The sequence below is a fragment of the Neocloeon triangulifer genome, unplaced genomic scaffold (genome assembly GCF_031216515.1).
Source record: "Neocloeon triangulifer isolate White Clay Creek 2 clone unplaced genomic scaffold, ASM3121651v1 ptg000014l, whole genome shotgun sequence".
NCBI classification, from domain to species: Eukaryota; Metazoa; Arthropoda; class Insecta; order Ephemeroptera; family Baetidae; genus Neocloeon; species Neocloeon triangulifer.
This window is the reverse complement of record NW_026775556.1, coordinates 3,120,870-3,241,588: the sequence shown is the minus strand read 5'-3', so window position 1 is coordinate 3,241,588 and position 120,719 is coordinate 3,120,870. Positions and strand designations below refer to the sequence as shown.

Here is a 120,719-nt window from a genome sequence, read left to right as displayed (position 1 = left end):
ATGGAGTTAAATTTCCATTTTATTAAACATTCCAAGTGGAATTATTTTCAAATATAAAGCAATCCAATTTTAAAAATTTACTTAAGGCCACCTTAAGGCATATAATAATAAAACAAATTTCAATTGGTGAAATTCATTATTATTCTTTAAAATCCAACAATAAACTATATTAAATAAAAAAATGTCAATATATATTATGTGATTTAGTATTTTTTGGGCCTTATTTTTTATTAATTTTATTAACGTCAGGGATTAATACAAGTCTTGTTGAGTCAATTCGTACCAAATCATGCAGTAATTTGATATGCAAATGATTTTCCTTCTTTTATTAATTGCGTCAATGAGAAGCTAAGGATGTTCTTATATTGACAATTTTCCCACATTCAGCCGCGGTAATTAGAAACAGAAGCAATTACGTCGCCTGAAGCATATAAACGGGTCAACAACCAACCAAACGAAATTGACTTTTTGTGCACGTGATGCGTGTTAAACTCTCCCGTTTACAGTTGGACAATGTCATCTTGATCATTACACGCACGTCCATTGCGTTTGAAGCGAGCCACGTTTTTTGTGCATGAAACTTTAAGGAACGTGGAAAATTCGTAGAAATCAAGTTGCTATTTTTGGAAAGGCAATGTTTTAGAGAATTGTTTTGAAACAAGATATTTTCCCAACGATTTCCTTGTTATCAGGTTTTTTCAATCATTTTTTATATTGATCCGCCCTTAATTTAAGCATAAATGTTGAAATTTAATTCGTCTAAAAAAAGGCCTTTTCCATTAAAAATAATACAACGCCTTAAATTTCGCTTGCAAAAAATAAAATATTAAGTTTCACGCTGCTGAAAATGAATGCTTCCTGTGCAAAATATTTACAATTAAGGAGGCGTAACAGGATAATGTCCTTTAGAACCGCAGAATGTTGATAAAAGGAGGTGTTCCATTTCTGCACGTTTACTTTGTCAGTCCCCCGGGGGCTCCAAATACAGTCTCAAATTCACCCTCTATTCCATAAACCACAAAAATGGAATAAAAAGTCTTTTTATAAATACCATGTTGTCAAAAAACATTTTTATTTTGTTCTAAAGCATTTCAGGTTTAAATAACCTCTGCGTATTAAAAAATAATTTTGAGGGCTATCATTTTATTGAAAATATAAGAGTGTTTGAATGCAAAGGAAAATTAAAAGAATATTTATATAAAAAAAAACACTTCCGTTGGATGGAAGAAATATCAGCATGAGAAAAAATGAGCATGTGCGTATCTGGAGCCAAGTTTTTTCAGCTTCCGTCTTGTTATATTTTTATCAATCCAGTTGCTCTTTTCCTTCTGCTTTAAAAAAATGCCATTATTTTTGGAATTTATTAAATTAATCAAATTTTATGTAAGGAAACGATGATATTTGAGATGCAATAATAAAAGTTTATTGAATTATTAAGACACAAATTAAAAATATAGAAATTAAGATAAAAGATAAAAATCTAAACAATTTTTATTTTCAGTTTAAATTTACAAAGAACAATAAATAGCGACAAATTAAATGCAGAGATCAACTGCTGGTTGTAAATATAAAATTTCATATTTTGGCAACTATTTAATAAAATAATAGAATTTGGCTTGATTTGAGGCAAAACATTCTCTCTTTTTAAAATATTTTGACCGCCTCCAAAAGCACTGTTGACCGAGTTGATTCATTCATAATTTTATATCAACTGTAATGCTGTAAACAACATTATTGATAAAGTAAACCAAGAGATAAAGAATTGCTGAAGACGCAATTGCCAACCACAAAGTCTCTCTTGTGTGAATCAAAACCATCATCTTTCCGGCGCGAGTCGGAAACGCTGCTGATCCGTGGGGGCCTCTTTGCCTCAAATCCCTTAGCTTTTTATGATACACGACGCAGCCATGTGGTTTTGTTTTCGGCTATTTTTTTCCACGTTGGCCGCGAGCCTCAAAAACCGCGCACTTGTGAATTTCGCGTCGTTACTTTCCGCCTCGGAGTTCGACCTTGCCCCTCTACATCGGAGGCCCTGCTGCTATTTTTCATTAATGCGATTGCTTGTGCATTTTTTAGAGCACCTTTGGCACCACATAAGCGGGCTTATTTGTTAATCTGCCTTGTGCGCGGCCGTGCCCGCAATCGCCTTTATCTCTCCGATTCATTAAAGACCACCGTGTTTATAATTAAAATTTCTGAAATGATGCGGGTCACAATTTTGCCTCATTAGAGTTAGGAGCCAATTGAGCACGCGCTCTATTAAAACTTTAAAAAATTATACTTTTGTGACTATCAATTATTATAATTATTATTTTAATTCTCATTAAAAAAAATACTTAAATGAGAAAAATTCATTGAAGCCAAAATTATATTTTTTTCATGAAACTAGTTTAAAATTTTTAAGAGATTTTACGTGTTTTTACTGAAACTGTGCGAGAAAAACTTGGCTTTTTAGAATGGAATACATACCAAAATTTCTTAATTAAAAGTAAAAAATTATTAACATTTTCTCGTTCATTTGTTATATCCCGGCAATTATTACCTTGATTTAATTTTAAAGCTTATGCATCTGGCAATGCGCATTTATATATATATATATTCATATTTCGCAGTGCAATAGTTCCCGACTATCTGTCTACGTCGAGTGCCCCGCATATTTACCAATTGACTTAATTTCGCTCGATGATGCGTCTTGAAATGATATCACGCTCCCAAACGATGATTCAAAAAGAGCAATTTATCTCGTTATCAACGAGCAGACCATCGTGCGTCATGGACCATTTTCAATCATGTTGTATGTTTACTCAACGACGAGCAAATCAACCGATTGCGCTTTTCTCACTCAGAGGGACGAATTTGGCAAAAACTTTGCTTTATCTATATTAACTCTTGGGCTGGGCTATTCTCTCTGGGACGTTCAACTCTTGCTCTAAAATTTCAAAACACATGATTAAATCATCAGGCAATTTGGCGCTACCCCAAGTTTTTCCTCCAACGCTAAAAGCCAAGATTCCACGTTGTTAAATGGTGCTCACTCAAGACGAGTCGTGCGTAAGTTTGTTAATTGAAAATATGGCTTTGACGTATGAACACAAGTCGTGCGATAATGCATGCAAAAGAGGCGAGGAGAGCAGGTTCCTCCAGTGTTTCCCCGGCTCTTAATCCATTTGGCAGCTCAGGGAAAATTATTGATTTGTTTGTTGTTAAGGAAATTGGAAGGTCGCATAGTGACGATCAGGAATACATCACACAATGTAACAGGCCAAAGATATTAAAAAATACCTGCTTTTGTATGGAACACTTCAAATTTTTCCGTAAAAATCTGGCATTTATTATTATTTATTATGCCGTAGGAATAAAAAGTCTTCTGAAAAATTTAAATTGAGCCTGATCTTTTTTTAAATAAAGATTTGAATGGCATTCCTTGTTGAATCTCAATACAATGTTTGTGCAGCCTGAGCATCAAAATGAAATAAATACCAGGAAATAAATATATTCATATTGAATTAATTATGAGAAGGTTAATTTTAGAAATCTGATTAGAACCTGCAAGGAGAATATTAATGGTAAATTTGATAAAACTCTGGGTAATTTTGAATGAAAATAAGAAAACATACCAAATACCAATAAATTATTTATTTCCATTTTTGCTTTTGAGTAAAATTTTTTAAATCAGTTTTGAATTAAAATTTTTTAGCTGAAAAACCAAATAAGTTCACAACCAGATGGAATTTGACTGTTTATTCATAAAATTGGATAAAATGGACGAAACTTCATTTTGTTTGTGCTGTTCTTTGGATCATTGTTTTTCTTTTGTAACGTAAAGAAGGAAGTTTAATAAAACTCCTCGTAGCAAGAACTTGCCTTTATTGATATATTTATGCGTTTTCATTTCTCGTTTATATCAATCCAAACTTTTTCCGGACGTTATTGGAATCTGTTTACTGTTCAAATCATGGTGGACCAGCAACCAATAATTTAAATCGCCAAAAAAAGAGAGATACTTTCTCAGAATAAATTTAATTTAAAATTTCTTTGGCAGACATTAATTCGCAAACACATGGTTTTTACGACTTCTCCGTTTACCGATTTTAGAAAAACGCGGCCACCGAATCTCGAGCGCGATTCAACCTTCAGGAAAAACCGGGCTTTGGTCCAAGCAGGAAAAGCGGCGGCGAAAATAAAAATTTGCGCAGCGCGATTCCTTGTGTGTAATGGGCCCGAATATAATTTCGCGGGGAATCGGTTTGGAGGGGCACCACCTCTCATCTGTTCGCGTGTATAATATACCTGGCGGCGAGCACGAATTTTTTTTAGCACGTAAACAAAGCGGCGGTGGCGGCGCGATTCCGAGAAACGCTACGTAAGAGCAAGAGAGTGGGGCGGCCGAGCGACCGCCAGCGAACCAACGAGAATCGCAGTCAGTCCCAAGCCCAAGTCAGTGTTGAAGGGTTAACCCGTTCTCCACAAGTGAAGTGGTGACTCATCTCTCAACTTGCACCGCTCGTCCACCATCTCGGTTGTTTTTTTTTCTCTCTCCGCGCTCCGACGACTCGGCTTTCAAAGTGTGGTGTTGCTTTTGGATAGATAGAATGTCCGTCAGGAGCTGCAGCCACTGATCGGGAAACTCATCTTTAAACAAAGCAGGTAAAAGCTCGGCGGCCTCGCTCCATTGCAGTGCCTTTCACATGTACTTTTTGACTCGGCCGCTACATAGCTGTTTGCGAAACGAGCGGCGTGACTTTAATTAGCACTTGAGATTTATCTCCAAAAAGCTAGTCCACAAAGGGTTTAAGGCCAACCCTTTGTCAATTAGGGAAGTGTTAGAGGGTTTGAAAACAGCTGTTAGTAAACATTATTTTGATTCAATGGCTCTTATCATTGTATTGTGTAACGCGTTGGATTTTTATGGTTATGTGAAGTTCATCGGGACGTTTGTCAGGATCAATGAAGTAAAATGTTTTAAATTACTGTTCTCATAGAAAATGATCCAATCATTTTTATGTTTCATTTTCATTAATACTATTTACTATTACATACTATGAAGCGCAGTCATTTCCAGTGAGACTTTATTTGCTAGCTGGCGTACTTACTTAGACTAAATTCTAAGGTTTTATTATGTATTTTTACTATTAAATTTTTTGCTGAGACCTAATATAATTCTGCTCCTTCAATAAATTACAAAATTTTAAGCATATATTAATTCAAATTTTAGTTTTCCAAATAATGTTTTTACTTTTGTTTTTTGCCATTTTTTTATTTTTTTTTTCTGATACAAAAAATAAGCTTTATTTAATTTGTTTAATGGTATTAAACATGAATTTATAAAAACATAATTATACATTTGATTGATTTGCTGCTTATTAGATTTAAAAATTATAATTTTCATGTTTTTATAAATTTATAATATTGCAGTTCTTTTATTTTTCATTACATTCTGATGTGACATCAATAACAGTGAAATTCTTAAATTACCCCCATTAATTGGATAACTGCAGTCAAGAAACACAAAAATTAAGAAATTTATCATCTTATTCGAATAGACATTTCCATTATAATCATACTATGCATTTTTAGCAAAGACAAAACATTATTACAAAACACATTTTAAAAGTTTTGTTATATAACAATCTACACGGCACACGGTTAAATATTAAATTTGAAAACTTCAGTTAAAATAAAATACCAGTTCTCGAGGTTGAATCAAACAAATAGTTAATTATTTTATCTAATAACATGTAAAATCATCAAAATGTTCCTTGATATAATGATCTTTGTGAAATCAATATGAGCGAATAACAAATAAAATTCATATAATTGGTAAAAACAACTCTTCCTAATAATTATATTGACATGGAACCACAAATTTATACCTCAACGGGAAAATAGCTCCAAGCACAAATATATAAAAATTGCAATCATGAGGACACATAAACAACTACTTCCCCAAACGAATCCCATTTTTTTAATAGATTTTCCTTGAACGATTTTAGGAGGGCATATAAAAAGTAAATAATATTCTATTAACACAGTAATAATTAAATCAGTATTCCCTTTGAGGATCAAAATTTCATTATTGCACAAACGAATTATGCAAATGGGGCAAAGGTAACTTTTGTGTTCGTATATCAAAAGGTTTCCAGTTTCACTTGCCGTGTGTGCCGAGCTTAAAAACCCTTAAAAAGAGCGTCCTGTTTCTTATTTGACGCACAATCATCAACCCTCGCCGGTGGAGTGGAGGACGTCTAATGGCTTCGTATTTCGTATCCCAGGCCATCATTTGCACGGCTGCGTCGCGAGCAATATAATTTTTGTTTCAAATTTGCAGCTGGCATTGAAACCACGCAGGAAAAATTGCTCAGAAGGAAATTTTACACGCTGTTCGTTGAGTACAATGGAATAGTTTTGAGAGTCCGATGCCGCGAATCGATAAATTTGTAAATGGCACGGGGTTTTCACGTGAACACTTGTAGTTATGTACAAATTGTGCTTAGTTGCGCTTACCCCCTCCGAGAGACAATCTCTGGCTCTCGGCCAAAATGCTAATCAGCGGCAAAAATGAGAGCCGCACGTAATGCCGGCGAGAAAGCGCCTTGGCATCGAGTTTTACGATTAAAAACACCGCGAAAACTTGTGTTGAAAGTTAACTTAATTTTTGCTGCTTTTTCCCTAAAATTGGAAAACATCCGCTGAAGAAAAACTTCTCTCACTTTTCCAGTAAGTTCCAAAGTGGAGACCCTTGTTAGCGTCAGTCACAAGCAACAGTAATCAAATCAAGTGAGATGTGAGGCTCCAGTACCTTTTTCTCGGCAGAGCTCAAAGGAGCCCATTTTGGTCTAAATTTTTTAATCAAATTCAGGGAAATTTTCATTTTAGAACATTTGCAAAACCTTAGTTTCAGAGTTTTTTTCTTCTTTCTCATGATTTATGCAAATGGAGATAACCATTCAAAGGCAAAGATTTTGCAATACCGTCTCATTACTAGCGAATTATATATCTTTCATCTCGGGCACGTACTATGCCGCTCGCCAAATTACAAAAGCATCAAAGAGGAACAAAGCAGGAAAGTCTCTCTAGTTCGCTCTCGCCGCCGCCGCACTAATAACAGGTTGTTCTGCGATTCGGAGCCGCACCTTCCGCCCAAACGTCGCCACACGACTTACCTTTGCAAATTAAAGGTCAGCGAAACAGAGCCATTATTAAAATTTTAATGTTTAAAAAAACTCGCTGTATAAATGATAGTAAGTTTAAATCAATGAAATAATTGGATTCTACTTCTTCAACTCATAAGATTTGTATAGCGTAGCTTTAGGCAGTGCATTAATGTGAAACCTTCATTTGCATATTCGTTACAATTTGTGTTAATTAACGTGGAAATATTTTTCAACACTGTTGACATGGCAGGAATAATCACTAAGTTTTGGCAAATTAAAACAATACATTGTAAAAAAAAATTGTAAAAACACAAAAATTATGTGCCTTAAAATGCAAACTTTTTTCGTAGTGCTTTGTGACGTGTAAATAATTCCAAACAGCTGCCCTCTGCCTTTTATACTCACGGGTTCTCTTTTTTCATCGATCAATCTTGCTGCGGACTTTGTAATTTGATTCAGCTTCGGCAACCTTTTTTGTTAGCACGTCTTATTTGAAGCCAAAGTTACATTGTATTGAACCATTTCCTCGAAATTCTTGCTTGCTTAGCCGCCCACACACTACACTGTTCAGTTGCCCAAACATGAACAAAGCAACCTAGCTTAAAAATGCACTCAAAGCAATCGTCATATAACAATATTGATTTGTCAGTGTGGCATAACATGTTCAGTTCAAACAAAATAGGATATTGATTTTTATTATGGATGGAAGTTTGATCATAACATTATTTGTTACAAGAGATTGACCTCTTTCTGCGAAGGTTATTTGCTAAACCCAGATGAATCAAAAGTTCGTCAGAGTTTCCATAGCATAAAAATATTCTTTCCTATAAGGATAAAAAACTAAAAACTAATTTGCCGTTCCAGTTTCAAATTTAAATTATAATTGCAAAAAGATGCGTTTAATTTAGTGTTATGAAATTTAAATTGTGCTGGAATTATACCAGAAAGTGAAGGTTTCAGAAAACTCCGCTTTTATTTTAATTTTACTTCATTTTTGCATTAACAAAGAATTATAAATTTTCAAACAGATATTGTAGAGATTATATAGCAGCTCTGGATTTAAGATTTAGGTAAGCGACTGTTGAAGTGGAGAAAGCTTAGAATTTGAAACCATTTTCATTTTGAGAAGAAAATAATTTATAGCTAGACAATTAAAGCCCGAATCCCAAATAATAAGCAATTTATGAAACGTCATAATTAATTTTAGTATTTATCAAGCCCTATATGCGAAAATCTCAAATACAACAAAAATTATCAATACACTTCACCATTTTCTCTGCCCGATTTCCTTCCAAATAAACGCAAGTTTTTGTTACTTCATTTTTTTGCCAACTTTAAATTTATAAATCATGATCTGATATTAATAAGTACATGGTGTATTTATTTACAATGACTTTTAAGAAACATTGTTCCGAGAAGTAGAGTCTATCATTAACTTGGCATATTTATGAACCAGAGAGGAATATTTATGGCCTCGCGAGCGATTCGCGAATCAACCCGTAGGTGCCGGTTCTGAATAATCTAACGAAACGTAATTCTTCCTCGAAATGCTGGATGTCTAATTACGTTTGGCCAAACCAATCAAATGAGGAGCCGAACAATTGGCCGGAAGCTGCGAGCCGACGCGTCCGTTTTATGAACAAGAAATCAATACGGAGAGAAAATTCTGGCAAAAGTATGTGGGCAATCCTTTTCTCTGCAGCGTGGACTAGAATGCCATTATTTATTACTGGGAATTCCCCCTCACTACTTGCGAGGCCCCTGTAATGTATTGCCATAAAATGGGCGGCAGAGCAAACTCAAGATAAAAAGCTTCTGGCTGCCGAGTGCTTGGCAAATATATGGCGAATCAAGAAGTTGTTCTTGAAGATAAAACATCATTTTTTATTAATGCACATGAGGAAAATTTGCAAATTCCTTTATTTCGTCATTGCATTAATGGATTTTTATAAAAACCAAAGACAAGTTTTATGCAAATTTACCACAAAATTTTACTTTCTTGTATTTTTTTCCAAAAAATTTTTTTATGTCATAGATGACCTTTGTAAAAATAACGATTTTTCATTCCAATTTTCGCATAAGGAGTTTCAATCGTATTTATTTCCCAGCGGGACACTCTCTTTTTGTGTCTTTTTAAAGAGGATTATAACACGCTTTATGGACGGTCCAGTGACGAAATTAACTCTGCGGAAAATAAATGGAGAAAAACCAAAAACGGATAATCCACTTTGCAAAAGGCGAGGCACGTTGCCATGGCGCGTCTCTCACTTTGCCATTGTTTGAGGCCACCAAACTAATGGAACAGAAATTCAATAATTTCTTGTGGGAAATTTTAGAACAAATTAATATTCTGGCATTAAAAAAATTGCATATCTTTAAATTAATGTAAGAAGAAAAAATATAGTTAACTTATGCAGTTATATTATTTTGGTAAAATATTAAAAAAAAAATTTTTAGAAAACGCCAAAATTGAGATAGACTTTTTGCACGATATTATTAGGATTGAAAAACACAAAGTTTTCACCTTTATTTGCATGTTTTACTTAACCCTGCTGAATTATTGGAGTTACTGAGATAATCAAATGAATAAAATTTATCACTGAAATCAGAAGGAAATAATTTATTTGAAATCATCTAACGAAATAAACTCCGGCTGATTGACAGTGGACGTCTTTCCCATTTTGGAAATTTATTTCATAATTTTTTATCGTTTGCATTTTAAAAATTTTAAACACCACATGGGCTAGTTACAAACTTCTTGAGCCAGTGCGAGAAAGGCTTCCCATTGTGGTGCTCGAAACCTTGCATCTGCCGCACAACACATGCGAAAGGCAGATTTTGCTTGAAGCCTTCGCAGTTCAGAGAAATAATCAAGCCCCTCTCGCTCAAGCCTTATTTTTTATCAAATTAAACCCTTTGATTGCAATGAGCTTGAGAGTGCCTTAAGAAGCCTGATTCACTCTGGTGAACTTTAATTGCGATTAACGAGGCGCATGCGTGCCGTCCAACTATCGGACACGCAACTCGCGAGTTCGGCGCCTGTTCATATATTTTATTCACTGTTTGGTTGCCACAGCAACTCGGCGCGAACGTCGTCGCTCTTGGAAAATTTGGCAGTCGGCACAGAGCGGGTCACGCCGCCATGCCCCAGTCCCGCTAACCCCGACTTTTCCACCTCCTCTCCAGCTTCCTCGACTTCTCGGGTGAGTGTCTTGAGATTTTTTGCGTTTTTATTTTACGGCCGTGACTCACGTGTGTGGCGGCGCTCAAGAATTTCCTGTTCGCTTCTCTGGCGCTCTCGCGAGCCAGCGACTGAGCGAGCGAGCCCCGAAAAGCTGCAGCGACACCCACGCCAATTTTCTCTCTCTGCCAATATTCATGTGCGTTATTTCTCACGCACGTTTGACCATTAATTTTTTCCGGCTGGTGGCGCTAACTTCCCGCAGTTTGATGGTTGCGGAAATTTATCGCTTTGTTCGCACCTTTTTTGAAGAATGCTTTTTGCAAAATTTTTATCAAATATTATCGGGATAAAATGGTTTTAAACGAACGATTTTAGTTTCTGAAATCCGGACTATATAGTTTATTGAAAATACCTCATCAGAGTACAATTCTTCAATATTTAGAATAATACTTAAGTGAAATTTAATTACAATTAAAATTTTAATTAATATTTTTAACAATTTGTAAGTTATAAGAACATGTTATTATGTCACGTCAAATTTAATTTTATCCAAGTCGTTTTTTTAATCTGTCCTATATTTTCAATTATCTAATTGTAAAAGTTTAGTCAACTTGATTAAAAAACCTGCTTTCAATTTTGATTTATGAAAGTTTGTTTCTTCAATTTTATAATAAATTTTTACCCTTTTAAAAACTACGTAATATTAAATTTCTCGGCTCCATAGATCCTCTTTAAAAACTTACAAACTGCCTCATTTGACATAAAATTTGATCGTTCATTGTTAGCGACTTATAAAATAAACAAATTTTCTATGATGTATTTTTTGTGCGCGTGTTGCAGGCAGCTTTGCATCTTGTCGAATGAATAAAGAATCGTTGGCTTCAGTCTGTCGGGGTTTAAATGATTCACTACTTCTTAACATTTGAAATTTGATATCAGTTTTACTTTTGAATTTAAAGAAAGGTGTTAAAAGAACCAACAAACTTGAAAAGCAGTTTCTTAGGAAATATCGCAAAAAAATAGATCAAGAATTAACGTTGTAACTTTTTACATTTAATCTCATTTTAACTCTTAGGAAACTGGTATAATTTTAGAAACAAATGTTATATTTTAGAGTTTAAAAATTGAAATAATCTTGCCACTGCTTTTTACATTTTCTATTTTTAAAGACGCCTAAATTATTTAATTGGAAACTTTATGAAATGAGCATGATTTATCAAATATAATGTTATGATTTTTATGAGGGTTTCAAAAGTTCTGTCGTAAATTATGATAAAAAAGTGATGCTTATGGTTTGGGTTTTCATTGAGCTTTATTTTCAAAGAAATTTTCCATTTCCCCTAGCAAACATTCTGAACTTTTTGTGGACTAACAGCGAGTGGTTTAGATTTGTTTTTTAATGAGCGCGCTGGTTAACTTTGTTAAAATGAACTCGCTTTATAACCTCGACTCATTTTCAGCGCAGGTTATATAGACACAACTTATTTGCAAGCTTTTCATCGCGAAGCAAAAGACTCGTCGCGGTAGAGGGTTAAAAAAAATGATGAGAAAAGGCTCAGGACTTTTTTTTATAAAGAACATTATATCTCCATCCAACACTCGTTACATTTACAACGTAAATTAATTTAGCAGAGTGATCGCTGCTCTCTTTTCAGAAAAACTGTGATCTCTTGAGAAATTCATAAAATGTTGCGCGAAGTTAAACAAAATTTACCTCTTGAGAAGTTCAGCGTAAAGGTATTTTCCTTTATTTTTCATAATCCAATAAATTTAGATATTTTTTCTCTTGCAAACGGAATTTTAAAATATGATCCTTTTTGAGGAAGAGTGCTTTTTTTGCTCTCAAAGCTGAAAGTGCTCAAACGAGAATATTCTGAACACCAATTTATGTTTTCTGAAAGACTCAATTCCTAGGAACCAAAAGCACAAACATGCGCATTTTGAACGCACCCTGGATTTTCGGAGAACTGAATTCTGCGTCAAAATCAGAAACGCAATAAAATCCACGCAAGAATTATATTTCAACAGTCAGAATAGTGACTTTTTGTCGAACAATGAATTCGTTTATTTTGTGTGGAGCATTAAAATTTGTCAATTTTTGTTATAATTTTATTTTATAATTTTAATTTTACTTCAGGAAAATTTATATGCATCCTGTTTGCGTAAAAGCTGTTTGTCCTCTGCAGATTATTTTGGTCGTTGAGGGCACGGATTTGTTACAGAGACTGCTAATGAAAAAGCCATAGTCACTCCTGCGGTGCTTATCAATCCGCACGCGCTTGTGCATTTGCGTCATTACACTAACGTCTGCATCATGAAAAACTGTCAACTGATAAAAATAAAAAATAAATCGACAACTAACTCAATTTGTTGTGTCTGAATCTGAATGCTTGCGACTCAAAACGAATTCGATAGATTTTTGGGCGGTTCGTACAAGGAAAAACTAATTGAAATTTAGCACAATCTATTCACTAATTTAAATTTTTAAATTAATAATTAAAAAAATCTGTTTTGAGCTGATTGTGAGATCAACTATGTATTTGAACGATTTGAAGAGTTAAAAAAAAAACGTCAATAATTTTAATTTTAAAATTTTTTCGCTTAGTGTCAAAATAAAAATTAAAGACCGTATGAAATGAAAATAAACTTTCCGCTGCTCGAATATCAAAGTATTACCATGAAAATGGTTTTCGTGTTTAAATTAGTAGGTGTGGATCTTTTTATGGCTCTGAAATTATTTATTTCATTTATTGATGATCTTAACTTTTTACTAATAGTTATGAATTTAATTTTTTTTACATTTTCTTAATCTGGAAATTGTCCTTAATATCAACAGTAACTAGCAGGACCTATTATAAATAATTTCAATTGAAGCTGGCATTTACGTTGTATTTATTTTTATTGATGCTGGACTCGTCAAATAACTGCTGATTCTCATTCCAAAAGTACGTTTTTACATCATTATATTTTCGATGCATGTGGTTTGAAGTAACATTGCGTCTGAAAGATATTCGTCTGTGTGTAATATTCATATTTAAGTTTTTTATCAGAAGTCGCACGCACAAAATATTTCTTATCAATTTTCCTCCTTCCTGCCAATTAAAGCGCTCCATTTTCATAATTAGTGCTCCAGTTCAGCTTCCCCATATTTATTTCAGTTAAGTCTAACTTAACTTGAAGAGCTGTTATTGTATTACACAGTGTAATAGAAAAAACCTATTGTTTGTTTGATTTGACGAGTTTGTTGTGTCTGTTCCAGAGTGATGCGGTTCGAGCTGAGCATATCGCCGAAAATGAAAGCCAAGAAAAGCAGCGAGTCGTCGAGCGACGTCGCCCAGCTCGAGCAGAAACTCAACGACATCTCTCTTGAGTGCGGCCCGAAAAATAAAAACGATTTCCAGCCAAACGATCTGGACGTTTGCAAAAACGATAGTGATGAGAAAGTTGTTGTTGTGAAAAAAGAGGAAGATGATCAAGTGGACGAGGCAGCAGACGCTCTCAACGATCTCTCCATCCAGGTCAAGACGGAGGAAGATGTTGAGGAAGAAGAGGATGAGAGGATCGAACGGGGGCCGGTGAAAAGCCTTTCGTACATCCGAGACGCCCGCGACACGGCCATACCTTACGTCAACAAGGTAATTATCATTCATTGTGGATAACATTTACTGTCACTAGAATTTAAGGTAGATAGGAACTTCTGTACAGTTTGATGCAAATAACGGCAGCAAAAATCACATTTAAAAAAATTATTTTATGAAAGTGTTCAAATTTAAAACGCTTGTATTTTACCAAAATGAGTAAATTGTGTAGCTGATTTTGGTCCTTTCGGAATTACGTAATTTAAAAAGCAAAAATCATTTCAATGAAAGTAAGATTCTTTCAAGAATATACCGAAAACCCCTTTTATTTTCTTATTACCTCCTCAACGATAAGTAAAAATTATTATAAAAATAACTTGTATTTAACCTTTTTAACCTATTTAATGGTTTTTCAGCAATTTAAGCAATTTTTTCACCGTTATGAAACGTGCATCCCACAGATTTTGACGTTCTTTATCACTGATATAAATTTTTCTTGGGGACCATAAATTGTTTAAGTTCCTATCTGCTTTAATGATTCTCCGCGTTCCCATGGAGACATCTTTCATTGTCCCGCGTCCATATTGTAATTACGTTATGTGACAACTTGGTAGGAATCATTGCCAATTGAGTAATTTAAGTTTGTTTTGATTTTAGCAATTAACGGCTGGGTGCACCGTCAAAGTTAACGATTACCAACAGTCCACACAGGTAGGAAATTTGATTTATGATTTTCAATTAACAAAAAAATAATAAGCCATGTAAAAAGGATTGAAAGCACTTTTACCCTATTAATTAAAAGTGAAATCTTGGTCAATTATTTTCCACACTAAACTTGTAAAAGAAGCTTTTATTTTTTCACATGATTTTCATATCATTCTCCACAGCTTTATTTTCTAAGGAAAACAATTTTTTGTTAATTTCAAAGGGAACTTTCTATTTTAAATATACGATAGCTTCAATCAAATATTTAAAAAAAATCTGAAAAATTTAAAAAAAAAAAAATTGCTCTTTTTTCCAGCAGTTGTCAGCAGGAGGTTCAGTTGAAATCATCGATGGTTTTTCACAGGTAAGAATTGTGCTTTCTTTGAAACATGCATTTTAATTATATGTTTCCATCTTTAATGATTATATTTTTAAGACATACATACATCTTTAAAACAAATGAAATTGGTTTGATTTTCTTCTTATAGTTTGGCAGTGATTCTTATTTTTTCTTCTCCTCCAATTTTAAAATTTTTTATCAACCAAGACAAATAATAAATAATATAAATAATATTATTTTTTGTTTCATTATTTGGCACTAAAGAAACCCCATTTTTATCTTCTTCTCAGGAACTTTACGAAATGTACCACTTCCTAACAAGCGACCAGTGTGCACCAATTGTCATCCAGAGCGTCCAGCAGACGCTGGGCGTTGGCGAAGTAGAAGTGGAGCCTGTGTTGCCCAAATACACCATGCCGGACACTCCACCACCGTCGAGCAGCTCCTCGTACACGAGAACGACCAGCCCTGCAATCCTCTCGCCAATCTCCTCTGGCTACGAGTCGGGAACTTCTTCACCGTCCCACTCGCCCCCCAGGGGTGAGGAGCCCCTCCTGCCCGAACCCATCCAGCAAATCAACAACCGCAAGCAGAGCTACAGACCCATTTTGCCCAGGGTCGAACTCAACGCGAGTCTCGCTTTCCAAAACAAGTTCTACAAGTACATCCAAAGCTTCGGAAAGGAAGACGCTGCAAATATTTTCGACAAGACGCACCGCATGTACTTCCTGAACGACCTCAAGAACTTGACCAAACCTCTGAAGGACGGAGACACGTTAGTTTTTTTCTTTTTTAATCAAGGTAATGAATTTTAATTTATGATTTTATTTCTTTATGGCAGAATGCTGATGATTTTCATCGCCAATCCCAGCTCGGCCCGGCAAATTGCTGAGAACCTGAATTACAATTCCCTGCAAGAGAAGCTTTTCAGATTGTGCAGCATTTTCCACCTTGTTGAGCGATTCCACCGCGAATGCCCACAGGCGCTCGAAGCAAAAAATTCGCTAAACCAGGTCAGTGGAAATACAATAAAAGTTATGGAATATATTGAAATAAAAATAGATAGTTGGCTTAAACCTTTTGTAGAAGAGCATCTTTTATATAAAATAATTAAAAAATTACTTATTTCACTTGGAGTGAATTGAAGTACCAAATTGTTCCCCTAAAATAAGCACCGATGCCACCAAGTTGAAAAAAAAAACAATTTTACCATTTAGTTAAAAGTACACACTTCTAAGTTCATGCATAACAAAAAATTATTTATCCCTATTGATATTTCATTCATTTGTATCCTTGAGCGTCAGCATTTCCGTGGTAGAAAGGTGGAAAAAATATGTTATCAAAACCTGTTATCGTTCGCGGTCCTATTCATTCTCTATGACTGCGTAGGTGTTTTCAGCATTCAGCACCGCACGCATATACTTTCACTCAACAAAACGTGAATGAATGGCCGCGGCCGCGCCAATCAATATTTCGCTTCTCAGAATTTGAGACAGGACTTATCTTGATTGCGCTCAATCTTTGTTTTAGTCTGTACTCCACCTGGCCGCGAGTAATTGCTACGACCACCCCTTGGTTGCTCCGTATGTAGCTGAAAAGCTGCAGCTCCATGGCTACGACTTCAAGCAGGTGAGATTTAATTTATCTCATTTAAAATAGTCTTTGAAAGTTCAAATAAAAATTAATAGAAAATTGGTAATGACTGAATATATTACAAATAAATAATAAAATTAATATATAGTAAAAATAGCATAGATTTAAAATAAATAATTTCAACCAGTTATATTTTTAAAGTGAATTTGAATTTAACTTTTTAATATTTGTGCTTCTTCTACTTGGAAGCTCAGTAATTGTAATGTTCATTGATTATATAAATTTTTGCTTTCAGTACTGCACAGCCATGCACTGCAAAATGATCGGCGGTGGAAATTTGTTGCACTGCATCGCGCAAAACGGCGACACGCACGCCGAAGTGCTCAACAACCTTTTGCAAGTCGAGAAACTGAGGGAGCTTAAAGATTCACCGTGCCACCTCTCCGACTACCTAGGTGGGTATTTAAACCAAAAGTTTAAAATGCACTGCACGCGACGCAAAGATAGAAACACAGACGGTCACGCAACGCGCTGAAGTTCCTCGGACTGCTCTCGCTTTTCGTGGAAATTCTGTGCATTGCGGGTGCGCCTGCAACATAATACAAAAAACGTTGTGTCTGATAAAGTAAATGTGTGGGCGGTCAGTTGGCATGAGACATGAATTAAAAGTAATGGAGTGTTATTTCGCATGTTTCAGTGCACACGCCCTTGCATGTTGCCATCAAGGCGCAGAACTCGGACGAGACCAACACCATCAAGTCTGTAAAGACCGTCAAGTACCTAATTGACCACAACGTCATCCTCACCAAAAAAGTGGTGAGTTCCTTGGATTTAAATAAAAAAAACGCACGCACAGCGACATTATTCTAATTTATAGATAGTAAAAATACATTTTTCAGAGCAAAAAAATTATAAAAACAGATCAAAATAATTTAAATATTTAAAATAGTATTTTTTATTGTTACTTAACTAGAATATTTAGTATGAAATTTTTCAATTACTTGCATTTAATAACCTTTAATTTGAGAAACAAATATAAAGTTTTAGTTCACAAAAATATGGTATAATTTTTCCACTCTTTTAATTTAAATTTTAAATATGAAAAGAAGAATTAAGTTGTGTTTTGTGTTTAATTAATTTTATTTTATAAATTTCATTTGTTAAATTTTTTACAGTGCAATTTCATGATGAATTCAGCCCTACACAACGCCCTTCAGGGCCGTCCAAGCTACGAGCTTGTAGAGCTGATTCTGAACCACAGCCGAGACGAGGTCAATGTTTTGGGCTTGAATGATATGCATCCCCTGATGATTCTGGCCAAAGCCAGCAGTCAGCTGAAGGAGGAGGAAACCCTGAGGATCCTCAAGCTTTTACTCAACAAGGGAGCGACCTTAAAGAAAGTCCCCGCAAGCCAGCATGCGGAACTCTTCAATGAATTCAGCAAGAACTTGTCATTACCCACGTCTTTGGTAATTTAAATTTTTTTCTCATTTTCAGTAATTAAAATTTATTTTAAATTTCAGGACGTTGAAGTCATGTTGAGGCCGTGAGTGACGTCTGGAGCAAAAACAGCCATTTATGTGTGTTTAGTAGGAGACAATTTGAATTTTTACTGTGCAATTTGTTCGGTGAATTTGATTAAGACATCTTTCTTAAGTGTGTAAGCTGATGTGTTATCAATGTGACTTCAAACCTGCTCAAAAATTAGCACAAGTGGTGTTAAAACATAGCTTAAAATTGAGACACTATTTTTTTCATATTGAAATCCTTTGTTGTTTGGCATGACGCTTTTCGGATTTGAATTTTAAGTTGTGCTTAATTTTTGCCGGACATCCCTTTTGTAGTGAGGACTAGATGACATTTGTACAAATCTCCTTAATTTTTTAAGTTTTTAATCAAAATATATTTCTTACTAAGAGTAGCTTATATTTAGCATTACATTTAGGGATAATACTTTAAGGCATTTAATTTTAATTAAATTTCATTGTAACTGAATCATGCTTTAAATTCAATTTTACAACAAGTTGTTATCTAGAAAAAAATATGTTGCATGTTGAAAGTAAGGAAATTTTATCTTGTTGGGAAAAAAACTGTTTAAAAGTGTTTTTAAATGAAAAAAAGCTACTGTGAATTGTGAAATTATTGCCTTTTGAAGAGCAGTGTGTTTAAATAATGTGTCTTGTTGTCTTTAAATAGAAACATTTGTCATTTACAACAGATGGCATAATATTATGAGAGAAAAATTTGAAAGTTTTTCAAAAACTATTTTGGAATCTGGATTTTATTGTGGGATCAAATGTGATTCTTGCAAGTGGTCAAATTATAGGGAACTTATAACATAAACAAGAAGTCTTATAATATAAAATAGTAATCAATAGTAGATTTCTGCTTTACTTGACCTTGCCAGAAAAATAAATAGATCAGATGTAGACCTAGCAGTTAAGTGCGCTACAAAATTACTTAAAAATACAAATTAAGTTTCAAAATCACGATTAAATCATACAGCCGAGATTCACAAGAAAAATGTGTAAAAATTAAATAAATGTTGTACCTGGAATAACTTAAAATTGAAATAAATCTTTGGAGGAAATTTTTATTGTTAACGCCACAGCAGGCAATGAAATTAATAAGAAAATTGTATAAGGTGGTGTGATGTTATATATCAAAATTCTGTAACAGAGTCTTGAGTTAAAAAAATATGTGGAAAATATATTTGTCTGCAAAAATTACCTCGTTTTAATTTCTATCACGAGTATTTCTCCTAATTCTGCGAATTTATTTATATATACCAGAAAAATGCATTTATTTACAAACCTCTGGAAGCGCAGCATTAAATTTAAATGAAGGGGTAGTTTCGGGGCAGTGGCTGTTGGGGGCGCTTTCTCGCGCTCCGCCGACGGATGCATGGCCGGCTGCACAACTGGCGCGCGGTCGAGCCACCTGGACGTCGTTTTTTAACGGAAGAGCGCGTAAATAGCATTCTTAACTCTTTCATGTGGCCGCTCAGTTTTACTTCAATTTGAAGGGACTTATTCGCTTTTGACGTTTGACAATCTTCTACATATATTTCTTAACATGGCCTACAAAAGTTGTGAACAAATTTACGAGCAAATAGGTGAGATATTCCTTCAAAAGTTGATTTTTCCGAAAGGGGCGCGATTTGCGCCAATTTCTTTGAACTAAATAATTACTTACTTTCCATTTTCCTTGTAAAATTTAATTTAATTATTTAATAACAAATTAAGATCAAAAATACAAATTTCCTTATAATTATTTACATTGCAGTTAGACATATTAACGAAGAAGATGAGCCTTCCAATTTGGACGAAGATAATCTTAACAATAAAAGTCTTCCGAAGGAAATATTTGAAAAAGAAGACATCCCTGTTTCTAGGAAACTCAATTTTTCTGGCTTGGAAAGTATAATTGACCATGAGCAGATCCAGCAAAGGTATGTCCGTGTACTCAAAAAAATTTAATAAGAATGAACTTTTCGGAATTATTTTAAATATGCATGTACTTGAAACTTTGAAATAACTTTTTTTATAAATGCATGTAAGTCTAACTTGGAGATTTTACTAAATTTATAACAACGCAACCAATCTGTTTTTCAATTAAAATTTTTAATTAAAAAAAATCTGGGTCAAAATCTGCATGCTTTAACAGCGCTATATTTCCAGGCCACTAACACAACTCTTAACAGAGTATGAAGATGTAAATCGTGGGCTGCAAGTTTTATTTGAGCATTACCAGGTATAAAAAAGCATGAAATTTTTAATCAATAACACAAGTGCAAAAATTTATGCATGAAAATTATATTGATTCCAACTGATTTTCTCCTTTAGAGAGAGCATATTTATCTTAAAAATGAAAGCGTCTCGTTGACCAAAGAGAACGAAAGATTATCGAATCGACTAAAGCAAGAACTGGAAAGTGACATAAAAAGCCACGACGCGACCGAAGAGGCGAATTTAAAACAGCAACTGCAACTTGCCCTACACGTATAAAACATACACATTTAATTTAAATAATTCATAGCGCCGATTAATTGAAGATAAAAATTTCCAGGAAAAAGAGGTCGTTTTAGATCTCTGGCGATTAGCGGTCAGCGAAGTTTCAAATTTAGAAAAAGTTATAAAAATTCTGCAAGAGCAGAAAGACGTTTCCTTCAACAGTTCCTCACACAATATCGAGGTCAGAATTTGCAAATTTAGTTTCCAAATTTTTATAAATTTTTTTCAGACTCGGTTGGAAAAGGCGCGGGCCAACAGTGTGGCCGAGTCACAATTGACGGAGGCGCGCACCTTGTTGGTGAAAGAACGAATGCAGAGGTCGGAACTGGAAGGCGAGTTGTCCAAGGAGCGCGAAACGAGGCAGGCCCTGAACCAGCAGTTGGCCCTGGCGCTGGGCCAGGTGCAGGAACTGGAGCAGGACAAGCAAATCCGGCAGGACGAGGAGCGCCGAGTGGCGCAGCGAGTGTCCAGCCTGAGCAGGGAGCGGGACGATCTGCAGAGGGCGCTCGACCGACTGCAGGGACAACTCAAGGAGATGCGCATGCAGGCCGAGGAGGGCCAATCCAAGGTGGCCGACGCACTCACCCTTGTCGACTCGGCCTGCGTCAACCGCGATCAGACCGTCTTTGAACTGGCCAAAGCCAAAGGTTGGATTCAATTTTATTTATTTTTTAAAATTTCAACTAAAATTGCAATTGTTTTTTTTTTAGAGGAAATTTTGAGACTTGAAAACGCTTTGAAGGATTTGACGCAAGACGCGAAGCAGCAGGTGAAACGGGAAGTGGAGCAGGTGAAGCAGCAGTGCAACCTGCACGTCAAGAGTATTTTGGCTGACGTGAAAAAAAGCCAAGAGGTGCAGTTATTAATTTCCCAAACAAATGAATTCACTGATTTTTTGCAAATTTAGGAGGGATCAGAGTACAAGAACAAGGCTGAAAAGGCGATGTACTCGCAAAAACAGGCCGAGCAGCTTGTCGAGCAGAAAGCGCAAGAGTTGTACTCGATCAGGTCAAGAGAGTCGTCCCTCGAGCCGAAACTCCACGCCGTCCAGGCGCAGCTCAGGGACATGGAAAAGAGGTGCAGCGTGGCTGAAAGGAAGGCACAGCTTGTGCAGCAGAATTACGCCGAAGAAAGCGACAGGTGAGAAATTTAAGCAAGATTTGAGCTGCCGTAAAATTCTTCAAAAGAAAGATCAAATTTCCTTTTTAATTAATTGAAATTAAAAATTGAGTACTTTTTAAATTTATAAATATGGTTTGTTATGTATTTGAGAAAGAAATTTTAAATTTTTAATAATTCTGGAATTCAGATGGCGGATGAATGAGCTCAGGGTTACGGAGACATGCAAAATTCTGGAGAAACAGGTGTCCTCTTTGGCGCTCGAGCTTGAGCACTCCAAAGTTAGAGAGTCAAATTTAGCCAAAGACCTGAGCCTCCGGGAGCAGCAGTTTGCATGGAGGGTCAAGGAAATGGAGAAAAGCACCAAGGCAACTACGCAGGAGCTGAGCGCCATAATTTCCTCTCACCAAAAAATAAGCGAAAAGTGAGCTTTGAAAGAATTTTAAACATACCTGAATGACAAAAATTTTAGGAGCAAATCAGAAATGCGACAAATGGCTGAGAAGTTCAGCCACAGGTTGAAGGAGCTGAGGTTCGAGCTAGGCCGATTGAGAGAGGAGCGCGATGAGGCCGTCCAACAACTCCAACAAAGTACAAAAATTTCCCGGAACAACACGCCCCAAATCACACCGAGGCCAAAATCTCTATTTATGGATGTCTGATTTTTTTTTTAATTATTGAATAAAGTTTGTAAATTTCAAGTGAAAAAGCGTTCAACTTTAATATAAATAGAAAGTACCATAGTCTGATAAGCTGCTGTGGTGTGGTTAAATGGAAGCCATGTTGGTGGCGGACAAAATCTCAATCCAATAACCGTCGGGATCCTTGATAAATGCCAAGCCTTTCATTTTGCCTGAAAAAAAATGAGGATGAAGTTTACTTGTTTTTACTTAAAAAATATTGACTAATTTACTCCGAATGTCACAATTTTTTATTTATATATTAATTTTACCATCATTGGGTTTCTTGACAAACTGGACTCCTAGCTTTTCAAAGCGCTCACATGCCTGCTCCACATTTGGGACGGTGATGCCGATGTGTCCAAAGCCGCGGGGGTCACTGTTTCCGTTGTGATAGGTTTGGTCAGGATCATTCTCCGAGCCCCAGTTGCTGAAAATAGATTAATCTAGTTTCTTAACTTGGATCCTATATTTTGCATTATTACTGGGTAAGCTCGAGTGTAGCTTTGCGAGTGAAGGTCCACTTTAGATGCTCCGCTCGGTTTCCGGGAGCTTCGTCGAGGTTCTCGTATCCCATGAAGTACAGGGAAAACTTCATTTCCTCGAAGTCCAGCTTCTCGAGAAGGCTCATTCCCAGGACTTGGGTGTAAAATTCAAGCGACTTCTTTGGGTCTTTAATGCGGTACATTGTTTGTTGGAATATGAATTCCTGTAGATATAAATAATTTTAATTTTACCATTGGAAATTTACTTATAAAGTAGAAAAAAAATTACTTTTGTTGATGGATCAGGCTGATGGCAAAACTTCTTGGCCTCGGCATCACTCAATCCGGTCACATCGGCCATTGCTGTAATAATCATTTTTGAGTCCATTTTTCTTTTTAACTATCCAACACTCAGTCTGATTTCTTGGCTTCCATTCGAAGTGCGAATTTAGTAAATAAATAACAAATATATAAATAGTTGCAAAAAAAGAGGAAAAAAATTCAATAGATTTATTGGGAGCTCTTGAAGATTTGGCCCGTGTGCAGCACAATGTGGGCCCTGAGTTTGACCTTCTGCGGCTCCTTCTTCTCCAAGGTGGTCATTGTGTTGACGTAGCCGTACTCCATCGCAAAGCCAACGCACAAGAGACCCTCAGCCTCCTGGTTGGGCATCACAGCCATTCTGAGCGCGATTTTATTTCCCCTCCTCCAGACGACCACCTTGGGGTCGTCGTTGAAGGTCGGCCCCTTATTGGAATCATCAAACTCAGCCGTATCGTCTCTGGGCAGAAGTTGGAATTCGGTGGTAGGCAGTTTAATGGTGCCGTTGATTTGGAACTGGGCGTCCCGGGCGCTGTCCGGGAGGGACAATTTCAATGTCGGAGGCGCTTCCTCTTCGTCCTCACTCAGCTTCGGAGACAACAGGGCTAACTCGAAGGGGTGCAGTTTAAAGCTGGTCTGGTGCTGCGTCGGGTTGCAGATGGTGATGATCAGTTCGCTGCGTTTGCCGATGAAGACCGGCTCGCAGGTGAGGAATTTGATGTCAGGCACGTGGTAGAAGGCGGACAGCTGTATTTTGAATTTGGTCGAAGAGGGGTTGAATTCGGGCTTGCTCACGTTGTGCTCACAGTCACGACAACGAAGTGACCTCTTGACCTGAAACGTAATGTATTTTTGCCTTTAATTTTAATTTAAAGTAAAACAAAGTCTCACAATGATTATTATTTACTATTTGGAATAAAATTTGAAGGAAAAATAAGTAAATAAATTAATTAAGTGACAAATTATAAGCGTTTGGTTTAGTCAATTTTAATTATGATCTTTTATGTTTCATTATTTAAATAAAAAAAGAATAATCACCAGCAGAGATTTGTGAATGGGGTGCAGATTTGAGACATCAATGGGCTGCACTTCGGGACAGGCCAGCCTCTGCTTGACCGTCGTAATTTGGCTGAGGCGGATGGGCTCGAAGAAGACCTCGTCTGGCAGCTGGTCTACCTCCTCGGTGGCCTTGCTGGGCTCAACGGTGGACTGGTGCACCTTGTTCTCCCTCTGCGGCAGGTTGCTGAGCCTCTTACGGGCCACGGCCGCACTCAGTCCGTACTTCTCTGCGTAGTGGAAGTAGGCCGGCCGCGACTGGAACTTCTTTTTCTTCTCCTCCTCCTCCTTCTCCTGGACACTGATGTCCTGGTAGTGCTCGACCAGGTCTGCAACCCGTTTGGCGTGCGGACTCTTCAGCTCGGGCCAGCCACCGGTGGCCACGCTCTGGTCGGGGATGGACGCCTCCCTCGAAGACCAGCGGCAGAAGGCGCAGACCAGGTAATAGGACTTTTTGGTCAGCGTCTTGGTGGGGTCGTCCGGGTGCGGGACGGTCTGACTGACGGCCCGAGTGTTCAGGCTGATCTGGCAACTGGGACAGTCGAAGCAGTAGCCGCACCGGTTCTTCTTGAGCCGCGCCTCGGTCGACGGCAGATTCTCGAGGCAATTGCTGCAGTAGTGCAGGTCGACCTCGTGCGACACGCAAAAGCCGCACTTGACCTTCATGCAGTGTCTGCAAAAGTAGATTCGCGAGATGGGCTTCAGCGAGCCGCACGAGCACAGGTATTTGACCTTCGGGTCGCCGTACATCAGGAATGCCATGTTGGAAGGCAGACTCGCTCTGGAAAGTCTGGAAGCCAAGAAATCACAGACGGAAAGCGTCAAAATTCAACCTCCGATTGCGAAAGAATCGAAATTTCGTGGCAAGCGATTCCAAACTAAAATTAAAACTTGCCTGTCAGAGAATCTGTCCACCAAAATTGACACACTTGATTAATTCTGTTTTGGCTGGATGGGTGGTTGGGTGGGTGCGGCTGTGGGCGTGGCTGCAACAACGTTAGTCATTTTTTTGTGACAATGAAACAATAATTTTACCATTTTTACTGCTGAAATTTATAATATACTTTGAAACTTTAATTTTTTATATAAACGCAGTCTGCTCAAGAAGTGGAGAGCACTTGAGGAAAAATTAATATTCTTGCTGCTTAATTTGAAATTTTGGAATACATAACAATAAATTTTGTATAAATAGCTATATAAGTTTATTTTCTCCAAAAACTTATTATCCTTATTATATCAATATTAATTAGTATTCTATCAAAAATATTTAGTTCATTGCAGGTTCATTGTTTATGATTAATTATAAAAAAAAATTACTTTATTCTTTGCAGTACCTTCTTCTCCATTACAAACTTCTAACTTAAATTACTAACATTAATAAAAAAGAAACCAACATGAATCTTAATATACAAATTGTATAACACACATAGTTTGCTTGAATGTTTTTTCATTATCATTCACACAGCAGTTCCTCGCTCCAGATTCTGCTTGATCTCCGTGGTGTATTCTCCGTAGAAGCGTTCCAGCTTGGTGTTGAATTTCATGTTCCTCTCATTAATATAGTCAATGTCAGCATCGTCGTTGTGCATTCTCCTGCGACTATATTTCTCTCTTTTGGAAATCCTGCATTGTTGATATAAAAATTATTACTGAGCAACATAAGAATAAAGAAAACGTACTGTTTTTCCAAATCTTCGACCATGCGATCAATGCCTTCTTTGGAGTCTTTGTGCAGTCCATGCAAAATGGTGTTCTGTTTGCCGTAGAAAACATCTTCACCAAGCTTTTCCTTCTGCTTTTCGTATTGATCATGATCGACTTTCATGTTATTTACCAAACGGGTGTATTGCCTGGCAAAACAAAACAATTATTTGATTACAAAAATCACAATTTTTTTAAGCTTTCTATCTACTTGTTCAAATAAAATTGAAGACATTTTATTTAATGCGACAATTTATCCAATTATGAAGCTAATAATTATAGTGATTCTGAAAACATTTTTGGAATAAAATGTACCTAATTGTGGCTTGTTGGTAATCCGCAAATCCTTGGTCAGGATTCTTTTTCTTCTTTTTCCTGTCCAATTTGGCCGCATCGTCAGCACCAACTGTAAGCAGTTTGACTCTGTCAAAGTCTTCACCCTGAAAGAAATTAAAATTCAATGAATTTTTGCAAACAACTTAAAACGTTTTGTATTTAATGCTTGAATTAAATTTTAACCAGCAAAAATATAAGACTGTACAGACTGGTGTATGTATGTATAAGTAGTTTTCACCTTTTCCTGCGCTTCTTTCCTTGCATCATCATCTTTCAATATCCACTCAGCCCTGCGCTTTCTGGCTTCAAAGTTGCTGGGAAGATTTTTCCTTTTGTTTTCCTCTACCACCTCATGATGATTTTGTTGTCGGGCCTCATTCTAGAAAGTGAAAATTGAACGTGAGTGTTGTGTGTAAGAAATACAACTATGGATGCCAATTATTTGGAACGATTTTAATTATTAAATAAAAATCACACTATGTATTAAAAGCATCTTCAATTAAATAAATTTTAATGTTTTTTTCGTTTATTATACCCTTTTTTGATGTAGGTCGCGCAACTTTTTCATTCTCTCTGCCTGCTTGTCCTTGAAACTCGCGTTCGAAGACGAGGCCGTCGAGGGTCCAGCTCCAGAATCCATTTCAGTTTCAACTGCAATTTGATCGGAAGGATTGATTTACACGAAGAGAAAACGCAAATTCAGGCAAGAAATTTAGTAAATTCGATTTTTCCGTCGTTTGTCGTGGAGTTTTCCTTCTCTTTCTCTCTTCTCCAGGTTTGTTTTTGATGGATGATAAGTGTACGTGACGTCATGACAAACAGAGACACCAACTGAAGAAAGTTATTTTATTGAACTATATTATTAGTTTGGCTACATTTCAATGTTCTACCTCATCTACATTACATTTTTAAATATTTTAATCTTAAATATAAATAAAATGTTAACAATTGTGAAAAAAAATATCATTTGAAATCAACCTAATAAAAGATCATGATGGTGAAGTTCTGAGCTGTGACGTGAGCCCAGCCCAGTGGCGCTGCCTTTTGTGGGCGCTGCATGCATTCTTCCAACATTCGGCTGCGGTCCAAAATTTTACCCTACGCACTTCACCTAGTGTGGATCCGCCCCCTTTAGTGTGCAAAGGATGCGGACTACGCGCCCTAAAACCAAGGAGGTTTTAGTGTTTAGGGCATAGTGCGCGAGGTTTGGACCGCGGCCTCTGTTGTTGCATTCTTCTATTATGGCGAGAGTTAAGGAGGGAGTTAAGGGAATGGTTCTTGATTTTATTGTTTGAATCATGAATTAAAACTTAAATAAAAGTGCTTCCAGCATAAAAAAACTCAAAATTATTCACTCTTACTAAATTTATGTCATTCGTGATCTCTAAAGTCTAATTAAAAATGATTTGTTAGTCTGAGCTGTCTCCTTAATTTTACTACGTTATCTAGCGGTTACGCCCATACGCCCCCTTAACGGCATATGCTTATGCTTACACTTTGACTTATGCTCACGTTGTTCCTTTTCAAACAACATTTTATAATTCCTAAAAAATATACCGACCAAAACATGCCGGAGGTCGACGACAGCAAAATTTTGAAAATAGGGGACGTGCTGAACAACCCAGACAGGCCCCTGAAAGAGCGGTTTCGAGCTTTGTTCACTTTGAAAAACATCGGCGGTGCCACTGCCATTGACTGCATCAAGAAGGCCTTTGACGACCCTTCGGCTCTCTTGAAGCACGAACTCGCCTACTGCCTCGGACAAATGCAGGACCACTTAGCCATTCCAATTTTAAAGGACGTTCTCAGGGATAAAAATGAACATCCAATGGTCCGACACGAAGCTGGTAAAAAATTAAATTAACAACTAAAAACATTACATAACATCAACATATAGAATTAAAAATTATTTTTCAATTTAGCTGAAGGTCTGGGTGCGATTGGAAAGGATCACGTCCTTCCTCTTTTGAAAGAGTTTGCCAACGACGAGGCCGTGCCAGTAGCTGAAACCTGTCAGCTGGCCATCAGAAGGATAGAATGGGTCAGAAGTGGCAACGAAGGAGGAAAAGATGATTTTTTTGGTTCGGTCGACCCAACACCAGCGTCCGAGGAACGAAACCTGTGCAGCTTGCGAGAGAAACTTTTAAGTGAATCGACCGACTTGTACGAAAGATACAGAGCACTTTTTGCCTTGAGAAACATCAACTCTAAAGAATCAACCAAAATTTTGAGTGAAGGTTTTTAAAGTGATGAATTTTTATTTGAAATATATTTATTTGTTTTAAATTTGTATAGGACTTAAGTACGGAGGGGCGCTGTTCAGGCACGAGCTGGCCTTTGTGCTGGGACAAATTCAGGAACCAATTGCCGTTGATGCTTTGATACAGGGGCTGGAGGACAAGTCGCAGGATGAAATGGTCAGGCACGAGTGTGCAGAAGCTCTAGGGGCGATTGCCACCGAGAAAGCAATGAAAGTCCTTGAAGGGTTCCTTGAAGATGAAATTAGAGTTGTCCGAGAAAGTTGCGAGGTATGTAGGATATGAATTTTGAACGTTGATTGTATTTAATATAATTTAAAAAAATTAATCTTTTTTACTTGAAATCTAAAGTAACCAAAAACTACTAAAAACTTAAACAACAATTTGCTTTTTTAGATTGCCTTGGACATGTGTGAATATGAAAACAGCACCGAGCTTCAGTATGCAAACACATTGGAACTTGTTGATTCTTAATGTAATTCTAAAGATGCAAATTAAATAAATGATGCAAATGTAATTTTCTGGTGATTCTTTAAAAAAAAAATAATAATAAAAATAAGCAACACATCACACAATTATTATCTGAAAAAAAACTATATAACTTTTATAATAAGTAAATTTTAGTAAGGCAACATTATTAATTGAGTCTTGATTTTTTAAGAGTTTATTAACACATTTATTGACATAGGAAATAAACTACAACATATAGATATTTTGTGGCATTATACACGATTCTTAATAATTTAAGGAGTTGGTTCAAAGTTTTCCAAATAAATACTTTTCCTGCACTTTCCGTAATATAGTTGTACAGGAGATGATCGATTCATAAAAATATGATCATGAAAACAATCGTACAAATACGCGGCGCACAACTGAAAAGTTTTTCAATTTTCCATAACGAGTGCAAGGGAACATAGCAGTACATAACAAGAGCAAGAAGGCGCCTTTCGATTTCCATCACAACCAATTAATTCCTTCACTTACATAGGGAGCAAACTCAATCGCGAGTCGATTTCAAAAATTGCTAAGCACGACTGGACACAGATTTTGTTATTCAATTTTCCAGATTTATTTACACACAGTTGACGCAGTATATAAGGTTAACTAAAACTAATTTTGTGAGTAAGCTCAAGTCAGCGTAGCAATAATGAAAAAAAATCCACAAATTAGTCAAAGCGAATAAATATCCAGCTGCATTAGATAATAAGTATATCAATTTGCTTATTTTGCTAATTTTGGAATGTGCTTTGTAAGTATTTTATCTACAAGTATATAATGTGTGTCGTGTGTATACTTTCCAGAGATCTACGCAATGTGAGTTTGTGATTGTATTAAAAAATAAAACTCTGCCAAATCGGAAACTGCCTTGGACAGATATTATAATATACGCTTAGGTTGTCAATAATAATGTAACAAAATTTTAAATTTTGATTTTGGATTTTACACTTAACACTCAAGTAGTGAATTGCATTTGAAAATCAAAATATCACAAAGTAAACGCTTAAAAAGCTGGATGGGTGAATATATTATGTTATTATTTAAAACTAATATAGATGAATCAATTCAATGTACAAGTATGAAAATGACGAACAATTAAACGCAAGGCAAGAAAAGTGTTCATTCTCTTTCGGTATTTTTAATTTTACAGGTTGGATTGAGGCTGACACTTTTTTCCTAAAATATAAATATTTCTATACCGTACATATGTATTTGATTTGTTTGTAACACATGCGTGAAGTCAAAAGTTGTCTCGGTTATTCTTAATTTTTCTAAACGGACTCTGGAAAAGGGAATTTGCTCTCAAGCAAAAGCCGGATTGTGGATGAGTTCCGTTTTTAGGACTGCGATTTAAGATATAGATTTATTTCTCCCAAGTAGTGGACGTCTGATACTTACTTTTTTTCACTCCTTTCTTAAAAGTCACCACGAGGGGACACAAATTTTTACGAATATTACTCTCCCTATACAGAATTCACCTCCCTTCCCAGGAGGTTTCGTGTGTTTTTCACTCAGAACGGACAAAACAACCACGAGGCCAATTTCGATGCCTTGCTTTTCCTTTTTCTAACACCAAAAGCACCCATTTTTTTTTGTGATTTCACAATATACTTAATAAAGAAGAAAAATCTTTCGATTTCAGTCTCGTTGAAAATAAATTTTTGCCTATCAAAATTTTTGTCCAATGTGATTCGCAATCAAGCCTAGCTTTTCCGGCAACAACAACAACAACACGGACTTAATTACATGCTTGCTGCTGCTGCGAAACCTTCAAGCTATAGTATGCACATAATTTTAACTTCTAGCCATGAAAGATCTGAGCCATTGAATGGTTAAAAATACTGCCGGATGACTGAAGTGATGCAGTAGTTTACTTTGCCCTGTGAAGACCCTCTCCCCGACTCCTTGAAAGGTTGTCCCCTAAAACAATAAAAGATTTATTTATTTTTATTAATAGGAATTTGAGCAAGTTAAAGTTAAAAGTTAAATTTACACATAACTTGTTTAATATGATTTTTATCTCTTTAAATATATTATGTACCTCTGCTGAGACTCCGCTTCATTCCACTGCTAGGAGGGGTAGCTCTTAAGGTGAGTCCTCGTTTGTCAGGCAAAAGTTTGTCCGGCCGAACAAAGAGACCACTTTTAGGTCGGCACTCGAAGTATTTGACTCCTTGCACAGTGCCATTGTTTTTTCCTCCTAAAAATAGAAACAATTGATATGAAAATATAAAAATGCTCTTTATTCTTATTTACTCAAAAATTATTTTGAAAAATTAATTAAAGTATTGAAACACTGTTGTAAACTCTAAAGACATTTAAAAACTTTTTTCATTGCAAAAAAATTGGCATAAATTTTTCATATTTTGTAAAGTATAATACATTTTCAATTTGGTTAATTTCTAACAACCAGTCAATTTTATAATTAATTTAATTATTTGAAGCCTTTTTAGAAACTAAATATTAATAAACATAAATTTTCTCTTACCAGTAGCAGATTGAAGGGCCACGCCAACCCACGTTCCTGGTGCAAATTGTGTCTCTCCGATGAAGGCAACAGTGCCAGGAAGCGAGTAAGGCCGGACCAGCACCTTTTCTCCGACGGTTATCCAGTCGGGCAGGGCGCCGCAGCCACTCAGGCTGTAGCGAGACCCGTACGGAGAATCTGATCCATCTAAATATGACACAACAAAATGAGTTTCCAAAACATACAATTTATTGTTTGAAAGAGAAGCGCACAAAGAAATGTGAGGATAGGGCGTGAAGAGTGTTCGTTACCTTCGGCCACGAGACGGTCCGAGGAATTGCTGAGAGGGTTGTGAGTGGCAAGCAGTTTTTGAACGTGCGCGGGAGGGAAAGACGCCCTGTTAGGATGGTTCTTGCGACCCCGTTCTGCCATGGATATTATTATTGCATGGGTTAGTAAAGCAGTTTTATGTCTATCGAGACAGCTCAAGAAGCCGGATTATAGATTTAGCTTAATAATTCCAAATTTACATCATCATAGATGACAAGAGATTCTTGCGCAAATAAAATAATAAATTACAGCAGAAATCAAGATGAAACCAAGCAGGTGAAATTTTGTCAACTTTAAATCCAGATTTGCAATTTTACAAAGAGAGCCGAATACCAAAAACATCAAATTTTTTGCCACACTCACTTGAAGTGTTGTTGTTATCCGGAGAGCAGGACAAATTTGACTCCCAACCATCTTCCTCTGCTCCTTCTTCAGCCAAAATTTCCTCAGAGATTTGCTGCATATCCTGATAATTGAAAGAAAAAATTATCTACAGAAGCAAAAAAATTGTATTGGTTAACTCACCGGTTTAGGGGGCTGAGTGTTGGTAGTTTGCTGCTCGACAATTTCGTTTGGAGTGCACTCGCACTCTACACTTTGCAGAGAAAGAGAGTCTTCACTGGTCAGGGCACCTCCGTAATTGCTTCCGTAACCACTAAAATGAAAAAAAAAAAATATTTGTTTAAAACTTAATAAAATATAAATGTGATTTAAAATGAACAAACTAATATTAGTAATTTATGATCCAACTCATTTTATTGAATTAAATTTGCTGTCCATATTAATTAGAACATGAGCAAATTAACTTATTATTTGGGATTTTATTTCAAATTTTATTTACCTGGATGCTGTGCTAGGAGTGCTGCCGTTTTTGTTGCTGTTGCTGACGGTGCTGCTGTGGGAAATGTACTCAGACAAGGACTCTGCGGTTTGAGAGGTCGACATTGCTGTTGCAGTCTGACGGTGCATCTGGGTTGGAAAGAAAATTAGCTGGATTTTCTGGAGAGGTTTGAAAGAAAATTACCTCCTCAGTGTCGACTTCCTCCTCGTCTTCCTCGTCCTCATCCTCCTCCTCGAGATCACCTTCACCGTTGCCTCCATAGTTTTCCCCACCAGGCTGCTCTTCATGCAAAGTGCTCATTCTGAGCCCCAGTTTGCCAGCAGTTGGGTTTGGAGAAGCTGAAAGGAATTTAATTTCAATTTTCCTGATTTTAACTGTCCGAATGTCCAAATCAATCTTTACAAAATATAATCATATTATTAATAATTCAAACGATACAAAATTAATAAAAACTGAAAATAATAAAAATTAAATATATATAACTGCACAAAGAAAGCATGCCTAAACACAAATATAAATAAATAATACAGGTTTGTGAAATGTAAATAAAAGAGAGGGAGGAAAAGAAACAGAAGTGAAAACAAAAGATATGGGACACACTTTGACGGACACACACGTACATTTGGCTCCAGTCGGCTGAAGTCGCAGAGAGTTAAGGTTGAAATTCAAGTTGAGGAAAGTTGGCCTAGCTGCAATGGAGAAGACGACACCAGAATTAAGTCGAGCAAGCGCAAGTGAGCATTTTTGGTTTGTTGTGTGTGCGAGAGAACCGATGCGTCTTTGTACAAAATGTAAAACGTCCTAAACTGGTATTGTTAATTTATTTAATCTGTACACTTTCCAGTGAATTAGGGAAAAAATCTCCAGTGTGTTTTGGACACATTGTTTTCACTATTTCTTTACAAAGGGAAATTAAAAACACTAAACGACTGAAACAATTTATTTTGTCAAAAACTATATTTTAAATTATTTTGTATATATTATGATTTACTATAAGTCTAGGTTGGTCTTACCATGCCACAGATCAAACTTAACATTCCCCAGTCAAGTACACGCTATTGAGAAGTGAGATCTAATTTGTTCGAATTAAACTGATTCTGCCAATTCTGTTCAAGACTAAAGCTATACAAAGACAATTTGGGTTTTGCTGGTGAGGAAACAGAGAGGAGGGCAACAAAAGAGGATCGGAAAATCAAATTATTGCAAGGTATCTCTATAGATTTAATTGAAATATAATACTTTAATGAGAGTTTACTTGCAAGAATTTGGATTTTTGCACTATGCAACCAAGGAAAGAGGAAGAACTTGCCAAAATTACTTAATTTTGCTTGCAATTTAATTCATGTAATTGTTAAATTTGCAAAATGTAACGTATTTTTGCCAAGCTATAACTTTAAAGGACCAGCACACAAAGAAGTGGGCACTACCGATTATACTTTGCCTTCTGCCTAATCGATAAGACACCAAATATACGTGATATTCAAGTAAGACCATCCTAGCAAACTGACAAAACGAAATTAATTTTATTATATAACGATGTTTTGACTCAACTACTCCTACCCTACAATTTTTATTTGTGCAAGTTTTTCTGATTTCATGATCATTGCAGAAATCTTTGTATTAAATTGTTGCAAATTGAAAAAACGTTCGATTAAAAAGTGAGAGAGCAATAATAATGAAATAAGTTTGTTTTGCTTTTTACACAATATATTATAAAGTATAATGAAAAACCGGTCTCCAAAGAGTGATGAATGAAAATATGTCTCTAATGCGCAAAAGCAACTGGAAGCTTCTGTTTCAACGAAACAATGTAAAATATGTGTAATAGCCATCAGAAAATGCACTCTTTTTTTCTGCATCACACCAACCAAATTTAGATCTAACAAATTTTTCCTCAACGATATACTTCGATACAATTAACAGTTGCGAATTCACATGCCATAATTAATATATATTTAATTATCCAACAAACACCGACCAATTTCTACGACGCACAGTCAAATATAAAGTTGGCAAATGGGGTCAATGAACGCATGCACCTAGAGTATACAGGGATTGAAGAAAGAGAGAAAGGGAGACATCGATCCGGAATGGCAAAAGTCAAATTTAGAGCCATGCAGGCATGAACACATCAGGCCGCGATATGCGCCAGCCTTTTTACCTGTTAATATGGCGCCTAGGGAGCAAGAAGAAAACAAAAACGGTAATATAATTGTGTACACAAGTTATTCAAAATTTCAACGTAAAAGCGATTCAAAAGAAAAATCAAAATTAGCGTCTGCTCTTATATTTTTATAGATATCAAATATAACAATCGAAAAATTACTTCTCAGCTCAAGCAAGTTAATAATATAAAATACTTGAATTATATAACACCACCGATCGCAAATTCTGCTTACTGATAATGAGCTAATGTCTCAACACAATAATACAATAATTTAATAAGTAAATCTAAGGGTATAGCAAAGTAATTCCTGCTTGCGTCCAACACACATTTTGTTGTCTTGCGTACTGGATGGTTTTTTTTTTAAATTCTAAAATTTATATAAAACGGGCCTTGGGTGAAATAGAAATACTTAAAGGACACATTCAGATTTTAAATTGTGAGAAACACCGAAGAGGGAAAATTATCATTCAGCATAAAATAGAATTCAGATAGAAAACCTTTTGTGTAAAAAGTTACTGTCAATTGAAAGAGTAAAAAATATAGAAAAATTAACTCAAGTGCTCCCTTCCGTTTGAGGCAAGATTCCTGATCAAACCAGACACTGTGCTGCACAAGCCGGAAAAAAGCTTGTGCACCAAAGTTCAGGCAAAAGAAAAATTGTCTAACAGAGAGACCACTTCAAATTTCAGGGAGGGGTGTACGGGAGAGTCCGATCGGTTGATATGGATGGTAAAAAAACAAACAAATCGTCTGTCTAAAATAATCATTCGAATAAAAGCTGTCGACAACACAAGAAGCTGAAAAGAAACAAATCTGGAGTGAGAGCAGCATAGCCAGTAAACCATTCAGATGCTGAGATGAGCAACTGCGTGTAATTATTTATAACAGTTTGCTTAATTTAGTTATGCCACATTGAGAAAACGCGCTTTCAGGCCCTGTTGCGAGCCAAAAGTGCGTGATGAGCGGATTATTTAGACTAGCAGCGTTTAGCAGATTGATTTATATAGAAAAAAAAAACAAGTCGGGCTGAAAATCTGCAAATCCTTATTAAGAGAAATTAATAATTTATTAAATTTTCAGCCAGACTGGCGTTTTTTTGTTTGTTCCAGAATGAAGGAGCAATAGCGTGCTCGTTGAGTCGAATCTGAGAGGTGCAGGCAGAGTATAGACAGAATATATATGACAGAGTCATCAATGGCCAAGGGTGGAGGTGAGACTGATTGAGAGTATATTGTTCAGTAATAATCATGTATAAATCATTCAGCGGTGGTTCAGGGGCCTACCTGATATATCTAACAAAAGGAAAAGAAACACAACGAAACAGGCAACTTACCGAGGCCGAAGGGTTTACTGGACAACGGAGTGGTTGCCGAAGTGCTATTCATATTCGAGTCCAGGTCAGGCTTAAAACTGCCCAGACCTGAGCGAACACTGATCTCACGCAATGGCCCGCTCAGTTCCGCGGCCAGGTCTGCAAAACTCTCAGACCGAGTTGGTCCGTCGGACAAATTGAAGAGCTGTAACGAAAAGAAAGAAACAATTAATTTATGATAAAAAAGATGCGAAATAAACACATGCCTGTGAGAAGTTGGGAACGCTGGCCGTCTTTCTCATGAGAGGCCGTCCCTGAGCCTGAAGGAGTTCTTTAACAGCAACGTTTTGCCTCAGCCTGTCGAGAGTGAGGATCGACTCAACTGCACTGACTCCTCTGGTGTATTGTTCTGAAGAAGAATTTTTAATTAATTTTATAATTTTTTTTACAAAATAAATAGATCAATTGTTAAATTTAAATAAAAAAAAAAATGGTGAAAAAAACTCCACTAAATTTAAATATGCAGAATATATTGTTAAAATGATTTTTTTCCTCTGAAATATTGAAAGATATGTGGAATTCATTGTGAATGATGTTTTTACAAAATTATTGAAAGTTTTTATTACCAATATAGGTGTCGCCTTCGTTGAAGTCTGAGGTCTCTTCTCCAGTGGCTGCCATTTGCGCCAAACTCTCTCGATCTTCAAGTTCTTCGCTGGATTTTGGAATGTTTGAGACCAGCTCATAAGTCACTCCGCAATGCTGCAGCAAATCGGCTCGCACGATTTTCCTCCTCAACCGTTCCGTGATGCTCTGCCTCTTGTACACATTCAAGGCCAGTCGCTTCCGCAGCACTAATTCCATTGGTGCTGGGTGCGAAAGCTTGACTATGCTTTTCAGGATCAGGTACACTCTCTCGTTGGCTGAAATTAATTAAATTTAGACCAAAATATTTAATATTTCTGCAAAAAATCTGTACCTTCGGTGACTTTGTTTAAGTGCAAGCAGTCGTGCAGGGACGAGTCCCACGCCGCAACAGCACTCACATCTTTCTCCTGCTGTTTCAATATGGGCAAACTGTAGAATTTGTTGCCGTGCTCTTTGGGAAGAATTGAGTTCAGGCCACAGACCGTCAACTCCTCTCCATCGTTTAGAATACTGAGATCATCAGCTAGAAAATTGATTTAATGTTTCAAAGAGTCAAAAAATTATTAGGGAAACTTACCATTAAGGTCCAAGAAGAGTACAGGAGTGTGAGGCTCCATTCCCGGAGGAGGGTCCCAGTCTGCGGGAGCGCCAGGGATTCCGGAACCGGCCGAAGGAACCAAAACGGCATTCCTCTCCTCAGTGAGCATCATCCACTGCGCCATTAAACTCTGCTCCCTTTCAACATCTCCTTCACTTTTCCCTGAGAAATATAAATAATAGTTAGAAATTGTGAACAAACATGAGGTCGCATTTGGAATTAAATATTATCAAAATTCATCCTTGATCAGATTTCCTTTCCTACCTTCTTTATTGACAATCCTCTGGATTTGTCGGTCAAGGTACTGTCGCCGTCTCATCAGGGCGTCGCTCCACTTTTCCCTTAGAACAGAGAGGTCCTCTTCCTGGTACGAGTCCAATGGCTTTTGCAGCCTTGATCGGACACACACGCTTCCGACAGCAATACTGGTGATGGCTTCGCAGATGATGGGAAGCGTTCCCGAGTTCTGCACTGGTTTCACACTGACCTCGATTCTCCTCTGCTGGCCTTGCCGCAGTTGGAATATGCCGCCTGTCAGCATGTCTTCCCGAGACTGGACCTCAACAGGTGTGTACTCGCCCTGCTCGTTCAACTCAAGAATTTCCACCCAGAGCTCAATTTTCCTAGTCAATTCGCTCCAGCGGTCAGCCAGGGAACGCACCTTGGCCAGCTGCCTCTGCTCAACCTCCCAGCCTGGCTTGGCTCTTGGAGAGAAGCCTGAAAATTAATTATTATAAGAAATTGTTTTCCTCTTTGTATTTAATTATTTATTTCATTAATTTTGATTACTTTCACATTTACCTGGTGATCTATGGCCAAGGACTTCGATGGAAAGTGCGCCTTCTGCACAGTGCTCTGCGAATTCCTCTGTGACGGGAATGGTGAAGTCCATTGTGTGGTCAAAATTAAAAACTGTCTGCGGTGCGTCATTTGAGGATTGCTGGTCATCGTCAATGTTGTTGTTGTTGAGGATCGAGTCGATCGGGGCAACCACGACTGGGTGGCCCCAAATGGTGTATTGGCAGAATACGAAATTTGATAGAGATGGTGGCAAACCGGCAGCTTGCTTGATGTTGACCCTGATGGTCACTGTTGGTGTCGGATTTGTGAATTCCTCACTGTCGTTCGAGTTTTCAGAAGTTGTGGTTTCGGAAATCTCTGGACTGAATGAACCGGCTATTCTGCTCAGCTCAACCTGAGGAGGTAAATCATTTTATTTAACCTTGCTTAATGATAATAGCAGTTTATTACGTGTAATCGGCCAGCAACTTCTCCTTGTTGGCTAATAATTGGTGTGTGATAACTTAAGCGGACTGGATGAAATAAACTCTCTAGAAAGATGTTGGCAACTCCTATCACATTATGATTCTCCTGAGACTCAAAAAACGGGTCTAGTTCCAAATTTCGAAATGATCCGTCCTCCTAAGTTAAATAATTTATTATTTAGTCTTCCGTATTAAGTTGACAATAATTACTCTTATCGGGATAGTTTTACTTTCTTCGTATAATTCCCTCATGTCAATCAACTTATTTTCTAGCTTTTCCATGGACCAAACTTGGCTTCCATAACCTTTCCTCTTGACTAGGATGGCTGGCTCACTCACAAAACTACCACGCTGAATAGAAAAACACCAATTAGAACAAAAAGGTTTAATTTTTTTCAAATAACCATACTTTGCGATTCGGGCTCAAATTTGCAGGAGGGATTTGGAGGGTAACACTAAACTTAGTTTGTCTTTCCATCTCTTCAGCCAGGAAGTTTGCTTCCTGCACTAAGGAATTGGCCTTGACAATGTCGGCTTTCAGCTGGCCCAAAGATCGTTTGAAAACTTCATCTCTGTAATCAATAAGGAATTAATTATTTTGTTATTTCAGGAAGGAAAAAAACACCCACCTCTCTTGAGCCCACTTTTCCACTCTCATCTGGGTGGTCCCCGGAGTGCAGGGGGTAATTTTTCCCGGTCTGAAGGGGTCAAATGGCACATAAGGTGGGTACGGAGTGCAAGGGGACAGAATCGTTCGCAGCTGCTGGAACTGACGCTCGTACTCCTGGCGTTGCTTTTCGAGCGCCACTTGTTTGTCCTCCTCGTGCTGCTTTTCAATTTTGGCAATAGCTGCCTGGATGGGGTCGTTACTCATTTCATTCAACATTATTTCTTCTCTTGCAAAATTATAATCTATGGGTTGGGCAGGAGTCTGAGGCTCGGAATTGGCGGATGCTGGAAAAAGCAAAAGTTTTATTTACAAAATATCAGTTATTTTTTATCCACTCACTTGTAGACTTTGGACAGTTGACACGGAAGAAGTGATGGTTTCCCCAGAGCAGTCTGTCTCCGTGGTGGAGCAGTGTCTTATCAGTGAGGGGGGAGCCATTCACATAAGTACGAGCACCCTCGAGAGGAATGATGTACAGCTTTTCGTCTTCCACTGTGAGCACACAGTGCTCAGGTTGGATGCCTAAACCAGACAGCTGGATGTCTTGCTCGACCTGTGCTTCCTTTCGACCTACTAAAGTGTGATCCTGAAGAATGCAATCAAATTTAGCACATCTCGTTCACACAACAAAGAACTTGCAAACCTTCAAGTAGTAGACAAGGAGCTCATTCAAGGAGGGATCAGCGTTCAGATTGACTAAGTAGTATTTGTTTTTCTCGACCATGATGCCGGAGGCTTGTACAGAAATTCCCATCTGCTCCAACGCCTGCTGCCTCTCAACCTGCAGTCGCTCTGCGCAAAAGTGAAAGATTGATTTTCAAATAGAATTGCAAAAAAAGTTGGCCAACTCTAACGTACCGGTTTTCATCAACTTTTCCTCCCATGTTTGGCTTATCTCTTTCATCAGTTTCTCACTCTCACTCAACTTTGCATGCAAATCTTCCCTCTGGAAAAAAGTAAAAAAATTACAGTAGAGCCTTGGCTATAAAACTGTGGGGAATACACTTACATTATCAACCACCTGTGAGCCAGCTGAGCCCTGTAAGAGAAAAAAATTATTTAAGTGGGTAAATTCAAACTTTCCAATAACCCTGCAAAAGGAATTAGGTAATTAATTTTAGTAATTCAAAATGAAAGATGAAAGAGTTGAGAAATTTAATAAAGTCCAATCAAAATATCCAAATAATAAAAAGTAAAGAACTCAGGGTTAACAGTCGACTTTTCTTATCCGTTTTTATTTCATGCTAATATTTTTTAAGTCATATCTCTTTTTATTACTTACAAAAGTTGCACCACTACCAAGCAACTAGGTGGTTAGTTTATAACTTTTGTGTCTACTGTCCCGTTGTATGTTCTTTACTCACAATTGGTAGCGAAATGTTGCTCACCGTGGCGTGTTTCAACATTTCTTTGAGCGCCTCCACTTCAGCCCTCAGCTCGCGGATGATTCTGGCGTTGGGATCCTCGTTGACCACGGCGTGGTTGACGATTCTCTTGGCCCGGTCGGCGTACCGCAGAGTGGACAGAGTTTCCTCGAAATTGTCAGCCGCTGGAGAAACGGTCGCCACCATCACAGTCTTGCTATTGCCACCCAAGTTATCCTTTTGTGAACAAAAAAAATTAAAACTTCCGGAATTTCCAGTTTATTAAAATAAAATCCACTCACTTTCAACAACCATGTGAGAACAGAATCACGATACGGAACGAACTTGTCCCGATTACTTTTGCCGCCGCCGCCCGCCTGGTCGGCCAACTTTGATATCACTAGGCCTAGGGTTGTGAGAGATCTGAAATAAATTCGGTGGTGAGTGGCGAGTCTCTAGTGAATACGAATCGATTTACTTGTTAATGTTGGACCCTTCCTTCAGCCTTTCGCCAACAGCGCCCGTTTTCACCGCCCGCTCCGAGCCAGCCAAATCCACCAGGGACATCCGAGACACCTTCTCACCGGTTACGCCACTCTTTAGGTCCGTCAGGGTTTGCGTCAGGACTACGGAAAAGACGGCGTGCGATCGCGACGACTCGGAGTTCATGTTGGTGGCAGCCACTGTGCGCGATTTGTTGCCTTCGGTCATCAGAGCAGCAATGTCCTGGCAAATGTAGTAAATAAATATTTGCACAACAATAAAACTCTTCATTTAAAAAATATTTATAAGCTTAAGAAAAATTGGTAATTTTAGTATGCAATGAGGATAAATTTATTGCAAAATTATCCATTTTCAAAATAATTGTTTTTAATTCTAGTTAAAATTTACGATTTAAAATAATAATAAATCTCATTAGGTGGTTTTTATGAAACTAATCTATTTTATTACAAATTTCTTTTACTTGTTATTCATATGTAATATTAAAAAAAATTAATTAAATTATTAATTATTGATGTGATTAGAAATATGAAAAAATACCTCAAAAGCAGTGACAGCCAGCTGTGAGAGGCCATCAACGTAAGGGCCCAGGACGTTGTGTTCCCTGACCCTGAGCGACTGCTTGTTGGACAACGGGTCTAGCAGGTCGTGCACCCTTTCGTTGTAGATCTCCATGTAGCTGACCTCAACCTTGAATGACAACTCGGCGCTCTGGCTCTCGGCGATTCGCTCAAAAAGCGTGTCGCACAAGCGGGGGATGATGCCCGAGTCGCTTTGAGCACCCATCATTGTGTAAGATTTGCCTGAGCCTATAAACAAATATTAAAAATTTCTAATTGAACAAACAACAAAAATTTGGGAGCAATAATTTTTATAATAAATTTATTTATTCTGACATTATTGCAATAAATTTAACAAAACCTGACCGCAATTAAATGAAATAATTGTAATAAAACGGGAAAAAACCAAAATTTTAATAGAGATTTTCTCTGAATAAAAACTCAACAATTTTTCAATATTCCGTCTGGAGAAATTTATGTTTTGCCTAAATTATTAAAAAATATCAAAATAAATAGAAAAAAATTGTAGTCAGTCTGGCCTGCTTGGATTATTTTTAGTGGAGATGAAAGCGATATTCATCCCTCTGAGAGCACCAGGCTGCAAGAGCTCAAAGCAATAATATTCTACATACCAGTCTGTCCATAGGCGAAAATGCACGCATTGTAGCCCTGGAATGCGTTGTCGAGAATATCGCGGCCCAGCGAGTCAAACACGAGCTCCTGCGAGGCGAAGTTTTCGTCATCCTGGTCGATCGAGCAGAAGCAGTGGTCGAATGCAAATGACTTTGGCGTTTTCCTGCGAATCAGATGGAAATCGGATTAGAGAAAAATTGGCATCATAGTAAAAATTTATAAAATATTCAGTATGTTTTGCAACGGTGACGTCAGAAACTTTTGAGCTTTGAGAGATGAACAAACTTGGGGTTTGCATGTCATAAGAGACTTTGTGTGCTCAAGGGGTGGACGAGCGCCGGGGTAGGAATTTGCAGTCGAGAGATGAAACAAAGTTGTCTCCAGTCACGTCGTTCAAATGCAAACAAGAGAATTCACCCATTCACGAAATTGCAAATATATTCATAGGATGTTTATTCTTGGAAAGTAGCCCATTCAAAACCAATGATAGGTATTATAATAAAATGAAATGTTTTAATTACTTAGATAAAAAACTTGTAAATTTGCCCAATAAATTAAAATTTGAAATTAAATTCAAATTTGATATTAATTTATAATAAAATATTTCATAAAGAAACATTGAAATATTTTACAAATTCAATTACGCACTTCAATATTTTTTTACTTTTTTATTTGAATTCATACAAGATTTATTAACCATTTTTAAAAATAAAAAATTAAAATGTTATAAATAAGCACTGTTGAAATATAAATTTTGCCTATATTTATTTATTTATCTTCCCTTGGCATACAGAAGATGCAAATGCAAAATAAATGCAGCAAGAAAATCACATCCGCAACATTCTAGGAAACGACTTTCTGAAAACAACAATTTCCTGCACCAAATTGCTCTAGATAAAAAACAGATCTCGTAAAGTGAAATTTCCATTTTTATATATATTTTTCCAAACAAATTATCCGGCGGAAGTAGGGCGGATCCTTTACGCAAGGCGTCAGTCGTCGACGGAAACGAGATTCAGCCAAAACCACTTTTCCTCGGCTGGAAAGTCTCCAAGCTAATTTCCATCGATTTCCATAGCCGGACAAAAAGTTTCTCCGTACAAATGGAGGAAAAATGATTAGCTCGGGCGACAAGGGAGGTGCGATATCGAGTGCTGCTGATTCACTGGCGTGTGTATTGCGCGGTCGCTGCTCCATAAATCAGACCGATCGTCCCATGTGGGACCGACTGCGGTGAAATTGATACTGTTTTATTTTTCTTTGCAAAAGCAATCGACAAAGGAGAGGCGCGACTTTATTGTCCCTGCAGATATTTATTGCTCTGATGGCCTCTTTAATTTTTGATCGATCAGGAGAGCTTTATGGCTCGGTGGTCATAAATCCGCCGGGGTAATTGCAATCCCATCTTGGCCAAATCGATTCTTGCAAGAAACTGGACAATATTATTATTTATTGAAATACAGAACGGTTATCAATCAAAGCAAAGATTTTGATATTTTAATTAAAAAAGTTTTTATTAATTGAATTCAGCAATAAAAATTACAATTAGAAAATTCTCAATCAATTAGATGAACATGAAATGAACTGCTTTTACATTTTGTTGAATGAATGAAATATTTCAATGAAATTTCAAATCAATAAAAATAAATTCAACCAGAATGCCCACTTCTTTCTTGAACTGAAGAATACTACAAATTATTAAACAAATATTTTAAAATTAATTTTATTATTTATTTAAACAATCCGAAATTTTTAAACAATGCACTCTCCTCTGGCTGTAAGAGCGAATGGCGAATATTAGCCGCAATTCTCTGCATAAATTAGAAACAAGCGGGATTTTACGTTGGGGAAATTACACAGTGCTGGCGGCGTCCGCACAATTAGAGGACAAAGTCGTTGTACAAGTATATGTATGAAGCACGGAGATACTGTTGTGTGTAATTGTGGTCGCCGAGAAAAATGTGGAGCGTTGCGAAACTGAGCGCGTCAGTGGGTCAAGATGCAGGGGACGCTGCGGCGCGCACCATCGATCCGACGTGACGTGCACTTTGCAACTCAACACCGTAATCACAGAGTCATACGTTATTACTAGGCAGCTGCTGTCATGATCAGCCTGACAAAGAACAAGTTCAAACACGCAAAATCAATTTCAAAGAAGACGTGCGTATAACTGACACTTTTTGAAAAAAAAGATATCGAAGGTAGAAAAGCACAGAAATTAAATTATAATTCCTTGTTAAGATTTTTTTTCTTAAATTATAAATTATTTATGTATTACAAAGTAACAATAACTTACATGTTAACGAAATAAATTGTAATAAAATTTAAGAAAAAAAGATTAATTTGAAGAAACGCATCAAGTTTAAAGCCATAATGAAATCGATTTGAAAGAATAAGAAAATGAATAATGTGTATTGAGTTTTTATCAATTAAATAAAATATTCTATTGATAGCTTTTTAAAAAAATTTAGTCTGTAATGAATGAAAAAAATTATAATATTTATAAGTAAAATAATTTTGCACTTTTTCAATCAAAATTTAATTTATTATGATGCAAAAACTTTGGTGTGAAAAAAATATTAGAGCTTCCAATTCAATGTAATCAGAACGGAAGAAAACTGCGCCCTCAGCTTCACACAAAGAGGGCCATAGTCGAAATTGCGCCGATTCTCGTCTCCACGCAAAGCACATCTTAATTAAACGGCGGGCGGAAGTTTAATGTCCATTTCACCTCACTTATCTTTCTTTGCTCTTGCAGCAACAAAACGAGCAAGACGGTGTTGCTCTCGGGTGCAATTTCTCCACGGCACGCGCGCCGCCCGCCATAAAATCTGGAGAACAAGATAATCGAAAGTAGCGTGTGGGTCAGCGAGGGTCACGTAAGATGAGAATGTCTTGCCTCACTAAAAAGCCGATTTGCGTCCACATTGCAATCAAGAGGGTAATTAATTACGTTATGCGGCAGCGCCGTTCTTTTTGCTCTGACGGATTTTCATCAACGCATCCCGTTTTTGTTTTCGCAATTAAAGGCGAGCCCGCTACTCAGTCTGGCGTTATTTAAAAGCTTTTTACTTCTTTTGTTTGGCAACTTGTAATTAGAGTGTGAGATAAATTATTAGAAAGGGAAGTTCATGATAAAATGCCCAAATTTTAATGTTTCATTATTTGATATTTGTTATTCTTCAGCTTGTTTAAATAATGAAATTTATAAAAAAATTAAAAGAATAAAATAAATACTAAAATTAATTTTTTGTTCACTAATTGCTGTTTAAATTTCTACTAAATGCAATCAATATTGAATTTAAAATTATTTAATTTTCTAAATTTCTACCTTGCAATTAACTTCCTTTAGCGAGTAATATTTCAAATTAATTTTAACAAATTTATCAATTTATTTAATGTCTTTCAGATTTTTATTCAAATGTTTCTCAGAAGTTTCCATTTGCTATAACATTATTAATTATATAAAATACAAGAATCTAAACTAAAATAAATAATTTCCAAACATTATTTGTTAATTATTCAGCAAAATGCAAACTTCAAAAGATTAAAATATATATAATATAAATAAATACTTTCATTAATTTCCGAATTGAATAAATCTGAGGAAGTTATTAAGAAGGCAATTATAATGAGCTAAATTGGTTGGAAGATTTGGTCTGGGGGTTAATTTGAATGTAGTGCATGGCAAAAACAGCAATTTAATGAGGCTGCAGTCAAAGGAGGAACAGGTTGATGACTCAAGATTCCATTCACATAAGCGACAAAAACCAGAGGCGGCGGCGACACAAGAAAAGAGCGCAATTTGCGATTCATTAAGCACCAGCATCGGGCGGCTCATTATCAATGTGCGCGGCCGGGGTGGGCGTGGCCGGGCCGAGATCAATAATAGCGTGGTCCTTTGGCGAGGGATGCTGCGCCGCCGAGGGCGAGTTCGCACTTCTCTATGAATTCATTTCGCGAAAATTCGGCGACGGCTCCTCCCGCGGGAAAACACACCGTCTGCCGGAAAATAAAATGTTATTTCCCGGGCTCGGTGCGAACTGCGTTTGACACGTGCGGCGTCGCCCTTTCGCAAAGCGGTTTGATGTTCTGCCTCCGACCAATTTGCCCCACGGGAGGCGGAAAATTTGACTACCAGAGTAAGCGTGTTGAGGCCTTTGCAAGAGTGTTTGCTAGATTTTCCCGTTGGTGTCTTCACCTGAATTATCTCGTGCTGAATTTTTCTATTGAAAAGAAAAGCTCCAAAGAAACGTGTACAAATTGAGAAAACTACTGAATTTGCAACTAAATTAAATTAAAAAGAATTGCACAGCCTTTCTTGATATCCAGATTTGAAGAAAAAAACTTTTGTAATTAATTTAGTAATAAAATTGAAATAAAAATGATTATTTTTTCAGAAATTGCCATGAAACAACATTAAATTTTCAAGAATGATAATTTTTTTTACTAATTGCATTCAAAAGATTTCATATTTATATATTATTATATTGCTTTTGTCGGAGATTTACAATAATGCCCGTATTAATTTTAAATGCTAAAAGTGCAGTTTGAGCAATCAATTACAATAAAGTTGAAAATTGGATATTAAGATGTAAAACCAAAATGAATTATTATTGGGATTAGCCTTGCTTAAGTTGCTCTCTTCGTAACTAAAATGTTATTTGATTTTTTTGTTTCAATTATATAATATATTAAGTAAAAATCAATTTTCATTTTAATTTATAATATTTTAAGATCTCCAAATTTTGTATTAAAAAACGAATAAAATGAGAAAAAATTATTTAAAAAAATTTAATCTTTCACTAAAAGAAGAAAAAAAATGGAAAATTATCATATCTCACTCTGATTTTCTCCCCGAACTTTTTGGTAAATTGCTGATCTCAAAGTTGAACATTGAATATAAATCCAGCTCGTTTTATTTGCCCTTTTTCTGCTGCAAAACCGAGTGGTTCATAATTCCGAGAAAGCCGCCCATTATGCAAATTCTCCTCCCGCTTTCGTTTCGCAGCTGTGAGTCTGCGTAGCTCTTTCTGGATTTGCATTTTAATCATCCTCCAGCGCGTATATATCAAAATTCCAAATCGCTCAGAAAAATAATGCGTGAATTCTATTTTCAGGTGGAGCCATGCCCATCAAAAACAGGGGTGTGTGCAGGGCGAAAAGTTTTACACAACTTCTATAAAAGGAACTGAGTGAGAGTTTCGCCACTTTTCTTCATTTACAAAATGAAACCTTGCCGACGCGAGTTGAAATTGGATCTGTCGACGCTCGGCTTGCTACTGATAAGAGAAGCTGGAAAGTTTGAATGGAAGTTTTATTTGCTTTTCCGGAGGAAAAGTTTCATATGAAGTCTGCAGATAACACAATTTGCAATGTATAGGATTTTTTCATGAGAATCTATATTATTAAATGAAAAAATTCTATACATTCAGTACTGGGAAATTTTAACGACATTCAAAATTAAAAAAATTCATCATTTATTGTGGTTTAATTTGCGCTTCCTTTTAAATTTTATAATTGCAGAATAATGGTATATAGACAAAATTAATTTTGACCCCAAAATATAAAATATTTCGTGAGCTTAGACAAAATTAAATAATTATTTAGCAATTGCGGATCAGGTTCTAAACTTAACTCATCTTTTATTCCCGACACCTTCTGCTCGACTAACTCCAATTCCGGTCCCGAGAATTTTCATTGCTGTATAATTTTCCTTGTACGCTCGTTGATCAGAGAGATGCTTCGCTCCGTCTGCGTTGGAGGAAATTTATGCCCGAGGAGCAACTAACTCCATTATTTCAGCGGCTCAAGTGCAAGAATTTACGACGTCGGCGAAACGAGATCACGACGCGCTACGGAGGGCTCTTCGTGTTCGGCGCTTTCGACATGTTTATCTCGTCATTTCGACGCAACTCGTGCGGTCGCCAAAGAAAGGAAGTAATCACGAGGGGAAAAGAAACAAAAGCGCCCCGAAATTTCTGAGGGTTTTCTTCTGCGGAGCCTCGCGAGAAATAATGAGGCTTGAACGGAGTTTCTTTTTACACTTTTTACACACCTTTGCCTCCAAACAACCCTTGACGTGCACGCTCCAGTGGTCCATTTTAGGAAAAAAATCGATTGGGGAAATCTTCTATTTGCGGGGAAAAGGTAATCTGGTTGTGTGCACCGAGTGGAGCAGACGTTTTTGTTGTATATTATGATGGTTTTCACTGTTGTGCGCGGTTAGAGCAGCCAGCAGTTTCACAAATAAACAGCAAGATAGGCAGTCAGTCTTTCAGAACCGCTTTGTTTGTTTGCACCCGCATATGGACGTTTACCTTTGATTTGATAAACAAGAGGTGATAAAAACAATAAAAACATGAAGTATTCTGCAACGTTTTATGGTTTTATAGTAAAATCGGAATTATTCCACTAATTTCTATTTTTTTTTAAATGAAAAAAATTAAACTATTTTATCTGGAACAAAATGATTTGAAGGCAGAAAAACATTCATTTTATAAGATTTCTTAAACTTGAAAAAACAATATTAAAGAAAAATTACATATATTTAATTTTATAATGTTATGGATGGGAAATTATCTTCACTTAAGTAATTTTTTTTTCAATACAGCGTCTATATATTTATGAAGAGGACCAGTGTTTGAGCAGCAGGGTGAAAATTTCCCCAGAAAATTGGCAAACAAATAAATATTTTTTATAAGCAAAGAATGACACGATTTTCAGCTTTTTTCCTTTCACTTTTTTTTAGGTGGAGAGAAAAACACGGCACTCCCAACGATAATTAATGCTGCACTCGCGTCGGCCGTGTTTTTCTTTCCACTCACCGGCACTGCCCTCTGCATTAATCGCCAGCGTGCAGAGTTGGTTGGGGTTAAGGGCTCTCTCTCTCTCTCTCTCTCTCTTGGCGCGGCTTGAGAGTCTGAGGGTGGCTGCCGCCGAAACGGGGGTCGCGGTTCGCCGTTTGCTGCACTGCGCCACATCACAAAATATATTTCCGTGCAGCCCTTCCGCACGCACCGATTATTTATGCGTGGCTGACCGACCGAGGATGGACTTGTTTGGGGTGTTTGCATGCCAAGGCTAGTCGGAACCCACCAAACTCCAAATGGTCAAAGGTCACAACCGTGGAAATAAACAGCTGTTTCTCAAATTGCATGTCTTTTTTATAAAATTCGGCAAAAATACACTTTTCAATTACCAATTAAATTACAATAAAGTAGCCTTTCCTAATGAAAAAAAAAAACGATTTTTTTGATATAACATCAAAAATTAAGAACAAAATTCCAAACATCCACAATTTTTATCCTCATAGTTCAGAAGATTTTTTGCAAGTTGATAATAATTTGAACCAACAAAAAGCCTCCCTCTTCATTTCCACATCCGCGAAATGCGCCTTTTCACATTCAGCTCGGCGAAACAAGAGCGGATTATTTCGCAAGCGAGTATAATTTTTTGACATTTTTACCGCTGTTGCCACAATAAAAAGCAGCAGTTCCACCCCTGGCATGAGAGTTTCGCGAGCCTTGTTTGCGGAATACATGCACATACAGAGAAGTACACCAACTCCGGTCGCAGTTGGAGAAAAGCGCTTGCATACATAAACTCGGCAAAGCTGCGAAAACGGAACGGGCCAAAAAACGACGTGTTCTGTGTGCGCCGATTGTGAGAGTGTTTGCTTGACTCAGTTAATTAAAATCGACGACTGGGGCAATATTGGATTTCACCTCGCAGGTGAAAAGCAAATCTATATAAAGGTGTGCGAAATTAGATGAAAAAGTCTAGCACTAAAAATAGGGCGTAAACTTTCGAGTTTGTAATGGGACAGTATAAACTTTTCTTTTTATTTCATCCTTCGCAAAAGCATATAATCTTAGTGAAAATTTACACAGAGAAATGTAACCAGCGACGGTTATTTCACTCATTTTTCTTCTCGCTCCAAATTTATTTAAAAAATATATTATTTTTTTTTCTTATCAAAGTTGATTACAGAGTAAAAGGATTGAAAAAAATCAATAACACCCACTGTGTTGGAATGCATCTGCATTCAAAATTGTAGCAAGAGGAATTCGAGCAGAACGGAACGCAGTGCAGCACTTTGCATTCCAGAGGGTGGTATTTTAATCATCCACTATATGGCATTGGGGTTGTTCGAGGCTGATGCAAAACAAAGAACAAATTTATGTCCATGACAAAATAGTAGGATTTCTATGAATAATCTAACTATATTAATTTTCCATTTATTAAAATACAATTTAGGATTTGCTCAAAATTTTTCTTTAAAAAAAATTTATAAATCACCTTTATAGAAATTTTCCCAGATTTTAGCAAACAAAACGTGGAAATAAACCCATTTGAACTGCAAAGAGGCAAACACTGTCGGGCGCAAATTGGCTTGTTGTTTGAACACGCGCCCTGAATCAAAATCTAGCGCGCCTCTCGCAATTTAATCACCCTTTGAATTTCACCCACCATTACCTCGGACCCAAATACCGCGCACGATAATTGGCCGTTTCCACCAGTTAACCCTTTAATTACCAATCGCTTCGCGTTCGCACTTTGTTTGCCCAAACATAGACAACGCTAAGTTTTTATCGTCCTTCGGAGTCTCATCGTCGCCTTTTTCCACCAAGGACGAGAATTTTGGCAACGACAAGCGACGGTTGTAAAACGCCCGGACGGAGCCAAGTTTGCACAGTGACGTGGAAACAAGTTGCGCCCGAAATTATTAGTTTGGGAACTGTGTAGTGTGTCTCTAGGAAAGCAGGGCTCCACATATCGATCTGCAAAAGCCTACGAGCAAAGTTCGCGCTTTTCTAATTGGATGTTTGGAGAGATTTGAAGGAAAAGAGCAATTGTAGCGAACAGGAATTAGTTTTGGGTTATCGGATTGTTAGTCAACGAAAGTTTTACTGCACAATAATTACTAAATAATATGATCTTTCAAATTCACAAAATAAATAAAAATCTGTAAAAGGAAAAAATCTTTTTATTTTTCAATTGTAAGTTTTTTCAGGACGCTTCTCTTCGAATTTCATTATATTTTTTCAAACTTATCCAACTTTAGATAAATGCAAATAATCAAGAGTCATAAAATGCATCTAAGAATTAGAATAATTCATAGTATTTTTATCTAAAATTTGCATTTCCTTATAAATACGTTTCAAAATTTTATATTTCAGGAGTTACAAACGTGTTTGTTTGCAAATTCGCAATTCGCTTTTGCGCAATTGTTTAGCTTGTAAATTTGCACAAACCGCGTGAAATACGGAACCCATTGTCAGCAGCGCCGAATCGATTCGACCGAGTTTAATTTTGCAAATTGCGACGCGTAATTCAGTGTACAGTCTCTGAAATCTGCCGCAATTCGCAAATTCACGTGGCGCGGAAACGTGACGGCTCCCAGCAGAGAGGCGGAAAGGAGGAAGAGACACTGAGGTCGGCAAAAGTTTGCAGACAAAGGCGCGAATCGAGGTCAAAAAATTGGCTCGTGAGAAGAATTGCTGCCAGGCGGGTTGAACGACCACGAAAATGTCGTTGTGTAATTTGTATTTACGTAAGTAATCAGCGGGGCGCGGTTTTCCGGTTTCCCACCCCCTAATAAGCATGAAAAAATTTTACTCTAATTGGAAGTTGGAATAATTCAGCGGAAAGGAAGTTTCGAAATTAAACTGCTTCTCTTGAGGTGTAAATAACAAACAATGATTATAAAAAATAATTGATCAAAAATGAGAAATTTACATAGAAATCAAAAAGAATTTATTTTTTATCTTTCATTACGTTTCATTATGTCTGAAATGAAATCGTTAAAAAAACTGGCATTCCGCTAGTGAACTTTTTGTTTTTTCCTGAATAAAAAGGAGAAGTGCGTCCATCTGTCAAACGGGTGAGTGAGGGAGGGATTCGAGGTCGACGTGTTGTCTCAATCGATTCTGCAGAGGGTCGTTTGATCGAATGTGATGGGCAGCACACGTTATTTGAAGGGCTGCGGCGGAAATTGCTAGTTTGCCGCACAAGACATACCTTTGCAAATTAATTACTTTCGGGACCCCTGCTGCGCCTTGATTAATGTAATTCACAAGTCAAAACAGCTGTTATTAATGATTTCTTCTTTCTATACTATTTTCTTTATATACAGAAAAGAGAAAATGTTTTGAGACTTGGAGATGACGCGGGAGTTTTTCTCTCTCTTCGCAGGCAAATCGAATTTCGTCGCACTCGCGTGTGTGGTCTCCGTGCTACTTCTTCTTTTCCACTCAAAAGGGCAAAGGGCGCGTCCCTCTCTTGCTCCGTCTCAACCCGTTCGTCTCTCTCTAGGGCTGCTGACGAGAACAGCGTTTTCCTTTTCCAATCTCTTTTACGTACACATACACCATTCAAGCAACTGGGCACGGCAGCATAAATTGATTAGTGAGGCTGCAGCACTCTTGCCAAGATCGCCGCTGCGTAAATGAGAGAACTGTGTAGAGCAATTTTAGAGTTTTTTTGTTTTGTGCACAAAATTGTTGCCAAATGAAAAAAAATGTTAAAACATGTTGCTGGCGAAACTTTTCTAGAAGTTTTTCTTTCAAGAAAAGTCGATTATATACGCATTGCATGACTTAGGGTTTTGAAACAAAAGAAAAAGAAGAAAATGAGAAAATGATAAGTTTACAAATGAGAATAAAATAAAATTTGTGCTATTTAGGGACGAAAATGGAGAAAAAAAATGTTGATTGTATAATAAAATGACGCATTTATTTCAAAAAACTTTTATGATCACTTCCTTATTCTTTGGATATGATCCAAAAAACATTTTCCTGATATAGGAGTAAGCAAAAGAGAAAAACTATAAAAATTTTTAAAGGTTTATAAATTTCGTAAAATAATTATATTCAATCTTAAAATATGATTTTCTTCAAATTAGGTAAAATGTAATCTTTTTTATGATTAAAAAAAAAAAAAAAACGCGAAAACTTATTTCTCAGCAATGCTTTCTTTTTTTGTAAAGAACTCTCATGTAAAACGGCTCATCTTCGTCTTTCCCAGTGGTGCTTAGCAAGAAAATTGCGGGTGGTTTTCGCGGATCCGCACCGTTAATAATGCAAAAGGTCCAAATTGCTCTTGCCAGCAGGCGATGCAAAAGTGTCCGAAGACTGTGCGAAAGCGAAATCTTACGCTGCACGCATGCTAAAAAATTCACCACGACTCCTCAGCGCACGACAAAAGCAAGTCGGTTGTGCATTATTTAAGCAAACGGCGCACTTTTCGGAGCCGTAACCCATTTAAAGGAGGCCGCACGAGTCCTGGGTCCGGGAATTCATCGCCAACAGAGAGCGAAACCCGCCACTGCAGGACCTACACAGCATCTGCTCTGCTAAAATGAAAAATATTATTTCTCCCTCGGCGCGTTTATATATTTTTGATTCGCCTTTCTATGCGCCAGTTTTGTCCGCAGAAAGACCTTTTGATATTATTCACACTTAGGTGACTCCGAGTTTTAATGCGAATAATTCATTTGTATGGAAGTTTGCGCTACGCGAAATGAAAGGATTGAGAAACTGTGATGCTCATTCACGGCTGCGTTATTTAACTTGTATTTATGTCACAATTTTTTTTTCAAACCTTAAATAAAATTTCTTCTGTTGAAAACTTTCCTTTTTATTGAATATTTACTAAATTCTTTGCACATCAAAAAATCAAATTCCTTTTAAAAAAAACCATATAACTTTTCATGATTCTTTTTTTTAATTAATATTGATTATTAAAATAAAAATTTAAATTTATTTTCTACTTAAATCTGATTTTATTTCCTCTGCAGTATAATCTGACCTAGATTTTAAACAGCCAATTTTCAGTCAACCCAGTACAAATTGATTGTACTGTGCAAACCACAAAGGTCATAGAGTTCCCAGTGACCTGATATTAATCAGCCTCATTAATGCCCGCACATGTAGAACCGCCGATTCGCGCGAGTCACACGATTTTGCTTTTGAGCGGCGAGGTAAATTATGAATGAAAGGGGCAATCAATCAAGCTGCATCAGCCCAACGGTTTTTATCCGTCCATTATTTCAGGCGAGGGATGGATGAGCCGCTTGAAAAATGATGTGCTGCTGCAAACCTGCACTAAAATGGCGCAAAACTGTTTGTTTTATGCATGAAAAAAGTTTCAAACAAAAATTTTGGTAAACATATTTTATGATCCAGCACTTTCATGAGTTTATAGAGCAGACACAATTATTTAATAAATCACATCAATGAAACCTCTTTCTTATGCAAATTGATAGCCTGAGTTGTCAAAAACAAATGAAGGAAAAAGAAGCGACGAATAAATAAATTTAACAAAATAATTACATAAGATTTAAAATAATATCAAAGACTGAATTTCATTATAAAATCAAATACACCGGTAAACAAAATTTCTAATTACAAAAATTGAACCTCAACTCTTTGCCGTTTTATGATAGGAGACTAATAACCTAGTTTGACTTATGGATTAAGTCATTGAGCAATCGATTTCCATGCTTAAATTATGAGGCCGAATCTTGATTTGGTACCCTTTCCTCGCAACTCACGGCATAATCGATGGCGGTGCCACGCAGAAAGCACATTACTATACACTCTCTTTCGCCATCAAATCAAACCGTCACTCAAAAGCCGCTTTTGTCGGAAGGGAAACAATTTCCTCCGCCAGAATTAGAATATGAAAGAAAGGACGCAGCTCTCGTGCAAGCGGGGCGTGCTCGCAAAAAGTCCGCAAAACTCGATGTCAGCACAGGCAGGGGCGCGCAATTAATCTCAATCTCGGCCCTAATGGGCCGGAGCGACGCTGTCACGCCGCTCGCTCTCTCGCGCAAACAGACAACAGCAACTTTTAATTCAATTAGACCTTCGGCTTATGCGCACCGATCTTGAGACTGCCAGCGGCCTCGGGGATTAGTCGCATTGTTCGCCAGCACCGACGTAATACTATTTCGCGCCTGCAGCACCACGCCGCTAATTCATTGAGAAAAGAAGCAGAGAGTGAATTTGCAATGTGAAAAAAGAGTGGAGACGAAAAATGAATTGTCTTATTTACTGGAGAAATTTCAAATGACAAAAAGGTGCCTGAAATCAATGGCAGCTGAAAAAGTTATTTAAAAGTCTTTAAATGAATTCAACACTATTTTTTGATATGTAAAATAAAACAAAATTCAATAAAATATTATTAATTTCGTTTAAAACTAGTGGATTTCTCAAGACATTGATTTGCAAATTGTTTTTAAGCTGATCCATTTATTTTGTCTATTTGATGCGACTCATTTGTCCTCTCTCTGGTGTCGTTTGTGGCTGCTGAAATATCAGCTTACCATGAGAAGCAGTCGCGCGCCAAAAGCCTTTTGCGGTGGACAATTAACCACTCTTGCGCTTTTCGGCCCAAGTAAGCACCTTTCGAGTGGCGACAATCGACGATAATAAGTGGGCTCGCCAAAGAAAACGCTTTCTCCACAAGAATAATGAAGAAGTGCTTCAAATTGATTTTACTGAGATATAAGAAAGAACATTGTACGATTGAAGGCCATTTGTGAGAAGAAGGAAGCGATGCACGTGAGGCGCAGATCGAAAATGGGCAAACGAATGTATATTATTTTCGGGGAAAAGGCAAAAAAGTTGCGTGCGGCTGATTATAAAGGTCGCAGTTGAGTGTATGTGGAAAATAATAGTGGCTATTTACATTTCATTATGTAAATGGACAATTTTCTTCGACATTTTTTTTTTCATATTTCTAATGCGTTGGTTAAAAAAGATGTTGATCTATATCTTTATAATATTGTGTGCAACATTATAAAAAAAATTAATTTTAGCTTGTATATATTTATAATCACATCCATAAGCCAAGAACTTAATTTCATACAAACTTGTAGAAAATTTCAATTTCATTTCTCATCATTAAACGTTTGAATATTATTAATTGAAAAATGTATAATACTCTCAAAATAGAATAAGAACCCGAACGATAAAAAAGTCGAACTAATTTTCAAGTAGATATAAGGAATGGGTTGCCGCGATTAACGCAACTGATAAATAAGAAGTAAGACTTTTCAGGGTTTCAATTCCAAGTGAAATAATGGAGGCAAGCAGTGCGTATTGCATATATGTGCACCCAATTCTATTGCCTTTCTTGATCTCACGCATCAGCATACTCATCCCTACCTCCAAATCAGCAAAAGCCTGGCCTCGAGCGGTTTCCATTTAGTGGCGAGTCACCCTCTCGTCCGCCTCTCTACAAGCGCCTCAGAGTCGCCAGATGAATTTCATGTCCAAAATTCCTCTTTATTACCCATTGTGAGAATTAAACGGAAAAGAAAAATAATATAATGTAAGATAATTCGCCGAAACAATCTTTTTCAAGGGGGATATTGCTGATAAAAAAGTAAATAATTTGCAAAAACTATTTTACATAATCATGGACCGAACCTAAGTAGTTAGCATATTTAATTTCAATAAATTATATACAAGTAAATTAATAATATTCATATTCCTTGCGTCTTTCTGCAAATTTAAACACCATCCAGCGAAAAAAAATTGAGCAAAAAGCAGCTAACAAGTCGAATTTTGAAATATTTTGCGATTGAAAATTGGAATGATATAAAAATTTAATAGAGTATATTATGACGTTTTTCAAAAGCCCTAAAGGGTTGCAAATTGGGTGAGTTGCAATTTAATCACGGCGGTAAGCATTTTTTTCTTTAAAATATTTTTACAACATAAATAATGGGAAATAAAAGTATTTTCTAATAATATTAAATAATAATTTAACATCTAAATAATATATAATACACCGTAAAATTAAATCTAGAATTGAATTGAATAGACTTTTAAAGCTAAGACTTTTTTTTAGCTTTTTTTCATCATATCGTGAAAGGGCGTATACAGTATGTATAAAAGAGCAGAAGAAAACTTTTCCACGCATCACCTTAACCACCAGCGAGTCAATATGTTGCAAACTCACAATGGCAATTTTAGCAAGCAAACCCGTTTCCAATGAACCTACAAGACAATCTAATAAGTAAGTTGAATATAATATATTTCTTAATATGTATTATCTATTAGCTGCTATTAAAAAAGCGATGGTGCAAAAAGAAATTGTTTTCATATACTTATAACCGCTTATAACATGAACACAAAATAGTTTTTTATAATCTGAATCATTCGGAACCCATTGCAAGTATTGGTCAGAACTCAATAAGTTATCAGAATCACTTTGAAATTATATCTTTTTTGGGGTCAGGCCAAGAATACTAATTAATATCGCAGACACTGAATAGTGGTCAGTAAATTTTTATTTAATTACTGCTGATGAGATACTAATCATGTATTATTCTTTAAAGAGCTTGAATTATACACATATATTTCTTATTATTAGTACAAGTGAAGAATTATGCTATTAATTATAAGCAATGATTTTTGATACTGAAATATTACTTATTTTTAGATTGCGGTCAATAAACCATGAAATTTGCGCACCATTGCGATTGAACATCGCCCTACACCGCCTATTTACTTTTCCCGCATGTTTTGAAGTTGAACCAGGACATTTGGCCGAAGCTGGACTTTTTTACAGGAAAACCACCAACTCAGTAATTTGTTGGTTTTGCGAATGTGAATTCAAGACCAGCGAATTGGACTGTTTGAAAGGCAAAAATGCAAATGAAATCTTACAAATGAAATCGAGTTGTAGCATCAATCACGATTCGTCGGGCAATATCCCAATTGGAAATATTTCAAAAATCGTAAATTACAAATTTGAGTCGCACCGATTATATTCGCTGCTGCAGAAAAAAGATTGGGAATTTGTGAAGCCAGTTGAATTGGCCGCATCCGGGTTTTACTACGCCGGTGTGGAGGACAGTGTTCGCTGCATTTATTGCAATTTGGAAGTGCGCGGGTGGGAAGAGGGGGATACACCCAAAACGGAACACATTCGGTGGAATCCGAATTGCCCATTTTTAAAGCAGCCAGATAGCGTAGTCAACATTAAAATTGGCCACGAGCAAACGGAAGCATATAGCGATGGAATTGGATTTAATAAAATTGGTTCAAATCCCTTCAGTCCTTTAACTGGTTTTCCTGAAAACTACAAAATGCGCATGTTAGCAAACGATCCCTTCATAACACCCTCAGATTTGAGTATCCAGCAATGGAATCCACCGCGGCACCCAGAGAGAAGTTTAATCTTGAAGCGAATGGAATCTTTTAAAAATTGGCCTAAAGGACTTTCGCAAACGCCTGATGTCCTTGCAAAGGCCGGATTTTTTTACACCGGTTGTGGGGATCGTGTCATTTGTTTCCAGTGCAGCCTCGGGCTAAAGGACTGGGCTCAGGATGATGAACCTTTCACAGAGCACGCAAAATGGAACCAGGGATGTCAATACCTCATTATGCAAAAGGGCTCGGATTTTATACAGCAAATGCTACATGGGAAAATCAGCAAAATCAATACTTAGTTATTTGGAGCACATTATGTTTTTAAAACGTTTTATTTTTAAAAGAAAAATTTATTTCAAGTGTTGATTTTTATTGTTTTGCTTTTTCCCCTTTGTTTGCATACAAAAAATCTTTGAGAAAAAAATGCACTTTTTTAAATTCCATCAATATTGATTTATTTTCAGCAAAAATTCTTAGGATTGTTAATATTTTTACCATGTAGACACATTCAAAGACGAGTTGTGTATTTTTTTTTCTATTTTTTTTTTAGCAATATTCATAATTATTTCCAGTTGGGATATTACTTAACGAATCTTACAGCTATGCTCGCTATCTATGCTACAATGGTTTGAAAAATAAGTAAAGAATCTCGCAATAATCTCGTTTTTATATATCACTTTTGAATCGCATAGATTTTATCCTTTTGTAACAATTTTTGTAGCACACAATTAATTGAAAATAAAACCATTTTAACATAAATTTATTTGATCCACTTGAGCTTTGATTTCGTTTTCAATATATAAACATATTTTTAATGAAAGAAAGCTTGTTATTAATTAATTATTTACTTATTATTTGGAACCAAATTATGTAATATATTTAAATGATAACTTAAATTTATCATACTTTCAACTTTCAACGCAAAAAAAATTAGTAATTTTTCAATAGAAATAATTCATAATATTTATTTCTATTTGTTAATGAATGTTTCTTTACAGCTGGCAGACAGCAATTCGCGCTAGTTTGGCGCCAAGGAGGCAAAATGATTAGACGGCTTCTTCAAAATAACCAGTCCATGTACTATGGGTAATTATCCTAACATAGAAAACGACCGCCATCGTTTCTCCTCAAGAGGCCATAATTTCAGTGGCTCCTGCTGTTTCCAGCCAAATTCATATCAATTACGCTTTCTTAAAAAAATTACCTTTCCATTACCCAAGAGCAAAGTCTAGCAAGGAACTGAAAATTTGCTCCAGGATAAATTATGCATGCAATTTTGAACATTGAAATTCCTTTTTTTTTTTATCAATGGGCCAAGTAAGGAGGTTATACAGGTGTTGAGTTTGCAATGTCAGGCATGCGAGGCTCTTGTTATTACGCTCATTTAGTCTAGCATGTCTTTTGTCATGCAAGCCAATTATACTTGCAGAAAGTGTCAAGGTGAATGTTATAGCACTTGGAGTTGTTCACTTAAATATATAAACAATTCATTTGTGGCGAAATGACTTTGCAAACAGAATCAAAATCAGGAAAAATTGTAGATCAAATTATATTAATACACATTTATTTTTCTCTGCCTAAATTATTTTTATAAAAATGAAAATTTTTGTTTCACCTATTTTCATGTAAATTAACTTAGGTTTAAAGCTATTATATTTTTATACATTTATTTATTTTAGAAAATAACAATAATTTTGGGAAATTGTGCCAAACTTTATTAACCAATTTCATTCGACCAGCAAACTTGCAGAAAAAGGGCCGGTGAATTATTTCGCACGACTTCCTCGTGATTTTGTGCTGGCCCTGCTGCTTAGGCCTTTAACTGCAATTTCATTGCCGGCCGAATTACACAGTGCGAGAAAGTGAGTTTCGCCGGCTCTCGCGTAATTGCCTGCGATGATGGCCAAACCGGCCGCAGTTACATCAGCTCCACACCGGTGTTTATTTATTTATTAGCCGGGGGCCTTGTCTCGATTCTCGCCCAGACCGAGCTTTGATTGGGCCGAGCAAACGAACTCATTAATCTTGCATTGCAGCTTTGATCTCCGACTAGCCAGCCCAGCGAGTGAGGACTGCGCATAAATGCAAACCGCTCGTCAGAATTATATCCAGCGATTTCTGGTGTTTGCACAAACGCTGCAAAAACTGCTGTTTCATAGAGAGTATTTGCAGTTTGGAGCAGAATTTATTTCATCTCTGGGTAGCAATTCAGTGATGCAGGCAAAACTTATTTAAAACTGCATTTATTTATTTACATTTCAACTCTATTAGATATTTATTTAAACAAAAAAAATTATTTTTCGTTTCTTTACCAACGAGTCACTGACAAAAAAAATGTAAGGAATGAAGTGTGATGAGTTTATTATTAACAAAATTTAATATTTCATCTTTTTTATATTTGAAATCGTTTAAAAGAGTTTATATTTCTTTTTTGACAAGATATGGATTCCTTTTTACATTGACCTGCATTGACCGCTTTTAATTTACAGAGATCAAAGTCTCATTTTCAAAATTCTCTGATCTTTTACTCTGGAAAAAAACATTAAGCATCTGCCAGCAATTTTAACACAATTATGAGGGGTTCTTTAACTTCAACATTAAAGAATTTTTTTATAGTTGAATTTTCTGCACGCTGAATTTTGGAAGGAATAACTGCGTTTAATTTAACTAATCCATAAAAAAATTCACATACATAAGGACATGAAAATAAATTTTGTATTTTTATAATACCATGCTTTTGTCATAAAGTGAAGGCTGTTTTAACGCTGTGCTAAAATTTAAAAGAAAGTTTACTGCACTCGCTTCTTTTTTGCTCTTTTATGGGCTGTTTGCAACGACGTACGTAAAACTGGTCAGTTGGGAAAAAGGTCATTCGAATCACACAACAACAAAAAGTCGCTGGTGATTTTTCGCTGCCCATTATTCAGTGGCGATGCGGGAAAGTGGCGGTCAAAGGGCGTCGACTTGCCTCGCCTCAGCGGTGAATAATTGGAGGCACGCGGGTGCAATTTTGCTGATTCGGTTTCGCCAGGCTTATTTATTAATCCGCGCCGCGTCGCCGACTCATTCGCGCCAGGGTCGAATGAATAAAAGGCTCACACACACTCGCGGGGAAGAGTATTGATTGCACCGCGCCATGGCTGGCCGTGTTTTTTAAATACGACGGACTTACTTACGGGCAAGGGAAGCCTTACCAAGCCGCGCAGAAAATATATACAAAAGGAATACGTTTGCAAAAATTATTTAGGAAGGGTGCGCGCGGTTTTTGCGATTTATTCTGCCGAGCATTTTAACACCCCGAAGGCGCACGCCGAATAAATTCTAGGCTTTATATAGGTTGGGAAAAGAGGTGTTTGGTGTATAGTTTGCCAGGGTATATAGTTGCTGCGGGTCGTAGCGAAAAATTTACGATTGGCCGAGCACGCGTAATCTGCCGCCCGGCAATCGCGTAATTTCAAAGGTGCCACGGCAATTTACAATCTTACTGCAGGATTTTTTTCTTAATTATTCATTCAACACTATACAGAAGTATAGGAAAAACTCTCAAATTAATTTTTAAAGAACTAATAAGCTTGTACGTGATCATATTTTTTATCGTCAAGCACTATTTATTTCCAGTTTATGTGCAAAAAAAAAACATAAAATCAAAAGTCTCACAGATTTGTAATTAACTTATTTCTAATCGTTCATCTGATACAATTTAAAAATTTATCTTCTTGTCGCTTTTAGGAAATTCTAGCTTTACAAATTATTATAAATTCAGGCTTCATATTCATCGATATTCATAAGGAGATGAACTCTCGCCGCGTGCGAAAATGACACTGCCGGCAGATGCGTTTGCCATTAAAAAAGCTCTCGCGAGACATGACAATGCACGCTGCCATTCCTCTGTCTGTTTTCATGCCCCGCGCGATAGCTTTATTAACGCACCCATAACCATCTCTTTTTCAATCTCTCTCTTTCTGTCTCTTTTTCAGGATAAAAATTCACGACCGCGCGCCATTTTTGGACAAAAATTGCCTTTGTGACCCTTTGATGATAAACGCCTTCTTTCTCGGAGGCAGCTTTGTAGCGCGCATAAAAATTTAGCCTCAGAGTTCCATATTTCATTATTATTACTCTGCGGATATCGCTTCGAGAGAGTTCGCCAGTGTGGCCAAACATCGCGTTTGAAAAGCTCAAAGAAGTGAATTATTCAGAGATATTGCCAATACGTTGAGAATTTTTATGAATAAATTTCTCCACAGTTGATATTTATTGCAGAGATAAGCTTATGACTTTAGAAAATTAATGTGCTAAAAAAACTATGGTAATATTTTTTATTTGAAAATTTATTCTAGCCAAAGTTGGACGCTAACCAAAATTTAAAAACAAAGGAACTCTTATTTATTGAATTTTTAACTTTAAGCAAAATAAAATTACAACGCTTAATTTTAAATAATTAAAAAGGTTAAACAGTAGCTTTGCTTAAATAAAAACTATCTAATTATTTTAATTTTTTCAAAAAAAAAAAATTATATTTGCACACAAATTTTGTTCACTCTTTTTTTAAATAGAGGTGGTTACTCTTTATAAAGCCGTTACCTTGAACAAATTTAATTATTTTCTACATTTTTTTAATCAATAACTTTCAAAGCACCAAATTTGAGGTTCAAAAATTCAAATTATACCGCTTCAAAAAAAGTATTTAATGAGATTTGACAGAACAAGACACCCCAAATTTACTTCTTGGTGGTAGAAAAGCAATTTTCCATCAGAGTGCGCCCCGCAAAATCATTTTTGCGCGAAACAAGCAGCAAATCTCATCAATTCAAGATGTGGGCGATCATTTTCCACTCACAGGCAAAATCACGAGCCTCCCGTCAAAGGTGAATATTACATTATTAATTGCTCTTCACGCCGGGCGCGACCAGCCGCAAAAAAAAAAAAGCGGAAAAAAGGACTCTAGGAGATAAGAGAGAGCGCAAAGGGTTTTGAGGCGAGCGGTAATGTTGAATAATAGAATCACCATCGATTTCTGCTCACAGCTGCGCCAGCGAGACACAATCTTTTCTTCTGGCCACTCGCTGCTGCTGCGGCCCTGAGGGAGGAAATCACGGATCGGTGCGCCGGGTGCAATACTTGTACATTATTATTATTATTTCAAGACGCGAGCTGACGTCAAACAAATCCGGGCGGAGCCGTGTTATTTTCGTTATTTCATTTTCTGCTCTTTTCCGAGTCGGATTATTTTCATATTGGAAAACTCTGCCGAGTTTGTTTGTTTGCAGTGATCAATGCTGGCGACGGTGCAAATCATGACTTTCAACGGCTTTGCCAGAGAAGGACAAAAAGTAAGCCGGGACCGGTTCTCGTTATTTTCGTGCAGTCTCCCTTGCGGAAAAGGCGGAGAAGATGAAAGAGAGTCGGCGGCTGCAACATTGTGTGATTTCGCAAGGGAGCAATCGATCCTTGCATCGAGAACAAAAGGAGCACCAGGCACAGAGGTGTGATGGTAAATTTTTATCAAAAGCGACCGGCCGGCCCAATCACATAATATTGAACTTGCTCGACTCAAAACGTGGAGGAAAAAATTAGATTAATCGATTGATAACAATGTAAAATAAGTTTTAAAAGCTTTCCAACTTTTAATTTTAGAATTTGCCAAATTTAATAAATCAATTATAGTAAAAGATTGGGCATTTGAAGAGATGTTATATTTCAAAGTTTTATTACATTTTTTTAACGTGCTGGGTGTTGCACGAATTTGTTAGGAAAATCGGAAAAAGTTAATAAAAGAATTAAGATTTTTTCAATTTTTAAAGGTTTCTGTTGTAAACTGAATTCCCATTCCGTGCTTTATAATTATTATTTTCACTATATAATTTCAATTCTTAAAATAAACTTTTTAAACAATTCTATCGACGCAAATGTGCGGAACCGTTTTTCTCCTTTTCTTTCTCTTTTCAAATTTTCAACACGTCTCAGAGTCCGATTGCACCGATAGTGATATGTGTAAAATAAAATTTTATAGCTGGGGCACTTACCTCTCGATTTTGTCGATGGTGATGGGATGGTGGAGAATGGTCTGCTGGTCTGCCATTTCTATGACGCATTGCGACCCCAGTTCCAGTTCTGCAAACAAAAGCGTTCCTTATTATTGAAGGCAGTTCCCTTGCATGGCTGTAAAGCGCAGACATGACTGGAATAGGAAAACAATAATTTTCTAAAAAAAAAAGTGCAAAAGGTGCGCAACACACACACCCTCTGGTTCGGGGATATTGAGGACAAACAGAATATTTGCATGGGGATTGCGAGTAAATTTATTCATGGACGCACTAGATACACTTTTGGCATGGGGATACAAGCATTTATTTATTTGCCCGCCGCTGTGGGGGTTGCGCGTCGTAAAACTCGCGTTCGGCGTCGCCATCGAGGGATTCGCCTTGTCGTTTTACTTCTTTCTGGGTCATGGTGCTGCAAATATAATAAAAAAAATGGCGCGAGAGACGAACTGCGACGGTCGTACGAATGGGCATTCATTATTTTTTTCATCCCTCCGACAAAGGGTTGAATTTTTCATTTGCTCTGCTTTGTTTCGGCCAACTTTGCAAAATCGCGTTTAATTATTCAGTTTTCAGATGAAAGAGCTCGTGGCGGAAAATTGCCCTGGCAAAGTATGTTTTATACTACACTGCCCTGATTAGGGCAATCGCAAATTCACCAGCATGCCTAGAGCGCAACTTGATGGAATGTAATATCTGGAATTTCATTAGTTTTAATTGGAAGTAAAACAAACCGAGGCTCCATCCAATTTTCCACTAAAACAAAATCAAGCCATTTTGCAAAAATTAACTGAGAGCGGTGCAATTTCAGGTTTTAGAAGATGGAATAAAATTCTAAATTTAAGTTGCTATAATTTATGAGCCCGAAGAAACGGTTATTGCATTTTTTGATAAAAAATTACTTTAAAATTCTCTTATGTAATTGAAATATATTAACTTTTTTGTACAATATGGACATGGACGACCATAAAAAAATAATAACAAATGAGTTTACCTATAAAGGTAAAATAAAGGTAAATTTGGGCAGAGAATGCCCGGTGATACATTAATAAACACAATTGTAACTAATAATAATAATAATAAAACAATTGTAAATTGTTATGAATTTTTCAAATAATTAAAAAGAAACTCGTATATATCTTTAAAAAATAAACATGCATGAAAAATGATTGAATTTTTTTCTATTTTGGTTGATGCAACTATATTTATTTAACCATCTATTTGCTAAAAATACGTGCTAATTTCATTGACATGCCCGCATGTGGGTCAAGTTTAAAAATAGTCCCGTCGTGAAAAAGTACGAGTGCAGTTGCGGTGTGATCCAATTTGCTTCCCGCCGCACGAAGCGCAAACGTCACGCCGATGAAGAACCGGAGCGAGATAAGATTGTTGGGCGTCTCGCGATCGACCCGCAGCCTGTCTATAATCAATTGCAGTTCAAACACTACCTAATGCATTGTGTACTGACGCAATCTGGGCACGCGAGCGATCAAGTGAACAACGCGACTCTCTTTGATTAGGCAGCAAATTCGTTCGGGAAGCTTTTACTCCGATGATTTATTTATTTGCGGGTTTGTTTGGCCACGCGGAATTTACGACCTGCAATTATCTTGATTGGAAAAAGAAGCGCGCGGCTGACGAGTAATGGCTTTCTTGTGCTTGATTCGTGAAATGAAGCGAAACGGCCAAGGAGAGCATGAAAATGAAAACTTGGAGTCAATGTTTTCTGAAACAAATAATTTTTTAACTTCCAGGGTCAAATGCATTTTGTTAACCTATTTTCATTGATTAAATATTTCTGGGAAATATGGAAAAATAATTATGAAAAAAAAACGGCAAAAGTTAAATTATATTAAATTCTTTAAATTAAGAGTTCCTCTAATATAATCGAATCAGGCTATTTTTTATTGCACTAAATTGTTATATAAATTTTCAATCTAGTTAAAACCTCTACTTACATTGTTAACATAGGTCAAATAGGTCAAGCAAGATTATAACTCTTCCTGCCAGAATCTTCTTCGCAATTTTTTTTATCAAGAATGCGAGATTTAAGCTAAATCGGTCGTATCGTTTTTCGTCTTTATGGTAATAACGTTTTCCATAAAAATCTGCTAATCCTTTTGAGAATTAGAAAAGCGACAAAAGAAATTTAATTCATCTTTCTTTCTTTTAGTTACTCAGCAGACAGACTGCACTGAAGCGTGGTCGCCGCCGCGCCAAAAGAAGAGAACAATGCCCGATGAAGCAGTTTTCATGCAGCTTTGATGAGTGAAATATTCTCATCTGCATCAAAAGCCGAATGCAGCTGCACTTTGTTAGTTATTCATCGTGTCCCATTCACATTAAAATGCAGACGAGTACAGTACCCCTTTCTTTCATCTTTCGCCGGATCCGATTATGAGGAAATTTGAATCAGCCACGCGGCGTCCGATGAATGTCAATTAATTTGGCACTGACCTGCTCTGGCGCGTGGAGGCCTAACAGGTTGCGATTAACAACGCGAGGCACTTTGGCAGTGGCAAGGGCACGACTTTATTCCGCAATTAAGGCGCACGCCACCTCGGCTAAGGACCGAAGCGGAAAAATAAAACGTCCTTGACCTTTCCGTGTGATATTATTTGGCGGGTGTTCGGGACAAGTTGACGTGCTGACGTGCAGCAGGCGAACCATAATAATAATGGATTGCGAACAAAAAGAGATTTTGATGAAAAAGTGTCAGCAGGAGGAACTGACGTGCCGGCGATGAGGATAAATAGAGCATCAAGAAGCGAACTTTGAAGTTTGAAGGGCTGGGAAATTGTTCATGAGCGCTTTTATTAAACGTCACGCCACCGCGGTTCTACTTTGTTTCATTGCGAGCAATGCACTTTGTGATACTTTCTAAAACTTCGATGACTACATTTCAAAAAGAAGGATGAAAAAGATCGAAAATGGTAAAAATTTAATTCTGACGGTTAATCTTCTGTTTTGTAATATGAATTAAATAATTTTTATTTAAATAAGCATCATAACAAATCAAGACTTTTAAAAAGTAGGAAAATATAGGTAAAGACAACAATAATTACAGAATTAATTGTTAATTAACTAAAGATTATCAATAAACTAAAAAAAAAACATTTTTTGTGATAGAGTTGAAATTTTGATATTCCCAAATTAATTTATGATTAAGCCAAGCCAATCAAAATAATTGTCAACATTTTTCTTACAGAAGTTTTATAGATTTCAATATTATTTCAATCTCGTTGAGAAAAAAACTAGCTTCAATGCAGACAGAAAGTGATTCAGTGGGGCAACGTCTTCTCTTTGCGAGTCTCAAGCGCACTCTTCCACTACGTGGAAAGAAACTGATGTTGTGCTTATGAAGTAGTTGAAGTTGTCACACTACTCGCGAGGAGAAAGGTGGAAATTTTTGAGTTAATTTCCCAGCAGAGAAGTAGCAGCGACAGGCGCATCACGCCAGATTGAATTTCAAGCCCGTCTGGCGGCTCGTGTGGGAATATATCAAAGGGTTGCATGTTTGATCAATATACACCCTGTGCAGTCGCGTAGTAAAAAAAATATTGAGAAAAGTGCTACTTAGACAGTTAAACGTAATAGATATCGAGCCAAGGCTGTTCCAATTCAATCGAATTATGTATATTCTCGCCAAATTGACGGCCGCCGAGTTTCACGAGCGCCACAAGTCGCGGCTTTTTGTTCTTGGTTATTCAACATCAAATTGCCCTTCAGTGTATCGAGGTGTAATAGATCTAGCAAAAAATTGCATGCATTGCAGAAGCGGCTCAAGTGCGTCATGAAAATTTTATTCTTAGACAAACTTCCGCGTCTGTTTGCTTATATGGGATTTTTTTAATCCTTATCTCATTTTATTTCCTTTGATCTCACTTTCAACACAACAATAAACGGATTTTGTTATTCCAATATGCAAATAGTTCTATCTCTGTGAAAAAAAATAAATACGGCATAAAAACGAGTGATTTTGTAATTTAATTTTAATTCTCAGGGAATATTTAGAAGACCTTATCTAACTTTTTCTATTTTAACCAAACCCGCAACAATTTCTATGGTTTTAATTTATTGAAAATAATGATCATTTTAAATATGCTTAAAATTTAAAAAAGAAAATCAAATCAATACCTCATAACAATACTTTCCCTCAAACTTGATACTTTGATTAAATTTCATCTATATTTCTCTTTAATTTTTGGTGAAAGCTGAAATACCATATTATATAAAATAAAGTTTGAAAAATATGAGAGGTAAAATTATGTGGGTTTCGAACTCCGCACAACGCAGTTCACTGAAAATCTTGCTAATTAACTGCCACAAATACAGCCCGGCATTTTGTTTGCTCTGCTGCTGGCGTTTTGAAATTGATAAATACACGCCCGAGCAGCTAATTACGCCGAGGTGAACCGCGCGCTTAATTTATTCAGCCGCAACTCGGGCAAGAGTTTCAGCAGCCAAGAGATGAGGGGGTGCTGAGAAGAGAAAGAAAAGGTCCAAGCAGGCATATTTTTCTTGGCGAATGAATTATGCAGAAGAAAAGGCACGAGCTAAAAGGCTGCGTCGGCGGCAAAATAAATGCCAGAGCTTTTTGGCTGCTCGGCAAATAGCTGCGAAATCCGAGCCGAGGAGAATTAATGCGCGCAGTTCTAATTAAAAAAGCGGCAGCAACGTTTGCGGACCAAAAAAGTTTTGCTGCGCGTGACGTGAAATAAATTTCTGCCAGAAGTTAAAAAAAAAGCAATTCGCTATTTGCGAGCTGTTATTTCGCGGTTTCATTAAAACTGGTGTAAACACACAAAATGGAAAACCGGGGGAAAACAGCAAATGAATGTTATTTCTCATTGAAATACTTTCAATCTCTAAGTTCAAAGCATTGAGCGCTTAAAAATGGAAAAATAAAGACCAAGAGTTAACTTTTTGTTAAGAAACAAATCATTTATTCTTTTATTCTAAATCAACTTAAAATGCCATTTAATATTCTTGAAACAATTAATGGAAAAAATTTCATGTTAATGTGATAATAAGAAGGGTTTTGGTATTGAAGAAATTGGATAAATAAAGGTTAAATATCATAATATAACCTGAATAAATAATGTAAGCGATACATTATTTAAATTATTTTAATTTTTAAACAATTTCAGTTTGGCCATGTCTATTAATTTGAATTTGCTCATAATTACATCCATTTGAATAAATTAATTTATGGCAAAAAAATTCACAAAATGTGGAAAGAGGGAACAAGTTTGACGGATAATTAGTGGTTAGGCGCGAACGTGCTACAATTGCAGGTCGGTTTCATCACGTGAAACCGCTGAAAGTGGGCGATAAAAAAAGTAAGAAAGCGGACAAATACAAGCAGAGCACGGCACGCTACGGCCGAGCAAAAGTGTATCGCAAACAAAATTCGTGATAGATGGCCGCGATTGTGGCAGACGATGTCGCAGGCAAGGACGACAGGGAAAAAATAAACTTGTTGGTTACACTTTCCCGATGGCGAATTATCTTTGGGGAGATAATTCTGGAGTAAGAAAGTCGAACGGCAAACAAGTTTGTTTGCAATGAAATCAAGATTATGACTCGAGATAACGCAGGTTGCACTATTTGGAGCACAAATTTGGAATCAATGACTTATCTTTCTTATAGAGAAAATTTGGAAATGAATTTTTTTTCAAAGCACTTTGTATAAATTTAAGCATTATTATTATTATTATATTAGCGTGATAAAGATCAAGAAATTTAAAATAACAATAAATTCTTAAATTTCTCTGTTTAATTTGAGATTTTGTCCACGGTTTGTATGTACATCATCTGATCATGCGATCCACCTTCCTTATTTGAATAATTTCCTTTCTAGATTCAGCGCGAATTGAACGCAGTTTCACGCAGATACAAAGTGCAAATAATATTTCTTGCTTTGAAAAGGAACTGGGAAGCGTCGGCTCCGGAGATGAATCACCACACATTGGTGGCTGGTGCGGAATAATTTATCTGTTTATATTTGTTTTGGGTGAGTCAAGTGCTTGGTGAACGTAAAGTGCGAGGCGCAACTCGTCTTTCATTATTTATTTGTCGTCACCCCCGTTGAAACGAGACTCGACACCACTTCCTCTGCTCAAGATGCTGCAGCTTCTTAAAATTCAAAATGCGATCGGGATCAAAGAATGCTAATTTTTCAAAGCGGCACTCATTACCCCCTTCTCTTGACAAGAATTAAAATGCACTTGCGGAAACAAAGGGGAGTCGAGTGTTTACTTCCTGCCGTTTACGATCCATCGGCATTTTAATTTTTGCAACGAGCATCAGGAGGAAGTTGAAAAACGGGCGGCACCACGGCCTTTTCGGCTAATTTGATAATTAGCTGCGATTAATTTGGCTGACGTGCGATATGCTTGCTTAACATGCAAAGTCGAGAGTGCTGATCCACGCACGAGTGCGCTCTGAATGCATAATGTAGCGGTAATAATAGTAGAGGAAAGTGCGATTTAAATTTGATTTAGTTTACATGGCTCCTTAGTAATTTTTTTAAATTTATTTTCACTCTTTATGGAGAAATTTTGATTTTATTGAACTTGATTAACTAAATATTCAACCAGGGCACGCGAAATTTGATAAGAAATTAATAAACTTTCAAAATTTTGGTCGTTTTTTTTTAGCAAAATTGGCGCTTGTACCTTATTTTCATAAAAAAAAACAGTTATGAAAAAATTGAAACCTGTCAATTTAAAACAGTTATGATTGTAATTTTAAACACTTCTGTTAAAAAACTGTATTTCAAGTTTGTAGGGGAATTTATTTCCAGAATCTTTGCCTCCAATATTGTAGAGAGATCAAGTAAGAGTTCTTGTGTTGAAACGATTACTAAAATGTTTAATTTAATATTGAAATTAATGAAGTCAATTATTAAATTCTATAAATTTTTCGTCTATTTTCATAGTGATTTTATCGGTGCTTATTTAAAGTTTTATCTGTGTAATATTCCCCTTCATCAAATTTTAATGAATATTTTATCGATTTTGCAAAAAAGCTAGTGTTTTGTTTTTCGTCTTTTAATCTATTTATTGTTGTTTATCTGATTATGTGGATGAATTTTTTTTTTCAAATAAAATAATTTTCTATAACATAAAATTAGCATCATTCTTTCAATGTTTCTCTGCTTTCTGAATATCTCAAGATAATTTAAATCTTCTGGTAATTTATTATTGAATCTTCTCTTATTCAAGTAATAAAAATAAAGTGGTTTCGTAACCCTTTCTAATCTTTTGAACCTGACCATTTCAGGCAGGTAGATGCTGCATTTGAATATAGTGTTCCTGTGCTTATCGCCGAGTCGTCGCCGCAAGTCTCGGACCGAATGTTTGTTCTAGAAAAGCGCAGTGTTTGTTCAAAACAGCCCACCCTGGCCTACGTAAAAGCAATAATAACTATCTAATCTCGGCTAAGGGTGTGTAAAGGTGAGAGCCAATAAATAAAAACGCGAAAAAAACGTCGAGTGTGGCTGCCGCAAAAGCAGCAAAAGGTTCATAAGATAAGAATGAGTCTCTGTCTGTATTATTGATCGTCGAAAGCGGCCCACACTTCTTGCAATTAGCGTTTTATCTCCGATGCTTCTCCACTTTAATTAAAATTCAGTCCTAAACACTCAAAGGATGGAAATCTTTAAAAATATTCATAAATCTCTTGAATAATGAGATTGTATCATTTATGCTCAGTGAATTGCGATTTTATTTCAGAAGCCGTTATTGTTTGCAATATAAAAGGGGAAAGCAAAAAAGAGTTGTAAATTCCTGAGCTGTAGCACAAAAAATGCACACCTGCCGTCAGCTGCCTATCGTTCCCTCCCCATTGGGAACCTGCTCGATTAGCACCTGCTTAACCCTTTCGGGCATTCTGCTATTAATTTTTTCTGCAAATCTGAAGGAATTATTTTTTGATGAAAAATATAACCGTTTAATCTATTTTAATTATTATTGCTCCATAAAAAATTAAAAATAACTGTAAAATTTAAATTTCACTTTTCATCAATGGATTTAAAATAAAAAATTCTTTTCAAAATCGTGAATTTGAATTTAAATATTTAAAAATAATAATCAGGAATTGAAAAATGCGCTTGTTTTCCGTGAATGAATCACTGTACGACGTAGGAGGTCTCATTGAGTATGAATTTATTTACCTCTTCTGTTGAAGGGTCTTACTCGGACGGCGACTTTGATTTTGTCCGTGGCCATGGTGGAGCGTGCTTCTTGTCAGTTTTCGTTTCGAAACCACTACACTAATAGTCCTGCACTATTCACGCATCTCATTCATCGTCCAGCCTGGAACACGAGTCACTAAAGGCCATTTTCACTGACTCCTAGCTAGACATGACTTCACGTCTGCTGCCATCTTGCATTTTCCGTAGTCTTGCACAGGTCTTGCTCGCTTCGGCACTCGTCGGCACCGGCCGCTGCGGATCCAAGCGTGTTCGGCTCTGCTCGGCTCCACTGACGTCACTAACCAGATTTGCCCAATGAAATTTTCCTGCATCCCCTCCACTCCTGAAAGTTTCATGTCAACAAATGGGCGTGTAACCGAAAAGAAATCATCAACGCAGAATTTTATCGTTGATTTTATCACTGCGGCGAATTGTTTCTTGTAGAATAATTCTAGATTTCAAATTTGTGAACGAGACTTTAGAAAGATATTGATTTATCATCTTCAAGCATTGCAGCTATAACTGATATAATAGCTTGATTTGATCCGCACTGAAATATTTGAAAATGAAAATGATCGCTAAACGTTTCTTCACTTTCGCCGACTCCACATTATTTTAACCTTTCTAAAGTGAAGTGTACGTAATTTAATCCACTATAATTATGTTCTTTGTCATTTTTATTCATTGCATACCAAGGATTTGCTTCATGGCAGTTGCTGTCAATGTAGATATTTGACTATTTACTTAAATGTGGCATTTTTTCATATTTTTTTCTTAACAAGGAACAACTGATTTTAAAATTGTGTTCATTTAATAATTTTTAAAATTGAACTCTAACCTTCCAGGTCATACCTTTGAGGGAGCGTCGACGGTCGTCGCTGAAGATGGCAGTCACTCCGCAGAGCGACTACATCAAGTCTCCGTTTGAGCACGTCTTCAACTACCTGATCCCCCAAGGCCATGAAAAGGCCCTTCGACACGCCCTTTACAATGCCCTGGCACTGTTCCTTTTGATGGTGTGCACCTGTGTTGGTTACGCTGTCTGCTGCATAATGGAACCTTTCATGAAACCACTGCTCTGGGCCCTTTTGTGTGGTTCCGTCCTCCACCCTTTTAAGGTTGGTCAACGAAAATGCCCAAAATCTTTAATTTATAAAATCTCTTTTCAGCACTCTCTTGTGATTTATCTGAAGTCGTGGTTCTTGAGTAATCGGGACAACTCGACTCCGTTCCTTGTGGGTTTGGCCGTCACTCCTGTCCGGATGATCAACTCCTTCTCGAACCTTTTGGGCAACATGCTATACAAGCACCTGATAGCCATCCTGGCCATCTTTGGGACAACCGTCACCACAACCCTGGCATATCACTACATGCCCCGTTTCATCATTATCATTGCCAGGGTGTGCGGGTCATTCACCCTTGCAATCATCAACTGGTCCGTCTCCCATCTCAGCATCTGGCTGGTCAGATTTTTTTTATATTATTACAAAAACAAATCATTGAAATTATAATGCAGATAATTTGTGCTGTGGGTGGCTACGCAGTCCTCCTGTTAAAGAGCAAGAGTGAAATGGCTCAGCGCAGACTATCCGTGGTGTCTTGCTTTCTGTGGCTGGCTGTTGTCTGCTGGGCATTCACTTCTCTGCTGAACTCAAACATCGAGAGTAAAATTTGGAATGTCACGATATTTAGCTTTGCATCCCTATTGCTCATTGTTGGTCTTGGCGTGGAGGTTTGGGAAACGCACGTTGAAAGAAGTCTGAAGGGTATATTATTTTTGTTAATTACGCTTCAAATTAAACTCTATTGATTTTATAGGAAGTGAAGCCTCCTACCTGGATACGATCAAACTAGTACTTCTACAGGAGCCCATACCTGAACTAGTATCTTGCAGAGAGGTACATACTTTTTTATTCACTTTGCATGTATATAATTTAATATATTCCTGCATGACTCTCAAAAATTTAGGCTGAGAAAAAGGAGGTACTGATTTTAACAGATTAACAGAAGCATTTTGATTGATTTTGATTTAACTTATGATCAGGAAAATGAAGACGTGGAATCTGATGAAGCGGCAAATGAAGAGGTACGACGACCTGAAATTACTGTCGGAGATGTAAAGAGTCCAATTCCTACAGCTTCTGAATCTTTTGCAACACCTGACACAACAGACAGTCGGCCCCACGGCAAAAGACTTGCTTTCAGGAACATAAGACCCATGTCCCTTATGTCCAGCAGGAGTGGACACATAACATATTTCACAAGCACCCCCTTCCGTCCAAAGGTTAACTAGACACTTTTTTTTCAAATAAAATTATTAATTTTTTGAAATTACAGCCTCGAATTCCCGAAAGTTTTTTGGTTGCCTCAATTTCTCCTCCAGAGGGTTTGACCGGCAACCACTGTCTAATGGCTGTTGGCTGGGCTTGCCTGGCCATGTTCATTTATAAAAATACTTGGCTCTTGGGAGTTGTTCCTTTACCTCTTGTCTTTTTCTTCACCAGCAAAGGCTGTAAGATTAATTATATTTTTAATGTTCTCCCTTGATTATTTTTTCATTATTTTTTCAAACAGTGACTTACTTTGGAGTAAAGCAATTTGTCAAAGCTAAAGCTATAGAGGTTTGGAAAATTATTGTAGAGTGGTGCAAGGAAAGAGAAACTTCTCTCTGCCCTCCGCCGATTAAGGGAGTTATTAAAGTAAGTTTTAGGATTTGTATTTTTTTATTTATTTATTAACTAAAATTCTTCAGATTGTAGGACGAGCTCATGATTATGGTTCTTCTTTTGTTGAAAATTCAATTGACATGGCTGCCAGTGTAGTTGTTATAGTTGGACTGATAATTCTCTCCCTGATGGTTACTGTTTTCATTTTGATTCAAGTATGAATTATAAATCAATTTTAGCTGCTTTATCTTTTATTATATTTATATTTAGATCTATGGCGAGGGAGTGCACATAGTGCAAACAGCAGCGCAATTTACAAATTCAACTATAGTAAATAATCCCGAGTTGCTCCAGATGCTGCCTGAAGGAATAAGTGACGCAATCAAACAAGTTCTCGATAACGCCTATCAGTATGGAAGAGAGGGAATATCAAATTTGGTTTGCTCCTGTTTATTTATGCCAATAATTTTTATAACATCTATTGAAATAGGTGAGATACATGATTGGTCCGCAAGTGGAAACGGCAAGAGCAGCCCAACTGGAGCAACAAGTTTTGGAGCTTTGGGACCGACTTTACCAAGTCTGGGTTATGAGTTCTGCTGTTAATGATGACAAAACTCAGGGCCCAGTTGTCACTAGTGATGCTGTCTTATCCAGCTGGGATTCATTGGTCAGCAGGCTTACAACTACGCCTGGTATATATATTTATATCATTTAATATTCTTTTGCAAATATCATTTTTAGAGCTCCTTGATTTTGGAGCCATGACTGAGTGGCTGAAGGCCAATATGGGAACGTTGACGCATGTAATGGCATCTGTATGGACTTTGCTAAAAGACAATTTAAGTCTCTTCTTTGGTTCTCTGACAACTATTCTCTCGATCGTCCTCGGAGGCGGCACTGCAGTGCTTAACTTTGTGCTCAGCATGGTAAATTAACCATATTATTTTCAAATAATTTGAGCAGATTACAAAATTCTTTGTTAAGGTGGTCTTCTTAACTGCATTATTCTATCTGCTGAACTCGAGTGGGGCTTTGTACAAGCCGGTCGAGCTGATTACCAACTTCAGTTCGACAAACGGGAAGAGATTTGGCGAGGCCTTTGAAGCTGCCGTAAACGGCGTTTTCAAAGCCTCTTTCAAAATGGCTGTGTTTTACGGTTCCTGGACATGGTTAATCCACAACTTGTTCCACGTCAAAATAGTTTACCTCCCGTCTGGTAAGTAAATGTAGAATTCTTAATGAAAGTTTTATTTATTTATATAATTTAGTTCTGGCGGCTGTGCTAGGCGCCGTACCTTTCTTGGGAACATACTGGGCCAGTTTGCCAGCAACCTTGGAGCTTTGGCTGGCTCAGGATAGAGGTTTTGAAGCTATCCTTCTTCTTGTTTGCCATTTACTGCCAGCCTCTATTGTTGATACAACCATATATTCGGAAATACGAGGGTAATTAGTAAACTCTTTCAACACTTTTTATTTTTAATTATAATATGTGCAGTGGGGGTCATCCGTACTTAACTGGTTTGGCAGTCGCTGGAGGAATTTTGTGCCTGGGCGTCGAAGGAGCCATAATAGGACCGCTTCTGTTGTGCAGCCTTTTCGTGGCCGTCAACATGTCCGGAACGCTGATTAAGGAAAAGTCGGAACCAACAGTGGATGAGCGTACCATTCAGGCTCTCTCCCATAGATCAATTCGTAGATAACAGAGTATGATTTACTAAATTATTCTCCCGTAAAATGATCAAGATGTGATCAAATCAAGATTAAAAAATTCAATTAAACAATCATTTGCGGAGATTAAAATTTCCAAGTCCAGCTTTTGAAGCATTATTAATTGATGGGTTAAAATTTAAAATCTGGCAGCTTATGTATGCATTTGATATATTTAACTAAGTCTCTTTATTTTTGCTATTGGTTTTATTGAACTAACTAAGTAAGCCTTTTTATGGTTACCATTATTTTATAATATAATACGGAATTTAATAATGCTAAACAAGCAAATCACTGTTAATTTGAAGATCTGTAAACCTGATAATTACTTTCAAGACTTGTTAAATAGTTGATAATAAGCTTTTAAAACTTACATTATTATTGTAACTTATTTTACTTTTTTTAAATATCTGCTTTCTGCTTGTTGCCCTTGTACGACTGAGAAACTAACACCTTGCTACAATACCGACTGTATTTAATTGCCAGATACTAAAATGTAAAAGTAGAAAAGGAAATTGATTAAAGCTACACCTTTGCTTTAGAAAAATTGCTCTTTTATTTATTTAAAGTTAGCTTGTATATTAAAATTGGAAATTGAGCCTCATAAGCAAAATATTTGTTCACCGCTGGTTTCTCTATTGATATTGAGACTTGATTACCTAGCACATTAAAAAGTCCTTCCAAAGTTGACTCATTTCTCAAAGTACACACTAGTATGGCTTCGGAACCTTCCTTTTTTGACAGCAGCAAAAGCAACGTCTTGCTCAAGTGCTTTAACACACTAGGGTCATATACAACATCTACGAAAACAATAATTTCAAATCATAAAATCTCTCTCATGTAAGAAAAATACCTGCAGCTAAAATTAAATCTGGTGTTTCGATTTCAGCGTAGCTTGGATTTTCCCAGAGGAAATTGACAACCGATAAATTTGTGGTCCCAAATTTTGCTCTTAGCAACTCCGAGTGGTAAAGACCATCTTCTTTGGTTTCTCCACAATTTAGTTTTATATTTTCCACAAGCTGCTGTAGAACTTTGCCATGTCCGTCAGTCAGGGTGACACTTTGAGCTTTGCATTCGGCGGCAATTACAAGTCCCGTAAATCCACTGCCAGACCCAAGTTCCAGGACGTTTTTTCCGTAGAGTCTTTGCTTATTTTCCAAGGCCCATTCCGCTAAGGAAAATCCAGCCTAAATAATTCAAATGAATCAAAAATACATTTAAATCTAATTTTGTTTTAGCCCTACTTGCCACAGACTGAGCCCGGTCGTCCCTCCGCTAAGAAAATTTTCATCACATTTAATTATTATTTTTTTGATTTCCTTTATTTCCTCATTACAAATTTTGAAGTGATGGTACTGAGCTGAAATTAATGATATAATTTAAAAATAATTTTTAATTTTACAGTTTCCACCTCTTTTTTCTTTGCTCTTTTCTTTCTCCAGTAAAGCGCAGTACAACTCAAAAAATCTCTCCGTCATTTCACAGTGTGAATTTTCCAGCTATGTATAAAAAAATCAGGGTAATCAAATATATAAAAATTGATGAATAGTAATTTTATGTGTAGAACTTACGTCGTCCATCAAATTTTTAATAAACGACTTCTGAAATGCAATTTTTACAGGATATTTCTTCACATCGTCCAGTTCGAATGTCATCGCAATAAATTTCATTTGCATTTCCTCGCCTCCAACTCGTAAAATTTGTTTTAATTCTTCCTGAAAAATTATAAATTTTTGAATTATTAAATACAAACTCACAAAATGGTTCATTTCACATAGCAAAAAAATAAATTGAATTTACAAACATCAATGGCCTACATATTTGTCAAACGTCAAAATTCATAAAAAAAAAAAATAAACATATAATTAATCAATATTGATAGACATATTGTATTTCTTATGTTGCGTAAAATGACCTAGAGTATGTGTTTGGAAATTCTGAAAAATAATATAAGATTAAAAAATTTAATTTTACTAAAAATTTGTTTTGTTCATATCGATGATTTTCTAATAAAAACAAACCAGTTTATCAAATTTGGTCATCGATTGCGAAGAAAGAAAATGGGTCTGCGCTTGCAGCAGAAAAAAATCCTGCTCGTCGTCATTGTTCATTGTCAAGAAACACGCCGAAAAGATAAAAAGCAGAGTAATTAAAACTATGATCAAAACCAGCGTGTCAATGTTTTGTTCACGGGCAGCTGATGAGGCGCCCCAGACACAGGAACAGGAGGCTTACGTCCACTTTTTGCGCCGGTCCATTCGCGGGTTGCGCAATCCGCGCTCGTCCTCTCACGTCAACCTTGTCACACCCAGTCTGGCCCAGCAGCAGTCCGACTTTTTATTTTTCTATCAAACCATTTCGCGAATTCCTCGATGGAGACGGAGAGGTCACTAAGGTGAGCACCCCTGCACTGGCCGCGACCTCGGCACGCGCTTTGTTGCACGAGCAGATTTATTTATTTTTTATTTCCATCTCCGCGAAGGTCTAAAAATAGAAGTAGGAAGGAAACCTGCTGCCACCGAGGATTTATGTATAAAAGATCAGCGATTAAAAATTGTTTTCGCTGCTCGCGACCTATCAATTTCAACATTTTGAATGTCAATATTTGTCTCGTTTTCCAGATGACACGTCTTTTGTCACGAGTAACTCCGTGTCTTCGAGTACATAAACAACAGTGATTGTCCTGTCCGTAGAGCAAGAACGAGAGTGTCCAACAATGAGGGTCGTCGGACTGGTTAGCGGTGGCAAGGACAGCTGCTACGGCATGATGCAGTGCGTCGCCGCCGGACACTCACTCGTCGCTCTGGCCAATCTGCAGCCAGACATCGATGGTTAATTAAAAGTCAGCAAAATAATGTTCTGTATTTAAAAAGAAATATAATTCTAGGCGAGATGGACAGTTACATGTACCAGTCAGTCGGACACGAGGGTGTGGAGGTGCTGGCCGAGGCCATGGGTCTGCCCTTATTCCGACAAGTGACAAAGGGCCGGACGAAACAGACCAGCAAGGAGTACACCCCCGAGGAAGGAGATGAGGTCGAAGACCTCTATCTGCTTCTGCAGACCATCAAGGATGAGGTCGGTGTGGATGGTGTCTCCGTTGGGGCCATTCTGTCCGACTATCAGAGGGTCCGAGTCGAGAATGTGTAATTTTTCAAATATTCAGACGTCTGCAATTTGGTGATTGGATTGAATCATCAGGTGCTCAAGACTTGGCCTTGTTTGTCTGGCCTTTCTGTGGCAACGAGACCAGGCTGAACTCTTGGCGGAGATGGTTGCCAGTGGTGTGCAGGCCATCCTTGTCAAGGTAGCCGCCCTGGGACTCGACCCTGCCCAGCACCTTGGCAGAGATATTTCAGACGTTGCACCACACCTAATGAGAATGGCAACTTTTTCTCAAATTTGTTTATTTCCAATGATTTAAATTTGTTTAACAGAAGGAAAAATGGGGCCTAAATGTGTGTGGTGAGGGTGGCGAGTACGAAACTTTTACACTAGATTGCCCATTATTTAATAAAGCCATTGTAGTGTAAGTCACAATATTATTGTGTCAACCTAAAAAATTATTAAAATTTAAAAAATAAATAAACAGAGATGACTACCAGACTGTGATTCACGATGACAATGCTGTTGCTCCCGTTGGCTACCTTAGTTTTAAAAAGATGCGACTCATTGAGAAAACGGTAATTTTCACACACAAATTATATTTAAGGAAAAACAGTGAATTTTATCATATATTTCAGCCTGAGTTTATGTTGATGCCCATGCCGGAAAGAATTGCAGCTTCTAGGGTGAGAAGCCCCAAAGAGTTTCTGAATGGAGTCGAAGAAACATTGCTCGTAAAGGAAAACAGAGACGAGTTTGATGAAGAGAAAAAATCTGAAGCTGAGGTGGAAGAGACTGAGGTTGTCGATGAAGTTCCTGTGCCGATTCTTTACGAAGAGAAACTCTGCAACCACCCACAAATCCAGTGCAACTCTGAGGGTTGGTGCTGGGTCACTGGAGTGCCTGGAGAAGGAAGTTCCTGCGCTGATGCCATGAGCAACGCTCTTGATAAACTCCAAGGTTAGGCCCTGCGATTTAATTTACGCTAATTAAATTTATTGAAAAATTCTATATACAAAATTAAGATAATTTTTAAAATTTGTATTGAGCCGGACATGGCTTTTTATGAAAGCAATAAACAGCTTAAAAATAAAATATAATGAAGGGTCCCTTTTACATTCAACTTCATTTACTTAAAAAGTACTAAACTTTTCATCGATTCTCCACAGAGTTGCTTGAATCCCGCAAGATGAGCCTATCAGATGTGGTCGGAGTTGCCCTTTGGTTGCGCGATTTGTCCCAATTTGGAGCCGTCAACGATAAATTCAGCGCTCGGATGGTCTCAAGCGGCGGCGAACCGCCAGTTCGTGCCTGTCTTGAAGTCGGCCTTCCTGAAAATTTCCCTGTCCTTCTCGAAGCCACTGCTCACAAAACTCCGCAGCAGGAGAGCTCTGAAGAACCGGAGCTTCCAAAACAGGCCCTTCATGTCCAGTCACTGTCCCACTGGGCTCCAGCAAGCATTGGTCCGTACAGCCAAGCTGTCCGAGTGGACAGTGTGGTACAAGTGGCTGGCCAGATTGCACTGGACCCAAGTTCGGGACAACTGCTTCAAGGTGCTGGTGTTCAAGCCCAGTGTCTTTTGGCCATAAGACATGTCAGCCGAATTCTCGCAGCCATGAACTCGAGGTTCGAACTTCAAGACGTGGTGCAGGTATTTATTTTAAATTTTTTGTTCAACACAAAGTAATATTTGTCTTGGCAGGGAGTTTGTTATTTGACTAGCAGACATGCTGTCCAAACTGTTCGACAACTGTGGGAGAGACGCACCACAAATGCCATAGTTGATTTTGTCATAGTTCCTGCCCTTCCAAGAGGCGCTCTTCTGGAGTGGAGTGTCTGGGCCCATGCTCACAACCGTCGCTTTGAATGTAAGTAAAACTTAAATTGCAATATAATCCAGGGCTGAAGAATTTCAAATTAGTATAAAAAAGTATTTTTGGCAAAGTCTGAATGCAATAAAAATTTTCAGATGAGGAGACCGGTTGTCGTTTGACTGACGAAGGTGACGAGTTTGCCAATCCTCCCCAGGCCAACATCCGGAGCCGCTGGAGTTACGACGGCACAGTGGCGGCCATGGTCTGCTATGTCGAAGGTCACCAGACCTTGGACTCGCTCACCCAGGCCGTGGACTATGCCATGGGCAAGCTACTGCGCGAGGCGCCACCGTCAAGTGCACTGACCGTGCGTGCGTTTTATCGGACTGGGGCGGTTGACGCCGAAATTTTGAGTGAGGCCATTTCGCGAGTGCAAAGTGGCCTGCGGGAGAAGCGAATCGCGTTGGGAGCCACCCTCGTGCCGGTTCTTTCCCTGCACGACGAAAACACTGTCCTCTCTTTGTGCGGTCTCCGTTTCCAGTGATCCTCTAGCACAAAGAAACTACCTCCTGATTTCCGACTCCTGCTCCACACTTTTGTACGAACTAATGTTTCTTGAAAACTGGAAAATTCTGATCACGTTTTCTGCAGCTATTTACTTTTTGACGATCATCTATTTGCCGACACCTGACGTACCTAACTACTCTGAACTAATTATGCAACATAATTAATACTACTTGCCTCTGTTGTGATATTCAATATCAGATCAATTATTGTTATGTTTTATTGTTTTGTTCCATATTTGTATTGAGGCCACTTTATTGCTCGTCTTTCACAATCCTAGACAAGTTACTTGTAACAAATAGTAATTAGGCGCTGCTCTCACAACATGATTAACAAAATTTAATTTTTTTGTTGCTCTCTCTGTTTATACTTATGAAGGAGCCATTGCTTACTTTTATTGCTCTGTTGCAGTGAATGCTGTTTATGTACCAGGTACTTGGGTGTGCAAAGTAAACTAATTGTGAAACACTTCAAACAGGAAAATTAAACAGGTTCACCAAAAAGACCGAATTGTTATTTTACTAAAAAAACAACTTTTATTGATCCTGTACACCAGAGATAATGGAATTGAGAAAACCAGTGAAGTACTTGAATAAATAATTGTGCAGTAGGCTAATGGACCTTTGTCAACACCTTCAGGAGTCCTCTGTTGGATGGGGTTGCTCGTACTTGGCTGCCCTCTTGGCAGTTCTCACACACGAAATTGAGCTTAGCTAGCTCGGGGCCGGGCGCCAGCTTGCAGCACTCTGCACATAAAGAGTTTTATAATATTTCAATATTCTATAATCGGTCTTTGTTAATATGGAAAACAAAAACCACACAGGTATAAAATATGACTTGAAGCAAGAGACATACCTGCATGCATCCACTTGTCACAGATGGAACAGTTGACCATGGTCGTGCCGTCCGTTTTCGAGTAACAACGCAAACAATGTTGGCAATAGCTCCCCCTCCGCCACAGCCTGTTTAAGCCACACAATAGACAACACTTGGTTAGTTTGGGTGAAACGGACATGCAGGTTTAACATTTGCCGACCAAAAAGCATGCATATTTATAAGGCCCATGAAAATAAACAAGCTTTAGGAAACATACCTTGAGCAGGGAATGCACAGCGTCTGAGCATAGATTTTGTTATTCTTCTCACCCTTTTTGTACTGAAAATCAGAATATTAGTTTTAATTTGAGATGTAGACAATTGGACAAACTTCGTGCTGCCACTGGGGAGCTTTTTCGGGAGAGTTCGGAGGAGGCGCTGGCTGTGGAGTGTCAGCTCCAGACGGGTCGATGCTCCCACAAGACCCACAGACTGCACAAACTTTGCAGTGCCATCGGCCCTCTGGAACTTTTCTCAGACCAACACAGTAAATGTGGTAGCTAGAATTTTATCAATTAATGACCAAATTAAGAGTCAAAAATTAATTTTGTACCCTCGATCGCAGAGATCACAGAAGAGCATTTTATCTTCATCAGCCGGATCTTTGCATTGGATGCAAGTTTTGCAGTCGGTGCACTGCCAAGCGTACCGTCTGATGTGGGACAGCATGTCAGTATTTAGGCCCAGGCAAAGCAGATGCCCTTGAAATAAAATTAAAATTTTAACTTTTAGGTTTTAATGAATGCAACTAGATTTACCGTGTGTGCTACATTGTGAACAAGTGACCATGCTTTCTGGTGTGCCAGGGAATGAGCAAGTTCGACACTTGGTCCCTGCTGGTGGTGCATTGACCACGTTTTCTTGATCTGGTTCAGGGGCACTTGAAATTGAGTCTGCAGACTCAGCTGATCCTTCACTCGATGAATCACTTCTATATTAAATAAAATGTAGTAAAAGTTATAGAAAAACATCAATTTTTAACTTACGAGCTGTCATCTGAAGAGGAGGAACCTTCCGAGTCGGACTGGCTGGCTTCAGACATTCTTTCCTCTAGCTGCTCATTTGGCCTCAGTGGGCCATACATGACTGTATTAATTGGCAAATATTTCAGCTCCGTTGGAGTGTAGCTGTTAAAAAAAAATTAAATCAATTCAGACGGCTTATTAAGGTTTCTCACTTTTTGTAATAGTCCGTGTATTGTCCAGGGATGAGTGCAACAGGGTAGACTCCTGGAGCGGGCTTCTCGTTATTCATTACAGTCTTCCTCTTTTGCTCTGGGAATTGGAAGGTCATTGTTTGCAAATCACAGCAGCACCTTCGCTCTTCTCGTCTCTCCTTATTAAAACTGGCATTCCACTTGGCTGCAGACTGCATGGCCCTTGTTTTTGCATCCATTGGTTTAAAAGCTGAAACTGCTGATAGAATAAGTTGTATTGTCATATTCTTTTTAAAAAATAAATATTAACTACCTTTTGCTTTGTTTTGCATTTCTTTCGCAATTCGTTCTCTGACGGCTCGCTTGTATTCTTCATACTTCTCATGATAATCAGCGGACATGATGTCCAAGACCTCTGCGCTCAGCACAGCAGTTAAGCCTGATACAATATTTAATATTACTCTCACCCTCGTAAAATAAATATTTAATTTAACCTAAATCACACATGGACTCAGAGACGATTCCTCTTTCTTGCAGGTATTCTCGTTCTTGGGGCTCTACTGGTCTTCGTTTCAAGTCAGGGTATTTCCGCTTGAAAGACTTAACACCAAGAAAAAGCGCGATTTGTTCTTGAAGCATATACATGTCCGCCAGGCGGTCATTTGGCGGCCACTGATATTCGGCAACATCCTCAGCTGATACTTCCAGTGGTTGCAATATTGGCAACACAAACTAAATGAAAAATTTCAGTTGGTGGATTATTTTAAAAATAAAGGATTTCTCACTCTTTTTCTTGGAGCCGAATCAGTAGGCTTGCTTTGCTGACTGTCCTCGACAGTGGCGCTCATTCTTGTTTCTTCGTCCTGAGCACCACTTGGTGTTTCACGGACTGGTTTAGGCTTTGGAGTTCTTGGTTTTGGAGTTTTGGGTGTCTTTTTTGGCTCCCTCTTTCCTTTCCGCCACTGCCGCTTATCTCCCTTCTTCTCCGGGGAAGGTGACTCATTTTCTTGACTCTTCTCTTCTTTATCTTCTACTTCATCCTCAGTGATGCCTTTCTCAGCCCTTTCTTTGGCCAAAGCCTCTTCTCTTGCTTTTGCCTCAGCAGCCAGCTAAAATACAAATCAAATTTTGATAACGTAAAATACAAATTTAATCTAAAATCAAAAGAATTAAATTACTCTTAATTAAAAACTAACCTGAAGCAGAAGAGCTTTTGGCTTTCGCCCTCTTTTCTTCTTTACCGGAGTTTCTCCATCAACAGGTGGGGGAAGTTCCACCTTTTTAGGCACCTCTTTCACCTTTTCCTCCTCTTCGTGCCTCTCCTTAGCTCTTCTAGGCCGCTTTGTTCGCAACATTTCCGGATTCAGTTCGATCGGTTTCCGCTTACCCCTTTTCCTTCCTGGCCTTTTCTTTTCCGGCGTGTCAGTCAATGGAATTTCCTCATCAACCAAAACCATTTGGCCCTCGTCCTCTTCCTCCATGACCGCTTTGTTCTCATTCAAGTCCAAAGATTCATCCATGGGCTCACAGTCTTCTTCTACTGGCACAGCCGCTTGTCTGCTTGTCGATGGCTGGCTGATCTGAACGTCGATTTGCACATCTTGACGACCCTCAACGTCATTCCTTTTTGGTTCCGAATCCGGTTGCGCAGATTTTGGAACTGGTGTTATGATAACTCCAGCTTTTCTCAGCTGCTCCATCAAAGAAGCACTAGGAGGTGACGCTGAACTTAGGTCTCGGCTTGGACCAGCAGGTGGAGGTGGAGATCGCCTGTGGGGTCTATCAGGAGACACTTTCCTCTTTTTACCCTTTGGAAGAAAAACAAAATAAGCCACTTTAATTAATCAAAAGGCAAAAACAAAAAACCATACCTTATCATCTCCTGGGAACTTATCTCCAGGAGCGGTTGCCATCGAAGGTCCAGCCAATTGCATGGCCAAAAAACTCTGGTGAGTCTCATTAGGCCTCTGTGAGGAAGATGGAGAAAGCTGGGGAGACAAAATAAAATTGGAGCCGCCGTCTGGCTGATGGCCACCCATGGCGTTGTCTGTTGGCTCGGCCAGAGAGGGCGGTGAGACGCTCTGTGTTGGGGGACTGAAGTTGCTTCTGTTGAAATTGCTCACTCTGGCTGGCGTGGACAGCAGACCTCGGAGCCCAGAGGTTGTGCTGCTTGCACCACTGCTGTCTCGAAGATCACTGCTGTCTCGTGGTCGGTGGGCAGCATTTATGCTTGTGCTCACCTGTCAATAACAAATGAATCCAAATAATATTGCACCTTGTAAGAATGAACAAAAGGGAAAAAATTAAAAAACTGTACAATCATTTGCGATTTAAAGTCAGAATATTTAATTTTGCAAATAAATATTTTTTATTTAAAATGATTAATTGAATAAAAGATTTTGAAAATTTCACTAATATCATTTCATTATTAAGAGCGTTGAAATATTTTTACATTTTAATTTTATATAATCGAACAGCCGTATAATTTTTGAGATTTACACTTTGTCCTTACTTTTTATCAATTAAAAATTAGTAAAAGTTCTTTAATTCATACCTGTGGGTCTCTTGTCAACCTTGAAGCAAGAAGGCCACTCAGAGTGTTGTTGCTCGTAGATATTGGACTGTCCGCACTGGACGAAACGCCAGAGGCAGCCGGCCAGGATGTTGAGACTAACCCTCTTTGCTGGGAGGTGCTCACTTGGCCTGTCTGGTCTTCCTCGGTGGTGCTAACTTCTTCAGCAGCGCTGGCTGCACTCTGGTCCACAGTTGTGCTGTCGGGACCACACCTAGAAATATTTCAATAGGTTTCAAATCAATTGATTTTAAATTTAGATTAACTCCTACCTATTTCCCACTGCGGATTCGTTTTGCGATGAAATGAGCTGCCTCATGAGAGCAGAGTGTCCCTGGCCAGCAGAGGAGACTCGCAGCTGCTGTGCCAGAACGGAAATTCCCATCGGCGGTCTTTGAGACGCTGAAGACACTCTCCGAGCAGCTTCTTCGCTCACTCGAACTTCACCACTTACGCTGGGCTGTGGCGGAATAATTTCTAGAATTCGCGATCCTCCTGCTAAAACGTCCGGTCTGGATCTACCAGTTGAAGGAGAGTCAGGTCGGATAACCTGAACCTGAGGTCCGAGGGGGTCAGCCTCCGAACTCGCCGGTCTCTCGGCCGTCAACAGAGACGCGATGATGTTGTTTGAGGACGAAAGGACGTTGGCCTGGGGCTCTTGGTCCAACTCGTCTGAACCGGACACCGAGACGACCAGGTCGTCCACAGCTTCGGCCTCGTGACCACTGGAGGTGAGAATTTCCTCCTCCTCCTCTTCCTCCACTTCCATTTCAGGTTGGTTGAGTCTGCTGGACTCAACTCCATCGTTGTTGTTACCACTCGAGGTGAGTTGCTCGTCCTGTCCTTCAGAAATTTCCTCTACATTCGAAGACGAGCCAGCTTCCCCTTCAGCATTGAAATCGTGCGAACCAGATACAGAACTACCTTCTAGTCTCATCTCCGAGCTAGAAGCGCCCTCATCTCGGACAGCGTCTCCGGAACCGGTTACATTTTGTCCGTTATTGGGAGAAACATCCGGTTCTTGAGTAGTGGAAATTTCCCTTGTCAGAATCGATTCGGACGCGGAGGCAGTTTCTGTATCTGGTTCCTCCTCGTCTGAAGTGCTGTCATAAGACACCAGCATCTGCCAGGGCTTTGACACTGCCTGAGTCCCCGATGAACTGGCCGGAGGCTCCTCCTCTTCCTCAACCGGCCAGGCACGTTCATTTGATCCAGTCACGTTACCAGACACGTCTGCGTCTGGATACTCTTCTGAACTGGTCGATTTGGCGTCCTCGCCTCTGCTGGGTTCGGCGGTTGTTGAGGTCAGGTCATTGCCCTGGTTATCAACGGCCGCGTTTGCCGCTTCGGAAGTGTCTGGGGATAAGGAACGCGGCACTGGGACGTCGCTCGTCGACGCTCCTTCTTCGACCGGCTGGTTTTGGCGTCCTACATTGCAGGTCGAGGACACCTCGCTGCTATTGAAGTCTTTCGAGTCGTCGTTCGATGAGTCCGACATTTCTGGTGTCTGAAATGGGTCAAAACATTCCTTAGTCGTTTGTGTTATTCGTCAAATTTTTCTTCAAAAAAATTACTAGAAAGTATTTAAAAAAATTTGTTGATTGTTTTTCCTCAAAATAATAGTTTTGTAAAATACTCAATTTCGTTTTATGGAAAAGTTGTTTGTTTTTTTATTGACGCGCGGGACGGAAACACCCCATCATTTGCCTGCCCTAATTAATTTATTTCTGCTCCGAAATAACTTTGAGGCTGCAAAATTCAAAGAAAAATCGAAGCAACCTTACCAGTTTTTCATGTTCAGCAGAAGAATACAAAATCAGAGGGAAAAATCAGCAAAAATTTGTTGAAAACTGAAACTTTTAGCACCAACAACGCTACGGCTTGGGGTCGACTTGTTTTTGCCGGCGGTCACAATGCGGCAGCACCATACAGAGAATATGGAAAGGTGTGTTCCAAAAGTTTTAACAAGATTCAATACGCCGCCATGTTTGTTTCCAAAGCACTATTATTGATTCTATGCAATTTTCAAATATTCGCGGGCTCTATTCCGATAGAAAAATGGTGTCATCTCAAATTTTTCATGACTTGTTCGCACTGTTCTAAGAGTTGTGATTGGCTCGATCTCTGTTCATTTTCTGTCCGGACGGCACTTGAATCGAAAAAAATCACTTTCACCCTCATTTACGTAAACTTTGCCCATTTCGACCCAGCCAGCTGACGAAGGTGACCTTTGTTTCAAGTCAAACCTTTCAATTGAAATTTAAATTATCATAAATTACATTAATAACCAAGATCATTCGCAAATTTCTGACATGATCAACGAAAAAGGGTCCTCGGAAAAAATTTTGAAAAATGCCGGTCTACGTGTCCTAAATTTACCCTTTGCCACTTCCTGTCCCGGTTACATGCATCAATTATCACACCCAGGTGGACCCAATGACCTTGCAATCAATTTCTGCAATTTTCAGCCACTTTCCGTTCAGTCTTGGTCAGTCTATTTTAGAGTTTGAATGAAAACAGGACACTCGTACGATTTCTCGCCTGCGCTATTTTTGTCGTTGCAACCAGGTCACCGATCGAGAAACCCCAATTAAGCGGGTTAATCGAACCTACGGCCTCGCGGACAACTTGTTGAACGATCTGCTAAAGCCTCTTTATTTTTTATACAGCTTGAAAAATGCCACCTGCGGCTTCAGCAGCACCCGCACCAGCCCCTGTACCGGCGACGGACACTCAGGTCGGCATCAATGCCATCCTTCTTGGACCCCCTGGCTCAGGAAAGGGAACTCAGGTATGCCCATAAATTAGTATTCAAAAAAAATATTACTTAAAAATACTTCGATTTTTTTTTAATTAATTATAATATTATTTGGTATAAATTAAATTATTTTGACATTTTTTTAGGCCCCTCTCCTGAAAAAGAAATACTGTGTGTGCCATTTGTCAACGGGTGACATGCTCAGGGCTGAAATTGGCACCGGCTCTCCATTGGGCCAGACGCTGAAGAAAACTCTGGACGCAGGCAAGAAGTCAAATCTAAAAATTTCAATCAAACGTGAAAAATTTATCTTTTTAGGAGCTCTCGTCAGTGATGATTTGGTTGTGGATCTTATTTCGACAAATCTGGATAAGCCAGAGTGCAAAAACGGCTTCCTCCTTGACGGCTTCCCCCGCACCATTCCTCAAGCGGAAAAAGTATGCTAAAAATTGTGATTGTTATAAATGAGTTCAAAGGTTTAACATATTAACTACAATTTTTTTTTAGTCCCAGTTTATCTTAAACTAAATAATATTCTACAATTGCACTTATTGCTAAAAATATATATTATTTTAGAATGAAATTGAAGTAGATGTATGTTTATAAAATTATAGTAAAAATAATAATAATATAAATATCTAAAGATAAGTTTAAACAATCATCTTTTAAGAAAAAAAATTGTCAGAAACTCAGAACAAGATAACTTGCTGTTAAAAAAGCAGTGAACTTTGAGCTTTAAACAATTCAGTTACAGCAAGTTGTTTGGAGTTTTAGTTAAAACAGCAGATTACGAATTGTGATTTTATAAACAGCTGAACTCCTATCTCTTGCTTATTTTAACTCATGCCTTATCTTCAAAAGTGCTTCATGTCAATTTGTAATCGATGGAATTTATATCCAGCTGGACAAACTGCTCGACAAACGTAAGGCCAACCTGGACGCGGTCATTGAGTTTGGCATTGACGACAGTCTCTTGGTCAGAAGAATCACCGGCAGATTAATACACGTTGCCAGTGGCCGCTCATATCATGAAGAATTCCACCCACCCAAGAAATCAATGACTGATGATGTAAAATTAATTTGGAATTAAAATACATCAAAAATAAATGTTCAATCAGATTACAGGAGAGCCATTGATACGTCGATCTGACGACAACGCAGAGACTCTGGTAAAGCGTCTCGAAGCATACCACAAGCAGACGAGTCCTCTCGTCGAATACTACAAGCTCAAAGGTAAAATTAATTTAATTATATTAGTAAATTAAATATGATTTATTGTTATTTGGTATTTCAATTCAAATGAAATGGTTCATCAGTCAATAATTATAGCTAAAATTATTGATTTTTTTTAAGCAAGTAGCCTTTCACTTTTAATTTGATAATTTTATTGTGACTTTTTGATTTTTTTTCTAGAAATTTAAAATAAAATTAACAAATTTACATTATCTTTATTACAGGCATCCATCATTACATTGACGCTTCCAAGGTGTCTTCTGATGTTTTCAGCAAAATCGACAACATTTTCCAGACAGCCCGCAGCAAGGACAAGGTCCTATTTGTCTGAGCGCCATCGCAACTACTTACTAGTAGCGCTTTTAATTAATGTGAAACAAATCACCAGATCGGGCAAACCAAAATTAATTAAATCAGTGTGCACTGAAAGCAGATAGTTTGGGAATAATTTTTCAGAGAGAAGCTTTATAAAAAAGTACAGGGTTGTTGGGAAAAGTTGTGTTATTTTTTGGTGCCACCGCACCGGCAATAAAAAGTTCTATCAAAGTAATTTTATCATTTTTATTCGTCAATTTCGTCATTGTTTTTGGCGTGTCACATTCCCTGATTTAATAAAGAAATTCTATCTTATGCAATTGAGAGGAACGCGGAAAACTGTTTTTGGTAAAGCGGAGCCAACGCATTGTTCTGCTCAAGATCGGGGCGTGATAATTTTGAATTAAAAGTAGATGGGCATCTTACTGAGAAAACGCCTAGGAGCAGACTTATAGATCATCTCTGAGGAATGATCCTTTCGCTTTTTCCTGGCTCGAAATTTGCCGTCCGTGTCGTAAATTGAGTCGAGCTCTTTGACCCTTTGGCGCGCGCGACAAGGAAAATATGTGCAATAAGAGAACAATATCATTACGTGCAAAGTGGCTATGGACGCCCACAGCACCGAGCGAGCACCAACCGATCGCTCTGCGTTAACCCTGCAACCTTAACATTTCCTGCTGCTGCTCGTTGCGCAATCCCTGAGTTATTTATCCCCAGGTATAGAGCGAAAAGATCGCTCACCTTTTTTGCTGCTTCATTTGGTTTTTCCCGTTTGTGAATCTCTGCAGCCAATAAAATAATAAAAGTGATTCGTAACTTGATCGTAGGTCGCGAGATGATTCCTGCATCGTTACCTTGTTACTCATCTTCAAGGCCCTTTTGCTGGAAATTGCGGAGCATTTCTAATATGCATCCCGTTTGAGAAAAGTTATTTTCTTTCACAATTCGAAGCAATACTGTTACCTGATGCAATTAGTGCTGATTTGCATGCGAATTGATATAAATTTTCCTACTTAATTTGCAATTTCTCGATGGTAATACAAAATGAGAAAAAATACAAAAAATATAGCTTTTTTTTGTAAAATTACAGATAAAAATTAAAATATTATATTGCAATTAATTGAAATTAAAAAATTATGAATATAAAATTAAATTGTTTTAAAGCCAGTAGGATAAAAAAAAAATGTAAACTCTTAAATAAATTTATAAATAGTTACTATTTTTTGGTACTAATTCATAATTATATAAAATATAATTGAAAAAAATTAACCTAATTAAACGTATCTCTTAAGTCTCTTTGTTACATCTTTAATTTAGTATAATTATAAATAAAAATTATAAATTGTAATGCTTAAAAATTATTTTATGGCTTTAAAATTTTATTAATATAATGTTTATAACATAAATTAAGGAAAATAAAAAGACGAAATAGGCAAACAATTATTAAGATACCTCTGGATAAGAACCAATTTTAAATTTAAATTTCTTTCAGTTTTTAAAATTTAATTTTGACTCATATTTAATATACATTGATGTGGAACAGAAAAAATAAGATCTTTTAACAAACAATAGTTTACTTTTTGTTTGTAATTTTTATTTCCATCATTAATAAAATAACACAGGTCTCATGAGCACCAAATTAGGCTATATATGGTGCCCAAGCACCAATTAGTTGAGTGGTCCGATGAGATACCAGCATCAACCGCATCAAATTTTTTATTGTCCGCGGGTCAGCGTGCATCATCAAGGTAATTTATTATTAATTCCCGAAAGGAAGGAAAATTCCTGAGCTGGAAAAAAACTGTACCGGCTATTATGGTGCTCAAAGTCAAAGAGTTGGATGTGTAGATGGCGGCGCGCGCCGGTGGGCGAAGGAGAGGTGAGTTTGACTCACTCCTGCTTTCAGGCAACAACCTGAGCTCAGGTCTGGGGAGGGTACAGTTGCCTTACTTAGTGACGCAACGGCCACGGCAAGGCCAGAGAAAAGAAGTAATAACAAGCAGGGCGCCGTCTGAGCAGCAGCAGCAGCAGCTCCGCGTCAAAAGTGCATTGTCTCTCGGGCTGGCTCGACGTGGCCTGGCCGACGGACCTTTTTTCCTTCCCGCTACTTTTCCGAACCTTCCGAGTGCGGCCGCCGGAAAGTGAACTAGACTAGTGTGATATGCGATCGTCTCTTCAGTTCTGAACTCAATTTATTTCAACCCGACCGAGACTCGAATCGTTCGACAAAGGAGGTAAGGAAATATTTTTTTGTCAATTGTCCACAAATTTAATTAAAATTTTACGAACATTTTGATTTTTCTTATTAAATTTTGTGCGTCTTGAGAGAAGGGAAAGTGCGGGCCAGCGCTCGCTCGCATTAAAGCCGTCGCTGCCGAGTATATTTAAATATCACACACACACACACACACACACACACGTGAGAGAGATAGCAAAAGCCGTCCCTTTCACTTGCAACCTTAAAAGCCGTTTCGTAGTCCGTGAGCCAATTTCTTGCTGCGGAGAATTGTATCCAGCGCGCCAACAGAATTATATTGTTATTTTTTAATTCGCCGTGCTCGATTTATGCCTATTAAGAAAATCGCGTTCATTCGGTTGCAGAATGAAAAAGGTCGAATCACGACGACCCACACAAAGATGCAATTTGATTATTATTGTTCTATCCTCTCTCGTCTGGCGAAATAATACAATAATTGGTGTGCACTTGTTGCCCGCTTGTGAAAGTGTTATTAAAAAAGGCTGCAGATCGAACAGGAAGATATTTGTGTATTGAAAAAATGGCAGGTGTACCGGATGAATATAAAAGCGAAACGCGAGTTTAGTTTTGAGTGTGTAGGAAATGTTAATATTTTAAGTGCCAGGCTTGTTTGAGCCGTGGGCTTTAATTTTGGGAAGAGAACATTATTTGCTTTTAATGCTTATAAGTCAAATAGTTTGGCGTGGGTGTGAAATATTATGAAGCTGCGCAGGTTGTACCCAGCAGTGTTAATTTCATTCTTCTCGGAAAACCTCTTTCGTCTCAGTGTGGCTAGAAAGAGAAAAAAGAAGCATTAATAGAACTCCGAGAAACTCAAATATAATAGAGTCAAGGAGAACAACAACCTCCGTGCCTCAACCAGAACTGGCTAAGCAAACCTCAATAGTTCATCGCTGATGAAAATGGCTTGACTGCAATAAGTGGTTATCTATATTTAATTCAAGCACATCATGTTTTTCTTATTTATAGAAAAATTTATAATTAGTGCAGTGAAATCAGTGTAGTCACTGGAATTCTGGTTTAAACATTTCTTGCATTACAGCAATTAAGGTTAATTTGTTTAGTTTATCTATTTAATAATAAAAATTTACACCCTTCATCATCAGTAACACAGTAAATTAGATGAATAATCAAAATCATTTTTGTTTCCACTTGCTAAGGATTTATTAATGTTATTCAAGCACTTTATTTGTACCTTAAATAAATTCTTAATTTTTTTATGACAGTCATTGATATAAACTTATTTTTAATAAATTTTTCTTAAAGACAAAATTTATTAAAATAGAGTATAATGTTTTAAATAAAAAATGCAATGGAATAGTTATAATAAAATATAATTATTTCTATATTTATTTATAAGAAATTTTTAAATCTAAAACTAAAATATATTACATTAAATAAAACATTAAATTTGAATTATTTTTGTCTTTTGCTGAATTTTGAAAGTGACTAAGAATTTCTTCAGTATTTTTTCATAAGTATTATTTTGTAATCATCAACAATTAAATTCCATAAATATTTTGGGTCATATACATTGTGATTAAATATTTATGATGAGATTATTAACCATTAAACTGCATAGTTCAATAAGAAGTCAAATGTAAAATCTTGATTAAAAATTCCAATCTGAAGGTCCAATAGATTAAATAAAAAAAATGGATCGATGCCAAAGTGCGTAATTTATTAAAACCTCGCCGATCAAATTATACAAATTACCCGTCGACGTGCTTACAGGCAGATTAAATGAATGATACAATTACAAGAGCGATGCATCACTCGGCTGAAAAGGAGGATGTGAAGAAAAGTAGTGCCTTGCTCAGATTCAACCCTGACGGCAAGGCGATCGAATGGTATTAAATTTATTACGCGTGCAACAGGAGAAGGCGAACGTATGCAAATGAATGCGAACCTGAGAGATGAACAAGAGAGGCACCCGCCGGTGTCGAAAGAAAATAATGCATGTCGCCTCGGTGTACATTTAATTGTTCGTACACATACACCACTTCGCGCACCGCGTGCTTTATTACGGTACATTCAATTTTCGCTTCACTTGTGAGCAGTGAGTTGACAGAAGATATTACTTACGTTTGCGAATTATAGTGTATCGAATTCAGGCTCGTTATTTCATGGGAAGCGCACCCGGCGTCGATTTGCATTTCGCTTGAGCTGATTTTTTCTTTGACGCGTGAGAAATTTTTGCTTTATGTATTGAATGAGTGGATAATATTTCTTCATTTATAAGTAGGTTTGCTTCATTTTTATATTTAGCGTGATTAACAGAGTGTTAATGTCTAAAAAGGAATGGTGAAATTTATTTAAAATTTAAAATTTTATTAATCATTGCAGTTGTAAATTTCTTTGGATAATTATATCAATTAAAATTTGATTGTTTTTAAATAAGCGTTCAATTTTTGCATATAAAATTTGCGTGATTTAATTATTGTAATTGATTTTTTTTACCATTGATCAAATACAAATTAAAAATAAAGAAATCAAATTCCAAAAATTTGAAACTGAATGAGGTTCCAAAGTTTCAATAAACAAATTTTAATTTTGACGGAAATTGAAGTTTGTTATATCAAATAACCATAACAGTGCAATCTGCTATTAAATAAAGGCATAAATAAGAGAGTTAATCCAGCGAGCAGATTAAACTCTAAACTCCAATAAAATATTTGTTTGTTTTATCTCATTGTGTGATGAGCAAATGCACAATAATGTTCATATACACGATCGCTCCAAACAAAGCGTAGAGCGAGGTGGAACACACTAGGCTATTCAGACATAATTCTTCCATTATATATTTCCCTCTCGGGAGAGAGAGAAAGACAAAAGCCTTTTGCAAAGCGGCAAGTGCATATAATAGGCGAGCTGAAACAGAGAGGAGCATCGGGATAAACAAGTCATGTTTACAAATAATCGTTAATTATCATGCAACTCGCCCTGGGAAACGAAGGAGAGAAAGATGAATTCACTATATACATATATAATCAAATATATAAAAAAAAATAACGTAATGGCGAGCAACTCTCGGAGCGCTTTTCTCACAGTCTCTCATTGTGATATACGCCTCGCACCATAAAAAACGGCTCAATTGCTAATCAGCTATTTGGACACAACTGTGAGACTTTTCAAAGTAAGCATCACGAACTGCACACTTGCTATTATGTTGGATTTGTTGCTCTGCTTTTTATCGCCGAGCGTGTCATTATTGTGCATCGACTGCTCCGCGCACCGCTGCCTGCACTCCCAGCTGCGAGCAGCTCTTCTCGGTACGTAATTATACAAGCATTTTTTTTTCACGTCCACACTCGACTGCAATTCAACACTTTTCCTAATTGCGTCTACGGTAGGTTAAGTTTAAAATTAAAACTCACTTTTTATTGCCCGCTTCCTTCTCCACTGGAGAGAAAAAAAATTGACCTTTCGGTAAAAATAAAAAAGCGTGCATAAAACAATTACCGACTTATGAAAGTTGTGTGAATGACCAATTAGACTAGGCGCGACTTTCAATTTGCCAAAGTGTGAACAAAGTAATAAATCTCGACCTTGCACCAGTCTAATTTTTTTTTTGTAATTTTTTGCCCTAATTTTTCATGTCAATGTTTTCCTGGATTTAGAGTAATTCCTAGCATTACTCTATAATGAGACATAATGTTTGAAGAGGCGAAAGTGTAAAGTCATGATCATTAATTCGTATAGAAAATTAAAAGAGTTATAAAATGTTGTAAAAATTTGTTATAAAATGAAAAAAATTATTACAAAAAGTAATTCATAAAATTTTAATATTGTAATATAATAAATTTGGATAAAAATTATGAACACGGCAAAGATTGCGATCGGTTTTGACTAAATATTTATTTATTTGCTGATTTAACGGATTTAACGGAAATAGCAAATCCATAAAACGCCACTAATGAGATAATGTGCAAAACGTTTAAGGTCTTTTGTAACAACTTTTTCGCACTTCCTAATTCATTACCACTTCCCACGTAAGTCATAAAGACAATTATTTTTATCGGCGTCTGGCCGCTGCCATAAAAGAAGTAATTGCTCGCAATTGGGGCCACAACGAAATTTGGCAAACTTGATTTCTTATTATAAGTACTGCCTGGTAACAAAAAGGGGCAACGATTGAGAGAGAGGCGTGCCTTAATCGGCACGGTGTGTCTCGTTGTTACGAATTGTTGGGCCGACCACTGAAGCAGGTGAAAGAGACCATTAGAATTCTCTATCGAATACAAAACTCTCTCTGCAAGCGAACCATATTAAGCGGCGAGACTTTCTACACTCGCGCGCCAACTAATTACCGGAGAACTAGTTTGTGTTGATACTGAGATGTTTATTTGGCGTATGAGCAGCACTTTTGTGTGCTTTGTTGTGTGAAATATTTTTGGTTAGCACTGGCCCATTTTTTCTGCAGCAGCGCCGGCGGCTAATTAAAAAAGAACGCTGCACGAAACGCCTCGGGTTCACTTTTATACTCGTTACCCCACTGCACGTGCGTAATTGCTGAAATTAAAAGAAACATAAGAACCGAACCGATTTCTCAATGTCGAATCTGTGCGTGATCTCGATTTTTGGAGCAATACGTTTTTCGCTTCCTGTGCCGAAGCCGTAAAAGTGCGAAAAAAGTGAGGCCGAGAAAATTAGAAGGGCGAACTGTAAATATTTCCGATACAGCTAGAGTTTATCAATAGAGGTGTTCTGTTTTTGAAAAAAAAATAAAATCAGCAGTAAACAAAAGTGATAAAATTCGTGATAAGGGAAACCACTGTTGTCTTGTGCGGCGATTATCTGTGCCGTGCTATTTTTGTAAAAAGCTTTTCTTAATTACCAAGAACGCCTGACGAGAGTAATTAAGCTTTCACCAAAGGCGAAAAGAGAAGAAAAGAAAAGGGCACGGAGACATTTGTAAGCAGCAGTCACTTTCCATGCGTCACCTGCAGAAAAAAATTAACCTTTAATTTTAAAGCCTATATATAATAGGTGTTGAAGAAAACGTTAAGAAAACTGTGATGAGATGGAGCTTAAGAAATGTTAAAGGATACGTAAATAGTGAAAAATCTAAAAAAAATAAAAATAACAGAATTTATTATTTTAATCGGTTAAAATTTGTGCTTTTAAATCTCCTTTTAAATTAAGCCATTAAAAATATTTTTAAGAAATTCTCCAAAAATTGTCTTAAAATCACCCACTTTTTTCAGCAATTAGACAAATATGCAAAATTTAGTATTATTTCCCTGCTTAACCTTCAGTGCAGCAAAAATTCAATGCATTTTAATAAAATTTTTCACTGTGAAAAACGAAAAGGGCAAGGTGAAATAATAATATTAATCTCACTTTCATAAATATGAGTCAACCTGAGAAATGTTATATAACCTTCATTGCAGGATCTCTCGATTTGTTGAAACGCCTTTTTCTTTCCGCCTGTATCTCAATGTCCGGAAAAAACACGTATATAAATTTTGCAAGCCAGAAAACCGCGAACATTTAACAAGGAAACGACAATCCGTTTGAGATTTCAAACTGGTATCTCTCTCTCGGATTAGGGATCAAAATGCAATGCCAACGAGTCTCATTGAAAAAACCGCAAGCGCCGCTCGGATTCCGCGAGACACTTGAAAATATCAATTACATACGCCACTTGCGCGTAATTGCGATTCCTGATAAAACGTCTCGCAGTGTTTTATTTCCCGGTGTGAAACAAGTGGTTAAAATGCTACTCGAATTCCGATTGTTTTCCCCCATTTCGTGCGTGACATTGAGAATTAATAAATATTTGTCGCATGTATTCACCTTCGTTTGAAAAATTCCAACCTTTCACTCTTGGTTAATTAGTGCGTTTGATTTGCAGGAAGCTGAAAAATGGTCTCCAGAAGGAGAATTCTGTCGCGCTCCAGGGATGACCTGAACTTGGACACCGTTGAAGTGCCTGAGGAGGATGTCTGGTACCAGAAGGATAAGCTCTATAAGGTAAGTTTATCCACTAATTATACGTTTGAGAAATTAAATTACAAACTTCCAAACTCTCGTTGATTTGGCTAATTATGAAAAATTCGCAAAGCTGCTCTCGAGAAAGGCTTTTTTAACTATGGGCTTCATTAGTTTTTTTTTCACCGAATGGTAAATGAGGCTAATGTGAGGGAAATTTTATTCGTTACGTAATTAACAAGACTGTTCAAGTAACAAGTTTCCTTCCTGAAAACCACCATTTATTTGAATTTTCTCATTAATTAAAAAAAAATTGAGGTTCCTCAAAGGATGATTTCGGAGCAAACACAATTTTAATTAATTGAAGAAATATACAGAGACACATAAACAGTTTATTTATTTGGGCTGAAAATATTTATTTCCGTTCCTAATGCAATTTTTATTAATTAATAAACACGGAAATAATCTGAACTAGATTTAAAATAAATCGCATATAAATGGAATATTTTAGAAAATAAAATAAAAATTTCCATGATTTTATTTTATTTTTCTTGAAGTTTTTTAGTTCAAATTTTAATCAATGCAGAAGAACCGTGACGTCAAAGTGCAAAGTGGTTCTTCGCAAACTGGCAAATATTTAATGAGAAAAGTGAGCGTTCTCTCTTTGTGTAACAAGTACGAAGAGCAACTTCGAGGTGAGGCGCGCGTATATATAGATGTTATTTCATCGCGTATCGAATTTGCATACAATTTGAGTGAGAAGGTCTATTTGGCAAGAAACTGTGAGGGGGAGCGAGCGAGAGAAAGAAACGTCCATAATTGCGCAGACCTTCGCACGAAAGTGGCATAATAAAGACGAGCCATCCATTTTTTATCATTACACATTTCATATACGTGCACCATTTAAATCACGGCCTCACATTGTTCAGGCATGAGTGTTCCGTTTTTCGTCTGGCATAAATTAATTTTTTACAACCGGAGGGCCATCTTTTCGGCAATAAACGGACGGAGATGCTCCCAATATTTCAAACAACTCAATTATTCGCGTGCAAAAAGAAGAAAAAACGCGAGGCGAGATTTTATTTGAAAATGTCAGATTTGGCCACTTTCTTACAGTAAAATTTATTCATGAGAGGCATAAAAATAATAAAAGTAATTGTAATTGCGGGAGTTATTTTGTCTCCACTTTAAGCGTAAAGAGTCGTAAAATTTACAATTTTGGATTTTGGCAAATTGATATTTACAACCGCTGTTTCCAAATAATGCCATTTTTAAGAGCTTTTTATTGCAATTTTTGCCAAGAATGAGAAATTAAGTAATTATCCAATTATAATTTCACAAGAAAATATTTAAACCAGCCAGTTTTGTTTGAAGAGGATGTGAATATTTTTAACCTTTCGGAGACAAATGGATTTTCATTTTCCGGATAAATAATACCTTGATCTGCACTTATAAGTCACTTAAGTGCGGGTCAAGGCAGATACTAATGCAGAAAAATGTCATTAAGGAGTTCCTGGGCGGCAACCTAAAATGACTAAAATCTCTTGAAGAACAATGAAAAATTGAAAAGTGGTTCTTCATTATTTTGAAAGTAAAACTTCCTTGGTTCCAATTTTATTGTTTAAATTGCACCTTTCAAATTTTTAGAATGTTATTTGATGAAGTAACAATAACTTCTTAAATAATAAATTAATTCATTAATTGTAAAAGAGAAATTCATTTTGTAGAGTGGACCATTGGATTATAACATATTGATTCAACCCTGCATTTTCATGCTAAAATTTTAAGTGTAAATAAATTAATTATTCTACTTCTCCGAGATTTGAAAACTGCTTTTTAAAAGCACAAAATTTATTTTACTAATTATATGTAATTAAATATTTATAATCATTGGTTGAAACTTGATTTCATTAATCCAAATATCGGTTAATATTTTTAACAATAATTTTTTTATTCAAACAAAAAAACAAGGTCAGTGCTAAACTTTTCAAAGCATCCTCGGTCAATGCAGGTAGCTGAAAACTGACGCTATTTGTGCTCTCTTTGAAAGTCTCTGACAACCGCGCGTTTACCTTGCTGAGAACAAACACATCTGAAACACAGCGCATGTGACAAATTGATTTTGCACGCAAGAATTGTGTTCGGTGCAAGTGCAAAGCGCGCAAATAATAATCGAAACAAATCGGCCCGAGGACGTCGACACGCGGAAAAACGTTTCTGATTAATCGGCGCTACTTCTCTTCACACGGTGCACGTTGCAATAGCGCGCGAGAGAATTTCTTCTGACAATCTCATAAAGCGCACGACCCACAGAGAAAAGTGGGTGTTGCAATTCGGTTGTCATCGTCGTGCATTCCGCGAGAAGGTGGCATTTACATCGTCTGCCGCCGTAAAGGTCATCAGGCTGGTCATCGGGGCCGCGCGTATGAAATGAGCAATCGTCGAGCGATCACGTTTTTTTCCATCCTATAAAAGGGACGACGACGCTAATTGGGCCACTCGCACTTGTTGAGGACACGCCGCGTTTTAGAAATTCGTGTCGCACTGACTTTTTTATATTCACTTTCGATGAGATTGTACAAAACTTGACTCAGTTTTTTCATGCTCGTAAATCAATCTTTTTCCAAAACTACTTTCTAATGTTGGAGAAGACCTTCTCGGCGAATGCGTTGTCAACTCTGCAAATCATTCTTGCAACTTTTACGCGTGGGTCTCGATGACAGGATTCTTGTTATTTTTAGATTTGGCTTTCATTTAAGACATTAACTCATTAAATTCATTAAAATTTTCCGATGAAGTTGAAAAATTCTACGCACCATAAAATTTACAATAAGTTGAAAAAATAAAAAATAAATCTTGAAATTTCTTCATTAACTTAGCTTATGCATGACGAGAGAAAAGCTTTCAAATGGAGAAAAAGTGAGAGTGACAAGAAAAATATCCAGAAAAAATATACCTTTGGAAGGAAAATAATGACGAGGTGTAAAAACAAAAATAGTCAAGAAAATAGAAAAGAAACCGGAAAATTTCTAAACCTATTATCTCAATAAATTAGCATGTAAGGCAATTTTTAATGTACGTGTTAAAACGGAAAAATATTCATTAGAAAAAAGGAAACATTGCTAAAATTGCATTCACTACATTATCAAAATGTGGATTTAAGGAATAAAGTAAAAATGGTTTCGTCTTTTGAATGTTTAAATAATTGTCTTAAGATGGATAATTTAATTATTTAAATAAATCTGACTTATTATGATAGTTTAATTTATACTATCTTCAATGTTTTGAATACAAATGATAAATAAACCTTGCTTTTAAAGTCAAATTTATAGTGTAGAGAAACTCGTTACCAAATATATGCGCAAAAATTTCCTGACTGCCGGCAGCCAACTGACGAAAACAACAGCAGAAAAGTTAAAACAAATCTTTACGCAGAGAGCTCACTCAGTTCTAATAGTTTGTTTACTTGGAAAGTTTGCCGAGCGCGAAAAGGAGCGCACAAAACTGATTGGCACACACTGTAAACCCCAAGTCAAATTTCTTCTACTCACGCGCCGGCAAATATTTGCCATTTCCAAACACAGTTATGCGCAAATATTTGCATTATTTTTACAGTTCGATTCCTTATTGTTATATTGCGGCCCGTCAAAGATTCACTTGGCGTGAAAAAAAATATCCTAAATTGGATGCAGACTAAACTATGAGAAAATCGTGGTCAACCGTGATGCTTGTGTCGTGCGTTAGAATATGCGTCTCTCACTTTTTCTTTTGCGGCGCGTGTGTATTTATTTTGATCGAAAATTGCCGAGAAAGAGAAAGACGTGCGGCTATATAAAAATTAGAAACCAAGAGTGCTCCAGTGGCACAAAATGCCGCCGCAAGAAAGCGTGCCTCGCGCTCAAACGGTGACTGACAGACGTTTTTCTGCACACACGCCTCGCCGATACTTTTTTTATTCGCCGTTGCAGCGGAAAAAATTGGTCGATTTTCGTGATTTGCACCGCGCCATCGCTTCCTGCCGGCGTGAGAGATGCAAAGGGAAGTGAAACGAATCAATCAGCCACTTTCGCCAAATCTGCGTTTCCGTTCGGCACGAAAGTAAATAATAATTCGCGTATATTTTATTGTTGAATTGCATTTCCATGCATTATTAGCAACGCTCGCTGCTGCAGAGACGGAAACTGACCCATTCAAATTTTCAAGTCGGTGAAGCAACGGCGTGTCAATTCTTCCAAGAATAAATTTATTCACTTTTACTTTGCAAGACAAATTAGGAAACCATTGAAAATTTTAAACCTTTATATGGTTTGTACAAATGCTTTATTTATGAAATTGTGACATTATTTTTGAGGAAACAAAGGAAAAATCGCAAATAAATAAATAAATATTAAGCCCCTTTTTAAATAACTTTTTTTTACGGATGTAGACCGGTTTGAGAAAATTTATTGAATAGTTAAATTCGGCTTGATTAAACTGATAATATTTAATTTTATAATTATCTATCGTTTGTAGAAGCGAATGAAAAAATCATCAAAACAACCATGCAAATTGTTAAAGCCATTGAAGACGTGCTTATTAAAAAACACAAATTTATGAAAATAAATATTTAAAAATGATAAAAATAATAATTAATTATTATCCGTGCTTGGTATTATTAACTATAAACATTTGTCTCAAACCTGCAAGAAGAATATTGTTTGAATAAATATTTAAAATTGTAAAAAATAACAAAAACTGTTTAATCGTCACTAATATGAAATTCTGGAAGTTTCGCTTTTGAAGCTAACCAGATTTTATAAAGAAAGCCATACATATTCAAGATGATTCAAGATACACCAGCCCGATAAAATATAAATTTGATTATTAATCTTTCTGATGAATGCTCAATGAAGTGCTTATCTCACTATAAATAAAGATTCCGGAGTACAGCCTTGTCAGCGTTAATTGAAACGAACCGTAACTTCTGTGTTCTATTCAGGATCACAATTCCATATCTATGAGGAATTTTCAATTACAATATGTCAGGATCAGGAAGCTGCGAGAACTTGAAGGGATTAAAACTGACAATAACAATTGCAGGCTGTTCATTCCTGTAATGAGCCTTCAGTCGATATATGCAAATTAAGCAATAAGCTCAAAGCTGGAATAATACATAATAAAACCGATCAAGAGTGGAATGCCTATTTTTTCATAATCTGGAAAGGTCAGAAGGCAATGCTACCTACTATAATTGAAACGATTCCAACGATTTATAATCTCTCTGGTTTTATTTTCTGCTCTTGTGCCAAAGGTGGAGTCTCTCTCGGACTTTATTATTCTAATTATAAGCAGCAGGCATAAGTCTCGGTCGCATTAAAAAGCGAACGTTATTGACGACGATCATATTTCAGCACCACCCTGCTGATTTTGTGGCAACTTCTCGAGGCGGTCTCGCGTGCATTATTATCGAGAAGCAAAACAAACTGGCTCACCTTGCTCGAAAACGCGTCTCCGAGACAGATCGCGTTTAATAAGCACACGCAAGCTACTGCTGGCGACGACGTGATCGGCGCAACCTCTCGGCTCAAACCCGCTCTCTTCGAATAAGAGGTTTCTTCGTGCGTCGCCGACACAAATTCACAAAAAAAGAGAATAAATAACTCCCTTGAGAGATGATTCCAGAGCAGACAACACAGAGAAAAAGGCAAAAATGTGGTTTGGTTCACGTGATTTGGTGATGGGCCTCGCATTCTGACGGCGTGATTTTCGTTGATCACAAGCGAGAAGAGAGATATATATTTCTTTCCGATCAAAAACGATGAAAATTTTGGAGAATATTGAATTTCTTTAATTAAAAGATAGAAGTAGATTTGAACCAAGGAAAACTTGTTTCGATCAAAAGAATTGCATAAAATTTATTACTAAGGCGATTTTTAGCTTCAGAATCATGAGAATATGATTTTTATTTTTAATCTTTACATATTTTGTTCTGAAAATAATAGATTTTTTTTTAGATTACATATAGATCTGTTTCAATTTTATCAATTTGATGAGATTTGGAAGTAAAAAGCATTAGCATGATTCAGTTTTGTCAAACATAAACAATCAAAATTATGAAATTTATAACTGTTAAAAAAAAATCTGTCAAATCTGTTAATCTTTAAAGCCAGAATTTGGAGGTAAAATAATCCGATACAAGATCAGACATACAATTTCTAAGAATTTTTGTTTTCAAAACCAATGGAACAGTTAGTTTCGGTAGCACTTGACCTTATCAAATTACAAAACTCCACTTTTGGCCGCGAGACAAAGCTGCCTTTTGAAAAATAACGTCGCCTTGTTTGACAACTGATTGTTGCTAAGCAATCCTTTCTTTCGCCCTGCCACAGCATCCGCGCCAACAAAACAAACGAGACGCGCTAATGGAAACGATCTGGAGATGCGTCTGCCGAGATAATCCTTTGATTGTTTATTACACCTCCGGCCTCAACTAGTTAACTTACTTTTCACAGGCTCAATTTTCCACGCGACCTTATCAGATTGGTGGTAATCACGCGTCCGATTACACGCCTTTAGTTTCTCACTGGAAGAGAAAAGTGTGGATATAAATAATAATCTTTGAAAAGAGAGTGTGATTGCTTCGATTTTTTGTCGGTTGGCGTGCAGCAGGAAACAGAATTGCGAAAAAATGTAACAAATGAATCGGTGCGGCGTGAAAGCTCCATGGGTAGTGGCTCGCCCACCAATAGTTTTATTCTCCATAACATCTCAACACAATAATATTCTGCGCTGCTCGGCGCGCGCGCTCGGCGTTCGTTCGCTCGCTTCAGCGATCGAGGACTTACTTTCCCTTAACCTACTTTATTGCTACTATGTGCACCGCGCCGCCGAGCATATTTCATATGAAAGTGCCTTTAGCACCGTGTCAAGAATGCCTGTTACGATTATTTTAGCATCAGGTGCGCGCGCTCATGCTGCTTTTTATTGGGACTGCACGTTCTCCCCCGACATAATGCACCTCCGCGAGAATGAACACAGATTTCGCAAATTCTATATAGTTCACAAAGCTACGCCTTTTTGCAATGCAGATTGTATATATGTGTTTATGTATTGTGTGTTGGCGGTGTTCTTTATAGTATCCCGCCGTCGCTCCAAATTGATTTTCGCTCGGCGGCTGAAAATTCCTTGCAGTCATGTGTGTTGCACCATGAGAAAGGAATTCCGCCAATATGCAGACACAAACTTTTGCAACTTAATTTGTTGCCTTTTACTCTGCGGAGAAATTGGATCGTGAACAAGATTTAAGATTCATTAAAATATTTTTAATGTATAAATTGGGTTAGGCCATATTGTGATATATTTGGCTCAATAAAATGTTCATAAATATGGTATCATGGAATTAAAGAACAGGCTGATGATCCAGCTGACTTATTCTTATTTATAAGTATTCATTGCAATTGATTGATTCAACTCAAAATTCTTAGTAAAAACTTTTAAAATAAATGAATTAAGTGTTCATTATACTATTCATTTTTATAGTAATTCAATTAGAAACATTGATAAACATTACAAAAAAATTTAAAAAGTTACATTAATAAATTAAAGATTTTTAATTAAATATCAAAATTTAAAAAAAGTAAAATGGCACCAAAAAAACCTTTTTACACAATATTAAGTAAAATTAGATATTTGTTTTAATTTTTATTGAATTATAGGACGAAGAAGTTAAAAAACTGGTTGATATGATATTTTGCAAGCCATCTTAAACAATGGAATTACAACTGATATACTTCTTTCAAGAATATATAAATTTCATCCTGACATAAACTACTGATACTGCTTTGATCCAGATCTTACATATATTCCAAAATTGATTAATTTAAAATTCTGGCTTTCTGATAATTTCATTCTAATAAACACTGTCAAAATTTAATTTATCAACATTTTTAAGCAAAAATACAGACATAAATTTAGTTTTGAAACCAAAGAATATTATTTTCTGAGCTCAAAATCAGAGCTATTCGGACCCTTATGAGAAATAATGCTTCAATTTTCTTTACCATTAATGTAAGAAAAAGAAAATTCCAATTTCTTGAAGGTTCCAAAACCATAATTTAATTCAAGAGCTAGACAAATTCGATTATGATAATGGGAACCCTCCAAATTATGATCTCTGTGATTTACCGATTTCATAATTCACTGTCCGCACTTTTTCTCTTATATTCTCCTCAACCTCAAAACAATCACACACGGCGGCGCGTGTGAGTTTCCAACCTTTGTTTATGTTCGCGTTTTGTATAATTTGGGCGCAACTGGATCATAAATAGCCGAATTCCGTGGCGGCCGCAGAATTCCCAGCAACATTAATATAATTCGACAAGGCCGAAGCCTTCAGCGAAAATCTTTCACAAAAGAAAACCACTATAATCTTTCTCTGGTCCGCGCCTCCGCCTTTATAAACTGTGAAATGATCGTGCAGAATTTCTCATTTTGTGTGATTTCGCCGCGAAATGTGATTCGTGTGACGAAAGGGAGGCACTGTCGATTTCACGCCGAACATCAAACTGGAAAACAAGCGTGTAAACATCAACCATAAGTTACACATTTTTTTTGCCAACATAGAAAAGACCGGGACACGCCCGCAATTTTTTAGCAGACGAAAAATAGATGCCTATTGTCACACACACGGAACGAGCAGCCGTGATCCGGTTAAATTGCACGTCGCTGGCAAACAGGCCAATCAGGCTCGGCTGCTCTTTTACATCCTAATCCTTGAGATTTTCTTAGGTGTGGTCACTTTTACACACACACACACACGGCCGGGAGAGAGAACTACTGCCTTTTTAACTTCAGCAATGCTACGACCTTGATCTTTTTTCTCTTTATTTTCCTGGCGAGCCGCGGCTGATTTTATTTTTCATTTCGGACCGCTGGCCGGCCGAGAGCAAGGCAGCCTTTTTGTTTCTTTAATGAGAAAGAATTGCAAGGGCAGAGCAGAGGCAACGCCTGCGAAGTACATTCGTGACGTATCCAACTCTATAGATGGAGAAATTCTCCTCTTGTTTTGATTATGGATCAAACTGCTGCAGATTTGAAAATTATAGGCCATTTTAAGGAAAATAAGCAGATACAAATTGAATTTAATAATGGAATATATTGAAAAATCAGAAATTTTTTAATAAAAAAATCAAAGAATATTGATATTTTTAATTAATTTTTTTCACACAAATAATATTTGTTTATTGCTTTCCAATTCTCAACTTCATCTATTTCAAAAAAGTAAAATAATATGTTTTACGAAATTTATTTGTAACAGTTGAAAAGGTTAATTTCAGCTGATGCGAGGAATTAACTTAAATAAAATTTTATAAATTTAATTTATTGATTTTCTATGATTAAATATGAATATTCAAGAAAGTAGTTCTTCTGTAATTTAACATTTACAAAGATTATCAATGAGAAAATTAATAAAATATTTTCATTGCGTAGGCAAAATTAAGTAATTTATTGACAAAAATATTCGGGAAAATGAGTTTTGTGTTAATTTTTAATTTCTTCATCATAGACTTTAAACACTGCCCTGATAATTGTGCATGATTGATCGTTTTCTCTACAAGGAGCAGACGTGTAGAGCGAAAATTGAATCCGCGCACAAACGCTCTCTGCAACAATGCAATTATCGCGCGTGCACTCAAGAGAGCAGCTTCTCAGCAGATCTCGAGATGTAGATCTCTGTTTTTATCTGTAGACTCGGTTTGGCTGCTGCTGCGGTTTTCGCGTCGGCGCGAAATAATAAATTAATAATGATGATGCATTTTTACACAACGGAGAGTGTGTGTGTTGTTGTTGAAACAGACACAAAAACCTCATTACTCGCCACCAGCATCTCTCCGCCGCTCTTTTGTGACTTGTTTCTTTTTCGTCCCTTTTTTATTTTCTTTTCGCCATCGATGGATGTGTCGGCTGATTGTGCCGGACACGCCATCAGGGTTCACAGGAGGTTAACAGACGCCGGAATTTTGTCCTCTTTATACTATTTCAATCGACACACACATACAACAACATACTGGACGGTCAAAAGATTTACTTTCTTTTCATTAGCACACGTCAGACAGCGGCCTTTTGTGATTCAAGGCTCTTTGCCGTTCATTGTCTGCCGTGAACCCTTCATGCAGTACAAGTAGCACAAAACTTTCAGACAAAAAAATTGATTGAACCATAATAAAGGCAAAAAAATTTACGTTTAATGAAAATTATACTATAATTTTTAAATTATACTATAATTTTTATAAATTGTTGACCTTTATACTTATAATGTAACTTCCAATTCAATCAACTTTGTATTACTTCATTATAAAATTTTTATTTTATTTTTAGTTTTAAAAATTTAAAATTTTTAAACGAAATATAATTAAAAAAACTGCAGTTAAAAATGAAGAAAAAAATTCATTATTTTTTTTAATAGAATCTTTTTTAAAAACCTTTTATTTGGCATTGATTTTCCTTGCAGTTGTCTCCATAAGAGCTTGTGTGGGTAACTTTTATTAATTTTTCGATTTTTTTCTTCTTCATTTTTTGTTTGGGAAGACGACAACTTTCTCAGTGAATTTCATTACAATCACAATAGGAAATCTAAAAAAATTTGATTTATTAAACAAGAAATTAAGTGCAGCAGAGGCCGCCCGACCAAATGCAAATCCAAGGTGATCTGGTTTGAAAATGAAGTACGTAATCTCGCACACGCAGAAATAATTTAATGAATCGAAATTGGTCACGCAGTGGCGGAATGAGAATCGCAGATGGCCGCGGCTGCACAAAATAAAAAGCAGCGGTGTCCACGTCGCTGGTCGGTCGGGACGAGTTCTCCTTTTTTTTTTCTCTGCTTCTCCATTTCGTGCCACATTTATTGCAGCACGGTGAAAAAATGTTGGAAGCACCTCTCTCGCTGCCTGCACGAGCTGAATTTATAAGAGGCTACTCTCCTCGATACGCCGAGCCAACTTTCTTAAAACTGCAAGGTGGCTTCGCGAACGAACAGACGGAGGAGAGATTCAGGTTAGCAAAAGGCATCAGCTGCTGAATGCGTGTGTGTGACATTGAAACGTACAAAATAAGGGGCCACCAGAGAGGAAGTCGCGTATACGCAGGGCCTCCAAATTACTCCTTATCCTATTCAAAAATCCGGCGGCGCTTTTCTTAATTTCTTCTTGACAAGCACAACGGAAGAGAATTTCGGGCGGTGCTCTTGAAATTATGCGGGCCGTGAGTGTGGTCCTTTAATCTTGACCAAATCGTAAATCTTGGGAGAGTTTTTAAAACTAATATATTTGGAGGCCATAATGTTTCTTGAAAAAGCAAAAAAATTGATAATATTTGTTTAATTTGTGGTGAGGATTAAATTGAGGTCAGATTTGTAGATAATTAGGTGACTTTTTGTTTCGAATAAAAGTTAGTATTGAGAAATTTTGTTTGTTATATAATAGAAAAATTAGAAAAAAATATTAGGCAACATTTGTCTCAATTAAGAAATAATCGGAATTCATTATTTTTAAGTATTAATTTACAATCAAATTAAAATCGATTTTGGTTACTGAATTACAAAGAAAAGCTTTTAATGAGTTTTTAAAACTAGTTTTACTTTCCAATGGTCAGTTTTCTGCAACCCGCGCAACAAAATTATTTTAAAATAAAATAAATTGATCTATAAAATAATAAGTCGTTTGGCAATTTTATTAGCAAAGAGTTCATTTTAAATGATTATCCCTCCAGCTATAGAAAAATAATTTGTCAAATACATCTTCCTATTTTGATAAAATTTTATAGGGAAACATTTAACTGCCGCTCTGTTTATAATAATAACCGGTGTCAAAAATTCAAACATTATAATTTTCGCCTCCGAAAATTATTTATGTCCCAACACAGACGCGGTGTTCGTGAAAAATTTATCGGCCGTCTGCATCTCTAACAAAGCCAAATTGGTATAGTTTATTTATACGAAACACGAAAATAAAAAATAGCACCCAGGTTATCGAGTCATCTTGCGAAGGTCACGGAGGAGCCAACGCCTAATCCGCAGCCAGCTTCCCGGCCGGCGTCGGACAAAGGCATCCGGCAGCGTGAAAATTGAAATGCGTTTCTCCGACTTGATTGAGCGCCTCTTTCCACCAATTTCGATTGGAATCTCTATCTAATTTTCAATTTCGGCCTGTGCATCACGGAAAGCTACTTTTCTCTAGAAAAAAAATTAGACGAAATAAAGCAAGGCTATCGCACACGAAAATAGAGAATGAAAACGCCTTGGGCTTTTTTTCAACGCATTATATGAATTCAAATGCAGATACACGCGATTCTTTCTGGTTCATTTGTTTCCTTGAAGCGGCGCCAAAAAGAATAATATGAATAATATGGTTTCGCAAGCGTGAAGATCTGGTGGTTCTCAAGCCTTGCATAACGAACGATATAATTTATTGTTATTAGTTGGATGGGAACCGGCGGATTTGACTGATGTTGTGCATAAAAATCGCGACGGCGTTGCGAAATTGGCGGGTCTTCGATGGGCGGGGGTCTCTCGAAATTTCCTCACTTTTGGCAAGTTAAGAGCCGCGACTGTGATTTGAATTCCAAATTAGTGAAATAAATGATGGTTCCTGACGGTAAAAAAGAGAGGAGAGGCGAAGCGTTTTCACCAAATCGAGTCAATTGAAGCCATCGCTGACTCTAAATTTGGCGAATCATATTGCATACAAAAATTTTGAGAATGAAAAAATCCAGCGGGTAATATTAGAATTGTAGGTGTCACAAAAAAGTGAAACTTAGCTAACAAAATAGCAAGAAAAATGTTTCTACAAATATTTCTAGCAAACATGGTAAAAATTTATCTTTAATTGTTTCTAAAAAGATAAACATAAAGATTATTATAATTGGTGTTTTAATCATCAACCCATCCTACGAGCCTGAGCCACCAGAAATTTAAAATTGTTCTTGATTCATAGTTATAAGATAATTATCCGTCAAAAAATTATAAATTTATCATTTTATCGATATATTTATTTTTTAATTTTTTTTTACAAACTTGCATGAAAAAGTAAAAAATATGTTTCTTATAATAAATTATTGCTCTAAAAAAGTATTAAAACCATTTTTTTTTTATATTTAAATCATAAAATTAATCAAAATATTACAAAATAATATGTAAAAATCAAGTTAATTTTAAATTTAATTTAAGTCTCTTGTGCAAAGATAATTAATATTAAAATTCTTGCAAATGCAATACATGCCTACATTCATTCGATGATTAAATCATTAAAAGCGAATTTCCAATCTCCTTTTCACATTAGCCTTTCATTTCGACGTTACACGCACGAAAGCAAGCTCTGGTCGATTAATCAAACAAGACTCCCGAGGCGATCGATCAAAATTAAACGAGCCTCCATTAAATTAAGCGTTCTCATTCTGGAGCACAAAAGAGCAAAAGTGAAACTGCGAGCGAACCTACAAAAAAATTAGCTCTGATAGGGACCAAATTAAAATTTCATTTGTCGCTACACATTCGATTCTAGTTCTAATGTGTCACTGCTTTCTCCGTTTCAGGATCACATCCAGGAGGTGCTGGACAAGTGGCACCAAATCGACGACGAAATTTGGGCAAAGGTGATCGTGCTGGAGAGAAATCGGCGAGTGGCCAAGGCGTACGCGCGAGCCCCCGTCCTCACAATCAACGGTTCCGACGACGGCTTCGATGGATTCAGGTAAAAAGACCGCAAACCCGCGAGAAAATAATTATACCGTTGTTGCGCCGCCGCGCATCTCTCGACCGTAGCCGAATAGAATTAACCTTTTTTCGTGTGCTAGAGAGAGAAGAAAAGATTTCCCTTTTAAAGCAGCGGTGAGAACAGAAGAATTTCGGTGAAACTTAATTCTTATGGAAATGCAGAAAAAAAAATGCTAATTGGCTGTAAACAGACACTTTGTCATTCGCGTGAAAAACAGTTCCTGCTTAAAAGAGCGTGTTAAGAATAAAAATTTCACTTGCTCATTTTAATAATATCTTTCACATTCTAGTTAACTATTTATTGCAGCAATAAAATCACTAAATTAAATTGCATTTTACCAAATTTACAAAATAAACTGTTTGTCGTTTGACCCAAAAATTTGTGTTTCGCGGATCTTCAATTTAAAACGTTTAGTTATCAAAATCTTAATTTTTCAATTGATCCAACACCGACAAAGTGACAAAAATAAATTAGGTGCACGAAACTGTAATCAATTTATTAAATTATTCTCCTTTCCATTTTCAGAATCGGATTGTGCGGTTTCGAAAATCCCCTTAGGGACGCCAAAACAGAGGAGGTCAAGAGACACATTGGTCACGTGAGTACCCTTTTAAAGCAAACGCAATTTAATATTCTATAAAAGCTAGTGTTTATTTATTTTTTACTTATTTTTTGTTGCCGCAACGTGCTAATTTTGACGTGAAATTGTTTTGTCAAATTGCAGGGCATTAAAGTGAAAATGGACGACCAGGGCAACATACTCATCAAGCGGCTGTCAAAAAGCCAAGTGTTTGTAAAAGTCAACCCGAACGAGGACAATTCAGTTGCTCAAGAAATCACCCGTCTGCCAAATGGGTCGTTAGAGCCAGAGAAGCCCGTCAAGGTGCGTGGACAGTGAAACTGCTTTTAGCTTAAAAGCATTCATATGCAGAGAAAAAATATTTAATAACGTATAATATCGCAGATACACACAATCTCATTACCATATAATTTACTTTCCATCAAGATTGAACTGGACAGTTTCCAAGACGTTTTCTTTTTATTTCATTTAATGCTGCTAATAAATAATATAAGAGTAGAGATTTTCTACTGTGATCATAGAAAGAGGTTTAAAATCATAAATTTAGTTAATATAAAATGCTTATTTTTAATTAAAATTTTTTTATCTTATAGTTTTCTTACTGTTAATAAGTTTTCTTAATTTTTAAATCAATTTCAACTATTTGCTTATTTAAAATAATTAACACCTGATGTGAAATGGCTTTTATGAATTAATCAAAATGGATTGAAAAATATTAAGCATAATAATAATAAAGATATTTTTGAAGAGATATATAAATCTTATCGTCTTCCACTTCCACAATGAATTCTAAATAATAAAGAAATTTTGATTCATATTGGCAGTGTTTAGGTCAAACCTTACATTAGAAAATTCTCACATGCGATAAATTGATTTAAATAAAATAAATTTCCAATTTTTGTGTGTTGCCAGTTGTTCGATATGAAAAAGTTCCAAGCAAATGTGAGCCGCGAACTGAGACAGGCGTACCCTGACCGCCGTCGCCTCGAGTGCCAATGCATCTCCAGCATAGGCTTCGTCAAGCACGAAGCCGATCTGCTGGACAGCCCCGTGTGGGTCATGATCATCAACGTGGTCGCGCTGGACATGCTCAAGGCCAAGTTGCCTCCAGGTAAGACCTTGTCTTTGACGCGATAAAACCGGACACCCTCGCAACGGCGTCGGTGGTTTGTTTGTTGTTCATCCATAACTCCATAACCTCATAACTTCTTCAATGAACACACAAGAAATTGATCTCGGTTGAGGTTTAATATGTATATTAGCAATTGAGCTATTTATAATTCCATTCATTTTTATTTACTTTTCTTTGTTGTCACTAAAGGAGTATTTTCCGCCCAAAGTTTTAATGAATTGTAGAATTATATATTTCATGCTATAAATTTTAAGATAAAATATTTTGGTATAAATATTTCTTTAAAATAAATTATTTTGAACTAGGGAGGGTTAAATTTGGGTTAACTTACCATTACATAATTATCTAGAAATTAAAAAAAAAAACATATTGGGTTCAGAGACTTATCGCTAATAAAAATATATGCAAATTTGCACGGTACTTCAATATAAGTTTCCTCAAAATTTGTATTTGCCTTCCAAGTTTCGTAATGGAAATTTTATTGAAAACATTTACTCGAGGGAATATTGGAGGGAAAAAATTGAAGGATTTCCATTAATTGCCAAAAAAAAATTGATTTTTTTTTATGAAAGACATAAATTATTACCCCCCTGGAAAATAGATTTTGTAAATTTTTTGTTGTTCACAAGTATTTTTCCTATTTATGTTAATTTTTTTTCGGGAAAATTTAATATCTTAATGACTAACAAAATTTTGGTTTTGGATGTTTTTCTTTTCTTTAATTTTGTCTCTCTTTCTCTATTCTGTGCCTCTGGTTTAGTCCACGGGCTAATGGATTCAAACAAACCAGTTGCAGGCAGGTCGAGGCTCGACATCCGCAACCGTCCGCGCATCCCGATCCCGGACGAGGACCCGTACAGCGTGGCGGGCAGCGGGTCGAGCGGGTCGAGTTCGGGGGCCGGCAAGCCCAACGGCGGCGTCAACCACCTGCACCAACAACTGCTGCAGCTCAAGCAGCACAAGCAGGACAAGCCGCCCAAACTGCCTCCGAGGGACGTGGCCGGCTATCCACACGACATTCCCAAGGTTGGCGCCTCATTTGCATCTCTCTTTTATTTCATTGTTTGCATAACTCTCCGTCTGAGCCTCATGCCTGCCCCTCTATTACCGCAATTGCGTGCATTTTCATATATGCAGAGATCTGTTTGCGTTTTATCGGCCTGAGACGATCGCCCCCGACGAGTTTGTTTTCACGTTTTGTCTTTTTGCAGCCCGACTACGACGACTTGGACGACGAGGAGGAGAATTGCATACAAATCTTCCCAGCATCCAGAGGGTCAAAGGAAAAGAGCAAGGATAATAAAAAATACGGTAAGATCAATTTCGTCTGAATGTATCTGCTAAGATAAAATAAACTCTTAATTAAATTTTTATATCTTTATAAAATAAAATACAAACAATAATTTTATTAAATTTTGAAATAGAAAATATGTATATTCGATTGTGCAATAATCAAATTGTTTTATATTAACAAATTTTTAAGGATCTGATGAAATGTTTGATTTTTTTTCTTCTTTTTCATATAAGTTAACTTTACAGGAAATTCCAATCTGAATTTGAAACCTTTCAGACAAAATTACCTAAAAGTTCATATAATATTTATTTTTATGGTATTTATTTTAATGATCAGATGATCCCTACTACTGTGGTCTCCGTGCGCGCATTCCGAACTTTGTCAAGAGGAAAGGCGGCAAGCAAGAGGTGCCCCACAACGTCCCCCTGGGAGGCCCCCCAATGATGGCTCCCTCGCACCACTATATGCACAGCACATACGGCGTCGCCCCCGTGCAGCCCTGGCGTCCCGCGACCGGCTACCTGGATCCTGGTGAGACATTTTTTAATATTGGACGCTTGGTTCGGCTGTTTAGAATATGTAAAAAGAAAGCGCCTAAGTGATAATAAAACTGTACATATCATTAACCAAAGCATTGCAATTGTTATTATTTTCAATTATTTAGTGGTTGCGGATTGGTTTTGGATGCTTATCAATGTTAAATTATGCATATTAAGCACTTTAATTATTTTGCAAAATTTGTGTTAAGTGGAAATGAACGGTCTGACGGTTGACAAACCTGCAGGTTTACAGTCAAAAGCAAGTATGTTAAGTTTATTAAATAAAGGTGATGGGGCTAATCTAAACCAGAATGGAGTGGCCTTAGGTTTTTTTGGACAGACATGTTTCAAAAGTTTCATTATTAATTGAAGAGAGGCTGCATTGAAAAATTTGAATAAATGGCCAATTTTTGATATAAAATTATAGGTTAACTTGCAATTTTGATTTTATTTCTTCAGATCTGCTTATAAATTAAAGTTTGAATGACTCATTTTAATCCTATGTAATTTCAAGTCCACTTATCTCGCCGAATAAGAACTTTTTAAAAGTATTATTCACCTTATGGGCTAGGATTTTGCTTGCTATTTTATTTGTCAATTTATCTTCATCTCAAAATGAACATTGTATTTGTAATTTTTATAATTTAGAAGTGAGTAATTCACTATCTAAATGAGTTGCAAACTCAAAAATACTCTAGACAGACAACTTAGATCAACAAAATTTGCTTTCAAATATGTAAAAGTTAATAAGATTAAACGTAGTAGCTGCTTAATTAAATTTTAAATATTATAAATCATTACACATGGGTTAACAATTTTTGTATATCATTGATCAATTTAAAATCAGAAATCTTTAAAATATTTTAATAAATTAAAATAAATGTAAAAAGTTATGTGTTTAAAGTTTTAAAATAAAATTTATTTAATAATTTTAAATTATTAATCAGCGATAAAAAAAATACAAAATTTTTAATAAGATCTTAAATTTTTAATTTTAAAAAATATTCTTAAAGTTAAGTGTGCTTTCCTAATGTATAAAAGTAATAATGGAGCTTTTTTATGTGTGGAAGTCAATATAAATTATTAGTAACATAGTACTGACGCAATGGCACAAGTTTATCATAGAAATCAATTAGCATCTGTGAAAATTTATCTTCTAAATTATTGCTCTGCTTCAACACGAATTCATATTCTGAGCACCCTAGTTTGAAGATAAATTCAATCTGAATGTCATTAGGTCAGCCATGCTTATTAGAATCTCGTGGAGGAGGTGTGAAAAATTGTGTGTGTGCTGCATGTTTGCTTTTGGTGTTAGCGCGAGAGTGATGGTGTGCGCGTCACCACCCTGTGTAGAGCACCCCGAATAATGGCTCTTTGAACCGCTGGCTGTGCTTACAGAGTTGGAGTCGCCGTACGACCACATCTATGGCCGGCTGCCGGGCCGAGTGCCCATCCCAACCAGGTCGTTCATTCCGCCGCCGCCGCGCACCATGTACATTGGCGAATGGGACTGAAGCAGCCGCAGCTCAAACGATGAGACCGACGACCCTCGACCGCGTGCATAATTAATTGTAGCCTAATCCCCCCGACCTACCATGGCCCCCCCGTGCATCGACTCCGAAACCCGAGCCTTTCCACTATTTACCGCCTTTTTGTAAATATAAATCCGTATTATTTCTCACGAAAGGCTGCACATTTCGGAGTCGCGTACTCAATTTTCTTCTTCTTCAAATAAATGAATAATTTTGTATTTTGGCGCGGCAGAACACACACGTAATTATTTTATTTGATTGTTGAGTAATTTTATTGTAATTCTCAAATTCTCATATAATCTCTGTCGACATCTACATGCATGCACCTTTTGTATTGTGCTGCCCCTCAACTTTGCGCAGTAATCACGAAAAGTGCTTTTGTGTACAAAATAAAACGAGACCTGGTGGTGGAGCATCGCAAAAAATAAAAACCTCCGTGGTTTCATTTCCTCTTTCCCACTTCATAGATTGATTGAAAACCTTAAAATCAGTAAATCGTTGGAAAAAGTACTGCATTTTCATTATATCTGTTCAAAATCAATTAAGAATTAAGAAAAATAAATGATAAATGACAATTTTATAAATTATAACCCCAATAAATAGCAAAATTTATATCAAAGTTAAGTACTAGATTACGTTTTTTGATTGTTTCATTACTTGAATTTCGATATAAGCCATATTGATGATCAACCAAGTTGAAGTGACATGTGACTCAATGGTCTCTAATAACTGGAATGGATCATTGTCACTGTTGGTATTTTTAAATATAATCAATAATTAATTTACAAACAATAAAAAAATGTTATTATTACCAAGAATATTATTTTTAACTGTTTAATAAAATATTTCTTAATTAAAAATCATAAATTTTTTTTGTATTAAATCATTATTTTTAAAATAAGATTAAAAGAGTTTAGAAATAGGGTTTATTTTAAGCCCGTTTAATTTAATACAAAATTATACAATTTTAATTCAAATCCTTTTTGTGCCGCTGTATATAATCCGCACACCCTCTAAATTTTATATAAGAAGCGTATTTTTCGTTCAAACAAAGTTACAAAATACACAATTATTTCTCATTTATAATCACTATCACTTATCCCAAGTTTTCTTCTTTTTGCTGCTGCCTATGAAAATTTCATTTTTCGCAGGCACGTACACAAATTTGCCTGAGTAATATAATACAAATTATAATTTAAAACTTTTGCTAAAAGGAAAATGAAAAAGGTTCTCCAATAGTCTCGTTGGAGTTGAGGAAAGTTTTATCAAGTTATGAATGCAAATAAACACCACATGAATTACGTAGGAGCCGTATAAGGAAAAACGAGCTATCCTTCAAGTTGATGAAAGACTTTGGTGGGTGGAGGCTTGCGAAGAAAAAGACTGCTTCTAATTCACTTCTGTGAGGCGAGCTAACGGCCATTCATTCACCAGAGGCTGTTAGCGATAAAGTGAATCAAGACCGTTTTTTCGCTGGGCTATCTGAGGAGTCGAAATGCGATTCCGAGAGGCGCGGGGGTTGTTTGCTTTGCAATTATTGTCTGTGCGAAATCGTGTCGATCAGTCTCGCGCCCACGCCGCAAAAACGCCTAGGCCTTCCACTGACGTCAATTTCCATGCCAGGGGTGGAAGAAAAAACCCTCTCTCTCACACTTGCCAGCAGAAAGTAGTCCATTCATGCCCTCCACCCCTTTCTCTTTCGTTCGCCGGCATGAATGGAGGAAATCGTCTTCTTTTTCTGCTTTTATTTCCGCGCTGCTCCCGATCGTCTGTCGCGTCTGCGGCCGTCCAACGTCAGATAAGAGGGAGAAGAATCTGCAGTCTGCGCGACGCGAGTGTCGAGCGTGTTGCATACCCCTTCGAAAATTGCTGCAAATCGATCAATTTCGTTGCAGATGTATTACACGGTCGTCGCATCCGCTTTTCGGCAGTGCTCTCTCTCCACATTTCACCACTTTCCACTTCAAAGAACCGAATTGAAAAGTTTCATTTTTATCGTTGTAAAGTATTATAAAAAAGTATAATATATATTGCAGTAAAATCTCCGATAAATATTTGAATTTCATGATAAAGTGCAAAAAATTTATTTGCTAGAGCTTCAAATTAAATCAACAGAAAATTAAAAAAATAAATCAACTG

General features: G+C 37.0%; 13 protein-coding genes and 1 long non-coding RNA gene across 31 annotated transcripts; 9 read left to right on the top strand and 5 right to left on the bottom strand.

Annotated features, from left to right (window-relative positions):
* The first annotated feature begins 10,172 nt into the window (after positions 1-10,172).
* On the top strand, positions 10,173-19,181 carry LOC132201688 (uncharacterized). Its single transcript, XM_059628049.1, has 11 exons — positions 10,173-10,357; positions 13,598-13,973; positions 14,574-14,627; positions 14,938-14,985; positions 15,252-15,736; positions 15,803-15,974; positions 16,492-16,590; positions 16,850-17,009; positions 17,252-17,370; positions 17,730-18,023; positions 18,078-19,181. Exons 2-11 carry the CDS (start codon positions 13,602-13,604, stop codon positions 18,102-18,104), a joined length of 1,830 nt encoding a protein of 609 aa, XP_059484032.1. The 5' UTR covers positions 10,173-10,357; positions 13,598-13,601; the 3' UTR covers positions 18,105-19,181.
* Positions 19,182-19,506: 325 nt separating this feature from the next.
* LOC132201060 (sodium channel and clathrin linker 1-like) lies at positions 19,507-22,389 on the top strand. Of its 2 annotated transcripts, none has more exons than XM_059626939.1 (10): positions 19,507-19,669; positions 19,840-20,005; positions 20,235-20,307; positions 20,400-20,555; positions 20,623-20,748; positions 20,812-21,214; positions 21,278-21,420; positions 21,475-21,707; positions 21,877-22,110; positions 22,159-22,389. In XM_059626939.1, the coding sequence occupies exons 1-10, from the start codon at positions 19,630-19,632 to the stop codon at positions 22,346-22,348; spliced, it is 1,764 nt and encodes a 587-aa protein (XP_059482922.1). In that variant the 5' UTR covers positions 19,507-19,629; the 3' UTR covers positions 22,349-22,389. The 2 variants fall into 2 exon arrangements, with proteins under 2 accessions (XP_059482922.1, XP_059482921.1); XM_059626938.1 differs by having other exon boundaries at positions 20,797-21,214.
* Positions 22,374-25,209, bottom strand: LOC132201061 (lactoylglutathione lyase). Of its 3 annotated transcripts, XM_059626943.1 has the most exons (5): positions 25,124-25,209; positions 23,141-23,214; positions 22,852-23,075; positions 22,639-22,796; positions 22,375-22,539 (listed from the first exon to the last, which is right to left on the bottom strand). In XM_059626943.1, the coding sequence occupies exons 2-5, from the start codon at positions 23,210-23,212 to the stop codon at positions 22,454-22,456; spliced, it is 540 nt and encodes a 179-aa protein (XP_059482926.1). In that variant the 5' UTR covers positions 23,213-23,214; positions 25,124-25,209; the 3' UTR covers positions 22,375-22,453. The 3 variants fall into 3 exon arrangements, with proteins under 3 accessions (XP_059482924.1, XP_059482926.1, XP_059482923.1); XM_059626941.1 differs by lacking the exon at positions 25,124-25,209 and having other exon boundaries at positions 22,374-22,539; positions 23,141-23,352; XM_059626940.1 differs by lacking the exons at positions 22,375-22,539; positions 22,639-22,796 and adding an exon at positions 24,211-25,018 and having other exon boundaries at positions 23,000-23,075; positions 23,141-24,006.
* A 301-nt stretch (positions 25,210-25,510) lies between these two features.
* LOC132199482 (pre-mRNA-splicing factor Syf2) lies at positions 25,511-27,071 on the bottom strand. The gene is made up of 5 exons (XM_059624240.1): positions 26,801-27,071; positions 26,504-26,644; positions 26,245-26,369; positions 25,908-26,078; positions 25,511-25,851 (listed from the first exon to the last, which is right to left on the bottom strand). Exons 1-5 carry the CDS (start codon positions 26,903-26,905, stop codon positions 25,686-25,688), a joined length of 708 nt encoding a protein of 235 aa, XP_059480223.1. The 5' UTR covers positions 26,906-27,071; the 3' UTR covers positions 25,511-25,685.
* A 639-nt stretch (positions 27,072-27,710) lies between these two features.
* On the top strand, positions 27,711-29,040 carry LOC132199481 (deoxyhypusine hydroxylase). The gene is made up of 4 exons (XM_059624239.1): positions 27,711-28,112; positions 28,188-28,502; positions 28,561-28,793; positions 28,920-29,040. The coding sequence occupies exons 1-4, from the start codon at positions 27,770-27,772 to the stop codon at positions 28,995-28,997; spliced, it is 969 nt and encodes a 322-aa protein (XP_059480222.1). The 5' UTR covers positions 27,711-27,769; the 3' UTR covers positions 28,998-29,040.
* A 759-nt stretch (positions 29,041-29,799) lies between these two features.
* LOC132200425 (kinesin-like protein KIF13A) lies at positions 29,800-73,009 on the bottom strand. 5 transcript variants are annotated; one of them, XM_059625875.1, is made up of 32 exons: positions 72,770-73,009; positions 64,573-64,660; positions 42,377-42,540; positions 41,725-41,993; positions 41,162-41,409; positions 40,986-41,106; positions 40,684-40,920; positions 40,329-40,358; positions 40,178-40,265; positions 39,963-40,111; positions 39,659-39,905; positions 39,279-39,603; positions 39,059-39,221; positions 38,860-39,000; positions 38,636-38,806; positions 38,186-38,579; positions 37,649-38,101; positions 37,364-37,546; positions 37,118-37,309; positions 36,765-37,061; positions 36,405-36,547; positions 36,160-36,343; positions 34,821-34,835; positions 33,280-33,348; positions 32,843-32,997; positions 32,660-32,787; positions 32,344-32,473; positions 32,182-32,284; positions 31,800-31,913; positions 31,510-31,695; positions 31,063-31,221; positions 29,800-30,941 (listed from the first exon to the last, which is right to left on the bottom strand). In XM_059625875.1, the coding sequence occupies exons 1-32, from the start codon at positions 72,822-72,824 to the stop codon at positions 30,892-30,894; spliced, it is 5,451 nt and encodes a 1,816-aa protein (XP_059481858.1). In that variant the 5' UTR covers positions 72,825-73,009; the 3' UTR covers positions 29,800-30,891. The 5 variants fall into 5 exon arrangements, with proteins under 5 accessions (XP_059481858.1, XP_059481860.1, XP_059481863.1 ...); XM_059625877.1 differs by having other exon boundaries at positions 40,708-40,920; XM_059625880.1 differs by lacking the exon at positions 31,800-31,913.
* On the top strand, positions 33,153-36,579 carry LOC132200432 (uncharacterized). The gene is made up of 3 exons (XR_009442161.1): positions 33,153-33,393; positions 35,936-36,036; positions 36,091-36,579. It is a non-coding gene; the product is annotated as an uncharacterized LOC132200432 (long non-coding RNA).
* On the top strand, positions 51,819-67,085 carry LOC132200429 (baculoviral IAP repeat-containing protein 3-like). Of its 2 annotated transcripts, XM_059625891.1 has the most exons (5): positions 51,819-51,933; positions 57,240-57,407; positions 57,834-58,036; positions 59,545-59,632; positions 66,764-67,085. In XM_059625891.1, the coding sequence occupies exons 2-5, from the start codon at positions 57,352-57,354 to the stop codon at positions 66,786-66,788; spliced, it is 372 nt and encodes a 123-aa protein (XP_059481874.1). In that variant the 5' UTR covers positions 51,819-51,933; positions 57,240-57,351; the 3' UTR covers positions 66,789-67,085. The 2 variants fall into 2 exon arrangements, with proteins under 2 accessions (XP_059481874.1, XP_059481873.1); XM_059625890.1 differs by lacking the exons at positions 51,819-51,933; positions 59,545-59,632; positions 66,764-67,085 and having other exon boundaries at positions 57,269-57,407; positions 57,834-59,251.
* Positions 73,010-73,140: 131 nt separating the features above from the next.
* Positions 73,141-78,687, top strand: LOC132200427 (transmembrane protein 245). Of its 2 annotated transcripts, XM_059625884.1 has the most exons (16): positions 73,141-73,426; positions 73,636-73,908; positions 73,960-74,253; positions 74,307-74,556; positions 74,609-74,688; positions 74,759-74,773; positions 74,835-75,074; positions 75,128-75,302; positions 75,365-75,489; positions 75,543-75,671; positions 75,727-75,894; positions 75,947-76,151; positions 76,201-76,385; positions 76,444-76,675; positions 76,728-76,902; positions 76,955-78,687. In XM_059625884.1, exons 2-16 carry the CDS (start codon positions 73,675-73,677, stop codon positions 77,157-77,159), a joined length of 2,712 nt encoding a protein of 903 aa, XP_059481867.1. In that variant the 5' UTR covers positions 73,141-73,426; positions 73,636-73,674; the 3' UTR covers positions 77,160-78,687. The 2 variants fall into 2 exon arrangements, with proteins under 2 accessions (XP_059481867.1, XP_059481868.1); XM_059625885.1 differs by lacking the exon at positions 74,759-74,773 and having other exon boundaries at positions 76,955-78,686.
* On the bottom strand, positions 77,707-79,390 carry LOC132200430 (protein-lysine N-methyltransferase EEF2KMT). The gene is made up of 6 exons (XM_059625892.1): positions 79,191-79,390; positions 78,741-78,884; positions 78,581-78,668; positions 78,414-78,529; positions 78,020-78,356; positions 77,707-77,966 (listed from the first exon to the last, which is right to left on the bottom strand). The coding sequence occupies exons 1-6, from the start codon at positions 79,278-79,280 to the stop codon at positions 77,722-77,724; spliced, it is 1,020 nt and encodes a 339-aa protein (XP_059481875.1). The 5' UTR covers positions 79,281-79,390; the 3' UTR covers positions 77,707-77,721.
* A 29-nt stretch (positions 79,391-79,419) lies between these two features.
* Positions 79,420-83,155, top strand: LOC132200428 (uncharacterized). Of its 3 annotated transcripts, none has more exons than XM_059625886.1 (10): positions 79,420-79,564; positions 79,791-80,000; positions 80,057-80,315; positions 80,371-80,554; positions 80,607-80,698; positions 80,762-80,852; positions 80,913-81,234; positions 81,444-81,925; positions 81,977-82,142; positions 82,244-83,155. In XM_059625886.1, exons 2-10 carry the CDS (start codon positions 79,886-79,888, stop codon positions 82,630-82,632), a joined length of 2,100 nt encoding a protein of 699 aa, XP_059481869.1. In that variant the 5' UTR covers positions 79,420-79,564; positions 79,791-79,885; the 3' UTR covers positions 82,633-83,155. The 3 variants fall into 3 exon arrangements, with proteins under 3 accessions (XP_059481869.1, XP_059481870.1, XP_059481872.1); XM_059625887.1 differs by having other exon boundaries at positions 79,560-79,699; XM_059625889.1 differs by lacking the exon at positions 79,420-79,564 and adding an exon at positions 79,569-79,665.
* A 7-nt stretch (positions 83,156-83,162) lies between these two features.
* On the bottom strand, positions 83,163-89,158 carry LOC132200426 (uncharacterized). Of its 3 annotated transcripts, none has more exons than XM_059625881.1 (16): positions 89,040-89,158; positions 87,528-88,762; positions 87,238-87,469; positions 86,555-86,923; positions 85,880-86,491; positions 85,469-85,792; positions 85,178-85,415; positions 84,997-85,122; positions 84,705-84,942; positions 84,514-84,654; positions 84,286-84,458; positions 84,081-84,228; positions 83,859-84,027; positions 83,746-83,807; positions 83,508-83,614; positions 83,163-83,398 (listed from the first exon to the last, which is right to left on the bottom strand). In XM_059625881.1, the coding sequence occupies exons 2-16, from the start codon at positions 88,751-88,753 to the stop codon at positions 83,265-83,267; spliced, it is 4,299 nt and encodes a 1,432-aa protein (XP_059481864.1). In that variant the 5' UTR covers positions 88,754-88,762; positions 89,040-89,158; the 3' UTR covers positions 83,163-83,264. The 3 variants fall into 3 exon arrangements, with proteins under 3 accessions (XP_059481864.1, XP_059481865.1, XP_059481866.1); XM_059625882.1 differs by having other exon boundaries at positions 84,705-84,939; XM_059625883.1 differs by lacking the exon at positions 83,508-83,614.
* A 162-nt stretch (positions 89,159-89,320) lies between these two features.
* On the top strand, positions 89,321-91,796 carry LOC132200431 (adenylate kinase). 3 transcript variants are annotated; one of them, XM_059625893.1, is made up of 7 exons: positions 89,321-89,478; positions 89,925-90,046; positions 90,160-90,277; positions 90,332-90,450; positions 90,915-91,082; positions 91,132-91,246; positions 91,471-91,796. In XM_059625893.1, exons 2-7 carry the CDS (start codon positions 89,933-89,935, stop codon positions 91,575-91,577), a joined length of 741 nt encoding a protein of 246 aa, XP_059481876.1. In that variant the 5' UTR covers positions 89,321-89,478; positions 89,925-89,932; the 3' UTR covers positions 91,578-91,796. The 3 variants fall into 3 exon arrangements, with proteins under 3 accessions (XP_059481876.1, XP_059481878.1, XP_059481877.1); XM_059625895.1 differs by lacking the exon at positions 89,321-89,478 and adding an exon at positions 89,538-89,682; XM_059625894.1 differs by lacking the exon at positions 89,321-89,478 and adding an exon at positions 89,586-89,743.
* A 1,723-nt stretch (positions 91,797-93,519) lies between these two features.
* Positions 93,520-119,005, top strand: LOC132201084 (uncharacterized). Of its 3 annotated transcripts, none has more exons than XM_059626982.1 (11): positions 93,520-93,795; positions 99,676-99,794; positions 113,322-113,479; positions 114,029-114,101; positions 114,228-114,386; positions 114,996-115,194; positions 116,006-116,241; positions 116,427-116,526; positions 116,846-117,040; positions 117,258-117,312; positions 118,435-119,005. In XM_059626982.1, the coding sequence occupies exons 2-11, from the start codon at positions 99,687-99,689 to the stop codon at positions 118,583-118,585; spliced, it is 1,434 nt and encodes a 477-aa protein (XP_059482965.1). In that variant the 5' UTR covers positions 93,520-93,795; positions 99,676-99,686; the 3' UTR covers positions 118,586-119,005. The 3 variants fall into 3 exon arrangements, with proteins under 3 accessions (XP_059482965.1, XP_059482966.1, XP_059482967.1); XM_059626983.1 differs by having other exon boundaries at positions 93,521-93,795; positions 117,258-117,311; positions 118,447-119,005; XM_059626984.1 differs by lacking the exon at positions 117,258-117,312 and having other exon boundaries at positions 93,524-93,795; positions 118,447-119,005.
* Positions 119,006-120,719: the final 1,714 nt, after the last annotated feature.

Excerpts from the sequence above, each read along its gene's own strand:
- LOC132200431 (XM_059625893.1), top strand. The coding sequence starts at position 89,933 with ATGCCACCTGCGGCTTCAGCAGCACCCGCACCAGCCCCTGTACCGGCG. Across the intron at positions 90,047-90,159 it reads GCTCAGGAAAGGGAACTCAG|GCCCCTCTCCTGAAAAAGAA; the intron begins GTATGCCCATAA and ends ACATTTTTTTAG. Across the intron at positions 90,278-90,331 it reads GAAGAAAACTCTGGACGCAG|GAGCTCTCGTCAGTGATGAT; the intron begins GCAAGAAGTCAA and ends TTATCTTTTTAG.
- LOC132201060 (XM_059626938.1), top strand. The coding sequence starts at position 19,630 with ATGGCCTACAAAAGTTGTGAACAAATTTACGAGCAAATAG. Across the intron at positions 20,006-20,234 it reads CATGAGCAGATCCAGCAAAG|GCCACTAACACAACTCTTAA; the intron begins GTATGTCCGTGT and ends CTATATTTCCAG. Across the intron at positions 20,749-20,796 it reads GTTCCTCACACAATATCGAG|ACTCGGTTGGAAAAGGCGCG; the intron begins GTCAGAATTTGC and ends AATTTTTTTCAG.
- LOC132200427 (XM_059625884.1), top strand. The coding sequence starts at position 73,675 with ATGGCAGTCACTCCGCAGAGCGACTACATCAAGTCTCCGTTTGAGCAC. Across the intron at positions 73,909-73,959 it reads CCGTCCTCCACCCTTTTAAG|CACTCTCTTGTGATTTATCT; the intron begins GTTGGTCAACGA and ends ATCTCTTTTCAG. Across the intron at positions 76,386-76,443 it reads TTAACTTTGTGCTCAGCATG|GTGGTCTTCTTAACTGCATT; the intron begins GTAAATTAACCA and ends TTCTTTGTTAAG.
- LOC132200428 (XM_059625886.1), top strand. The coding sequence starts at position 79,886 with ATGAGGGTCGTCGGACTGGTTAGCGGTGGCAAGGACAGCTGCTACGGC. Across the intron at positions 80,316-80,370 it reads AGGGTCCGAGTCGAGAATGT|GTGCTCAAGACTTGGCCTTG; the intron begins GTAATTTTTCAA and ends TTGAATCATCAG. Across the intron at positions 81,926-81,976 it reads AACTTCAAGACGTGGTGCAG|GGAGTTTGTTATTTGACTAG; the intron begins GTATTTATTTTA and ends TTGTCTTGGCAG.
- LOC132199481 (XM_059624239.1), top strand. The coding sequence starts at position 27,770 with ATGCTCACGTTGTTCCTTTTCAAACAACATTTTATAATTCCTAAAAAA. Across the intron at positions 28,503-28,560 it reads AACCAAAATTTTGAGTGAAG|GACTTAAGTACGGAGGGGCG; the intron begins GTTTTTAAAGTG and ends AAATTTGTATAG. Across the intron at positions 28,794-28,919 it reads TTGTCCGAGAAAGTTGCGAG|ATTGCCTTGGACATGTGTGA; the intron begins GTATGTAGGATA and ends TTGCTTTTTTAG.
- LOC132200425 (XM_059625875.1), bottom strand. The coding sequence starts at position 72,824 with ATGGCCACGGACAAAATCAAAGTCGCCGTCCGAGTAAGACCCTTCAAC. Across the intron at positions 36,344-36,404 it reads GCGTTCCCAACTTCTCACAG|CTCTTCAATTTGTCCGACGG; the intron begins GCATGTGTTTAT and ends TTTTCGTTACAG. Across the intron at positions 32,998-33,279 it reads TCAGCCGACTGGAGCCAAAT|CTTCTCCAAACCCAACTGCT; the intron begins GTACGTGTGTGT and ends AATTCCTTTCAG.
- LOC132200429 (XM_059625890.1), top strand. The coding sequence starts at position 57,352 with ATGGCAATTTTAGCAAGCAAACCCGTTTCCAATGAACCTACAAGACAA. Across the intron at positions 57,408-57,833 it reads CCTACAAGACAATCTAATAA|ATTGCGGTCAATAAACCATG; the intron begins GTAAGTTGAATA and ends ACTTATTTTTAG.
- LOC132201084 (XM_059626982.1), top strand. The coding sequence starts at position 99,687 with ATGGTCTCCAGAAGGAGAATTCTGTCGCGCTCCAGGGATGACCTGAAC. Across the intron at positions 113,480-114,028 it reads GACGGCTTCGATGGATTCAG|AATCGGATTGTGCGGTTTCG; the intron begins GTAAAAAGACCG and ends TTCCATTTTCAG. Across the intron at positions 115,195-116,005 it reads CAAGGCCAAGTTGCCTCCAG|TTGCAGGCAGGTCGAGGCTC; the intron begins GTAAGACCTTGT and ends CAAACAAACCAG.
- LOC132200426 (XM_059625881.1), bottom strand. The coding sequence starts at position 88,753 with ATGTCGGACTCATCGAACGACGACTCGAAAGACTTCAATAGCAGCGAG. Across the intron at positions 87,470-87,527 it reads GAATCCGCAGTGGGAAATAG|GTGTGGTCCCGACAGCACAA; the intron begins GTAGGAGTTAAT and ends AAATATTTCTAG. Across the intron at positions 84,229-84,285 it reads TTCACAATGTAGCACACACG|GGCATCTGCTTTGCCTGGGC; the intron begins GTAAATCTAGTT and ends TTTTATTTCAAG.
- LOC132201688 (XM_059628049.1), top strand. The coding sequence starts at position 13,602 with ATGCGGTTCGAGCTGAGCATATCGCCGAAAATGAAAGCCAAGAAAAGC. Across the intron at positions 14,986-15,251 it reads TCATCGATGGTTTTTCACAG|GAACTTTACGAAATGTACCA; the intron begins GTAAGAATTGTG and ends TCTTCTTCTCAG. Across the intron at positions 17,010-17,251 it reads CCACCTCTCCGACTACCTAG|TGCACACGCCCTTGCATGTT; the intron begins GTGGGTATTTAA and ends CGCATGTTTCAG.
- LOC132199482 (XM_059624240.1), bottom strand. The coding sequence starts at position 26,905 with ATGGATTCTGGAGCTGGACCCTCGACGGCCTCGTCTTCGAACGCGAGT. Across the intron at positions 26,645-26,800 it reads GCGACCTACATCAAAAAAGG|AATGAGGCCCGACAACAAAA; the intron begins GTATAATAAACG and ends TTCACTTTCTAG. Across the intron at positions 26,079-26,244 it reads TACCAACAAGCCACAATTAG|GCAATACACCCGTTTGGTAA; the intron begins GTACATTTTATT and ends TTGTTTTGCCAG.
- LOC132200430 (XM_059625892.1), bottom strand. The coding sequence starts at position 79,280 with ATGAACAATGACGACGAGCAGGATTTTTTTCTGCTGCAAGCGCAGACC. Across the intron at positions 78,669-78,740 it reads TTAAAAATTTGATGGACGAC|CTGGAAAATTCACACTGTGA; the intron begins GTAAGTTCTACA and ends TTTTATACATAG. Across the intron at positions 78,530-78,580 it reads AAAGAGCAAAGAAAAAAGAG|CTCAGTACCATCACTTCAAA; the intron begins GTGGAAACTGTA and ends CATTAATTTCAG.
- LOC132201061 (XM_059626940.1), bottom strand. The coding sequence starts at position 24,990 with ATGGCATTCCTGATGTACGGCGACCCGAAGGTCAAATACCTGTGCTCG. Across the intron at positions 24,007-24,210 it reads CCATTCACAAATCTCTGCTG|GTCAAGAGGTCACTTCGTTG; the intron begins GTGATTATTCTT and ends ATTACGTTTCAG.